The 124,971-nt window shown below is 51.4% G+C and overlaps 1 protein-coding gene across 1 annotated transcript; it reads left to right on the forward strand.

The window, feature by feature from the left end:
- The first annotated feature begins 4,167 nt into the window (after positions 1-4,167).
- On the forward strand, positions 4,168-103,181 carry ITPKB (inositol-trisphosphate 3-kinase B). Its single transcript, XM_060091351.1, has 8 exons — positions 4,168-4,468; positions 5,823-7,948; positions 87,573-87,672; positions 89,013-89,226; positions 94,375-94,579; positions 96,680-96,781; positions 98,454-98,525; positions 99,908-103,181. Exons 2-8 carry the CDS (start codon positions 6,035-6,037, stop codon positions 100,121-100,123), a joined length of 2,823 nt encoding a protein of 940 aa, XP_059947334.1. The 5' UTR covers positions 4,168-4,468; positions 5,823-6,034; the 3' UTR covers positions 100,124-103,181.
- Positions 103,182-124,971: the final 21,790 nt, after the last annotated feature.

Raw genomic sequence — 124,971 nt, forward strand, 5'->3', positions numbered from 1 at the left:
GTTTTTAACCATTCTAATAGGTGTGTAATGGTGTTTAATTGTGGTTTAACTTGCACTTCCCTACTGCCTAATGATGTTGAGCATCTTTTCATATGCATGTTTGCCACTCCTATACCTTCTTTGATGAAGTGTCTGCTCAAATCTTCTGCCCGTTTGTTTTTAATTGTGTTCTCTTATTATTGAGTTTTAAGAGTTCTCTTTCTAGATACAAGTCCTTTATCAAATATGCACTTTGCATACATTTTCTTCTAGTCTGTAACTTGTCTTTTCATTCTTTTCAGAAGAGCAGAAGTTTTAAATTTTAATATAGTCCAACCTGCCAAAATTTTTTTTGTGGATCATGCTTTCAGTATTGTATCTAAGAAATAATTGCTTAACTGAAGATCCCAAAGATATTCTCTTATGTTTTCTTATAGAAGTTTTATGGGTTTAGCTTTTACAGTTAGATCTATGAGCCATTTTGATTTAATTTTTTATATGTGGTGCAAGATATGGATTGAAGTTCTTGGGGTTTTTTTTGCATATGGGTATCCAATTGTTACAGCACTACTTGTCAAAAAGATTCTTTTCTCCACTTTTCTGCACCTGTGTCAAAAATCAATTGTCCAATGACCACCCAGAGGGGTGGGATAGGGAGGGTGGGAGGGAGATGCAAGAGAGAGGAGATATGGGGATATATGTATATGTATAGCTGATTTACTTTGTTAGAAAGCAGAAACTAACACACCACTGTAAAGCAATTATACTCCAATAAAGATCTTAAAAAAAAAAATCAACTGTCCATATGTATGTATGTTGGCCTATTTCTGGACTCATATTCTGTCACATTGATCTATTTGTTTAAATTTATATTAATACCACATGCTCCTGATTATTGTAACTTTATGATAAGTCTTGAAATCAAATAGTCCTTCCACTTTGTTCTTTTTCAAAGCTGTTTTGGCTCTTCTAGATCCTTTGCAGTTTCCAGTGAAATTTAGAATAAGCTTGTCAACTTCTACAAAAATACAAACTTGCTGGGTTACTGATTTTGATTGCACTGGCTCTATAGATCAATTTGGAAAGAATTGACATCTTAACAATATTGAGTCCTCCAATTCATGAACATGGTATATCTCTCCGTTTATTTAGGTCTTCTTTAATGTTTTTCAGTAGTGTCTTATAGTTTTTACTCTATGGTTTTATACATCTTTTTTTCATGTTTATCCCTATATATTTTATAGTTTATTTATGTATGTATTTATTTATTTATTTATTTTTGGCTGTGTTGGGTCTTAATTTCTGTGTGAGGGCTTTCTCTAGTTGTGGCAAGCGGGGGCCACTCTTCATCGCAGCGCACGGGCCTCTCACTATCGTGGCCTCTCTTGTTGCGGGGTACAGGCTCCGGATGCACAGGCTCAGTAGTTGTGGCTCACGGGCCTAGTTGCCCCGTGGCATGTGGGATCTTCCCAGACCAGGGCTCGAACCCATGTCCCCTGCATTAGCAGGCAGATTCTCAACCACTGTGCCACCAGGGAAGCCCTAGTTTTTGATGATATTATAAATATTATTTTTTAAGTTTTGATTTCTGATTGTTCATTGCTAATATGTGGAAACCAATTGACTATGGTATATTGGTCTTGAATCCAGCAACCTGTTGCTATGGGCTGAATAGTGTACCCCAAAATTTACATGTTGAAGTTTTAATTTGTTCTAATTCCCAGTACCTTAGAATGTGACTGTATTTTGAGATAGGGTCCTTAAAGAGGTAATTTAGTTAAAATTAGGTGGGTCCTAATCCAATATTACTGATGTTCTTACAAGAGGAGGAAATTAGAACACAGACAGACAGAGAGAAGACCATGTGAAGACATAGGGGGAAGATGGCCATCTAAAAGCCAAGGAGAGAGGCCTTATAAGAAACCAAACTGACCAACACCTTTGTCTCAGACTTCTTGCCACCAGAATTGTGAGAAAATAAATTACTACTGTCTAAGCCACTCAGTCTATGGTACTTTGTTACAGCAGCCCTTGCAACGAATACACTTGTTAAACTCACTTATTAGTTCTAGTAGCTTCTTTGTAGACTCCATAGGATAGTCTACATAGGCAATCATATTATCAATAAATACAGTTTTACTTCTTCCTTTCCAATCTGGATGTCTTTTATTTCTTTTTCTCGTCTAGTTGCTCTGACTAGGACTTCCAGTACAATATTGAATAGATGTGGCAAATTGCTTACCACTTTGTGTTTTAATTTCTTCATCTATAAAATGGGGATAATAATAGTATGCATCTCATACAGTTGTTATAAGGACTGAAATGTGTAAATATTTATAATGTGCTTAGAACAGTGCCTGGATAATAAGTGCTATATAACTTTTTTCTTTGTTCATTTAAAATCATGGAAGGCTACCAGATTCTGCTTCAAGATGCAAGCCAACCATGCTGGCTTCCAGATATGGCTTTTGCTCCATCTTTTCCCTAATCCCTGCCGTCCTTGGTAGCACAGTTAGAATTTTAGACTGGTAGAACTATCATTTAGTTCTACTGCCAGCCCAAGGCAGGAATCCCTTCAGCATGCCACACCTGACCATTTGCTGGCTGTGTTCTGAGCAAGAACTCTTCAGGCTGATTGAACATTCAGGAAGCCTGAATTTCTCAATTCTTCGGAATGCCAATGATGTCTGGCTGTGAGGTGACAGTGAGAGTTCCCAGAGGCTGGAAAGCTAAGATTCTGTGTTCACTGTATGCACTGCTAGGTCCTCCAGTTGTTTCCACCATGACACCTGGCATGGGTGTTTGCATCTCCTATGATAGAAATAAGCTCTATGGAGAGGGTCTCCTGGGAACTGGCAGCTCCTGTTTCTTGCCCCTGGGGAAGCAAATTAGGGGCAAGGGTAGGGCTGGCTTCTCTGCCTTAGCAACTGCCCAGATCCTGAGTCAACACCTGAATAAACTCTGGGCTCTTTTTATTTAGCCCCACTGGGGATGGGATAGGAACCAGGCTCAGTCTTTTCAACATGGCATGTTAAAAAAACAAGTAGGACTCAAAAGTGTCTCATTCCTGGGAATTCTTAGCTAGAAGATCTCAGTTTCAGATTTAACATGAGTCTTTTTCTGATGCAGCAGCAGGCTGCTTTTCTCACTTAAAGAGTATTGTTACATAAACACGCAAGAGATGGGTTTGCCACAAGCAAAGTCAAAATTTCCATCTAAATTTTAGCTAATAAGACTATTAGGACTGATTCAGGCTTTAGAGTTTTACATTTCCTGAGCCTAGCAGCTGTGTTTTCCCTCTTTCCACTAATTCTGTAGTGTAGAATTTAGGGAATTATGGAAAACACACTTGCAGCACCAGAGCTTAAATGGGGTAAGATCTCTGCCCAGTAGTAATTGCTGATGGTGGGGGGAAATGTCTCTTGAAAATCATCCAGCTGCAGGAGACTGAGCAAGGGGTCTCAGGCCTTCTTAGTCCCAGGACTATCCTTTATCTTAAAATAACTTTGAGAATTGAGTGCAAAAATATGCCAATGTCACATTTGCTGTGTGCATTTAGTAATAGAAAAATGTGCAGTGCAAAGGCGTGTTTATACAACTAGCAATTGCACTGCAAAACCATCAACAGCTCACAGCCCAACCAGTCTTCCAAAACACAAGTGTGAAGCATTTAAAATCTGCAACTCTGCAACGAGGTGCCCACAAAGTACCTTCTTCGAATTTGCATATTTGTGTACAAGAACACAAACCGTTTATATAAGGCTTTAGCTCGTTTTAAATGTTAAAAAAAGTCCCCATGATTTGCTTTGCTTAAAATGCACGCTCAAACTTTATTAAAAACATTTTTCAAAAAAAGTTTCATAAAGCTAGCCGTCAGCGAGGCTCACTGGAGGGTGTGGAAAATGGATCGTATATCTTTAACCCGCAGAAGTTAAAAGGTTTTTTTTTTTTTTTTTTTTTTTTTTTGGTTGTTAGCTAACAATGGAAACTTTTTTTTTTAAGTGTTTCCCTCCCTCGGTCTTGCCAAGCAATAGAAAAAAAAGAAGAAAAGAAAAACTTGTTCCGCTGAGTTCAACCCCAGACAGGCTCACAACTTCCTTCCTGCTTTCCTCCCCCAAGCCCCCGCCTTTCTCCCTCCTCCCTCCTCCACCCCAACCACCCCCGCCCCAACTTTTTTTTTTTTTTTTTTAATCGTACATTGAACAAACACTGAAGTAGCCGGGAGCAGACACTGACAGGGGTAGTATCTCCACAGCCCACAAGGGCGTGCAGGGCCGGCCGGCGTCGCCACCGCCCGGATCTCCCGCCCCGGCCGAGGAGCTTTCCCTCTTTTTTCCCATTCCCCCCCCCCTTTTTTTTTTTGTCTTCCAAAAGAAGTGAGGAAAACATTTCCGAGCTTTTTTACTTTTAAAGCCATCTTTCTCCTTCGAGGTCTGCGTTCCCGGGCCATGTAGTCTGCACAGGACGCGGGAATCTTGAGCAACTGCAGGTAAGTTTGGCGGCTTTTTAATGGCTCTCGCCTCCGAACCCTCTTTCCCCTCTCTCTCTGCTCTGGAGCGAATCTGAGGGTTCCGGGTTCTGAAAAGGCGCAGGGAGGTGGGCCCGGGAGACGGGCAAGGGGGTTTGATTGGGGAGGGTGGCGTGGAGAGGAGGGAGAGGCGAGTTTTCGGCGTTTCCCGTGCTCGCCTTCCGGGCCGCTGACTCCCCGCCGCCTACCTCGGCGCGCTGCAGGCGTCCATGGGCTCCGGCCGCCGGGAAGCCGGCTTGGCGCCGGGCGAGGCTGCCCAGGATGCGGAGAAGCCCTGCACTCGGCCGCGCCGCCTCCGGGCTTAGAGCGGGGCCCCGGGAGGTTTGCAGAGCCCGGGCTTCCGCCCGGCTGCAGCCATGCCCACCCTGGAGTCCTTCCGAGTGGGCAAGGGTCCCGGAGCCCGCAGAGGCAGCCGAGTCCTCCGGTACAGGGTGTGCGGAGTGCGGACTCGCTGTCCGCGCGCGTACACACACACACACACACACACACACCCCTACGCGGGGGGCGACGGGGGGGGGGCGGCGTGTATTGGTTCCGGTACAGGGGACGAGAAGCGCCTCGGCCCCGGGCGCGCGCAGACGCACCCACACTCACAATACACACTTGTTTGGGGACTGACGACAAAGCCAGTGCTGAAAAATGCCTAGGCTGCGGCCCCGCCGCGCGCCCAGGCCGTCGTAGGCCGAGGGACACAGCACCAAGGCCAGGGTCAGGAAGGTAAAAGGCAGGCACGCAGGGGTCTTCCTAGACCCGGGCTCAGGCAGCGACCGGGGAAGGCAGGTCCAGCTCAGGTTCCCTCCGAGTCGGTCCCTGATGGCCAGAGAGGGTGGAGCGAGGAGATCCTGAAGCCCAAGGTGGGGGAGCGGGGAGCTGCCCTATTATACCCGATGTAACCAGTGTTTGCAAAGCCGAGGGGACCCAGAGACGGTGGAGGGGTGTCCTCACTCTCGGAGAGCTCGGAATCTGCCGCGCCCCGCACATAGCCCGCTTAGCAATCAAGTGGTTGTACGGTCCCCCGCCCGTCAGCGCGGCTCTGGAGGCAACTCTTAGAATTTGGAATGTGAAGGGACCTTCAAGCGCATCACAGTCTGGGGCGAAGGGTGGGAGCGCCCTCGGAAAACACACCCACAACCTAGCTGGCGACCGAGGGCCCCTGGGGTTGGTGTCCTCGCCGTGCCGCACAGTCCCTGTAGATAAGATGTCCAGTGGCACCGATCCCCGACAGATTGGGGGATCCCAATCCCAGTCCTAGTCCCCTAGCCGTCCCCCGCACCCGCCCTCTGGGGTCCTGACTTTTCTCCTTGTGTCTCCACAGCGGCGCTGTTGTTTACGGAACTCGGCGGGGGCTGAGCCCGCGGTCTTGCCCCCCGCCCAACGCCCAGGCCATGCCACCCCATCCGCGCGCGGAGCCGCGGACGCCGGGCCTCTGGGGCTGAGCCGGGAGCCGAGAGCCGCGGGAGGCGGAGGCGCCGGCGGCGGAGCCGGAACAGGAGCGGCGGCGGCGGGCAGCGCGGCGGACCCAGTACTATGGCTATGTACTGCTATGCCCTCAACAGCCTGGTGATCATGAATAGCGCCAACCAGGTGAAGAGCGGCGGCGGCCCTCGGCCCAGCAGCAGCGAGACGCCCCCGCCGCCGAGGAGGGCCGTGTTGAGCCCCGGCAGCGTTTTCAGCCCCGGGAGTGGCTCCTCTTTCCTCTTCCCCCCAGCCGAGTCGTTGTCGCCGGAGGAGCCCGGGAGCCCCCCGGGCTGGCGGAGTGGCCGGCGCAGGCTGAATAGTAGCAGCGGCAGCGGCAGCAGCGTGGGCAGCCCGAGTTGGGCGGGTCGCCTAAGAGGCGACGGGCAGCAGGTGGTGACCACCGGTACCCTCTCCCCTCCGGGGCCGGAGGAGGCCAAAAGGAAGCTTCGAATCCTACAGCGCGAGCTGCAGAACGTGCAGGTGAACCAGAAAGTGGGCATGTTCGAGGCGCACATCCAGGCGCAGAGCTCCGCCACTCAAGCGCCCCGCAGCCCGCGTTTGGGCAGGGCTCGATCGCCCTCCCCGTGCCCCTTCCGCAGCACCAGTCAGCCCCCAGGAAGGGTCCTGGCTCAGAGTGAGGGGCGGAGGACAAAGTCCTGGGGGGAACAATGTCCGGAGACTTCAGAGGCCAACTCCGGGAGAAGAGGAGGGACGCCCAGCCAACGCCTCTCGAAGGACAAAGAGAGAGTAGCACCGTTCCCCGGCCCTGATGCCCCGGCAGGATCAGCGGCTCAGGGTCCAGGCGCTTCGGTGAAAATGAGGGAGCCGGTCCCGGCCGGACCCCATTGTGGCTCACCCATTGCTATGGAAGTTGACAAGAGGGTTTCTTCTCCTTTGGGAACTCAGAATTACCAAGCTCCCCCGTTGGGGCTGGTCGGAGGGAACTTAACGATGGCCACAGAAGTGGCAGCGAGGGCCACATCCACTGGGCCACACCATCCACAGAACCCTGCCCTCACTGAGCTGTCTGAGAGGGCCCGCGAGCTTGGGGGTGTGTACCCTCGGGAGGCCCTGGCCAAGAGTCAGGGGCAGTCTTTGGGCAGTGAGACAAGTCCGGCCCCAGAGAGGGGCGGGCCCCGCAGTGGAGAGCCCCCTGGGAAGGTGGGGAGAGGAAATCTGCCCGGTGGCATGCCGGGCTCCGGGGCGCCTGAAGCGGACAAAAAGCCAGAGGAGAGGACTGTGAACGCGCAAAGCCCGGCGGACTCCTCTGAGGCCCCGAGCTGCTTCAGGCAGCCCGGAGACCGGGGCTCAGTAGGCTCCGAGGGGCCCCAGAGTGGGGCCCTAGTGGCCAGGGAGGCACGGCCACGCTCCAACAGAGTGGATGAAGGGTCTGCGTCGCTGGGCTTGCTTGGGGGCAGCAGCTCAGCACAGCCAGGCCCCGGGGAGGTGGAGGCGGGGATTCCCTCTGGCGGAATGCTGGAGCCTTTGCCGTGTTGGGAAGCAAAAGATCCGAAAGAACCTCAGTGCCTTCCTGGGGACAGGGTGGGTGTGCAGCCTGGGAGCTCCAGGGTTTGCCTGGGCTCCATGGAAGAAGCGGGTCTGGCCTGGACGTGTGTCACAGGGGTACAATCCGAGGGGACTTGGGGAAGCAAGCCTCAGGGCAGAGATGCCCACCCCAGCCCAGAGCAGCTCTCCCCAGATCAGAAGGACAAGACTTCCCGGGGAGAGGCCTGCAGCCGAAGCAATATCCCTGCCGTCATCATTACAGACATGGGTGCCCAGGAGGATGGTGCCTTGGAGGAGGCGCAGGGAAGCCCTCGGGGCGGCCTGCCGCTGAGGAAACTGTCCTCTTCCTCTGCGTCTTCCACTGGCTTCTCCTCCTCCTATGAGGACTCGGAGGAGGACATCTCCAGTGACCCCGAGCGCTGCCTGGACCCCAACTCTGCCTTCCTGCATACCCTGGACCAGCAGAAGCCCAGAGTGGTAGGTCTTGCCCTGAGATTTTTCTAGAACTTGTGCTGCTTTCATGCCCACGTGTCCCTTTTTCTTACCTTCTACTGAGTCAGAAAGACTCTGACCAGGGCCCTGGGGCAGTCACAACTTATAATTCTCTCCAGGTGTGTTTGCTGGGGAGGTACCTAGGCACTGGCCATGCACTTTGTAGCTTGCACAGGGAACCGGAGTCATTTCTGTTGTTATTTCCATGTACATCTTAAAAGACATTTTTTAAGGTACCTCTGGCAGGTCACCACTCATTTTTGGGGAAGATAATATTCATGAGTGTGACCAAAAGCTTCCTGGTGAATCTCCAAAGATAGTGAACAGAGCTGCTGAGTGTATGTAGCTTTTGTCTGATCAGGTGAAACACTTAATTCTGTGATTCATTTAGGCGGAGGAGAACTGACAAGGATGTCATGGAATTAACTCAGGCTCTACTAATAGGCTAGGAAAATGAGTGACGTGATTCTGGAACAGGGCCCTGAAACCTGCAGTTGTGGCATTGGCCGGTCTTTTGGGTGGACAACCACCTAGCCTCAGTAAATTGTCAGGACATTGCAATATTTGTGGGGCCAGCAGAAGATACAGTTTGATGTATGAATTAAAATGAAAACTAGGCTTTGAGCTAAGCAGATAGTTTCTTTAATAACAATATTATATTACATTAGGTTGAATTGCATCTGGGTGATATCCCTAGGGTAGATACGTCCTCATGGATATGCTCGTTGGCTGGTACAGGTACATTTCAAGTACGTTTTCAAGTGCATCTGTTGTGATTCAGCACACTGACATCTTGTTCTGGCTATGGCGGTAGACAGGGGTTTATTTCTGTACACAGTTCATCTCAGTCCTAGGCTGTTTTCGCTCTTGGGAGGATCAGAGCATCGTATGAAAGATGTAAGAGTTGAAGCTAGCGCTTCTGAAAAGGTCTGGACTTTCTCTTAGCTTTTCCAGAGTCTGGGGAATTTCCTAGTTCGGCGTGTAAGGGGTTCTTGTGCTACCTTGGGCGAAAGTCTGCATTTTATTGTAGTAGGTAGTCTTCCGATTTAGTCTTGAATATCAAGTACTATTCGCTGTACCTCAATAACTTAAACCACAGCAACTGAGAACTTTATATTTCTACTCTACATGCTGCTCTAAGTTATTCTGGACTCCAAAGCGTGTGTCTGTCATACTCCCACTTCAGAAATCACAGTCTGAATCTTTGTAGACCAGGCATTTCTTTTCATGAGACGCTGCTTTCTGCTGATGATGGGGAGGCAAATATGTATGCAGAATCCGGCCCCAATCAGCCTGGCATTTTGTGGCCAGCACAGGGCATCTGGCACGGGCACACCACCTTTAGAGGAGGGGTGGTCCACCTGGAAGAGGATGGATGGTGGTGAAAGGCAGGTGGAAAATGCTTCTCACTGAAGGTATGGCTCAGGTTTCTCTGCCTTCTTGCCCACAATTAAAGGTCTATGAGATGGTCCCCTGTTCCACTCCTCCCTTTGGCTTTTTATACCCTGGAGCGTAGCCAGCATAGCCAAGTTGTTTTAACTTGTTCTCCAACTTTCCATTTGCCCTTTCTAGTGGTGGATTAGCAGCTCCTATTGGCTGGCTCTCAAAGTATTTTGTGTGTCCCGATGTTTGAAAAGGGCTCTTGTCTGGAAGTGAGTTAAAGGGGAGATAAATAATGATAGATGACAATATTTTTTTTTTCATTTGCCAGAGGGATGCCAGCTGAGAAACCAGAGGGTTGAGTGGTGTCAAGGTAGCGAACGGGTCCAGAGGTAGAAATGAGGCCTGCCTGTGGTCCAGCCTACCTCCCTTCTTTAAACAAGGTTTCAGACACCCACAGAGAAGGGCCAGGGAAAAAGCCCCTGCCAGCCTCCCTCTCTGGTCATGTGCGGCTGATAGGGGGTGTCTGTGGGGGGAAGGGTGGGTAACCAACTGGAAATTATGGGATCCTAGGGACTTTTGAGCTTTTGGTTGACTGCTTGCACGATACACTCAGTTTTCTTTTTCACGTACAGATTGTTGTGGCGGAGCCTTATCTGTGACACCAAAACATCTGCTCCTTGAGTCAAAAATCACTTGATTACCTGAGATTGATATTTTGTCTACAGAAGGCCAGACAACTTGATTGACGGGGCCTTTTGGCTTGGCTGTTCAGTGTTTTATAGATAGAACCCCAGCCGGCGCTGTTTGAGGCTCTACAGTATCAATACTCGGTCCTCTCCTCGGACTGTGCTGCTTCTGTCTACACTGCTGCACCGCACTCAGGGGCCCCCGTCCTCACCCGTGCGCACCCTCATACATACACTCCCAGCATCCCACTCACACACACAGGTTGGAAACTGCACGTTCAGCCTTCTGGTCACACAACCAACCCCTGACCTTCAGACCCATACTGAGAACACTTTTTTTTGTGCTGCTGTGTCTTTGAGCAGAGTTAGACCTTTCATGCCTCGTGTGCGCGGGCGGTTCTTCGCTTCTGCGGAGGGATGACTGTGTGACAAGGTACTCAGGCAGAGGTGACAGCCCCGCAAAGCCTGGAGCCTGGATGCTGGGTTAGCTCTCCTGCTGTGTGGCCTCCCTGCCTGCTCATCACTGTGAGAAGTCCCAGCGCCAGTGTAGGGGAATTCGAAGATGTCCCTGTAGTTAAAAACAAAGTGAAAAGCAGGTTGTTTGGAAGTGCACTCTGAAACTTATTGAGCCATTTAGATTATGCAAATTAGCAGAGGCCTTTTTACTGAAAGGGAATGTGGTGAGAAGCGCCTCTGCTCATTTGCTTCCATGGGTAGGAGCTGTATGCAAAGTGCTTCAGGCCTTTCCTACAGTTCAGGCTTCAGACATGCCTGTCTCTGAAATAGTGTTCCGAGTTTTTGCTCCTCTCTGTCTGTTTGTAAAGGAGCAGGCGCTTGAAATTTGCTCACAAGTAGTTGTATCACGCGCTTTGCATTCAATGGCTTAAATTCAGGCGTGTTCACATTTACGGTTTTCTGAGATCTGAACAGAAGTGAATTGCACGGAGGAAGAAGGGTGTTCTCTCTCGTTCTTTAAGACAACTAGAAATGAATCAACAGTTCTTGACCTCCCTGTGTTATTCCATTTAAAAGTAACCGGGCCATTGAAACACCAGGTTTAAAGTGCTAAATTAAACTAAGCATGCATCTTCCAAAAATAGATTCTCTTGATTTATTCCAAAATTGTACTATCAATCATGTGTACAAAAACCAAAACAAAATGCTGGTCTAGTTACCTGGGGGACATTTAAGGAATTATAATACAAAATCCTTGCCTTCTTGGTGCTTACTATTTTTTCAGGGCCGTTGGAATTTTGTTTCCTTTAGTTTTTTGTGTGTTGACTAGTTTTGTTGCCTTTTTTAAAGTAAAGAACTAACCAATATATATGGTAAAAAAATTCGAGCAGTTTAAAATGGTTTTATGTGGTTTTTAAAAGTGTGACATTTTTATTTGAGGGTAAACCCAATTAAAATTTAAAAGCCTTAGAGGGATACTTACTTAAAAAAAAAATATGGTGGTAAGTACTTTTAAGTGGGAAATTCTTATCTGGAAGAGAATATGGAAGGCCCAGATTTATGGGGTCACGAGTTCGGGTTGCATATGCTGTTTTCTTAAGATGGGGCACCCTTCCCCCTCAGGTGTGCAGCCAGGATCTCTCTGGAAAGGCTTCAGGACTTTTCAGATCTGGGAGGACCCCTAGTCATTTATGTGAGGTTCTGCGTGTTACCCTGATCTGTTTAAGAAGGAGGAAACCAAGACTCAGAGGGGCAAAGGGACCCAAGGGCTGCAGCTCTGGCTCAGATTCCTCCTTTTAAAATATGCCTTCTGTGTGAGGACGAGCTCATGGGGGCCTGTAGAGTTCTAACTCTCTGTGACTATGTAATTCCAGACATTTGATTCAAAACCTGCTGTATGTGAAGTACGTATCAGGGTGTCTGGAAATGTGACAAGATTTCTTTGGTGTGGACCTTGGGCAGCCAAGGCCGAAACTGGGCACATTTAATTGTGTGCTTTTCCTTAAGATCCATTAATTATCTGCCTCTCATCTCTCTTAACTGGAAGAATGGTTCTTTGTAATTTCACATTGAAAAAGTATCATCAAAATAAATCAGTACAATACCCAAGATTCTCGTTAATGGTTAGACTGATTGATAGTAGAGGCTGTGCTGGTAGGATGCCAGCACATTAACCTGACAAGTGAAAAATGCATTGTTCTCTGAGGGCTTCAGCCTCCTCAGATAGTTAAGTTTGGAAACTGAGGCTTTGCCTCTGCAGAGCCAAAACGTCACTTCAAAGACCTCATTTTATCAAAGATAAAAGTAATTCATCCAGCTTGAATCCTTTCAAATAAAGGTGGGGTGTAGAGAAAAAGAGAGATTGGTGTTTAGGCATCACAAAAACACAGCTCAAGATTTACCAGGCTTTTAGGTTTAACAAGAAAAAACATATTAAACTGGACGGCTTCTGCTTTTAGAGAAATGTATTTCAGGTGTTACAGAAAGCATTTTCAGAACTTTGCTTTTTAGCGCCAAATTGCTACCAAGCCACTTTTCTGATTTTGTTGGCACATGCCAGTTAAATGTAGTTACAGATTAGATTAGTTCTCTGTAGTTTATTTATATTCCTGGGAGCACTGATAACATTGTTTAGGCTTATTTTATTTTGTCGGGTTTCAACGTAGTTGTCTAAAGGCAGAATTTTAAAATATTTAATAGAAAGAGTTTTATATCTTGGGTGAAAAAACTTTGTAGACTTCAGGTAATCAGTGATTCAGGATTAACTCACGAACTCTTCTAAACTGTGTTGTGGACACACTGTCAGCACGGAAGGGTCTATATATATATATATATTTAAATTTATTTAGGCTGCACCAGGTCTTAGTGGCAGCACTCGGGATCTTCAGGTGCGGCATGCCAACTCTTAGTTGCAGCATGCATGCTGGATCTAGTTCCATGACCAGGGATCGAACCTGGGGCCCCTGCATTGGGAGCGCAGAGTCTTATTCACTGGACCACCAGGGAAGTCCTGGTCTATGGGTTTTGATAAGAGACGAGATCTTGGCATTGTAGGTTATACACATTGTTCCCTCCAGTCCATGACAAATGTGCCTTGCAATGATTTTTTCCTGACTGGGTGGAATTGACATTGTGAATGATGTATTTTTCATGAATTGGGGAGCTCATTGTTCACATAATCACACCAAACCCAACTGTGAACTCTCTTGTAACGTGAAAAGCCAGTTAGAGTGCCAACCTCCATTGTCTCAATGGGCTATTTGGGACTTTGTATGTCCGGTTCTCTTGAGACTGTGTGCCCTCCTGTGGTTGCATACTGTTAGCTTAGTTAACTAAGGACTGTGGTACTACAGATGGCCTCAACAACATGCAAACACTCAGCATTGTAGCATTCCCTCAGACCGATGGGTCCAGTCTGCTAGACTGTGGAGGCCACCCTGGGGGTCTGGAAGAATCGGGTCCAACCTGGTCCCATGATCCTGTAGTCAGACTTGACTTGCTGTAGTTCCGCCATCAACTCTCGTTGTGGTTCCCCCAGACACCTGCTCGTTCATTTTTCCAGGGGTGTATTATTATTTGAAAGACAATTCAGGTCTCCTGCGCTAAAAGACACTATAGATATAAATGTGATCTCATTAGGGAGTTAGGCCTCTGTTCTTAGAATTTAAAAAATAACAATTTTTTTTCTATAACCTACATAAATATCATAATATAAATCTGAGTCTAGGGGAGGCTTTAGAGCTCATTTTCTCCACCATCCACATTTTACAGGTGAGGAAAGCGAGGCCAGAGTGTATTCAATACAGTCATGTTTACATTTTTCTTTTCCCTTAAAAAGCTTCATTAGTGGATGAACTCCTTACTCACCTGGGGAGATCCACCTTGGCTTTAAACATAGGATGTGTTTTTGAAATGTTTGTTAAAGGAATGGATGAATGAATGAATGATAGACAGTAGCTCTGCTGCATTATCTACCCATAAAAGAACTGTCGAGTGATCCGGGAGAGGAGGAACAAAAAAAGGGAAAAAAGAACAATTAAGGCAGGCTCATTGCTTATTCCTGTGAACTTCCTGCCATAGGAGTAGGGGTGCCAGACTGGCGTATAGGAGACCTGGGTGAAATCCCAGTCTGCACGTGGCCTGCAAGCCCTCTGAAAAATGGAGAGAGTAGGCATGACCTCACAGGGTGGGGGATGAGAGTTAAGGGATGCAGCATTCTAAAAGTGCCTCGGATGGCTCCTGGCACATGGTACGGGCTCAATTAATGTTAGTGGAGGTGGAATTAGGAGACATCTTAAGTACTGGTGAGGCAGTGTCTGTCTGGAAAATTCGTTGGGTCCCTTGGAAGAAATTCTTGGTAGCAACTCTAGGATTTTGTTGAGGTGCCACTTTCACCCAGTACCATCCTGGAAGATGATTCTGCCTCACCCAATAAGGCTGCAATAAAATGGATTTCTCAAAGACCGGTATTCACAGGCTACCCGTGAATTCACACACTATTGTGGGACCACAACAGCTTCCTGAAGTGTATTTCATGGAACATTGAGAAGAAGGCTGGTCTTACCCTCTGTCTGTTTCCTAGTGTAGTTTCCTTTGGTTCAGTTATGGGGCTGGGGATCAAAGACCAATACAGGCCTCAGGGAACAAGATCAGTGACGATACCTTCTCCCAGAGTGTGTGTGCAGGGAAGACCACTCTGATGTTTCTCACGGGAAGGCAGGGCCCTCCAGGCTTTCTCTGATGAGGAATGATTTATGATCATCATTTCACTGGCAAGCCAAGACGCAGGCTTTTGACTAACTTGTCTGGTGTGTTTCTCAGCAGTTCCATTAAGAATTCACTCCTAGAGATCTGATCTTTCCCCTCCATTGAGCTTTACTTGGGCATTGTATTTACTCGATATCACTTTATGGAAACCCATTCAACAAAAGGTATCTCTTCAGGCCGCTAGTCAATACTACATTTTTTATTTCCTGAAATGTTTATTTCTATTTTGCTCCAAACCAGCTGATAAGTTTTATAAGTAACCAAAAGTAGGAGCTGCAGACAGTAAGCAAGCAGAATGAACCTCTGCAGTTCATATTTATGTATGATTTAATGGGGTAGCGGGGAGCGTGGAGGGGGAGTATACTTGTTGTATACTCTAAGTATACTTGTTGTTTTTTATGTTTTTATTTTCCCATCTCAGACTAAGTAGGAAAAAACTTCTCATTCGACCCGGTGGTAACCAGTATTCAACTGAAGAGACTCCACCCTCTTGAAGGTCACTGTTATCCTGTTAATCTAGCATTTTACCTTTGTGGTAAGATTCTGGGTGGAAAGGGAAAATAAGATGATACAGCATCTCAAACAAAGGCATTGAGATCATTTCCATTGACCTGGTGACTAAGATTAGGGTTCGCCTAACCCAGAGATGATATATATGTATTGTGAGGCCCGGTAAGGCTCTGTCCTTGCAGAGCTTACCGAAAGGGTGGTCTGGTCCATTTGCTCATGTTTATAAAATTGGTCTTAATGCATCCGGAGGGCAGGAATGAGGTACTTTGGCCTTGGGCTTTGGGGGCTGTGACAGCTGTTTTCTTTCTTTGCCCTTCTTAATGGGTCCTCTGCATCCTGCCCCCCCATTCCATTTAACCAGGAGAAATAAACGGATTGTTTATTGTTCTTCCAAGAAGAAGCTGTAATACATTTTATATTAGCAGTGCTTAATATTTTCATTCACTATGGGGAGTCTTCAGTGTGCCTCAGAACGGAGGGATTTGGTTCCCTGGTGACTGGCCATCCACCAGCTCACCTGGCAATTTCTCTTGGTACGCTGAGAGTTGGTGGCACCCCGGCAGTTACCGGGGAGGTCCCTGCACCCCCAGGCGGTTCCCAGCGAGTGTTTTTCCAATTTCACTGAGATTCTTTCCGGGCTCAGCTCAATTTGTTTTCTTCTTCTCTATGGCAATTGATGACGGAGTCGTAAAATGTATCATTCAGCAGGATCTTGTGTTAAGTGCTTCTTCCACAGCCGTGCAGAAGCTGGTGTTTGGCTAATCCTCTGCTATGCATGGGTGTGTAAGATTTTCTTTTTGCAAGTTAGCTATCTGGAGAGTAGGTTTCATACAATACATCTCATAACTATGGGGAAAGGAGACCGGCTGGGGTATGGAGAGGAACTCAGGGAGTATCACTTCTGTAAACCTTATCTAACCTGAATCTATTAGCAGGAAACTGAAAAGGCCTGTGTATGACAATGAGATAAACAGTTTAATCTATTAACAATGTCAAGTGGAAAATCCAGCCACAGCCAGTAACTTAAGAAATGGCTAGGAGGTTTTGTTGGGACAGCAGATCCTGAGACCCAGGTTGCTGAGCCAAGGGTAGGAAAATTGGTTGCTGTATGTTCAAGCTGGGAGGTTGGGAAGACACTGGTTTGAGAAACTACTGAAAAATCCTTACGGATACAAAAATATGCTAACGTAGGGGACATTTTGAATGCGTTATAATTGATATTTTAGTCCATATGAGGCCATTGAAACCTTTTCCTCCTCTTCACCATTGTCATCATCATTGTCACAGCATTTAAGTACTCATTAGTATTCAGCATCTTGCTAATTCCAAGTAATTTAGGATATGTAAGACCTTCTCTGAGAACTTTCCTGGGCATACTCTAGGAGTGCAGTGTGCTGGAAAGACTAGGACTCTCAGGTTCGGCGCTTGGCCTCTTTGGGCTTTGGTATCCTCATCTGTAAAATGGGTGCATCGATAATCTTCCTACATCATGTGGTCTTTGTGAGTCTTAAATGAGATCGTGTTTGTAGAGTCATTTTGAGAGTGTATTCTTTCCCGCCTAAATTTTTTGTTCACGAATACTATGATGTTGCCTTTTTCCCCCAGATTTTCTCTTGATTTCTATAGTACTCATTTGTTTATTTCTGTCATGCACACTCTACGTATACTTGTTGTTTTTTTAATAAACAATGATCTATTTTATTTTTTTAATTGACGTGTAATATTGCCTTATAATATTATATTAGTTTCAGGTGTACAACTGTGACGTTGTTTTTAAAGCTTTCCCAGAAGAGGATGGACCAGGGCAAGCACTGCCCCAGTGCAAGATATTCCCTCACCTGTGTTGCTGAAAGAGAAATTGCTAAGGACTCTGTCAGAAACAACCTCTATGTCCACAGCAGAGCCAGTTCTGACGTGGACGTGGCAGTGGGCCCGGGGAGCAGGGATGAGTAGACATTCGGAATGACATCCTAACTCCACTCCGGCTGCTCAGTAGCGCCGCCTCCTGCCCAAGTGACCATGGAAGCCAGTGCTGACTGTGAACGAAGCTTCATGCCCCTGTGGTTTGCTAACTGGTCCATGGAGATGCGAATGTGATGGACCTGAAGAAAGGCTGGAGGGAGCGAGGAGGGGCCACAGAGCAGGGGTCTCATGTTCCTGGAGCAGGTCTGTTAGCTCCTGAATAATTGAGAGCAGACTCCGCTCCATCCAGAGTCCAAGGATGCTTAATGGGAGCATTGATTCTTCCAATTCCGAGTTGTGGTTTTCCCTTCTGTGTCCTGGAAAGTGAAAGGGAGGAATTCGGCAGTCTTGAGTTTTTTTTAAAGCAGACATTACATTCAGCAGATATTTCCTGGGCACTTCCTAAGTCTGGCTGGGCCCTGGGCTAGATCCCGAAACCCTTTCACAGGGCCGGACCTCCCTTCTGGTGGCTGCCCACGTTGAGAGGCGGATGTGGCACCCCCGTGGCTGCCAAACAGCAGGCATTTATCTACCGCCTCTGTCTGCAGGTACCTGTGCTTAGGAGAATGGCTTAATTGATGCCATCCCTGTCCTTGGGGATGTGCCCTCTAAGGCAGAGTGGATGCCAACAAACAGACTTGAGATTTGTGAAACTCAAGAACAAGTTGTCTAGCCATTAAACGAGCACATTCATTAAATATGAGTTAATAAATAATGAACCAGTGTTGGCATGGGAAACGCAGGAAGCTTCAGTGCGTGTCGTGGAACAGGGAGGAGAGGAATTGAATTTGGGCGACAGCCACTGAGGACAGTCAAGGCCTTGAGGGGTTTGCTGTCTCTGTTAGAAGTGGTCAAGCAAAGGGACTATTCTGGATCCAAAGACTCTGCGAGGTTGGAAGGGAAGAGGGCACGCCCCTCCCTCTGCAAGCCTTAACGCCCTGCATTGAGCACCACACAAACTGGTGCCCAGCAGATAAAGAATGTAGTGCTTGGACGGGGCCTCAGGAGAACCCCCATCCCCACCCCAATCGACCAGAGGGACACGGTCAGGAAACTTGGGAGGAACTTCTGCTCAGTGAGTGTCTGCTCAGTCTGAAGCTTTGGAAGAGCCCTGGGGGTGGCTGGGCTGGGGGTTGTGTAGACCCTTCCAGGGAGAGAGCCCTGGTGTGGCGTCAGGACAGTCCTGGGTTTGAGTCTAAGCTCTGCCACTTCCTGACTGTGTGACCCTCGAGAAAGGTTTTACCTTTCTGTCCCTCAGTTTCACCATCCGTGCAGTGGGGCTGCTAATACCAGACTTAAGGCTGTGAGCCTTAAATGAGGTCATGTGTGAAGTGCCTGGCACAGCGACTGGACATACTATAAATGCTCAATAAACAGCAACTGCGAGGATTTAGAGGCAGCCGTACTCTCGTTCCTGAGCGTATATCATGCTGAGCCTGCAATGTCCACCGTTCTCTTTGTTTAGGTGAAAGTGACGAGGGTGACCAAGGGAGTATTGCTTGCTGGTGCCCTTCTTCCCCTAGCAGAAAAAATGGGGCCTGGGGGCTCTGTGATGCTGAGGTTGGTAGGAGGTCTGTGCTAGAGTGGGGAGGAAGTGAGAGGGTCTGCTGGAGAGGGGGCTCCAGCCAGCCACACCTGAAGCCACACCCTCACTCCGTCCCAGACCTTGGCAGGGACTTCATTTCTTTGAGCCTTGGTTTCTTCATTTCCCACGTGAGGATGACAACCCTCTGTCACGCGCTTTTGTGAAGATGAACTGAGACCGTGTGGCCCGAGGACCTGGCACAGAACAGGCAGGGATAGAGGCAGCCCCTCTTCTGCACCGCGCCCGCCCCCACCCCCAGTTGTGACACTAACTTGCCTTCACTGAGTGGCCTCAGCCACCTCATCCCAAAGTGCAGTTACTTGTAAAGGCTGATGACAAGATAGGCAGCAGGACTTATTTTTCCAAGAAGGTTTCTCAGTTGCAGGAGAGGCCTCACTTTGTCACCAGGGCTCAGAGCTTAAAGTTTAAAAAACAATCCATTATATTCAGTAGCTTGGCAAGAGGTGTCAGATTACTCACCGGGGACCAGCCTCTTTTTATTCTCTTTTGGAGGTGGAAACTGGCTGAGGTCACCCAGGCCCGGGAGGCCCAGCCTTTGCGGGTGAAGAAGGCTCCATCTCTTCTCTCCCCTCCCCTCACTCCTTTGCTTTCTTGGTGTGTCTTTTAGAGTCACCATTGCTCAGAAGAGAGGGAATGAAATATATATACATGAGTATAAGAAACATCACCGCTTTGTATAGCTGTGGCTCTTCCTGCCAGGGAGGTCTTTGAACTTGTATGTGATTTCACTGGGCTTCATTGCTTTCCGGGTGCCGTGTCTGGTGGCGGGCTGGGCACATGCTTATTAAGATGTTTCTTATTCTCTTTCTTAGAATAAAGAGATGCTTTCTTCCACTGCAGACCCAACTGAGGTCTTGAGGCCCAGGCTGGTGGTCTCTGCAGCACGCTTTGCACACCCCAAAGGAGAGCCTGCCCAACACTTCCTAGCCACACGGTTGCTTCTTGCCGTTGTCGCGGCCTGCTGGCCTGTTCTCAGGGCTGGGAGGGTGGAGGGTGGTGTGGAGGCAGAACGCAGTCAGGCGGCCGGGCTCAGCTGGACTGACCTGGGCATACCGGCATGCTTCGGAGTTCCAGGAGGGCCTGTGGCAGTCTGTGCAGACCCTGGCAGGAGCTGGGGCTCTGTGGCCACAAGTCCCCGCCGAGCAGCACGGACTGTTCCGGGGCCAGACGTCACCATAGTCTTGGGCACCCTGCCTGCCAAACACGGGCTTCTACTTTGCTGCACACTCGATGTGTGATGTGGAAATCCCTCTTTCCTTCTTGGCTGTGATATGGGGTGGCAGCCTGTGGTGTGCACCCTTGGGGTTCGCATCCTTCCTGTCTGCCGCTGGTCCACGCTCACCTTCCCGCCCCAAGACGGCCACTAGGCATCCGGGCAGAGTTTCCAGGCCCTAAACTGTTGGGTCCTTCACGTGACGTTACTGGGCCACGCACCTTTCTGGAGAGATGGGTCTCAGGGCGGGCCTGTGCTAACATCCCCCCTCCCCCGAGCCCCAGTCTCCGCCTGTCCTTTGCAGGGATGGAGGGGCTGATGTCTGGAAGGAATGAAACCACGAAAGGAACTTGTTAGTATGTAGCAGCCTTGACCTCAGAGGCAGTCTGGAGAGTGAGTGCACAGGACAGTAACTCCCTATTGCCCGGACCTGGAAATATACACAGGACGGTAATTAGTTTCCATCCCAGGCTGAAGCCCTATGGAGCAGCGTCTGGGATGCTGTTTACATTGCGGTGTCACACTGCACATGAAGAATCAGCCCGCTCCCTCCGGAGAGCCGTCTGCCACCTCGCTGTGGGCTGGCTGCTGGTTCACGCTGAGAAGGTGAAGTCTCGCAGGTCAGAGGTTCTTCCTGGCATCCTTTCTTTGGCATTCTGCACTGGCCTAGATTTTCTAATCTGTCACCATTGGCCTCAAATACCGCATCCCCAGGGGAAGGCAGGAGCGTCTCACCAGGAGATGCAGAGGAAGGAAGCTGGCCCTAAGGGTCGATGGGGGTGAGCCTGGAGGGAAGTGCCCTGAATGTCCCAGGTGGCACGCTGCTGGGGATCATTAGCTTGACCTCCGACCGTGGTGTGCAGACATGTTACACTGACTTTGGAAATAAGAGTTCAAGAATTTCAGAAAATAGTTCAGTACGGCTCCATGACCAGGTATTGTAAAAGAGGATGTAAGTCCCGAGTAGAGGTTTTGCAAAGTCAGCTGCACGAAGGATGGGATGGAGGGGACCCAGCCCAGCAATATTTCTTATGAAATTCGCTGGGAGTTATAATGTTAACAAAAATTCAGCGTGCATTCGCTGGCGGTGCAGCTGTTACAAATGCCTAGCAGTCTTAGGCCGCACAACAATAACAGTGGCTAGGATTTCAGAAGTATCTGTTCTGTGCCAGGCACATTCCATAAGTTACTTCATTCAATTTCTGTAAGGTGTATGTTACCTTCCTCCTTTTACAGCGAGCAGACTAGGGATCAGGCAGATGAGGTTGCCAGTCCCAGGGGCACAGCTGGGCATTGGCAGGGCTGGGATTTGAGCTCGTGGGTATCTCCCAGCTCCCTGCTCCTTCCATTGTCTGTCACCTGGAGGAGAGAGGAAGGGGATGGAGCTCTGTGCAGAGGGATGCTGAGTTTAGGTCTGGGCTCCGTGCTTTAGGGATATGGGGACTAATTGTATTGAGTGCAGAGGAAGATGCTGGGCTGACCAGGGGTCTGAACCACAGGCCTTGGAGATGGTTGAGGGAACTAGAGTTGCTTGTTGCCGCGGACATATTATATCTGGGGGCGGGGGGGCGCGGCAGGAGAGTTGCCTTCACATGGTTGCCTTGGAGTAGCATTTTAGTCTGGTTCAAGATCAGTTTTCTGTTCACAGGGGTGGAACTGAGAGAGGATTCTTTTCCTTCTAAATGAATGGGCCTTTGTACAGAAACACAGATCGGTAGATGGAACCGCAGCAGAAGCGAGCTTCTGGAGCTGCCTCTCGGCCCCCGGCCTGGTGGAGTGGAAAAGTGAAGAACTCCTGACCCAAAAGGGCAATGAAAAGTGAAAGCTCCAAACTGCTCGGACAGAGCCGGGCTGTGAGCCCCTCACCGTGGCGGGAGGCGAGGGCATCAGGCATTCGTCCTGCGGCCCCCAGGGGCCCTGGGCACTCGCCTGTCCCCTCCCATAGGAGAGAGAGGGCAGTGCTGCCCGAGGACGGGGTCCCCGCAGGTACAGAGCAATGGTTTGTACGTGTCCCGTTTCCTCAGGCCACCCAGAGGGGCGTCACGGGTCTCTTCGTTTCATGGGTTCCCGGATTCAGTTATACGGCGCAGCCCCAGGCATTCTGGCCCCTTTCAAATGGCATAGGTGAAAGCCTGTCCTGGGTTTATATTTCAAACACAGTATTAGCACCTCACTTGGAAGTGGGTGCATCAGGTTGCATCACCTGCCTACAGACTTCAGATAAATTAAGAGACACTGGATGAGCTAAGGGAGGAAGTTTATTCCAAAGGGGCAGGTGGCCGGGAGGCCCAGGCTTCCCATAGATGATTGCCTCGGGGCTCCTGACCTACAAGAAGAGACTTTTCTGTGCAGAGCCTCAGTGGGCAGAGCTGAGACCTGAGGGTGTGAGCTCGGAGGATGCCGTGCGTCTCCTTAGAAAGGAGCACAGCACTGTCACCGCATGAAGGTGACCTCCAGTGAGCACCATGTAGGGGCCACGTGGGGCAGTGAGCAGCGCCCCAGGGCAAAGGCAGGCCGGGGCGGAGGGACCGCCAGCCTCTCACGGCGTCCCTCAGCTTGTCAGTTGGAATTCTCAGCCTCGGCTTGGCCTTTTGAGACTCTGAAGAAAGTCTCACTTTTAGGAGGGGACATCTAGGTGGTTTCCAGTTTTTGGTTCTTTAGATAGAGCTGCTGTGAACCTTCACGTACAGGTTTTTGTGAGACCATAAGCTCTCATTTCTCTGAGCTGAATGTCCAGGAGTGCAGTCGCTGGGCCATAGGCTGTTGCATATTTATTACGTTTTTTAAGAAACTGCCAAGCTGTTTCCAGAGTGCCCACACCCTTGTACGTCCCCACCAGTAGTGATGCCGTTTCCCTGCATCCTCACCAGCACGTGGTGGCGTGGTGGTGGTAACTATGTTTTATTCTAGCCACTCTGATTGCTATGCAGGAGGGCTGTCTCTCTGTGGCTCTAATTGGTTTTTCCCTGATGGTGTTGAACACCTTCCCATGTGCTTATTTGCCATCTGTATATCCTCTTGGGTGAAATCACCTGACAACTTAGGAAAAAAAAAATTCCACAGAGTTGCTGTGAAACCATGGGCAGGGGTCAAAAGCCTTGGGCATTGGTCCCCCGCCCCCGCATGAGCTTCCCCTCTCAGGGCTTCAGGTGAGGGTGCTTGGTCGTCTCTGAGGTCCCTTCATGCCCCAAGCTTCTCTGACTCCAAAATAACGTGGTGACCTAGAGCAGCGCCTCCTTGGCGGGACCGCGGTGTGCAGGAGGGAGGTCCCGGGCGTCCTCACCCACACACCGTCAGCTCTTGTGTCCTCAGGATCCCGCTGAAGCTGATTGACGGGTGATATATTTAAGGAAAGGTGTCGTTGGGCCTGGAAATACAAAGAAAAACAAAGGAAGAACTGTCGAGTGTCTCCGTGCCTCCTCTGGGCCTCCTGGAAGGCTGTGGCCCAGCAGGCCCCCGGTCCCCAGACGCTCCTTCCCTCTGCGTCTCCTCAGTGGGGCCTGTGCTGTGCGGTTTAGTTTTGCAACAGGGTCATGCTGAAGGTCCCAGCAGTGCTTCCCTTTTTATGTTAATTAAACAAAAAATGTGTCTGTGTAACTTAAAACCGCTAAGGACAGTGGTGGCTGAAGTCATTTTTCAGGGTGCACTAAATCGCACCCTCTCAGCCTCGGCTGCTTGGCGGCGTTGTTGATTTTTCGCCTCTTGCCTCCTGTGTCAGGAGTAGTGGCGGCCGGAAGTGGTCTTGAGTGTTAATGGAATTGCTACCAGTTTGAGGGCCTGCTGCAGGGTTTGGTCTCCACTGGGAAGCAGGGTAGATGACATCTGCTTAAGAATGTATTTATTTTTGTTTTTCTGCCTAATGATGTATATGGGACTTTACAGTGCGTGCAATAAGCATCCTTGATCTTCGTGTCAGTGAGTCATAAGAAATGAAAAGACATGGTTGTTTCTCCCTCGGTATAATGAAGTATAATATTTGCAAAATCTCCTTTGGTGAAATTGTAGAAACAATCTATCATAAAGAACGAATTGTTTTCTGTGTGGGCTTAGAGGAGTTTCGGAAAAAGAGCAGAGGAATGTCCCTTGAGCCCGGCCCGGGCGGTGGAGATAGTCTCCTGAACATAGATGGTCATGGCTTTTCCCCATGGCCCATTAGAATATTCCAGCACATTGTAGTGGTCGTTTGATTGGGTCCAAGACCAAAGATAGAGCTGAATCACATGATGCTTTGGTTCAGGATGCTTTTCTGGTTTGGTACTTTTTGAAAATCTAGGTTTATTTCTGGTTTGAACTTGTTCAATAGAGTTAAGAAAGAAAAAAAAACCCTCTTGTTACGTTCCTGGTTCAAATTAAAATTTTATATTTGCACTTGGTTTGAGGTTGAATAAATAAAATGTATTATGGCTATTGGTGAGAAGTTCATTTTGATTCAAGTCACTTCTCCAGATAGCATCACTGTTATAAAACTCATTTCCCATGAACTTGCATTCTTCCAGGATGGTGTGTGTGTTGACCTCATTTCTTAAATATTCTGGATAATGAGAGTTACTATACTTGCATTAGTACTTTGCAATGAACTAGAAGTAATAAAATACTTAACATTAAAACCAGCAGAGGTTTTGCTAAATGCACAGACTTTGTCTTCTTGGGACCAGGTGGAGGGTTTTATCTACTATTTGCAACTAGCTAACTTTCAGGGAAGGGTGAACTAACTCTTTATTCCTACGGCCCACAAACATTTATTGTGTGCTGACTGCATCCAAGTTGTGCTGGCAGGTAGGGATCTGTATATTAGTGAAGCTTAGTTCCTACCCTCTAGGAATTTTCAGTTCAATGGAGGAGGCAAAGGACAATACCTAACATCTATTATGCATTTATTTATTTCATGTTTTTGTTTTGTTTTGTCTTTTGGTTTTTATGGCCATGCCACGAAGCATGTGGGATCTTAGTTTCCTGACCAGGGATTGAACCCATGCCCCCTGCAGTGGAAGCTCGGAGTCTTAACCACTGGACCGCCAGGGAAGTCCCTATTACGCGTTTATTATGTGATCGGCATTGAAAGAGGAGTTAAGTGACCTGCCTAAAATCACAGCAGTAGAAGAGTCAGAGTATGAATCCAGACATTCTTATTCTAGAATAAGTTTTCTCAACTTTGGCACTATTGACATTTTGGGCCAGATATATATATATATATATATATATATATATATATATATATACACACACACACACACACACACATATATATATATATACACACACACACACACACACACATATATATATATATATATATATATATATACACATACACATATATATAGTTTGGGGGACTGTTCTGTGCACTGTAGGGTGTTTAACAGCATCCCTGACCAATAGCACTCCCTCACATTGTGACAATCAAAAATATCTTCAGCCATTGCCAAATGTCCCCCGAGGGGCAAATCACCTCTGGTTGAGCCACTGCTCTAGAGCTTGTCCTAGTAACCATGGCTCTATACTGCCTACCCAGGTAATAAGTGCTTAGCACAGTGTCCGTGTGTTTAGAATGATAAGTCCATGCAGAGTCCTGTCGGAAGCAGAGGACAGATGCCACTTGATCTGGGGTCATTGGGAAGAGAAGTCTCCAAGATAGTGCTGTTTGAGTTCAATTTTGGAGGAATTCACTTAGGTTGAGAAAGGGGAAGGGTATTCGGAGTAGAAGGACCCACAGGCACAAAAGCATGAAAGCGTGAGAAGACAAGGCAGGTTTAAGGGATGACCGTTCACTCTGGACCCTTCACTTCCCTCTCTTGATGTTTTCTTGTTTCCTTAGCATCAGGCTGGCTTCACAGCAGCTGCATAATTCTTACTTTCAATCAGAGGTGTTGTATCAGTCAGGATGAGCTAGGTTTTGTTGCATAACAACCTCTCAGTCAGCGGCTTAAAACATCAAACGTTTGTTTCTTGCTCATGCCTCCTGCCTAATCTGGGTCAGCTGTGGGCTCTACTGCTTGTCGTCTTCACTCTGTGACCCAGGCTGGTGGTGCAGCCACTGTCTGGAACACTGCTGGGCACCAGGGCAGAGGGAAAGAGAATGTGGTGTAATCCATCCTGGCTCGTAAAGCTTCAGCCCAGAAGTAGCGTCTATCACTTCTGCTCATATTTAATTGGCCAAGCAAGTCTCATGTCCTCAACTTTAAGGCGGCAGGGGATTTGAGTCCTACCACGTGCCTGGGGAAAGAGCTGGAAATGTGCTGGAGACAGCACTCACATCTACCACAGATGTCAAAGGTCCTCACCTGGGATGTGTGACCACGGACACCTCATCCTCTCTTTGAGGGCCTCCTAGCTTGGCTTTCAGTGATGGCCTATTGCCAAAGCCAGTGTGAAATCGCTGAGCAAAAAGAGAAAATTAAACTATTAAGATTCCAAAAAATTTTAATACTCTGAATAAGCCAGAGAGGTCCTTGTGGGTTAGGACCAAGTCACAGGCCCTCATTTTAGAGTTAGGACGTTGGGGGTGGGAGTGGGAGAAAGGAGTCGAGAAAATAAGACCTGGATGCAGTAGGTTGTTTTATGGAAGTGGGTGTAGTTGTTCAGGACACTGGTCGTTATCTCAGCACCCACCCAGGATGTTTTCCCTGGCTGATCCTGTAGTAAGTAGAACAGCTTTCAAGCCCGAGCCAAGTAGCAAGATGGTGTCCTTCGTGGACTGCAAATTTATGGGGCTGTTCTGAGACAGAAGGAAGCCCTGGATGAGAGCAGGAGCCACCGAGAGCATTTGGGATGATTTTAGAAAGTCTCAACCAATGCCTTATAAATAACCCAGGAGCATTTTCCTTGCTGGACACTCGCTCAGACCGCGCCCCCGGCCCTGGGGAGAGGAGATAGAGACAGAGGCCGGCTGCAGTGGATCTAAAATGGGAAAAAACCGGAAACCTGTGGGGAGGATGCAGTCCTTGTCACCCCTAGGCAGAGGGGGCACAGAGGTCTTAGAAAAATAGAAATAAAGATAGCAATCGTTAGCCACTTCCCTCCCCAGTGAAGTGCTCTCTCCAAACCTGATTTCCACTCTGTTTCCAAACTGTTTCTCCCCGTGGTGTGTAGGGAGACAGGGCAAGTGAGGTGGACAGAAATGGGGCGGGCGTGGGGGACACACAGGCATCGACCCACAGGGAGACAGGATGAGTCACGATCTGGGAACTTGGAGGTAGGGGCTCCAGGGACCAGAAGAGTCGAGAACAGCCAGCTAGGTCCAGAGTCTCCTTACCTCTGGGGTCTTGCTGGAGCGTGTGTGAGTGTGTGTGTGCGTGCGCGCATGTGCAGCTGTAGGGGTGCGTGGGGTGCCTGTACCCAAGGGAGGGCTGCGATGCCAGGTGTGCAGTGGGGTAGCGTTCCTGACCGTCCTGCGGTTTGCTGACAGCTGCCTGACCTGGGTTGCACCGGCTTCCTCCCTCTGCTGTCGGATACCCCAGGGTGCTCTGTGATGCACCGTGTCTCCCTTCCATTTTTCACACCCCCAGCCTGTCCTGTTCTTTCTCCCTCTGAGAGCTTCAAAGCCGATGGTGCCCTTCAGCAGGTTATGCAGGACCAGACGGGAACAGACAGGTGGGCCTGCGGGGTGCAGGGCCAGGGCCAGGCCAGCTCCCCCTCGGCCCAGGCCAGGGCTCCCCAGCCAGGACCACCGTCCCTTCAACACCTTTTTCTCGGCTGTAAGGTGGGCATGCTGCAGGGAGCCGAGCAGGAACTGTTTGCAAGTGCACGGGCTCTGGGGACCTGTTTGGGCAGAGGGGGCCTGTAGCCCAGCTGCCTTTGCCGTCTTTCTCAGTTGCCCACTTAGTGTGGGGAGGCTGTGAACGCTTGCTAACCCTTCACTCATCCTCAGATTGGCACTGTGCCCACAGTGATCGAGAGGGCAGGGGACCCAGACTGCTGTGGCCCCCACAAGGGCCCGACCCTTCCCACCAGGGCTCCGAGAAGGGCTGCTTCCTGGTGAGCCCTACCCACCCCCGGGGAGGTGGAAGGTGGTTAAACCTGTCCTTCCCCGCTCTGAGGTCTCCGGAAGACACAGGTGCTATATATAAAACTCAGCGATTATCTCACTCTTGCTAAGTTTCCACCCTGGCTTGGCATACTGTAGCCACCGCAGGGAGATTTCCTGAAGCCCTCCTCCCAGTCCCAGGGGCTGGGGGACTCTCCCCCAGAGGGCATTGCAGGGCTCGCTTGGGAGGAGGGTGGAAGGGAACGAGGGGTGTCTAGAAGAATGATCAACCTCACGCTCAAGCTCCTGCTAACGGACTTGGGGCCCCACATGGCCCCAGCCTGCCGTGAAACCCCTCTTTCTTCTCTTTCTTGCCCTTCCCGTGGGGCCTCGGGGCCAGGGACCAGCGTGGTGGGTGAGGGATGCTAAATACTGGCAGACACCCCAGCAATTCAGCTCAGACCTGGAAGAGACAACAGGCAGGACTCCTGAGCTATTTCTGTTGTCGCCTCCATGACAAGGGAGAGGAGGTCCGGAAGGGCAGGTTTCCACTGAAGCTTTGGTGACTCGAAATTCCCCTGCGTGGTTTTTCTAGCTGGGGCGTTGCTGGCATTTGCTGGGTAGGACCCGTCTCATAGTTTGGGACTGCCCAGCACACTGCTGGCCATCTAGTATTTTCCACCACTGGGGACTATTTGCCAGTAGTAACCCCCCTGTCCACTGTGCACCCCCCTTCCAGACACCCCCTGGGGCCAGGCCACATACTGTGTCTGGTTAGGAACCACTGCAAGGAATTAGTTACTTGGGCAGCATCTCAGGAGGACACCAGTCAGAGCCAGAGGATTTTGGAGAGGTGGGGAGAAGACAGGGGTGGGATATTAGGCAAACACCTTGCTAGCTTGAGCTGGGTATGGGCCTGATATATATAATTTTTGGTTTTGGTCATTTATTTATTTTTTAACATCTTTATTGGAGTATAATTGCTTTACAATGTTGTGTTAGTTTCTGCTGTATAACAAAGTGAATCAGCTATACATATACATATATCCCCATATCCCCTCCCTCTTGCATCTCCCTCCCTCCCACCCTCCCTCTCCCACCCTCTAGGTGGTCACAAAGCACTGAGCTGATCTCCCTGTGCTATGCGGCTGCTTCCCACTAGCTAGCTATTCTACATTTTCATTCCATCTTCTCTGAATCAGCCCTGTTACCTCAGGGCCAGCTTCATGGGTGCGTGAACAGTGCAGTCACACAGGTTCCCGTGCTCCCTGCAAAGTCCCCACCCTTGGGCTTAATGCTCTGCAGTCGCCATCTTGAAATTCTTAATAATTCTGTCTTTGAGTTGTGTTTTGTAAATGAAGTCCTGTGAGACAATGCAGCCTGGGTCCCCTGGGGTGGGGCGCCACCTGCCTCCTTTCCCCATCCCCCAGCAATTGCTGACGTCCCAGCAGGGGCCTGGGGGAGGGGTCAGGGAGGGCCAGGTTCTGTGCCACTGGTGTTGCAAGGTGGGGCGTGGTGGCCGTCCCCACCCCAGGCTGGCAATGCCGCAAAGCGACAACTTACTGGGTAGAGCCTCACTCTCCCTCCCCATCCAGGTACCAAGAGTGTCCCACACAGAGGCTGTGATCCTTTGGGTGCTCCCATCCTGGGGCAGGCGAGCCTGTGGGGAGAGGAGACCTCTCTGCCCCTGACCTGGCAGCTGGTGGGAGGGGACCCAGCAGCCCCCTTGAGTGGCCAGAGTCATGGGGTGAGACCCCTGGGTCCCGTGAGGGTCTGCACTAGACCAGAGATGTTAAACAGCAGAGGATCAACACTACCTCAGATAGAGAAAGAGAGACTGTGGAAGAAAGAAAAAAGTTTTTTTTGTTTGTTTGTTTTGGTTTCTTTCTTCGGTACGCGGGCCTCTCACTGTTGTGGCCTCTCCCGTTGCGGAGCACAGGCTCCGGATGCTCAGGCTCAGCGGCCATGGCTCATGGGCCCAGCCGCTCCGCGGCATGTGGGATCTTCCCGGACCGGGGCACGAACCCGTGTCCCCTGCATCGGCAGGTGGACTCTCAACCACTGCGCCACCAGGGAAGCCCAGAAGAAAGTTTTATACTTTACCTTTCCTGGCCCTTTTCCCTGCATTTTGAACAACAGGTGCTGCTGTTTTCACTTTGCCCTGGGCCCTGCAAATTATATAGCATTCTTACCTGCCATTTCTGTTTGGTTCTCCTTCCTGTTTCTGGAAGGAAAAAAGACAAGTAATTAAAAGGGATCACTGTGAATGTAGGAGATTCCATGTGTTTTCTCCCTCTGTCCTTCTGAAGGTCATGGTCACCAGCCTCAAACTTTTCCAACAATACCTGTTGGCACAGCAGCTTCTACAGGAAGCAGCAAACGGGGAAGAGGAGAGAGAGGGGAGGGGAAGGGAGATCTGTCTCTCGCTGGAACGTGGCTGGAGTTTTTGGCCAGTCAGTCAAATCTTCCTTAGTCAGTGAGCTGTTTCTTCACAGGCACTTACTGTGTGCTAGTTCTGGGCCAGTACTGGCCTGGGCAGGACACTGGAGAGATACCAGACAGGAACCATAAAGCCAGGTTCCAAGAAATGAGGCTCCCCTCTCATCGGCAAGCTGTATTAAGGGATTGTCTGTGAGCAGGTGTAGATAGTGTCGCACCAAGCAAATTACACACACCTCGTGCTTGGCCTGGGGGACTGTGCCATAAGACGTGGCCTGCTGGAGAGAGACCATGCGGCCGACGTGACCACAGATGAGGTGAGTCTATAGACAGTGGACCGGAACTGGCCAGAGGCAGGGAAGTCATGTTCAGACAGGGCAGGCTCAGGGAAGTTTCTGCTTCATCAGTGAAGCTCTTTTGGGGGAGGTTGGAGGTCAGGAGCCTCTGTGTTTCTCCAGGTCCTCTACCGCCTGCTGCATAGCTGCCAGGCCTCCCAGGACCATAGCAACGCCTGCCCCACGCCTGCATTTGAAGCATCAGCCACTTCTTGTCTGTTACTATATCATGCTCATCAGACCTTCCTAGACTCATCGGAGACCTCGTGAGGCCAGACGCAGGCCATCCTCCTACCTCTGGGCCAGACACACCCAGGGCAGCCCAGATGACGACCGGGGGTCAGGGGGGCCATCTCCATGTCCAGTGTGCAGGCAAAGGCCTTTGTCCCTAGTCTGGTGCCTGGCAGAGGCGGGGAGAGCTGAAGCAGAGGCATGGAAGCCTCACATATGGGATATACTTATACTAAAAAGTTTCCGTTCTGTATCTGACTCAAACTTAGCTGGGTGTCCTGTACTTTTCCTGGCAGCCCTACTCCAGAGGGCAGTTTTGTCCTAGGCTTTGTGAAATGTGTGAATCCAGAAATGAGCGTTGGAGGCCAGGAGGCCTCTGGAGGTCCCCTCTTAAGGGGCCAGACGTCTGGGGCTCTGCTGCCCAGTGCTGTCACCTGCTTGCTGTGCCACCTGGAGTTGTCCTTAGGCCTCTTTTGTAAGATGGGGATAGAAAAGCCAGTGTCTTGTCTTCTTCCACCTCCCCTGACCTCTCTCCCGGGATGGGCTACAATGAGGCCTCCTGGCAGAATCCACAGGGCCCGGGGCTTCGAGGGGGCTGCCCAGGCTCCCTGCCTCATTAGTTAAGACGCTTTCGCTGCAAGTATCAGAAAACTGCAATTCTGTGGGCTTGAACGTAAGGAAAATATAATGTTTCACCTTAAGTAATTAGCTCCAGCATAGGCAGCTGCAGCGCTGGGTAATTCATTAGAGCAGCAGAGTCACTCATGGTCTTTGCATCGATCTGCTCCGTCCCCACAGCACGGTGATGCCCCTCTTCTCAGGGTGGCGGGACAGCTGGTGCAGGTCCAAGTGTCCTGTGTGATGGTCACAAGCTTGTGCCCAAGTCCACTTCTGGCGTGGAAGTGACTTAAAACCATTGGTACGTGTTTACTCCTGGAAAGCTCCACCCAGCCCACGTTTTGCTGGGTTCCTTCGGGGCGGATGTAGACACCCAAACAATATCAGGTCCCTCGCTCTGTCCCCTGCCTCATCCTGCAAAGGGTTTGAGGCAGTGTTGATTATTTTCTTTGTTCTTTCTGATTTTTAACATAAACATTACGGAGAAAGACTCAACGATAACCATGATCAAAAGAATGATTTCACTCATTCCGAGTGTACTTTGATAAGCTGCATATAGTTTTGTTTTACAGACGTGTAATCTGATTGTAGTATTGATAGTTTTATCTTTTGATTTTATCATTTTAATGTCGTCTCACATTTTCATTTTCATGAATTGACATGGGGTCATCTGCTTGTCATTTTAAGTGAATATAATAGTGATAGCACCTAACTTTTATCAGGTACTTACTGTATAGCAGGCACTGTTCCAAGTGTTTTCTATGGATTATTTTACTTAATCCTCATAGCAGCCCATTTTCAGATGAGGAAACTGAAGCACAGAGTATCTAGAAAGGTACTACAGCCTGATTCCTGAGTCTCAGCTTTGAACCGCTATGTAATTTACATGGTCGTGCCTTTACTGTAGCCGTCACTATATGCGGCAATGAGCATTTTCGTAAAAATTACCCTCTCTCTACTCCCTTTAGTTACTAATTTGGAAAATGTTCCTCTTAGTGGTACTGTCGGTCAGAGCCCAAGAAGAACATATGGCTGTGTCATCTTTCCACCTTACCCTCTGGAAAAACTGAACCAGTTCAGGGTCATCTGCAAGGTCTAAATGCTCTGGCTTCCCTCCCACCATTGGGTTCTCTTTCTAGTTTGGTATTGTCTAATTGTCCCTTAAATTTTTTTTCCCCTAAAGTTTTAATTTGTAATTCTTTAGTTAAAGTGAGACCCTACATGTTTCCTTGTGATGATGCCTTTAATTATGCAAACTGGCTGCTTATCCCCATTGAGCAACCAGGTAATTGAATTGCGGTATTAATGGCCCGTGTTGATAGCATTTTTTCTATCAGCTATATTATTACAAATGATCAGCTATATTATTTACAAATGTCTTTCTATTCTGTGGCTTTCTCTGAAAAGCATACTTTATTTTGCAACAGTGTTTCATTCCGATTTATTCTAATCTATCTCTTTTTTTCCCCCCCTGTGAAACTGTTCTTAATTGTCCTGGCCTGGAAATAGGGACCATGTGGTCGTTGAGGGCAATGATTTTTACTGATTTTTCTTATGCAACCAACCTTTGTGATGGGTCCTTGGAGGACTGAACTGTGCCTCACCCTGTGAAGACTGGGTTTTTTGAAAACTCCCTTTTGAACTCTCAGGAGGCAATTTGGTGGAGAGCTGGTGCCTGGGTGCTGGCTAGCTGGCGGCTGGCCATATCCAGCCAGCCATCCCCAGCCCCGGGCCATCTGTACACCTTGGCAACCGATTGGCGAGTGGCGACCGACACACCCAGGCCCAGAAAGCCAGACAGAGTGGCGGCTGGAGACTTCACGGAATCCTTGTAATTAGAAAGGGAAAGAGCCTGTTAGCGCATGCGGTGTCCTCCCCTCCCACAGGCCCAACCAGCTTTAGAAGGTGGCTTGTAATTTCCTCTGTCACCTGGAGCACTCAGTTGAGTTTCTGGGTCTTTGAAGTCCAGGAGTTGGACTAAATTGGTGGTTTTTAACCCCCTTTTGGGTCTTGTGCTTTTGGAAAGTGGTTGAAAGCAGTGCACCCTTTCCCTGGAAAAATGCACATTTCAAAAACCATTTTGCACGCTCTTTCAGGACATGTGCAGCTAGAAGCCCATCTCAACTTCATTCCACAGTCTGCAGGTTTAGAACCCAAAGACTCGTTGATCTCTGAGGTCCCTTTTTAGCTCAGAAAGTTCCAGAAAGTTTCCGGTCAAGGAACCTGGAATTAGAAGTGGGCAAAGGGGAGCCTCTTGTACGTACTTGGAGGAAGCAACTGTCCAGCCCGAAGGGTTTTACTATCTGGTTTGTTTGTTTGTTTGTTTTGTGTTGTTATTTTCCAGGGTTGAGTTCAACTTTGTGATACCATGTTCTTTTCTTACATCTTATTCTTCCAAAATTTTGTACTGCCTCTGAAACTATTGAAATCTTTTAGGGTTTTGGGGGTGGAGATGGGTTCTGAATGCTTTTTGACATTCCTATCACAGGAAGGGGGAGGGGAACATCTGCCCAGATGTTCCTGGCAACTCCCAGCAGCTATTAGCCTTTGCCTGCTGACCCTTCGCCTTTAGCAGCTTGGGACATGAGAGAACGGGCTGGTTGCATTGATGTTTTTGTGAGCAGATGGGTCCTTGGGAGTTGGAAGAAGGGGAGGAAAATTTCTTCTGGTTGATCAGAGTGCTTTCCCAGCACCTCTGGGCCTGCTTGGTTAAGAGGCTTTGCTTTAGTTCCCAGGGACTTTTCTAATTCCTCAAATGACCTGCCTGAGAGGGAGCTGAAAGGAATGACTCGGGTCTCAGAGATCTGTGCTCAGGGGTCAGGAGAAAAGTCCCAGTGTAATTTGGTATTAGCTGGAGGGGAGATGCCCACAGTCACCAGCTGAGCCTCCAGCTGTCCAGGCCAGCCCAGCCTCCTGCAATGGGACGGAGATAGTCACAGATACAAGTCTTTCCGGTCGGAGGTTGAAGGTATGTGTGCATACGTGTGCACACAGCTGCTTCTCAATATTTGGATTCGACCCAGGACGTTGACAGGACTTGGCGCAGGAGGGAGAGAATCAGAATCTTCAACCCCGTTTCTATGTTTCTGGGATCTCTTCCCTCCCTCTGGCCGTCAGAATGTTTACGTAAAATGTGGGGCAAGTGATAAAGGAATTAGCCCCTAACATTTTACAAATTTTAGGATGATTTTGCTGTGTGCGAGAGTGGCCTGAGTGTGGGGAACCTGTGGACCTGGTTCTACCATAGTTACTGGTACTTTTTTTTGTTTCCTGCGTATTCTGGAACTCATCTCTGAACATTTAGCACTTTTAACCAAGCAGGAGCAATGCTGTGATTCTTCTAAAAAGCACACACACGATTTTGCCAGTAGTTCTCCCTTCCAGTTCTAAGTTTTGAGGAGTTTTTTCACAGTGCAAGAGAGCCTACAACTTTAAGAAATTTTATTCCAGCACAAGATTTCAAAGGAAGCTGAAATTGTGTGAAGTCACAGTTTTTCCTGTATCAGCTGAGGCGAAAGCCTCTTACTCCTAGACTGGGCACTGCATTGTTGAACGTCCATCACTTACTGTTTAAGTAGCCAGTGATACCTGAAAAAAGCCTTCCTGTAAAGTTGCCAAAATGATGCACTGCTCTGTTTCAAGCCACTGTAAACTCTCTTTCCCCATGTCATTTTTATCTCCAGTGCTTTGGTCAAGGTCTTTCTGTTTGTTTCTCCAGAATGAGAAAATGTTGCATTCCCCAAGAAAATCTCCCAGAAAGACAGTTTTCATTGTTGCCTGCTCAGTTTAGTTCTTCATAATGACCCAGGAAAGAAACTAGCTGGGTTTTTCTCCAGTCTCATACATTTTCATCAGCACACACAAGTTGTTTTTTTTTTTTTTTTTTTTTTTTTTTTTGCGTTACGTGGGCCTCTCACTGTTGTGGCCTCTCCCGTTGTGGAGCACAGGCTCCGGACGCGCAGGCTCAGCAGCCATGGCTCACGGGCCCAGCCGTTCCGCGGCATGTGGGATCTTCCCGGACCGGGGCACGAACCCGTGTCCCCTGCATCGGCAGGCAGACTCTCAACCTCTGCGCCACCAGGGAAGCCCCCACACACAAGTTTTATCCAGGAAATTCTCACAACTTTGACCAGATATGTTGGCTGTTGGGGGGGTGGGTGTGGGGCTAGCCTAGATTATATAACAATTTTTTAAAAGATAAGTCATTTTTATTACTTTCTTAGTCATGTACAATTACATCGGGGACCTAATTTTATAACAGTTAATAATTTGTAACTGATATTTTATGGCATGCTAAATAGATTTTTCTTGAGTGCTTGTACTGTTAATGTTTATTCTGCTCTAAACTCTTAAGCAGCCCTTTTTCATACATATTGAATTCAGCCTAAGACTGAATTACCCCAGGTTCTCTGGGCTGTGAATAAATAGTATTAGAGCCTGACCCTCTCAGTGTTTGAGGTCTAGGGAAATACAAGCTTAAGTCTGCCGGTTTCGTTTGCGGAACTGGTCAGTACCCTTCGCAACCGGTCAGTACCCTTCGCAAGCTGTCCGTGGCGTTGGGCACAGTGTTTTCTGAATAAATGAAGGGTTTTGTTTCTTTGTGGGTTTTGGGGTATCAGCCCTTACACAAAAGTTAACTAACAGACCAGAAGTTGTTGCTCCTGGGGTGTGAGAGGGATGGGGAAGACATAAGAGCCGGTAAGTTCTGTAATTCAGTGTGGGCTGAATTCAGCATACTTGGCGGTATGAAAAACGGGGGCTGCTCAACTAATAAGTCATATAAATAGTAACAGTACAAATACTTTAGAAAAACCTGTTTAGCGTGCCATAAAATACCAATTACAAGTTATTGCTAACTCAGTAAATTAGGTCAGCAGACCTAGATTGTCCCTTTTGGTTCTCACAAAATCCCTACAAAAGAGCTATTCTACCCACTTTACAAATGCGGAAACCGAGACTTCGATAAATCCTCCCAAGACCACGGAGCTGGCAAATAGCGGCGCTGAGATTCCTTCCCAAACGGTGCAGTGGCGGACCCCGGCCTTTCCCACCGCCAGGGCACGAAGCAAACGCCCAGGAGAGCCTCTTAGGTCCCCTTAACCCGGCCGCCGGCAGAAGCGCAGGCCCGCCCCTGCCGTCACGTGACCTCCGCGGGCGCGCGCCCCCGCCGCCGAGCATGCCGGGAGACGGTGCCCCGTTCCAGGCCGCGGGCTTCCGCGAGCGGGCGGCGGGTAGCGCGCCCCGGAGGAGCACGCGCTGGGTGGTTGGGGCCGGGCGCGAGGAGGAGCCGCTGGGCGGCCAAGCCCCTCCGAGTGCCGGCTCTCTTCCGACCTCCCTGGCAGGGCGAACCAGAACGGAGGGCGGAAGGCCCGCCGCTCCGTCGCTTAATTGTAAACAGCTCGAGTGGGAAATGAAGTCAGGCTTGGCCCCTGGGTCCCCGGTGCAGGCTTCGCTGGTTTCAAGGGAGGCTCAGACCTTCACACCCAGGAGTGCTGGCCCTCGCTTTTTCTCATGCTTAGGCGATAGGACTTTGTGTGCATTCTCATTTTTTCCAGCGATGTCTGCACCTCTTTCCCCCTCACCTACTCAGACATTCCCGTGTTTCTTCATAATCACTTTCTCCTACTTAAACAGACACACTTAGCCCTTGGCAAGCGAAGTGGAATCTTGGGTCCTTGTCAGACCTCAATGTTTAAGCTGCTGAAACGCAGGGCATGTTTGGTTTAGATATTTTACTGTTGTGAAAATAAACCACCTCCTGCAGTCTCACCAGCTCAGATTTTTCCTCGTTAGGGTCAATGTAGATTATCTACTGGAGGAAAAAATGTCTAATTAGAAAGGAATGAAATTATTCTAACACCTGGTTCCTTGAGACTGGGGGGAGCTGAGGCAAGGAGCAGTTACACAGATGAGTACAAAACATACCAGGGACTAAAGAAACCCCTGTTGAAATGCAATGTCTGTTGGATCCTGGTGATGGATTTTCCTTAAATTTGCTTTCTTGCTCACAGCACGTGGCCCCAGGTTCCCTGGCTCTGGGTTTCCCTGTTCTTACTCCGCTCGAGTCTTAGAGAGTTCTAGACGGATGAAGTGGGAAGGCGCCCTGTTAATGGGTCTGCATTACCACCTGCCCAGTAAAGAGACTGAGCAGTTGTTCCACGGGTTTCTTAGAGCCAAATGATGGGAATTAAATCTATGCTCTTATCTATGTGTAAGTGTAGTCGCTGCCTCCGCTCCTGTCTCTCTAGGCTTTAGTGCCTGTTGTTTCCTGCCTTTTAAACAGAGATACAGTGAGGCCCCGGGAAGATGACAGGCAGCACGGGAGAAGGTAACTCTTGGTACCTCACAGTGATGAGATAGAGGGGGAGTCTCAAGTTGATCTTTCTGTTAGGGAAATAGTTGCCCTGCTCAACAAATACCTGGTGCCGTTTTCTTGTCTCTTTCTGTTCTCTGGTATTTTCTCTGGTCTTAGGCAAGCATTTCCTGCTTTTTCTGATCCTCTCAGTGTGTGTGCAGGGGTGTTAGAGGAGGAAGGAGGAGGAAGATTTCTGATAAGGGAGCAACTGGTGAGCAGGAAATGGCTATTTGGTACTGGTTGTTCTGCAGAAGTAGGGAGTGTTTATGGTGCTGATGCTGTGAGGTCAGTGAGAAGCATTCATGACCAGGAGCCTTCTCATCCCAAGCGGGTAGGTTAGTGAGGGTCCCTGAAGTGTGCTCATGTCAGGCCCAGTCAGCAGTGGGTGGAATCCCCACCTCTTCTATTCCCTGCCATGCTGACAGGTCACTGAGCAGGTCTCCCATGTTTCTGTAGCGCTTAAAAGATGAGGTCCTTAGAGAAGATGGGGAAAGTGAAGTTTTCGAAGTAGGGCTCTTGTTAGAAGATGTTAGTGTCCTCAGAGCCTCAGGGAATTCTCCTGTTGGGATTGTACTTTCTGTTCTGTAGAAATGGTACTTCCAAAAGCAGGAAGTTCCCGGCTAATAGAGCAGGAAGCCTCACCTGTAGCTCACACTGACCCTGCATGGCTGGCTTCTGATCAGAGTGCCAAGAGAATCTGAAGTTCTTGGAAGTGTGTTCACACGAAGAATGGACGGCACTGTGTACTGCTGTGCAATGCCCTGCGCAATCTGAAATCCAGAGTCCAAGGGAAAGCTCAAATGATGACAAACCTAGGTCCAGAGAAAGACACAGACCTTTACAAGACAGTGCATTTCTTCTGAGGTCCACAGCGTCTCTATTTGTATTCTCTTCTTCTCTCTCTTGCTTGACTTCTGTTTGGGCTTCTGTTCCCGTCTTGCTCTGTGCTGAGCAGGTGGTGGTTAGCAGTCAGGCAGTGTAGCCTGTGGGAAGAAGAAGCAGGCTCTGTAGTCAGAGGCTGAGTTTCAATCCCAGCCTGGACAGTTACTAGTATCATCTTAGGCAAGATATTTATCTTCTGTGAAAATACTTCCTGCGTTGGGTTTATGTGGGGAGTGAGTGATGTAAGTCTCCACGGTGCATACGTGGTCAATGGTACTAATTGTTTCTGTTTTTGTTTTACACTAATGAGGCTGTGCTACACTGGGCACTATGGAGAATATCTGAGTGAGGACCTGCTCTCAGAAAGCTGACAGTAAAGATGATAATAGTTAACTACTGTGGGCTTACTATGTGCCAGGCATTGTTCTCGGCACTTTCAACCTCTTGGCTTATTTAATCCTCATAATGGCCCTGTGAGGGAAGGCTGTTAATATATCTGTTTTGCAGAGGATGAAACTGAGACACGGGTTAAGTAAGTTCTCAAGTCTCAGAGAAGGTCCTAGTATGTGAAAACAGGCAGCCTGGCTCTGGGGTCTGGGCTCTGAACTACTTTGCTCTCCCCTGCCTCGCAGCATAGGCTATTAGACTAGGGAATCAGTGTTGTCAACAGCCAGTGGGTGCCTGGTGGGGCTGAGACCCTCAGAGGTCATCGTCCAGGCATCCTGCCCTTGCACCTTTCCTTACGCTGTCCCAGTGCCACTGTGAGTCGGAGGCCGCTTACTCAGCTTTCCTACTAAACAAACGGCCCACTGAATGCTTCCCATTTGGCTGAGATCTTTCCCTCTCTCTTGGCCTGATAGATCCTTATTATCAATGTGTTAGAAAGTCAAGCCTGTTCTTTATGGAAGATGGTGGCGGGGAGAGGAGGCCACGGGGGGAGAGGAGGCCACAGGGCCATGGAGAGTTCAAGAAACCCGAGGGAAACTTAAGGCATTGTTCCTTGGCCGTCAGCTGCTCCCTGGGTCCTCCCCAGCAGTTTGTTGGAGTTTCCAGATGACCCTGATTTGATATGAGTTTTCCAGCTCTTTCTTGAGCTGCCAGGCTCAATCTTCTTAATTTTAAGCAAGTAAGTGCAGCAGGTTGGAGAGGCCTGAGCTGTGACCAGCATAGCAGAGCTAGTGCTCTCTAGGGCTCTTCCTGGAGCTCATCAGCAGATCTGTGAGTGCTGAGTCAGCAGGAGGGGAGGGGAAGCCAGGTGCAGGACTGAGCTCGAGCTCAGTGGCCCGGCGGGGAGAGGGTTGTCCCATCCAGGATGCAGCCTTCCAGAACCTCCTGCAGATGAAGCGTCTCCTCTTCCTGATGCTCTGACCTCAGTCAGCAGCTCCCGAGCTTTGGGATCAGCCACGTGCAGGAGGAGTCTGTCTTTTCTGTGTGTCTCCAGCTGCTGGCGTTATGGAGTTATGACCCATTCAAATGTGAGTGAACAATACCTGTCCCTCAGCCTCTGTCTTTGCAGGTGTGCTTTGGTTGGGCCCTGCTCTGAGCTTGGGGAGAGGCAAAATGAAGGGAAAAGACACGCCCTTTCCAGCCTTATGATTCTGAAAGGCGCTCCTCCTCTCATTAGCTCAGAGCATCCACGTTCTCAGTTAAGAGAGGTTTCTCATCACCCATGCATTCAGCATCCCTAGCCCTGCCCCTCTGTCCTGAGGCCAGCCCTGTGCAGTCCAGAAATGAGCTGTAGCTGCTGCTTTAGAGGCCTTAACAAGTCAGTGACCTTTCTCATCTTTCACATCAACAGAGATTTCCTGAACATCCACCCCATGCCAGGCACCATGCTAGGTGCTGCAGAAACAGAAATTCAACAGATCTTCTGCCCTTAGGAAACTGTCCAGTATGAGTGATTCCTCTTGGCCCCTTGACAGTCCCATCCATGACATTTAGGGAACAGAAAACAAGATTTGAACTGGCTGGGCAGACAAACCCAAAGCTGCCTTTCAGCCTGTGGTGCTGTCCTGTCGCGGGACAGTGCCACACCATCTGTCTGGAGGGGGCCGTGTGACACACGTGCCTCTGGGTCTGGTAGCTTTAGACCAGCACACTGTCCCAAGAGGGTGTTCGCTCCTCTCTGGGGCCCTTTACGTCAGATGTAAAGGCACCTGTGTTGCTGGCTGTTCCTGCCCACTCTGACAGGACCCTTCCCTGGAACGACCTCCGAGGAGATGCTTCAGCCTTCATTCACGTGGAAAGGCACTTTTGGGGGATAACGTGTAGCAGAGGACCGGCCACATCACCAAATTCTGCCCTCCTTTTAGCGTTTGGCTTTGGCAGTTACTTTTTCCTTTGAGGGCTTCCTTTCCTTGGAAAGGAAGGCTTGAGAGCCCTTCGCCCCTCAGTCCTAACCCCTCAGGCCCTCACCCACCTCTGTCAGGTCTCCCAGGAGACGCCAACAATCCTAGCTAAGGGCCCTGGCCTGGGACGTGGCTGGGGCCCAATGTGCCAGGCGAGGCCGGAGAACCGTGGCCTTGCTGGGGCAGCCCTTGCTGGGAGAGCTCCGTGTTCTGGGCAAAGATGCTGAGAGTTCTGTCTCTCTCACTCACACCACCCGGAGCGGGGTGCCGGTGTCTTCCCCTGTAATCACCCACCCTCCAGCCCCGGCAGTTGTGCTGAGAAGTGACTGAGCCCTGATCAGAGTGCTGGGAACCACGTGCAGCCCGTCTTCATGTGAGATGTGCTCCATTTCAGCTTCCCCCTCAGCGTGGAAGTGGCTAGATGTCAACAGCAGAGTTGGAGAACCGGAGCAAAGGGATCCCGCACCTGACGTCCGAGCAGGGAGGGTGCCAAGAAGAGGAACTGGTGCCTTCACTGGCTCGTGCCAGGGCTCTGTCTGCTGTGCTCACTCATCTCCAAGGCGGGGATTCTGTTTCTCATGTTCGCTGTACTGTGTGTTTGTGATCTTTTCAGATTCGCTTATTGGTGGAGAAAAGGGAAAGAAACTTCACCTCTGTTGAATATTTGCCAAACACTGTACTGTGCCCTTAAATGCGTCATGCCTTCATCACTCCCCACGGTGATTATTTCCGCCATCTCTCAGCCAAAGAAACAGATGCAGAAAGGTTAGCGACAGGCACGTAGCCTGAATCAGTGGATTTCCCCCTGGACCTACCAACTTGTAGTCGATGCTGGCCCATGTTTTCTGGTTCAGTGAACTATATGGTTATTACTCTCAGATGATTACAACTCCAAATTCAAGTGAACCAGTTTGTCTAGTGGTTCCTGGTATGATTTGTTCCCAAGAAGGCTGGATGAATGAACATCAGGGTGTGTCCTCTTTTTAATTAGGGACACTCTACCTGTCCTTATGTAGGAAGCTGGCATCCCTGAGTGTGATCCATGCTGGGGATGTTTCCTGGGAGTGGGGACGGGTTGTGCCAAGCTCCCTGCAATCCCTACGGGGGCACTCAAGCCTAAGGGGGAGGCTGGGACCATGTCACCTCTACAGTGTCTCAGCTCTGAGATTCTGTGACCTTACTAAGTGTGATGAAGCACTTAGAAAATATGCAGAGCCCTCACTGGATGTCAAGGTGTTGCGTGTTGTTCTTCTCATTGCTGATGCCAGCAGTGACTTCTCCGGAGAAAATCGGTCATCTTAGTGGTCACTTTGTCTCTGAAGGGACCCTGAGAAACAGGAGCAGCTAATGCTCCAACTGGAAGACAATGTCCTCAGGAGACGGAGGAGAAGGTGAAGGGCCTGGCCCGCCACCGTTTCCTCTCTCAGCTGTGGCCTCGTCAGAGGTGGGAGTTGGCATTCGGGATAGTGGAATAAGGTTACTCTCTACCTGCCAGGGTCGTCCGTTACATCTAATTCTAGGTACCAGGGGCACTTTCTGTGGGCCAACCTAATTCTCATTTAATCCCATAGCAAAACTATGAGCGAAACTAGTATCCCCATTTCACAGATAAGGCAACTGAGGCTTAGAGAGATTAAATAATTGGACCAAATCATACAGCTAGTAATTGGTAAAGCCAGGATTTTAACCAACTGTATTGAATTCCAAAGACTCTCAGGTAGGGCATTAGTGAGTGGGTAGTGGGCGAAGCTGGGTGTCCTAGGTGAGGAGCAGGCAGGAGCTGGAGGGACGAGGGAAAATGAAAGTGGGAATGACAGTTATGGGCTGGGGAGGAGGCCTGGGGGCCATGAGTCTTTCCCCTGCTCTGCCTTTTTCTCTTTTCTCCTTGGTCCTGGGCCTAGGGCCCTTCCGCCCTCTCCCTGCCCGCATCCTCCTGCAATGCCCCCGCACTGGGGGCTCCATTGGTGGTGTGGGCCTTGCCATAGTTTCTCCATTCCCCTCCTCTTCTCCTAGCCATTTCCCCCACCTCCCTTCCTTTCCCCAGTTGTAGGGCACGCCGGCCTCCTCGGAAGGGCAGGGTGAGGATGGGGCGGAGGCAAGTTCTCCAGGGGCAGCGGGGGCTCTGCAGTGTCTCAGGGTCCGCTGCCGTGGGTGGGGAGGGGAGAGAGGACCACGGGGCGGTGCTGGGGCAGCGGAGCTGGACTGAAGGGCGGGAGACACCTGCACGGCTGCTCACGAGCTCGGCCCCCGCCCCTGGTCTGCCGTATGTAACTGCTGTTAAAGCGGCATCCGCCTTACTGCACAATGGGTATCTTTAACACCAAAATACGGACTCCATTCTCTTTTATTATTGATTTTGGCCTAACATTTCACTCAAGATAATTCTGACTCCTGTGAATGTCTGTGATTTATCCTAGTCACTGTCCCGCCCAGCTTTTTGCAAGGGTAGGAAGAATAAGGAGACTTGAATGCAAAGACAGCCCTGGCAACTTCTTAACTCTGGACCTAGACACATTTTTTGTCTGTCACAACTACAAGGGAGGGGGTGCTACTGGTATTTTATGGGTAGAGGTCATGGACGCTGCTCAACCTCCTACATGCACAGCAGAACAAAGAATTACTCCATCCGAACAGTCAGTACGGTAGAGGTTGAGAAACCCTGATGGCTGAGTCTGAGTTTCTTCAGCTGCAAAATGAGTGTCCTGATCCCAGGCTCCCTCACTTGGGAGGCTCAAATGAGATAAGATATGTGAAAGTACTTGATGAAGCTGTGATGTGCAATATGGGCGTCCAGTTCATCCGGTCAGTTATGGTGGAAGGCACTCCAGACCAGTTAGTCCTGCTGTATTCACCGGTTATAAGAAGTCATTGATATCAGTGAAAAGGTTGTCTAGGGTTAGACTCAGGAAGGAACCCTGTGGGGTCCTAACAGAAGCATCCCTCAAGGTTCCTAAAGGTCTGTTGTCAATAGTCCCCAGGATGTAGGTCAAACAGCTTCAAAACTATTCAACCACGCTCTCGTGCAGATTTTATTTCTCTGCGTCTTCATGCAACTTGGTGAGATATAAACACATTCTCTGTGGCATTCTTCCTGGTTTTGTAGCCTGCATCCAAAGAAGAAAGTAGAGTGGTTTGTTGAGACTTTTTTCTTACTGAATGCATTAGACTGTTAGCAATTTCTACTTTTCTCTGTTTGTTCACAAATCACTTGTTCTATAATCCAGCCCTTTGTTTGCCAGTTGGCAGCTTCCAGAATCCAGGTTGGAAGAATATTAGGCAAATCATATTGACCTGTCTGTAGTCCTCTGAGCCTTCTCATACTCTCTGTGCTGTCTTAAGGGTTACTAGTAGCAGTTCTGTGAGCACACAGTTGAGTTCTTTTGGGCTGTCCCTGAAGACAAGTATAGTAAGCAAAGTGCGCTGGGAGATCCCCTGTGGCTGGGGCCCTTGGATAACTTGAGTCCTCTTAAAAGAACCACATGAGGCTTTGTGGGGAAATTGGGGTTATCCAGGAAATGGGAATAAGATACACATCAGCCCCCGACGTAGCCCTTCTGTCTGACCCATGGTGTCAGCACGTGATGTGAACTCAGAATGGGAGGACTGCCTGCTATGGACATAGAAAGTGGTTCTACAGTCTAGAAATTAAGTTCTTAAAACCATGACTCTTAGACAAGCGTTTCCCTAATCTCTGTGTGTAAAGAGGTTCTCAGCATCGCTTGATGGTATTCGGTTTAGACCAGCCAGGAAAAGGCAGGAGAGGTGGAAGGGGGTGATGGAGGGCCCTGACTCCTTCCAGAAGCCCGAGGCAAACTTAGCTCAGTGTCTTCCGTGCCTGCTTTTGGGCTCCTGGGCCTCCCATTCCACACGGTAACTTTAGTCCAGCTTCTGGAAAAGCTCTGTGCTGTCTGCTCCCAGCAGTTGACCAGAAGGTCTGTTGTAACAGTGTTGCCTTGAAGGGTTCTTTGGTCCTTGCACAAAAGCAGCAAACTGGACCGAAATGCCTGCTTTGTTCCCTGACCAGCGAGCTCTGTTCCAGTCGGGTCTGACGTAGCTCCAGGGCCAGGAGACTAAAGCCGTGGACTTAGGGCCAGATGTTGAGATTTTATTGTCTGCTGGTTGTTGGTACGTGTTAGGAAAAGAGGAGGAGGAGAAATGAGAGACAGCGTTCTCATTGGCAAAAATACTTCCACAAGGTACTGTCGCGTGGTGAGTTGGCCTGTCTCTTTTGTTGTTTCCATTTCTTAAGCAGTTGGCATGTTTCTCAAACCTGAGTATTTATATTCTGGACCTTAATAGTTCTGCAGGTGAAGCTAAGTCTCTGGAACACCATGTGCCCTCCAGCTCTTTCTTTGGGGTTCAGCCGGGTGGTGGTGTGATGTGACTTTTCCTTACAGTGGTGGCTCAGAAATAGCCAGCATGGCCCAGACCCCCAGGCTCTCTAGAGGCCAAGTTCAGCCTCAGCTCCTTTGGGGCCGGGTAGGGTGGAGATCGGCCCTGGTTTCTGTTGAGGATTTCAGGGCTGCAGAATGGGGGTGCTTTCTTTAGAAGCTTACCCCTTTAAACATAATTTCCAGTTTCCTATTTATTTGAAGAGGCTTTTGGACTTGTGTTTTTGAAGCCTCTTCCCGCCATTTCATGTGACCTGGGACACAGCAGCTGGGATGATGTACTTTTTACTCAAATGGAAAGTTGGACTGGACTGGGGCCTACAGAAAACTTGGGAAAGCTTAGAAACCAGTCAAGTGAGATTTAAAAAAAGTATAAAAGTCATTGTGAGAGGCAGCTGAGCCTAATGGAAAAAGTGTAAACTGTGGAGTCAGATGACTTGGAGTTGAATTCTAGCCCTTCTTTTTGGGCAGATTGCTGAATTTCTTCTCCTTCATTAAACTGGACAACTATGCGGTTGTGAAGGCTCATGAAAAATTAAGGTCTAGCATCATGCACATAGTAATCCCTTGATAAATACTGACCCCCCACCTCCCCACCCCAGGCCTTTTATCCTTGTTTTCCCAGAGCTGTTATATTTCATTACTGGCCATTCATAAGTCACCATTTGGGCTCCAGCCGGTACCTGGGAGCCCAGGACAAAGAGTAACCGCTATGGACTCTGGGTGGGTCGTGGTTGGGCCTCCCGGGACCCACTGCAACTTGCCTTGGGGATTAGGGCTGATACCATCTAGAGCTGCTCCCAGAGCTCTTCTGTGTTTATTTTTAGTTTGGGGTCATTTAAAATTGAACTCATCACGTACAAAGACTCCATGGGGAGAGATGGAAGCAACACAGAAGAAATATTTGGAAGCAGAGTACACAGCTGTTGAGGTGACGGGACAGATTCCTGGGCATTACAGCATTATTATGTATCAGGGAATGTTGAAATTGGTTGGAGAACAAAGTTTTCCTTAACACGTCAGTCTTAGTACCACAAGTCTCTTTTTATTGTTCCTGAATTAAAATTATTTGCTGTGCTCTGTATTGGGCCAAATACACGAGCCAACATACTATTTTGCAAATTGGGAGGGGGCATGTGTCTGCTAATTCTAGGTCCTCCCTTTCCTCCTGTTGATTCAGGCTCGAGCTAAGGCATTTATATACATTTGGGGGCTTTTTCTGGGGCTCATTCTAGAATGTCTGCTTACCGTGTGTGCAGCTGCATTCGGCCACCACCTGCTGCTGACACTGGAAGCCTTATGGCCTGAGGTTGGGAAGAGAATAGAAGAAACTGATCTTATGAATGTGTCTATGGTTAATTTGAGGAAAAGAATATGCATCTTACCCCCAAGGAGAATAAACAAGTTTTTTTTTTAAGTGTGGAAAATTTACTTTTTTTTTTAAAAAAAAAATTGAAGTATAGTTGATTTACAATGTTGTGTTAGATTCTGGTATACAGCACAGTGATTCAGATATATATATCCTTTTTCATTATAGGTTATTACAAGATATTGAATATAGTTTCCTGTGCTATACTGTAGGACCTTGTTGTTTATCTATTTGATATAGAGTAGTTTGTATCTGCTAATCCCAAACCCTAATTTATCCCTCCCCCACCCCCTTTCCCCTTTGGTAACCATAAGTTTGTTTTCTATGTCTGTGAGTCTGTTTCTGTTTTGTAAATAAGTCCATTTGTGTCATATTTTAGATTCCACATATAAGTGATATATTTGTCTTTCGCTGTCTGACTTACTTCACTTAGTGTGATAATCTCTAGGTCCAACCATGTTGCTGCAAATGGCATTGTTTCATTCTTTTTTATGGCTGAGTAGTATCCCATTATATATATACACCACATCTTCTTTATCCATTCATATATTGGTGGACATTTAGGTTGCTTCCACGTCTTGGCTATTGTAAATAGTGCTGCTGTGAACATTGGTGTGCATGTATCTTTTCGAATTAGAGTTTTCTCTGGATATATGCCCAGGAGTGGGATTGCTGGATCATATGGTAACTCTATTTTTAGTTTTTTGAGGAACTTCCATACTGTTTGCCATAATGACTGCATTAGTTTACAGTACCACCAAAAGCGTAGGAGGGTTCCCTTTTCTCCACATCCTCTCCAGCATAAAATTTACCATTTTAACCATTTTTAAGTGTGCATTTCTGTGGCACTAAGTACATTCACATTGTTGTGTAACCAACACCAGAGCCATCCATCTCCAGAACCTTTTCACCTTCCCAAACTGAAACTCCATACCCATTAAACACTAACTCCCCATCCCTCCCTCCCAGCCCCCGGCAGCCACCATTCCACTTTCTGTCTCTATGAATTGGACCACTCTAGGTCCCTCATATCAGTGGAGTCATATAGTATTTGTCTTTTTGTGACTGGCTTATTTCACTTAGCATAATATCTTCAAGGTTCATCCACGAGTCAGAATTCCCTTTCTGTTCAGGGCTGAATAATATTCCATTGTAAGTGTAGAGCACATTTTGTTCATGCATTCATCCATTGATGGATACTTGGGTGGTTTCCACCTTTTGGCTATTGTAAGAAACTAGTTTTGACATGTTGGGATGAAGGCCTGCTTCCCCTGCCTCCTTGTGAGGTTGACAAGTTGCGTGGATGGTACTCTGTGTGAGTGAGGCACGTCTGGATGTGTCTGAGTGTCCGTCTGTCTGTCGACGTTTACATAAATAGTTAGGGTATAAGAGTCCGGTTTAATATGTGGAGAAACTCTCCCTGCCCACCTGGCTTGTCACAGAGTCCTGATGAAAGGATAAACAGTAGGCGCGTGCAAGGCCAGCTCTCGACGCAAGAGGAGACATGCGTGGCAAGCTCCTCCCCTGGGCCCAGATGCAGTTTCCCTGCTCTGAGCAGCCTCTTCTGACCAGCCCCACCTCACCTCCTGTACTAGGATGGCCTGTTTACTGCCGGGTGCTGCAGTGGTGGGAGATCCAGCTGGGAGCCTGGCAGCCTGGGGCCAGCACCGGTCCTGTATTTCCCAGGTTGTGTGACTTTGGCTAAATCACTGAACCTCACTCAGTCTCAGTCTTTTGCATTTAAGAGGACCTTTTTTTTTTGGTGTGCGTGTATTAAAGGCAGTGTAGCAAAAGCTGTTAGCCCAGTACCTGGCTTATGGTATGCATTCCCCCCAAAATCTTTGTTCCCTTTCTCCTCCCTTCTCCACCAGATAGTGAGCACCTTGCTGGGACAGGCCTTGTTTTATTTACCTGTATGGCCTCGGTGCCTAAACAGTGCCTGGCTCACAGTAGCAGCGGCTACTTCAGTGCTTATGACATCATGCTGGACTATATGCGAAACAGAGGCTCTCCTACGACAGGACTTTCCAAAAGTGTTCTGAACAAACAAAGCGCCAGTGCAATGAGGGCAGGGCCCCCTAAGGAGACCCCTTTGAAGAAAATATTATTTATTTGGTTGGGTAGATTCTGGCTTGATTGAAAAACAAAAACCTAATACTGGTCTCATTACTTTTTTGGTCATTGCCTCCTTGTCTGTGTGTAGAGTGCCTCTCAAAGATTATTGGTTGGGACTTTAAAAATAGGCCAGTTGTCAGCTATCTTGGCAAGAAAACATATCCCAGTAGCTTTAGGTATTTTCATAAAGCTAAACATCTCTCCTTGGAGAGGGCTCTTTGGATGAAGAGTCACTGAATACCCTGAGGAAGTTGGAGAACAAACTCCGTCTGTCCCAAGCTAGTGGCGTGGAATCTGGATGTCAGTAAAGTGGGGAGGGCTTGTGTGTTGGCGTTGGGGGCTGAAAGATTGGTGACCCGAGCATAAAGGGTTCAAATCCGACCACCACCCTCCCCTCCCCACCACCAAGGGTGTCTGTCTTTGGTTTGACCAGTGAATCATACCAGCCTCCGTGGGTAGTTGGTGGCTTGGGCAGAGAGGAGGATGCAGGGATTGTTGGTGGGGTTCCAGACGCCAGGTGGAAGGCAGAGGAGAAAGTTCTAGCATAATAGCTCCGTCCTGGGCTGGACAGGCTCCTCCCACACATGGGAATGTTGCACTGGCTCTGAGATCCCGTGGCTCTGAGCAGCCCCCTAATTGCGATGGGCCTCGTTAGCATCGGGCCACGGGCCCAGCAGTGTGTCTGCCGTCAGGGTTGCTTTCGTGACGAGACCTCCCTTCCTCCTTTCTCCGCGTGGCCTTCGTTATTACCTAATGCCAAATATAGCGGGATGGGGGTGGCTCTTCTCTTTGTCTTACAGGAGACGCTAAACAGATGGGGCCGTCCTGGCAGAGCCGGGGGTTTACATGCTGGGTGTCCAGGAACAGCTCTGCCCAGCATGGCAGCTGTCACATAGAGGGCTGCGGGGATAAAGGGGGTGCTCTTCTTTTCTGGGCCCTTCAGGGCTGCAGGGATCTTCTTTACAGTAATATCACTAGTCTAGTTTGTCATTTCAGAGGGACTTGGAGTTGGTGCTTAGCTCTATCAGACGGGTTAGGCCCAGGGTTTTTTTCTTCCTTGCCTTGGATTTGGGCCAGACTTGGTACATAAGCTTCCACTTTTCCTTATCCTGAGGAAAATTCAGGAAAATTGGGTGCTTTCTCCTGTTTCTTGTTATAAAAAAAAGTGTGTGGGGGGGGAAGGTTGTTGCAGACACCCTTGGCTGGTCCTGGTTCTCAGGGGCAGCTCTTCCCTCTCCCCAGATGCCTGCAGGAGCTGGTGAGCTCCTTGAGGAGGTGTGGGGTGCTGTCTTTTGACCTCAGCCTCTGTTGCCTCGCAGAGGGCCACGTGTATGAGGCCCTTGAAGGTGCGGATCGATCACGGAGCTGCCCGGGCCCTCACTGGCATCTGCTTGGCTGTCTCTGCTCCAGGCAGGGCCGAGGGAGGGCAGGAGGCACTGCGTCTCCAGGTGAGCGGAGCTGCTAGGGCCAGGATTTCAGGGAACTCCTCGGTTTCACCGGCTTCAAGTCTGCAAGCTCAGAAGCAGACTTTGTGTCGGAGCTCGCTCACGTTCCTTTAAGCTGGAGGAAGCAGTTTCCGGGGACAAAAGGCAGAGTCTCTTTTCCAGGCTGACCCCTGGGCTGGAGAACAGAAACCAGGGAGCTTTCGGGGACATGGGACACAGCTGATGGCAGCTGAGACCCTTCGGTGGCCCCTTTTTAGGCCCACTTTGGGCAGCTCTGTGTGGGATGTGGGTGAGGTTTTTGTTTCCATCCAAGGATGAGAGCTGTGGACTCATGACCCTGAAAGAGCTCTCTTCACAAATAATTTATGGTTCCATACCTCATGGGCTAAGTATTCGGCAGCATTCCTATTTCCTATCCCTAAGCTCTGTTTCTGCTTTCTCCTCTTAACCAGAGTTTATTTTGCTCCACCCTGAACTTACTTCAGCCCACGTGTAAATGACGCTATATAGAAAGATTCCTTTTTTAGGTATTCTTTTTGCTCACCAACTACAGAACTGGAAACTCAAGGCAGCAGATGACTTGTACCACATCAGTGAGGCAGGGGCTGGTCCAGGGCTGCAGCACTCCCTGGAGGTTCAGGCCGTGCACCCAGCCAGGCGAGCCCTCAGGGGGCTTTTGTTGTCACACAGTCAGATCCTCCCGAGCAGCACCTTTCCTCTCCCCACGTGTCCTCCTGCACCTCATGCTCTGCTGCAGCCCCTCCCATCGCCATAAACCAGCCACAAGGAGCCCCCAGGCACATACACCCAAACCCTTTGGCTGCCCTTTTCCAACGTTGTGCGTAGCTAATACTACCGAAGGGGATCCTAGGTGGGCAGGAGGCACTTTTAGTGCTGGGTTGGTCTGTGCTGGGTGGGGGGCGCTCACAGCTCAGGCGGGAGGAGGCGGGGCCTCTCAGAGGCTGGGGAGAGGCAGTGCAGGAGCTTCGAGATTTCCCACTGGGCGTGTTTTCCCAAGGAGCCTTGCTTGAATGGTCCGATCCTTCTGAATTTATCCCATTTTCCCAAAGCCCAAGGTGGATCTCCAGCTCTGGACTGCAAAATGCTGGAGGGGACCCGAGTCCAGTAATGGTATCTGTGTGAACCCGAGGGAATTTTTCCATGTCCTTTGGAAACTAACCATGCCGTCCTTTTCAGTCAATACCAGGCATGCCCAGAAGTGGAATTAGGCTCACTGGGCGGCTAAGGAATTGGAGATGTTCTCCAGCCAGCCAGAGCCTCGCTGCTGATCTCAGGGCAGATGCCTCTGTGACCTGCCCCCAGCTTGCTCACCTCCACTGCTTCCTTGCAGCAGACAAAACGAGTTGGGAAGCCTGCTAGCCCACATGGCTTTCCCTTGGGTTCTCCTGAAGTTCCCTGGGAGTCCTGTGGGCATGGGCCTTATCTACCATGCTGGACGAGCTATTCGCTTTCCTGTGGCAACTTGTCCTGTTAATCGGGGGTGGGTATCGTCATCCTCCCCCGACTCTTCACTCAGCTGCTTACACCCGTCATCGATCAGCTCCTGTGTTGCTCCACGTTTATCTGCTCAGGGAAGGCCTCTTCCCGAAGACTGCCCATCAGTCCCCTGCCCTCCTGGCACTCAGAAGCAAGCCACTTCACTTCCCCAGATCAAGAGCTTTGTAATCAAGAAAGGGGATTTTTCTTTTTCCTTCTACAGCGTGTTTGGACTTTTCATTAGTTCATTTTATAAACACTGAACTAAACACTTGTTACATGCTAAGCATTCCAGCTGAGCGATACCCAGTGCCTGCCCTGGAGGAGCTGGAGGTGTAGCTGGTTGGTCACAGGGGTGCAATCAGATCCGGAGCCTGGGAGCGGCAGGGCAGGGCCTTGGGGCACACTGGGAAGCCTCCAGCCCAGAGCCGTCCCTGAAGGCTTCCCGGACGCGGGCTCAGTGGAGCCACGTCTTTACTGGTGAGCTGGACATCGGTGGCTGGACAGGGAGGGCAGTAAGATTCCACGTCAAAAGAGCCAACAACCAAGAGACTTGGAGGGTGTGGTGGGACCGGGAAATGGTGAGTGAGCGGCGTCCCAGGACTGTGGGGCAGGGGGTGGGGAAGAGCCGGAGTGTCTGTACCGAGGGTACTGAACATGGAGCTCAGTGGGAGCTGAATTTTGACGGTATCATTCTCAGCAGATTCAGATATCCTGTGAGTGACCAGAGGACATGGCGAGGTTTGAAAACGGCAACAACACATCTAGATGTAGAGGAGCAACTCTGACGACAGGGACTTTGGGATGCCTCTCCGACCATGTTGTTCCCGTTGATGGACTGTTTCCCTCCCGGTGCATGGAAGGTTACCTCCTTCATTCCCCACCTTGGTTTCTTTCGATGCACCTGTGGATCAGTCTGACCCTGAGTTCTATATTCTGCTGCCCTGGGAACGCTGACCCGTGGGCATGAGCGGCGGAGGGCAGGAGGCAGGGTGCCAGGATGGAGAGGACAGCACAGTGGCCTCTGAACCCCCCTGTGTCCCTCTGGGCGAGTCACTTAGGCCCCTGTGCCTGGGTTTTCTTATCTGTAGACGTGAATGACTGCACACCTTCTGGATTCTCCCTGAATGGCAAATGATACCCCTGCACGCGTGCATTTGTCGTCCTGTACCTGGCCCTCCCAAGGGCTTTCACTGGCTTCCTCCATTGTGGAAATGACTTTCTGCCTGAGGAGAAGGACTCTTAGAGACCCCAGTTCTGGGTCATGTGTGATTTCGCATTTGTAGGGACTGTACCTGTGCATGTCCCTTTTTGGTTTAATAAAAAAAAAAAAAAAAAACACAGAGCTACCTTTCGTCCACCCCTCCCCGCTCACCGACAGAAGGGCTGCTCTGTGAATCCAAGTGTAGGCATGTTCTGCACAGGCTTTTGAAGGAGGTTGGTGGGGTCTAAGGGCTGGCTGCTCTGCTGCCTGGCTGCTGCTCATCTCCTTCTGGAAGCCTTGTGCCAGGTGGCTCAGTTGGAGAGGGCCTGGTAACAGATAAGCAGGAGTTTCTCCTGCCCTGAGTCCTTTGGGGATGAGTCTGTACTTCTCCCACATTCCCTTCTGGTAATGCTTGTGCGGGTTCCATCTCATTCCCCTCGGTTTTATTCCTAATAGCGCCACATCACTACTTCATGCTAAGGGCAGGAGAGAATTCTGTTGGTGAGAACTGGATGCTGTACAGGGGCTATTTTTCTACTGTTTCAAGTTCATTTACTGTTTGTATTGGACATTTCCCTGAGACCCATCAAGCCAGATGGTTTGTCAGTATGGAGCACGCCTTGGGGAATTAGCAGGATATCTGTGCCTTCTTTGGCTGGAACTTAACATTTCCCACTTTGGATCAGCAACTAATAAACTCTCTTTGCAAAATACCTTGCACTATCCTCATTTACTTAATTTTTTAAAAGGAAGTTTGGTAAGGTTAAAGCTCTGCTCTGGGGCATAGATCTTGTAAGGGGCTTGGTGGTTGGTTTTTTAGTCCTCCTATGACCTGGCCTTGGGTAGGCGGCTTGGCCATTTGTCCGTTGAAGATAGGAGACAGGCATAGAAAAGAGAGAATGTGTTGCCCACATTTACAGTTTTGGAATTGAAAATCAAGCCTGCCACCTCTCCTCATCCCCACCCCCCCACCATATTTCACAGTTGACTTACACTGCACAGCTAGCGGGAGGGATTTTGAAATGGGTAGGGGCAAGGGGACATAGCGTGGTGGAGAGAAATGGGTTCTCAGTACACAGACATGGATTCAAGTCCTGGTTATGCCCCCCGATGAGTTCTGTGACCTTGAGCAAATCATGGGATCTGCTGAGCTTCTGTTTTCTTACTGATGAACGAGGGTAATTTAGTCCCTGCATCGCCTGCCTCACAGGTCTGTTTTGAGCATCGCGTGACATACTATATGCAGAAGAGCTCCATCAACTCTGCGGATGTGGAGGAAGGAGAGGAGAGGAAAAGGAGACATCATCATGTTGGCAGCAGGGTCTTTTATGCTGGGCTGCTCAGAGCGTGAATGGGGAACTGTTGTTCTGGAGTGGGATTCCCCCCTTCCTCTCTGCCCTCGGACACCCGTCACAGACTCCCAAGCTCTGTCTCTTCCACCCAGGTCTGCACACGTCTGTACAGGACAGGTGACAGTTTGCTGTGGTGTGGCCGCCCCCCTGGGGCCTGGCTCCCCTCGGAGTGTCGTGACGTCATGGCATCAAGTAGGAGGGAGGGAGGAGGCGTGGGTCCCTGGGCGGACAGACTTGTCCTGGGCAGAGCTGCCTCGGGTGACATAACCCAGGGTGACACAATCCAGTCTGATGGCCACCCACTTTGGGAGGTAGGGCTGTAGCCAAATGCATTTGGATTCTCCCCCGAGTACACACCTCCTCCTGAGGCTGAATTTGGAAGTGAAAAGGGGACTGGGGGTGGGGAACCAAAGTGGGAGGTGTCCTGGAGCCTTGGAGGGCTGCCCTGCCTGTCTCCCATGCCACTTCCGAGCTTCATGGATCTCCTCCCCAAAGAGGTATGAATCTCACTCACTCAAGGGGGCCCCGCTGAAGACTGCCGTCAGCCCACAGCATCCCTTCTCTTCATACCAAGTGCGAGTTAATCCTAGGTGGTTTGTTAACAGGGCATCACCTACCGAGGACCTAATACGTGCCAGGCAATGTCCTAGTACAGCTAGTCCTTAAAACAGCCCTGTGAGGGAAGTATTATTAATACCCCCCACTTTACAGACCAGGAAACTAAGGCTCAGAACCATTAAGTGGCTTGGCCTAGGCCACACAGTGGGCAACATGCTGGAGCTAGGGTTCTGATTTCTGCTTGCTTGGCTCTGAAACCTATTCTCTACCTTGCCAACTCACCTTCACTGCTGGTCAACAGAAGTCCTCAGGAACCCCGAATGGCTTGCTGAATGTTACTTCTGTTTTCCCAGCTCTTTGGGGCCACTACGACCAAACACTAGCCCAATGGTTCTTCCCTAGGCTGCACACTGGAAACGTGGGAGCGTTAACCAATCCCGATGCCAGACTGCAGTCCAAACCAAATAAGTCAGACTCTCTGGGAGCGGGACCCAGGCAACAGGGGTTGTAATGCTCCCAGGTGGTGCTGTGCATCCAGGAGTAAGGACCACTGCACTCGCCCACCAGACCTCTAGCCGGCGGTGCTCCTTTGAGTAACGGAAGTTAGATGGTGGCAGCTGCCTGGGATCCTTCAGGAGGCCAAGAAATTCTTCAGCCCGCCCTTTAGGTGGCCCACCTCCATGGCTGCTACACTCTTTCCAGATAGCTCTGCCACTGACTTCTAATTTAATGGTGTCAGACCAGCCTATAAGCTTTTTTTTAAAATTTATTTTATTTATTTATTTTTGGCTGCGTTGGGTCTTTGTTGCGCTGCACACGGGCTTCTCATTGCGGTGGCTTCTCTTGTTGCAGAGCACAGGCTCTAGGCGCACAGGCTTCAGTAGTTGTGGCATGTGGGCTTCAGTAGTTGTGGCTTGCAGGCTCTAGAGCACAGGCTCAGTAGTTGTGGTGCACGGGCTTAGTTGCTCCGCGGCATGTGGGATCTTCCCGGACCAGGGCTCAAACCTGTGTCCCCTGCACTGGCAGGCTGATTCTTAACCACTGAGCTGCCAGGGAAGTCCCAGCCTATAAGCTTTATAAGCAGCATGAGAAACTCCCAGTCTGGGTTTCTCAAGACAGATGTGGGAGTGAAGTTATTTGTTTTGAAGAGGGAGGTGAGTTATTGTCAGCAGAACTGTGTCCTGCAGGGATGCCAAAAAGATGGCCAGCTAGTAGACCTGCATTCACTCCCTTTTTCAGCACTCAGGTTGAGGCATGTAAATGTTGCAGGTGGGAAAGAATAAGCACAGATCCAAATCTGTACAATGCAAAAGTATGCAAATTGGGTTTTAAAATAAAATACTATATTTAATTTTTAAATCAAATCTTCTACCTTGATGTAGGTGCCCCACCCAGGCAATTGCAGGAAGGCAGCCTGACATCTAGCAGACCTGGGTTAGATCTGGGCTCTGCATTTATCAAAATTTCTACACTTACCCACTCTGTGCCCTTGCCAGGGTGGCGGATAAGCCTGAGAGAAGGGACACAGTCTCTCTCACACAGTGCCAAGCACGGAACACGCACACCCGACGCATATGAATTCCTTCCCCTTCCTTCTCTGCCCCATTTTAAAGACGGGGATGTCTGCTGCTCTGCAGTAGTAAACCTGCCAGTCAACCCAATGTTAAGTGAAGTAAAACCCCTCAAGAGCAGAAGGCCTGGTCAAGGCAGGATCCACAGGCTGGGAAGAATGGAGCTACTTGGCTCCTCCGTGGGAACTGGCAACAGCCCACCACACAGTGTTAGATCTTCTTTCAAGACCACCCGGTCTGACATGGTAAAAGAAAGCGGATGGTTAATTTTCTGACCAAGGTGCTCAGCTGAAAGGCCACCGGAGGTGGCACTAATAATTCTACCATCCCTGGTGAATTTTGGTTTCAGAGGACAGTACCTCTCAAAGGCACTGTCAGGCACAATGACTTCACCTCACAGGCTGACTATTTCCTGTTTGGGGACATTTTCTCAGCATATGAAGAAACACACCCACCTAGCCATCACAAGGCGTGTGTGTGTGTGTGTGTGTGTGTGTGTGTGTGTGTGTGTGTGTGTGTGTGTGTGTGTGTGTGTGTGTGTGTGTGTGTGTGTGTGTGTGTGTGTGTGTGTGTGTGTGTTGGAGTGTGGTGTGGCCTCGCATTCACCCAGCATGAGGTGGAACACTTCCCTGTTTATCGCAGGGACAGGCTAGCTCTCTTATGTCCAGTGGGCTTCAAGGCAAGAGGGTAGCATAAATCCCTGTGATGAGAGAAGGCATTTTAAATGTCTCCTGGACAACAGTTCCTAGCTTAAGTTCCCTTGATCTGACTTTTCTTTGGCTTGAGCTGAATCCCAGCTAAGCTGAAAAGCCTGGGTCCCCTTTTTGCTTCCTCCACAGATTGTGAGACTTTGCTTTCCTTTTTAATACAAGTCGTGGATAACTTAATACAATTAATCATGGTAAAGTCACCTGTCCAGTAACTCGTCCACCCGCTGTTCTTAGACAAGGACCCTGAAACGTTCAGCCTTATCTCTTTAGGGGAAGAGTTTCTGTTCCTCCTGTCGGTACTATGATGCCCTCAGGCTTTCCTGCCTTCCACCTCCCGGCCAAAAGGGATTTAGAACCTCAAATCTCAAAGGAATGCGAATTAAATTTCCAGAAGCGTGGCGCTCTTTCCAGGTCGCGCTGATTTGGGCGGCTCGTGAGCCCAGTGCGCCGGTCCCTGCGCTCCGGCCCCGCCCACCAGCGCCGCGACTCTTCAAGGCAGGGGCGGGGCCGCGGTCACGTGGTCGGCGTGAGGCTGGGAGGTTCGGCCTTCTGACTTTTGGGTTAAATTTCAACCCCCTGCTGGGGCCAGGGCGGCCCGGGAGTTGACTACCCGCTCAGAGATGTGTCTTAGGCTTGGAGGTGGTCTGCGTAAGCAGGTTAGAGGCGTAGACGCGGGGCCAAGGTGCCCACATCAGTAGGAAAACAACAGGTTGTCAGGGGCTTTTCGCATTTCTCTTTCTCCCACGCCTGGTATCGCGTTAACTCTTGTCAGGTTTCTGCCTGGTTGGGAGTGAAGGCAGTTCACAGTGGTGAAGAGGGATATTTCTGAAGTCAGATTCTTTCTTAACCCTGTCTCAGGAAATATAATATGGAACAGTAACGTTTAAGTTTCTTGAAAACGTTATACGTCCGTTGTAGACAATTGGATAAATCCAGAAAACTATAAAGAAATGAAAATCACCTATACTTATCGTGTTAGACCTTCTAAAGCATTTTTAAAATTGCTTTCATACTGTCAAAATGCAATTTTAAGTATACTCTTTTGGGTTAATCTGATAAGGTACAAATTTTCCATTCTCTTATCTGCTCTCTCTCTTAAAAATCACTTCAAAAGGGAAGCAGAATATTAATGCAGGTCAGTAACCACAATTTGGCCTCTTTTGAGATTATCCCAAGACCACGGAATTTCAGAGCCAGCTATTGTTTTGGGGTTTAATGTGGTTAACCCTTCCGTTTTGTGGACTGAGACTCAGAAGTGACATGACAAGCTTGGGGTTGCCGAATTAGCTGCAGATCTCCCCAAACTCCAAGAACACGGAATATGACAACTCATTTTCAGGTTGGAAATCTAAAATAAGAAAGACAGAGAAGGGTACAGGGGAAGTAGGCAGTCAAGTTAGAGAGGGACAATTTTCTTTGGAATTTTGATACATTCTAATTTCTTTTTACAAATGGAAATAAAATGACGTTTTCTAAAATTCTAAATAGATGCTGTCCCCATTGGAAGAAAACACCAGCAAGGAGATGGATACATAGAGAAGCAGAGGACTGTGTCTTAGAGAGGCGCCCATTTCTTTGGGATACATGGCCGTATCTATGAAGAAGTCAGCCCCCAAATCCTCTAGCCAAAGTCCTGACAGCTGTGTGCTTTCTCCTGCTGGTCTGTCCTCTGGGCTGCCACCATTCTCCATTCGCCCATTACTAGCACCTTCTCTGGGGCCTGCCCCTTGGGGATGCTCCACTTCCTGGCATCCGCTCTGTGCCTGCCCTGTTTCTCTTGCTGGGAGAATTAATTGACACTTCTTATCACTTCCTGGGAGGCCTCGCTCTTCACACGGGAAACCTCTTTCCTGAGAGCAGCCTAGAGTAAGCCTCTTGCGAACAGGGTTGTCAAGACCATGTAAAATCCCAACCAAAGCCTTAGCCCAGCTTGGCTCTTCTTGGAATAGATAATTCACTCTTTTTCTCTCCGACTGGGATGGTAATGATAATAAAAATGGACACCTATGAGACAGAAAGGAAGGGGGCAGGGCACAATCATTAAAAGAATGACACAACCATTAAGAAGAACAGGATACCACAAAAACTGGTTAGAACCTACTAGGCCCAAAATGGCAGAAGATTTGACTTCCAGTAGACCTTCAGCCTCCTTATACACTCATTGTAATACATCAGCATATGCTAAATGACACACCCACAGGTGCCCTGACAGTTCCAAGGCCGACCATAAAAGGCCAAAAAGTGGGTGGTACCCAATTCCTAGAAATTCCCACCCCTTCTCCAGTATAGTTAGAATATTCCTCCCCCTCATTAGCCTATGAAATTACCCCGCCCATAAAAACTAACCACCCCACACCTCGTGGCCTTTTGAGATAGACCAGAATGCATTCTGTCTGTGGAATGTGTTTCTCCCAGTGCCCTTTCCAAGACCCCAACCCCATGCCCTGGGACGGCCTACACTCTGTCTGTGGAGTAGGTATCTCTCTAAATAAACCTGTTTTCACTTAACTATGGCTTGCTCTTGAATTCTTTCCTGCATGGAGCCAAGGACCCTCACTTGGTGGCCCATCCCGGGGACTCATGCGATACCTGGGACATGACCATCCTCTCGCACCCCATTTTTTCCTACAACACCTAGAGAGCATTTAATGCTATCTCACTGTGTCCCATGCTCATTTCACAGATGAGGAAACGGATGGGGCACAGACAAGCTTACCTGGAGTCATAGGGCTAGTACATGGCAGAGCCAGAATTCACACTTGGCCTGGCTCCAGAGATCATGTTTCTAATTGGTTTCCTACAGGGGCTCAGCCCTTTCCCTGTGTGACAGCGTACTATAAGAGGTCTGCAGCCAGCTGTGCAGGGATTTTATTTTCTTCTCTCCTGAGCCAGAGTCTGAGGTCTTGAACACTAGGTAGAAGCCTTGGTTCCTATGCTCTGTCCTAAGTTTGCATGGCAGCCAGTTTCCATTTTGTGTCATTTTCTTTTCTTTCCAATAGGCCATTTTTGTCATGTTGAATAACTAATTGTCATTTAGTAACTGGTTCTTTTGTAAAATTTTTCATAGCAATAATGTTAGAAAAATAATCTTTGTCAGCTTCCATGTCCTGGTTTGGGTTTGGACAAGTGTAGATGTGTGACCAGAGAGCATATTCTGGAATTGGACACATCTGTTTAAATATAGATCACCACTGACTGGCAACATATCTTTTTAAAAAATTCCTTCATTTGATGTTCAAGTAATGCCTATACAAGCTTGATATAGCAAGTGAAATAATATAAGTGAAATACCCGTACAGGCAGGATAATACATTACAAGATGTATAAAAATGAAGTTAGTCATCTCCCCTTTCAACGCTGTCCCTCTTCATCAGTGTTAGACGCTTTCTTCTCCTGGGCAATTTACTTAGCCTCTCCAAGCTTGTTTGCTTGTCTGTAATGCGAGCATGATGCCCCACTTTCTGAAGGACTGAGCGTGATTTATGTAGAAGGTTCTCTTTATTTATTTAAGATTTTTTTGATGTGGACCATTTTTCAAGTCTGTATTGAATTTGTTACGATATTGCTTCTGTCTTACGTTTTGATTTTTTGGCTGCGAGACATGTGGGATCTTAGCTCCCTGACCAGGGCTTGAACCCGCACCCCCTGCATTGGAAGGTGAAGTCTTAACTACTGGACTGCCAGGGGAGTCCCTAGAAGGTTCTCTTCAAATGGTAGAACCAAAATAAAAGATATGAAGGAACTTATTTACAAAACAGAAATAGATTCACAGGCACAGAAAACAAACTTATGGTTACCACAGGGGAAAGCGGGGGTGGGAAGGGGTATAAATTAGGAGTTTGGGATTAACAGATAGACACTACTGTATATAAAATAGGTCAACAACTAGGGCCTACTGTATAGCACAGGGAACTATATTCACTATCTTGTAATAACCTATAATGGAAAAGAGTCTGAAAAAGAAGAGATATATATATATAACTGAATCACTTTTCTATACACCTGAAACATTGTAAATCAACTATACTTCAATAAAAATAAATAAATAAAATGGTAGTTGTTATGCAGTGGGAACATATGTCCATTAGGGCTGCAGTAAGTTGCGTTTTTGCCGTGGAAAGAGGGGCTCGCCAGCTTTCCCACTCACCCTGTTTTTCCAGGCTCCTCCGTCTTGCAGCCTCTGGCACAGCCCGGAGCTCAGGGGAGTGGGCAGCGGCGGCTGGTGACTCCCAGCGAGGCCCAGAAGGCGGGTGGGAGCTCACCTCTCTGCTGCAGCCAGAGTGGGTCTGGGTCTGGGTCTGAGCTCCAGGCCTTCTGATCCTGGGCCTGGGCTTGTCTGAGGTTCAGATGAGGTTAGAGAACTGAGGAGGAAGGAGAGACAGCCTTAATGCCCCCTCCCTCCCTCTCAAACCTCAAGCAGCTCTTCATGCTTCTCTCCTGCACACACACCTCTTCCTGCCTTCTCCACCTTGACACACAGGTCTCTCCCCAGCCCGGTGGCATCTTGCCTGGTGCTAATAATAGAGAGGGGTAAATCTGCCAGGCAGTGCATTCAGGAGGCTGTCCCAGCTCTGCTTTGGCAAACTTGCTGGGCTGACTTGGTAAATAGCCTTTGTGAGCAGAATAAGCCTTTGTGTGTCCTGGAAACTCCTGCTGTCCCTCCCTGAGGGCAACACCCTCCTGGAAGTGTGATGGGGATGCCTTTGGCCTGGAGATCTTAGGGAAACCTAGTTTCAGATAGCCCTAGATTTCCAACCCAGCTGGGGTCTGGGAAGGGAGGGCTTGCAGGTTTGGCCAAATTGCTGCCCCAGGTGCTGGGGGAAGAAGTGGGAAGGCGGGGTGTGTGTGTGTGTGTGTGTGTGTGTGTGTGTAAATGTGAGGAGGCTGTGCTGCATAGTTCTACCTAAAAGGCAACACAATATGCTTATGGTAGTCCTTTTCAAGGCTCTAAAGCAGAAATCAGAGTGAAAGAAGAAAAGTAAAAGATCTACAGTTTTACTATTTAAAAAAATCCCCAAAGCCTACTATCCAGTTCATGTGGTGGTTTTTGTAACTTGCTTGTATGAACTTCTTTAGAAATTTTTTAAGCATCCCTCCTGGCAGCTACCTTAAATTCTTGTTAAATGAATGTAGGATATATGTCCATTAATGGATTCAATAAAACACTTCCAGATTTGGGGGTTATTCTCCAGGCACTTGGATGATGTTTTGTGGTTTGCAAAGCACTTTCACATCTGTTTTCTCACTGAGTTGTCACAATAACCTTGGGAGCCAGGCAGGGCATGTCTTGTTATTATCCCTGTTTCACAGATAAGGAAGCCAAAGTTTTGGAGGGTTCAGTGGCCTGCCCAAGGTCACACAGGGGGTGGAGAGGGCCCTGGAGCTCAGGCTTTCCTTAACTGGCCTGCCTCCCACTGAGATGAAACAGCAGGATGGTTCCTGGGACCCAAGATCTGGGGGTGGGGTGGGGGTGTTCTTGGATTAAATTAATTCACAGTTCTTTAAAAAATAAATTTATTTTTGACTGCGTTGGGTCTTTGTTGCTGTGCACGGGCTTTCTTTGGCTGCGGCGAGCGTGGGCTACTCTTCGTTGTGGTGCGCAGGCTTCTCAGTGTGGTGGCTTCTCTTGTTGCAGAGCATGAGCTCTAGGCGCACGGGCTTCAGTAGTTGTGGCGCACAGGCTCAGAAGTTGTGACTCGCGGGCTCTAGAGCACAGGCTCAGTAGTTGTGGCGCACGGGCTTAGTTGCTCCGCGTCATGTGGGATCTTCCCGGACCAGGGCTCGAACCCTTGTCCCCTGCATTGGCAGGCGGATTCTTAACCACTGCGCCACCAGGGAAGTCCCCACAGTTCTTTATGAGTGTGTGGACCTGCTGGTTGTGGCTTTTCTTCATTAGAATTTGCACGTAAACAGAGATGGCTGACTTTTACTGTGCCAGACCCAGCCTGCTTTTGCACCATGCACAGTGGCGTGGATTAGCATGGGGGTGTCCATGATTCTTTTTTCTGCATTGCTTTACACATCAGAATTGCCCTGCAGGTAATCGTGAGTCAAAAGACCATACACAAAGGCATCAGGCAGCAGCCAGATGTTCATTTTAAAAAATGGAAAATATGACTCCGAACTGGGGCCACTCTGACCCACCAAGCAGGCAAATTAGCCATTGAGGATGAAGTCTTTGTCTCTGGATTGATTGTAGAAGATGTGGGAGCAGGGGCCCAGGGTTAAGTAGTGTTGTTTATTTCTCCCCACTTTTTCTGTTTGGTCTTGCTTAGATCCTCTGACCAGACTCTATAGGGTATTCTACCAAAATTCTGCAGAACTGTGGGCAGAATAATAAACAAGGCTCAAAAGGATGAGTTGGGCAGGTACTCAAGGGGAAATGTAGCTGAGGGGATGAATTGGAGGAGCCAGAGGTCAGCACTCAGGAAAGCTTTGTGAAGACTTGAATCTTGCTGATGGTAACAGCCTGCATTGGCGTAGCACGTTGGAGTGCCCTTTATGCCTTATTCCATATCAATCTCACAACAGCCAAGGATGTGAGCAGAGCGGTTAATAATATCCCCGTTTTACAGAGGAAGTAGAAACCGAGAAGCAGGGAGGTTGAGTAATTTGCCCAAGGTTCCACAGCTAGTAAATGGCAGAGCAGGGACTAAACCCGCGTCTCCCGACCCTTTGCTTAGTTGAGTGTTCTTTCCAATCCGCTTTCCAGGCTCCTTCCCCTTCTCCTCCCCTCAGCTGCCCAGGGGGTCCTGGCCATCCGTCTGCTTAGAGGTAAGGGAAGTGATAGTGAGACTTTTTCCAGTGCTGAGATGTTTCTGGAAAAAAGTGGACCTGTATCTGTGTCCTGATCTGTGCTTTTTAAGGTTTAGGGTAGTAGGACTGAGTCTTAGACACTCAGCTCTGGAGAGTGCTGTGCAAGCGTTTCCAAGTGTGGCCGGTTTCTTGCACGCTGCTAGTGGAAAGTAGTAAGAGTTCCATTTTCCTGTTTCAAGCGAGCATTTCCCCCTTGGGGTTATAGTAACCACTTCCTCCTCAGCACCCAGTGGAACACGGTAAACACCAGTTACAGAAGAGTATTCCCTTCTGAGAGCCTCATCGGGTTCCTTTTTTTCCTCTTGTCTGTAAATACACACGCAGGGCTGTGAAGGATAGGTCCCTTTCCCTTCTGGTGTAGGGTTTTCAGAACACAGAAAACCCACACACAAGTCAGATGCAGGTCTGCCGAGGTGCTTTGTCATCCTGCTTCATTTTGGAGGGAACTGGGTTGGAGGCAACTTAGTAGGAATACGGAGTCGTTAATAATTATCGGGGGTGGAGGGGGACACACTGCACCACATCGCAGACTCCACGGTCAGGTTATTAGGGAAGATAAGGAACAGACCCTGCAGTGGTTCTTTTGAAAGTGGCAAGGGGAGCAGAACAGGACTTGGTGGTTAGGTACTGATGAAAAGGAAGCCAATAGGGAGTCTAGAGAAATTAAAAGGGTGTGGGGAGTATAAGGAAAGGGTCAGTAAAAGATGAGTAAAATGTCTGAAGAGAGATTGTTGATTTTAGATGTTTTTAAAGTACTTTAATACTGAAAAAAAAATTGTAATTGCTGGTTTGGGGTTACCAGAACATCTGAACCCACCCCAGTCTTTCTTAGAGCCTTGAAGACTGTGAAATCCCATCACCAGAAAATGCTTGTCATGTAGATCACCCTGATCACCCCTGACTTTGGAGGGTGGCAACTGAGATTGACCAGGAAGTGGAGGAGTTTGAGGCATGTATGGGCTGTAAAACCTCCTGACTCTGTTCTCCAGTTATGCAGTAACTGAGCCAAAGGAGGGGGAAAAAAGTCAAGCCACTCTTTGTGTGTTTGTGCTTAATCTTTATGCGTTATTAAATAGAACAATAAAAGAGCAGATCTCCGAGAGATCTCTCGGCAGAACAAGAAGGAGCTTCCTGGGGCTTCCCTGGTGGCGCAGTGGTTGAGAGTCCACCTGCCGATGCAGGGGACATGGGTTTGTGCCCCGGTCCGGGAGGATCCCACATGCCGCGGAGCGGCTGGGCCCGTGAGCCATGGCCGCTGAGCCTGTGCGTCCAGAGCCTATGCTCCGCAACGGGAGAGGCCACAACAGTGAGAGGCCCGCGTATCACAAAAAAAAGAAGGAGCTTCCTGCAACTCTGGCAGGGTTGCAGGACAGTCCAGATATAGAAACTTAAATTGCACACAGGCTTGTAACGTTTCTCACTTTGCGCAGATAGATAATAAAGCTGAAAGGCCAAGAAACAAAAATATATGACGTATATCTAATGTATATGATGTGTATTATGTATCAATCTATAGCTATGCTATACTCTGTACTCTGCAGGCTCCAGAAGACCTATAAAATATTTCCATATGTCTAGAGAATTTAGGAGGATCCCCTGATAGGTATAGGGGTTGAGACTCTGGCTACGGGTTCGGTGTTGGCTGAACTGGTTACTAGTACCGCCCCCGGTTGCTGTGCTTGTGTTTAGATGGACCGAGGCCTCTGTGTTGGCCTTCCTCACATCGTCTCCACTCCTGAGCAAGACGGAACCTGTTTCCACAATTTCTCCAATGCATCCTTTTTTTTAAAAAATGGGAATATCTAGAAGAAGATTCCTGTTGTTACAGTTGGTACAGTTTAAAGCATGTTCTCCACTTGTCAGGAGCAGGATTCTGGTTAGGAAGGGCCAGCGTTCTGAACGTGGTGGGGATTTCTCATCACTGGAATTGGGGGACAGAAACCAAGTGCAGGCTCTGTACCTGGGACCTACTTCCTGTTTGTCTGCCCAAGTACCTCTCTTAGGAGCTTCAGTCTGGAGTGAGATTATTGCACCCCTAATCAAACCTGGAATTCCTTCCAGGCTTCACCTCCCACCAAGGCCCACCCAGGGCAGCACCCCTCACCTGCCCACAGACAGGCTCACATCTCTGGCACAGGATTCCTTCCCACTTCCCTGTTGTCAGGATCCCAAGGTCTTTGGAAGCACCTACTTTGAACAGGGATCTCGCCTCCAGGCTAGAGTGGGCATGTGAAGGAGCTGTGCTCTCACACCCAGAGACCAACAGTCATGGTCCAAAGCAGAGAGCTGTTGGTTTTCTTAAAAATCTGTCTTCCTCTCTTACCTGGACGATTACAGCAGCCTCAAAACTGATCTCTCTTCTCTGCCCTGCTTCCTCTCCCCCAGGTCTGCTCTTCACAGGCTGAGTGAGCCTGATTTTGACACTCCTCTCCCAAAACCCTCCAGTGCCTTCCCGTCTCACTCACATAAAATCCAAGATCCTCAATGCAGCCTGAAGAGCTCTGCCTGAGTGGACCTGGTTTCACTCCACGCCCCGCTTTGCTCACTCCATTCAGCCACTCCGTTGCTCTTGCTGGCCTTTGAACCTGCCCAGCACGCCCTGTCTCAGGCCTCTGTACTTGGCTGTTCCCTTGGCCAGGACCAGGAGGTGTGCAGGGCTCAGCCCCTCACTTCCTGCAGGAAGGGCTTCCCTCAGCGCCCAGCCCAGATGGCACACCCTCCCCCTGCCCTCGGCCATACCCTTTCCTCCACCTCCCGTTCTCTTTCTTCAGAACACGTACTGCCATCCAAGGTACTGTGTGTGTATTTATATGATGCACTATTTATACATTTATGCCTTTTTCTACTGGGAAGGGAGGGGCTTTGCTGTGTCCCCCATGCCTAGGACCCTGCGTGTGGTAGGTACTCTATAAATATTTGTCCAAAGGCCAGCAAAGAAATGCATCCACAAGCTGTAGCATTTATGGAGCTCTTGCTTGGGCGTCGTGTTTGTAGCAAGGGGCACAAAGATGAATCTCATAGCTCATTGCACAACCTTGATCTCTTCTCTGTGGGAGGGTTTCACACATAATTCTGTTCCCCACTCCTGTTCTTGCCTGTGCTTTTTGAATATTGGGAAGGCCACTCACCATGTGCTTCTAGCTGTTTGTTATCCTCTGCTAATGTTCCTGGGCTTCCAGAGTTCCACGGGGTCCCATTTAGGGAACAGTGTTCAGTCTCGACCTTGAGGAGCCTACCCAGAGAGGAAGGAAGGCTGCTTCTCTCTCAGATGAAGAGGCGTTTTGGAGGGGGCTGTGTTCTCAGATCAAATGCAGGGAGAAGCACTGAAGGTGCTGGAGGAGATACAGCAGCAGCATATTCATGTTGCCTGTTGTGTGTGTGTGTGTGTGTGTGTGTGTGTGTGTTTGATCCGTACACTTTTTTAAATTATAAAAGCAGACTAACCACACGCAGACATTTAAAAAATAAAGCAAAAGGGCCTATAACCATACTATCATCATAACCCTAAAATCTTAACTAAATCTATTGATTCTGTTGATTATTAATGGGTTACTTTATATTCCATCTGAATTCAAAAAGGTTTGAGGATGCTTACAAACATATGTAGTGCAATAGAACATAATAAATAGCTAAGAAATCAGAGCAAAGGGTTAAATAAGTTTATGGAAGTCAGTATAAATTTAATATGCAGAAATGCGTACTAATGCAACTATTCATATAAATTGGTATAGTTCTTCCTGGCCTTTTTTTTTTTTTGGCGCACCACATGGCTTGTGGGATCTTAGTTCCCCAACCGAGATCGAACCCATGCCCTCAGCAGTGAGAGCGCAGAGTCCTAACCACCGGACCGCCAGGGAATTTCCCCCTCCTGGCCTTTTTTTTTTTTTTTTTTGCGGTACGTGGGCCTCTCACTGCTGTGGCCTCTCCCGCTGTGGAGCACAGGCTCCGGACGCGCAGGCCCAGCCGCCATGGCTCACGGGCCCAGCCACTCCGCGGCACGTGGGATCTTCCCGGTCCGGGGCACGAACCCGTGTCCCCTGCATCGGCAGGCGGACCCTCAACCACTGCGCCACCAGGGAAGCCCCCCTTCTGGGCTTTTAAATATGCACATTCTTCACAGTCTCTTCTGCTTTTGCCCCCACTTAACATTTTACCAAATTTTCCATGTTTCCTTCTAAGTCTTATTGTTCAGGACTGAATGATAAATCCCAAGGACAGACCCCTAATTTATTTAATCATTCCTCTATTGTTGGATCTTGGGTTATTTTCAATGCTATTGTTAAATAAACAATGGCCTAATTAACATCTTTGTGCTTGTAATTTTTTCCATATTTTAGAGTATTTCCTTAAGGAGATTTCCAGAGGTAAAATAATTAATGAAAAGTTCAGACATTTCTATTGCCTTTGAAACATATTCGAGGGTTGCTTTCCCCGAGGGTCCTGTGCACTTGGGATGTCTCCAGCAGACTTCCATGGTGTCCTTCTCCTCACAACCACTTGTATTGATTATTTTTCTGTTTTTTTGCTAATTTAATAGGGAAATGGTATATTGTTATTTTCGTTATGTGTTTGCTGAATTTTGTGTATGTTGCCAAGTTATCTGTTGGCACCTAAGAGGTCTTTTTCACCGATTTCTTTGAGTTCTTTACGTACAAAATGTGTTAACCCTTCCACCATAATGGATTTTGTAAAATATTTTTTCCAGTTTATTTGACTTTTATTTTGATTTGGGGGTTTCTTTGCCTTTGATACTTAGAAGTCTTACAGTTTGGATAGTCAGAGCTCTTGTTAACTTCCTCCGTCATTTCTGCCTATTTCCCTAGAGACTGTAGTCCAAGTTCATTCGCCCGGCAGTCCAGGCCTTGGTGATCTTGGCTTGGTTCTCCTTTACCAGAGCCTCACCTTCTGCTCTCCTCTTGACACCTTCTTGTCAGGAAGCTGAATCGGTGGCATATCTAGCATATTTGGCACCTGGCATGGATGATTTTTTTTTTTTTTTTTCGGTATGCGGGCCTCTCACTGTTGTGGCCTCTCCCGTTGCGGAGCACAGGCTCCGGACGCGCAGGCTCAGCGGCCATGGCTCACGGGCCCAGCCGCTCCGCGGCATATGGGATCCTCCCAGACCGGGGCACGAACCCGTATCCCCTGCATCGGCAGGCGGACTCTCAACCACTGCGCCACCAGGGAGGCCCGTGGATGATTTTTTTAACACTCCTCTCTTCTGTATGACAGAGTTATTTTCAGTGATCATTAAGAGATAAAACAAATAATGAAAATGGCCAGAAAAGAATTGCAGACAGTGAAACTTTTCTCTTACTGAATTTTGTGTATATGATCATGGCAGTAAGTAAAAACTGTGTGTTTGGTGGGGGGCTGGGGATTCGTAGTGGAGAGGGCGCAGCTGGACTGTTTGTCCTCAGTAAGGAGAGACCCTTCTGGAGAGGATGGCCTGACAAAGAGAGGCGACAGACATACTTGTGGAACCAGCTTTGGCCTGGGTACGGAGAGACCTGGGTTCTTCTCTGCTGAGCTTGTGATCTGGGCAAGTCCCTTCCCTCTGGGCATCCTCTGCGGTGATGGACCTGCACAGGGTGGCCTGAACTCTGGCTGCTGCTTGCTCCAATGGTCAGAGCATCACACAAGGTGCCTTTGGGGGATCTGCCTTCCTTGTGTGTCCTAGTCCCCAGGCGGCCCTGCCCTAGGTCTGCGGGAGGAAGCCGACCCACAGTGTGTTGTGTGCAGGCCAGGACCAGCCTCTGACGGCGGGGAGGACTGGGGGCCCACCCAGGGATACCTGCCTGGTTCTGGGGTCTGGGGCTCTCCCTGAGGGGCTGTCCCTGGTGGTGGGACCTCATGCAGGCCTCAGAGGCTGATGCCTCTGGTTCTTGACCTCTGCGTGAGTGTCAGGCTCCCCTTCCAGGTTTAGGAACCTCCAGCCTCCAGCCAGACTCCTTAGTGAGGGCTGGGGATTCCAGGCACGTCTCCCTCCTGCCTTCCCAACCAGGCTCTGAGTCGAGGGGGCTCCCAGCAGTTTAGTGTAACAGGCACTTATTGCTTCCTGACCCTGGGAAAGGAGCGTGCTAGGGCCTAGGGGTTCACTGTTTGCTGCCCTCAAGGATGGCTCTCTGTCGTGGGGGTGGCAGCTGGGGTACAATCAGGTGAGTTGAATACACTCTAAAAGGAGCAGCGAATGCACGTACAGGGTATGGAGTAGCAGGTCTGCAGAGGAGGAAGCAGTGAGCTTTTTCATGCGCTGCGCAAGGGGAAGTGGGGTCTGGGGAAGGGCAAGGAGCAGGTGATAAGTGAGCATGGTTTGAGAGAATGGAGGAGAACTCTCTGGGCAGATTAGGGGAGGGCTCTCCAGCCAGAGGGATCAGCACAAAGGGCTCAGAAGTGTGAAGCAGCAGGATGTGTCTTGGCGGATAGGTCAGTTTTCCTTCAGCATAGGGGGTAAAGGGGCATGGCTGGGCAGGAGCCCTTGAGAGTCCATCTGAAGGAGTTTGGTCTTTGTCCTGAAGGCTTTGGGGAAGCTATCAAATGAAGGTTTAAAGCAGGGAGGGGTCTGCTGGAATTGGTGTGATGAGCTTTACATTTCAGAAAGATCTCCAAGGCAGAGGTGTGGAGAGGGGCCTGCAGGAGGGCACACCTGGAGAACGGGAAAGCTGTCAGACCCAGGAGAGACGGGAGGAGCAAAGGGGTGGCGCAGGTAGGGACGGGAGAGGTGTCAGGGTGGTAGAATCGGGGGCCTTTGGCCATCTCCTGGATGTCCTGGAAACACAGTACCAGGGTCTCCTTAGCTACCCTGAGGGGAGATTCCAGGGTCCCCCACGTAAGTTGTGATCCTCATAGTTGCATCAGGCCTGCTGGGCAGGAGCTACAAGGCCGGGAATTGGAGCAGGACTGTGCCCAGAGCCCCTAGAGCCCCCAGCCACCAGGAAAGCAGTTGAGGGTGAGGACAAGCAGTGGGGCTCCTACCCTCTGGATGCTCTGGGAAGGAGCTGGTAATGCCAGGAGCAGTGAGCATTTGGGCTCCGCCCTCTGAGCGCCTATGGCTTTTTGGGAGGCGCCCTGATTGGGTGACCCATCGCCGAGTCCCCAGCCCCTAGCCACAGGCACACAAGCCATGGGATCCCATCCGTGCTCCCTGCTCTTCTCGTTTCACAGTCACTCTCTCCCCAGCCTTCCCTCATGCGTTGCCTTAGGGAAGACTAAAGGATGGAGGTGGGACCAGGGCACTTACCACTGAAACCTCTCCTCATCTGGGAGAAGCCCCTGGTGGCTAGCCCTCTACTGTCGAGTCTTGTCATTTCGTTCTTATTTTCGGCAGGCTTGGGGGAAGAGAGAGGATGGGGCAGGGGCTTTGGCTCTGGCGTGGCGACTGTCCTGTGAAATACTCAGAGGCCATGGGACCCTCTGGTTTTCCCCTAGCATTTGAGTGTTAAGTTTCATAGCCAGGACGTGAGGCTTCCTCCTGACCCGCTGCAGATGCCATGGCGAGTGTCACCTCTCCAAGGCTGGGCCGCAGCTGGCAATCCCAAGGGCCGGGCACCCCCAGTTCTAAATTCTGCTCTGACTCGAGGCCCATCAGAGCCTGTTCTGTTCGGCCGTGACCGAGTGACTTCCCACCTCTCTGGTGAGCAGGCGGGGTTCAGAAGTCCCCGGTTCTATTTCAGCTCCTGTAAGCAACCAATGAACCACCTGTTGTCTCCCCCTCCCCCGCTACTAATCCAATCATAGAGGCCAACTTCCTTTGAGTGTTTTATTTTATCCTTTAGACCTAAATGGTCATCTCACCTTGCCTGTGGGGCGGGCAGGCGTTCAAAGCACTCCTCTTGTTTTCCCACGCCATCCTCCCTACAGTCTGAGAGCTGGGGGAGGTTCTGAGCACTGTCTGCAGATGGAAAAACAGAAGCTCAGGGAAGGAGGCGACTTGTCCACGTTACGTGGCAGTGAGTAGCCTGCTTACGACCAGTTGGGGTCCTAAGGCCGTCCTTGGCACTCCGTCCCCTTCGTCTGTCCTCGAATGCCGTCGGGGGCCGGACAGGTGACGCATATGAACAGGGCCTGGTGACAGGGGGCGGAAGGCCCGTCTCAAGGTGTGCAGTTTAGCTCCAGCCCACAGACGGTCGCTAACGGGAATGTGGGCCCAGTATTTCAAAGAACGCTGGAGATCTGGATGTTTGTGTGAAATGTCCCGATTTTTAAGTGTTGGCAACTAATTTAGAACAACAACAAAAATTGTTGCCAAAGAAAATAAGTCTGCTGGCCACTGGCCGGACACTCAGCCCTGCATCATTGGTCACTAAGTGGCTTTCCTCTGGGTCTGATTCAGGGTTGAGGGGGAACTCCACTGACTGACTTCCCTGGCAAAGGGCAGGGGAGAGCTGAGCTTGGGAAGTGAGGGAAGAGGAAACGGTCCCAGGAGCTGCCAGTCCATCCGCGTCATGCTGGCCAAGCACCGTGTAAACAGCTCAGCCGCCTGCATTCCCAGGGCAAATACTTTCCATTTTCCTCTTGGGTCACCCTGAATTCTGGGGTTCTTTGGAGGTTTATCGCCTCACTTCCTTTTCCAAAGATTGAAATGACGATGGCTTGAAAATATTTTCTTCATTTGGGTTTTTCCTTGGTGACTTCATTCGGAGACAGATGTGCCCTAATAATAGCATTGAAAGTTGAGGGGAATAAATCAGCCAGCTGGTTCTGTTCCCTAGAAGTGATCTTACAGTTCCTAAATGTGGGCCGTCCCCAGAGACCCAGGGCTGTGGGCGGAGCCTGCGACAGGGCCACGGTCATTGTGAGACTCCGGAGTGTCCCTCTCTCTGGGACAGAGTCCCTGCGGCTCTGTTCACCCAGGAGGGCAGCGCTCACGTCTCGTCCGGGCTCCCAGCTTAGCTGCCGGTCTCCCGGCACACGGCAGGTGGACATCGCAAAGAAGGTTTGCACTTGTCACAGATTGGCAGACAAAGCGCTCACTCAGCTCCTGCCTTTTCCCTGTGCCCAGAGGCCCAGAGCTTGGTGACACCTAAACCCAGTCTGTCTCGAGCAGTCCAGTCCTCCAAAGGGTCCCTCCGGTTCCTTTGGTTCAGGGCCACTGGCCGGAAGGACCCTCGGTCATTAAGCCCCTTCCTCAGCCCCTCCCATTCCAGAATACATTTTCCAGACAACCCACTCGCATCTCTCAATAACGTTTCACTTCCTCTAACTCAGTAGGAAGGGGATGAAACACGTCTAAGAGAACCAGAAGCATTCCATAAGCTGCACAGACAAGAGGGGGACTTCTGTGGGTCAAGCTCTGAGGTAGAGGGTGGTGTGTACCTTAGATAGAAAAGGTACCACCCATATGCAGGTGCTGATGCTGGGTTGTGGGTTAGCTTCTCTTTAAATCTGTGGGAGAGGACAGGAGGGACTGCAGCGGAAGCCGGCTTTGCCCATCTCTAACACAGGAGATCCCCACCACAGTGCTGTGAAGGTCCGTCCCCCGTGTAATTACCCCAAGAGCTTCTGTAAAATACCTCAGTATAAAATAAATGTTAACGCATGGTAGCCTAAAGCCAAAAAGTGATGAAAACAGTGATGGGGTGTCCTTGCTTCCAGGGTGTGGGAGACCCCCTTGCAGTTGGGCATGCAGGCTGCCAGGGAGAGGGGTTGGGGCAGGAGCCCCAGGTCTGTCCCCTGATTGGGACCCAAGCCTGGCTGAGCCCCTTGGCCCCTGCTGCTCAGGGAATGAGAGGTGAGTCCGCTGCCTGTTTCTCAGGGCCCGGGGAGGCTCCTGCTACACAGGAAAGTGCTAAGTAAGCACTCAGGGCCCCAGTTGACAGAGATACACGGGGACGGGCGATGAGTCAATCTGTTTATGAAAATCACACATACCGACACAGACGTCAGGATGAACCCCCCCCCCCACCCCCGCGCTGGGGTCATCTCACAGCTGCGCTCTGAGAGCTGACAAGTCTTGCTCATACTTGGGGGTTCACTGGTGTGTCTTTTGGGCCTCCAGCAGGCTACACATGAACAGATGCATGACTGCCTCGCTGAAACAGGCCTGTGCCCTGAACAGCCCTGGTCGGGAGAGGGAGGCCCGGTGACTCAGAACCGGCATCAGAGCTGTACCTCAGCCTCTGGTGGGCAGGGCTGCAGCAGCTGGGTTTCTGAGCCTCTGCAAGTCTGCCTTCCCATTTGCTGAGCGCCGTTTAGCCACAGGCAAATCAGTGTAATCTGTCAGAAATATGAATTGCACCAGTATGTCTTGCTGGGAAATATTTTCTAAATATAGCTAAATATTTGATACTGCACATGATTTGTTCTCATGTGGTATTCACACTCTTCCTGAAAAGTTTCCTTGTTAGAAATTCCTTTGGTGGGTGTTCCCCCCAAATCTGACTTTGGAGTTAGTCCAGAGTAAGCCCCTTACCAAATCTCTTACAAGTGCTTTCTGGGTTCTCCGAAACTACTTAAAAGGTAGTATTTTGTCTGTGAATGTTCTTGGCCTAGAGAAGTAAACTTTCAGCAAGCTGGAGATTGAGGAAATCTTGTCCCTTCTACTATGTACACAGTAGGATCCTTAGGTTCTCAAATTTACAACCAGAAGATTTTCAGTATCAGGGAATCTGGGAGAAAATACAGGAGCTGCTAACACAGGAGAAGCTTGTTTGCATAAGCAGGGCTGTGCTTGTAAGAGCTGGGGGCAGAGAAGAGGACTTTTCTGATTCTTCCTCATTTTGCAGAAAACTTCATTTCAGATTGCTGGCTCAATTTAAATGTCATCTTCCAGCATGGGATGAAGCAGTCTGTTTCCACATGGGCCACCTGTCAGAGCCCATGGGTCCTGTTGCTGGGTTGAGCCTCCCTGGGAACAGGCAGAGTTACTTCCTTCAGACTTTGGGTCCATGGGGTGGACTGGGGCGGTGGTAGGGGAGGGTCTGCGGGAAACAGAAGGACCGCTGGTGGCTTCCGTGCGAGGCCGCCTCCTTATGTGCCGCCTCTCACACCCATCCTAGAAGGGCTCCTGGGCGTTCTGGACTTCCAGAAAGTCTCTGTTTAAGGCCAGCGCCCAGCTCCTCCAGGGTTGATTTCATGGCAAGGAATCGGCTTGTTACTGGGGACCCACGGCCTGCCGTCTGTGGCCTTCAGCCTCTGCCCTTTCCTCTTGGAAAAGTGGCCCCTGAAGGCCAGGGCCGGGATAGAGGAGGAGGTGATCAGACCCTGCTGCTAATTCTGCTGAGCCAACGCAGAGTCTCCTCCTGTGTTGCATCCCACACACAGTCTCATGCCCTCAAGGGGCTTACAGACCAGACTGGACACATGAGAGGTTTGTAGGGTAGGTGGTATTCCCATTTTACAGATAAGGAGGAAACTGAAACTCAGAGAGGTTTGGTAACTTGCCTAATACCACCAGCCAAGAATAACAGGATCTAAACCTAGGTTTATCCGGCTATAAGTTTACATGTTACAAATGACCAATGAGGCAGCCTAGCAGAGTGATGGAGAGCTTGGACCCTGGAGCCAGACTGCCTGGGTTCAAATCTTGGCTTTGCCACGTATCATGTGTAGAACCTTGGGCAAGTCGCTTAATCGCTCTGTGCCTCAGTGTCCCCATCTGTAAAATGGGCTAGTGAGATGACCTGTGTGACAGGTTGAGATCTTTGTATCATGCACACACAATACTTATGAAGCACTTGGCATTGTGTCTGGCTCTAGGAAACAGTCGAGACATATCACCTATTTATTACTAGAACAGCCCACATTGCTATTCGCTCCACCCCGCTGCCCGCCTGGCCTTACGTCTTGCGGGCTGAGAAGGAGGGATTGAGCTGGAGGAGCTGTGTTGGGGCTGGGGGTGTCATGACTGGCCCCTGTGAGGAAGTCGCCCAGGAGGGGCACTGGGGGTGCTCAGCCGTCCCAGGCCTTCAGTGCCAATTGTCTGTTGACCAGTGAAGACCTTCAGTAAATTTCCACCCTCTGTAACTCGGCCTTGTTTTTTTGCATTTGAACCAAAGTAAACATAAAGCCTCTGGGGAGGGGTGGACGAAGCGAAGGGAGGGAAGGGACCTGGTGTCTGTCGCAGGGGCCGCCTCCACCAGCTGGGCAGGGCTCTGGATGCCCTTTCCCAGAGGAAAGCCTGAGCCTCTCTGTCCTCTGAGCTTTGTCCATTAGGAAGTCGGCTGCTAGAGGCTGCCATTCCCCATCCCCCAGGGCTCTTCCTCAGCCCCCTGGCCACTCCCTGTTTCCTGCAATTGTTGACTCCCCCCAACCTCGGCTCCAGCGGCCCCAGCAGACTCCTGGTGTGAGAGGTAGGCTAGGCCCCTGCGCACCAAAGCATTTCCTTTGCTTTCAGCTGCTTCCCCTCTCTGGCCTCTTTCTTCTAGCGCTCCATTATTTTTAGTTCTTAAGAAGATGAAGTCCAGGAGGGAGGAGGAAGGAGAAGCCAAGCCTGTGACCTTCTAGATCAGAGATGGAGCATTTGCCGGGCCTTCCTGGTAGGGAGTATTTGGAGCATTTCCATTCTGGGTGAAGGATACCTCCATTCCTTGGTAACCAAAAAAAAAAAGGCTGGTTTGGCAAGACTGTGAGCCCCTTTGTTGCCAGATCCTGTAAAGTTAGGAAGAGGGAAGGAGGGTGGATCCGGAACAGTCATTGGGAGAAGTGCTTTCTTTGCTGGGTTGACTAACCAGACTGAAAGAGTGTCCTCCAGACCCTCATGTGTGCATGTGGAAAGGCCCCTGGGGCCGGGGCCTGCTGTCCTGGAGCCTGGTGGTGTGTAGTGAACCCCAGGCAGATTGGACAGGAAATCCCCCCAAGTATTCCCCCTGGAGATGTCTCTGGAAAGCTCCAAGCTTGAGCATGCGAGCATAAAGAGGTATGAGCCGGTGGAGGTGTATTTCAACTTCCAGGAGATGGCACGCAGCAGGGCCTGAGCCCCGGCCGTGTGATGGACCTGTAAAATTTTCTCATCGGTCATGCAGCTGGTAGTATTGTACTCCCACTGTGTGTCCAGCCTGGGGTGGGGGGGCGTCCAGAAGTGTTAGGACAAATTCCAGTTCTCCAGAAGCTTACCCTCTGATGGGAGACACAGCACAGGACCCAAGAATCACGAAGCTCTCAAAGCCTATCCTGCCAGCGGGGAGGATTCTTGGAATGGCCTGTGGCTGGTCTGAGAGGCTTTATGGAGAAGGTAGGGCCAGTTCACGGACTCCAGCACCATCAGCTGTGGGGACAGATGGGATGTGGATAAAGAAAAGGAGAGGGGAGAACACTGCAGGCAGAGCCCCTGCGTGAGCGGGGACCTAGAAGGGGGGTAGGCATGGGACAAGAAGGTGGCCAGCTCTGCAGGATCAGAGAGGGTGTCCGAGAGCGTGAGCACAGGAAAGGAGGGTGGGCAGGTGTCTGGGGTGGCCCTCCGTCCCTGGTGGGGGCCTTGATCCCATCTGTAGGTGGTCAGGGAACTCTTGGTGGCCAGTCGGGCCAGCTGGGCCTGGGCGGACTCCTCAGGCAGGGATTCTGGATGATGGTAGGGGAGGGAGAATGGCAGTGAGGGATGGACCCCTGTGTGCCAATCTGGGTGCTACCCTTGTCCCAGAAACTGGGCCTCTGGTTGCGACAGGAAGAAGGCAGCTGCTCAGGAGAGGGCAGCTAGGCAGCCGCTCAGGGTTTTCCTGGCTTTGGCCAGAATGTGCTGCTGGGAGTTCACCGACCAAGGTGGTAACCCTCGGGAAGGGCCAGCCCGAGCTGAACACTTGCATCAGGAGCTCCCGTTTTTCAACAGGAGCTCTGGGCCCTGACCGGGTCCTACGCTCCAAACCCAGAGCAGAGCAGCCCTCTGATCCGACCAGGAGTGGAGAGGACAGGGCACCCACCCTGAGACCACAGAGCTGGTTCCTGCCTCTCATGCCCTCAGTAGCCAAGGGGTCCAGGCCTGCAGGGGCTGGTGAGGGCCCGGCCGTCCTCATTCTCCTGCCCTAGAGCAGCCACTGATGCTGTGGGAGGTACGTCGCCCACCCCACTGCCCTCAGCGTGATTCCGACCATCTGTGGGTGGGTCCCCTGCAGGACAGGTGAGGAAACGCTGTGCCAGCCGTAGGCCCTGAACCACTCATCTTGTGGGAACACCATGTGGGGCGGGGAGAGAGGTAGGGATGACATTCAACATTACTCAGGTCTTTCTCAAAGAGTGTTTCTGCATTCGGCTTTTAGGGGAGTTTCCTTGTTTGTTAAAGGGGAAAGACGGTTAGTCTTAAAATCCAGATTCTTATTTTTAGCCAGAGCTACCTGCCAAGTCCTTGGGCTTTGTTTCTCCTACCCTTGGTGTCTTGGTTTTGAAAGACCTTCCCTCCTCCGCTCCAGGCTCCCAGCTCACTTTGGCAGGGGTGGGTTTGGCCCCAGCCAGGTTTCTAACCAGGCCTCCAGGACGGAGCTATTGAGCCAGGGGCCCCTACCTGCCTGGGCTTGCACCCAGCTGCCGTCACAGGAGGGCCCTGCCAGGACGAATACAATGAACAAAGTTGTCTTGCCTTGGCTCTGCCTCCTGGGAGAAGCACAGCCTTTTCCCCAGCGAAGGAAAGAATGATCACTAGGGAAACCCAAACTGCTTTTGTAGAAAGACCAAAAGAAGCAAAGAAGGAAGAAAAAAGCATTTTTCCCAAACATGGACAACTCAGTGCCTTTTGCTCAGACTTCTGCAAGGCCAGAACAAAGGCACTGACACAGAATGAACCTTCCCGGGCAGGGGCGTCTTCACCCACTTTCAGCGCTTTGTTAATGTGTCTTCCCAAAGTGGGTGTCAGTGAGGCTGTTCTGGGAACCCCTTGGAAAGGAGGGCAAGGCGGGTCATTAGTCAAGCCTGCCCCATCGGAAAGGTCACTCTTTGGACAAAGCACTTGCTGTTTATCTGAGGCTATTTTTTAACTGGAGGAGAGACGATGGGGGGCCCAGTTACCCTGTTGGCTGAAACAAAACAAAATCCTCAGAGCAAACCAGGAAGCTGTGTGACCTTAAGCAAGTTACTTAACCTCTCTGAACATGTTTCATCATTTGCAGAATGTAGATAAGTATCAGTGCTGTGAGTGAGGATTACATGAAATATTAGCAGAGTACCGAGCAACATGTTAGGCATTTAATATGATGTGATTTCTCTGCCTCTTTCCCCGGACAAGCCAGGTTATCACCACTCACCAGCACATATGCACAGGCATCATATACACATGCACACGTGTGCAGCAAGGCAAAGGATTCTGGCAATCTTGCTTTGGAGGGTCATAGGGTCCAGAGATAATTTCCCTTTTCTGATATTTTAGAGATTTCCCTTCATCTCTTCCACTCAAAAAAAAAAAAAAAAGGATACTCTTTATAATTATCTAAAAATAAAAGTTTGGCAAGTGATCTAACTATTTAAATAAAAGGGGAAGTACTGGAGGAAAGAGGAGAATATTAGGGGAACAGCTCAGATGGGAAAGGGGTTAAGAAGAGTGTGTAAACCCTCTGTGTAAAATGAAATCCGTTCAGCAGTCTCACTGTTTATTATGTTCTTCGCTGGTGCCTAGCAGAGTTCCACACGTGTGAAATGGCGTTCTTTGGGGAACTCTTCTTTCTCCTTTTAGCAACTTTACTGACCTTCTGAACCAGAAACTGGTGTCGAGGCACCTGGACGCCGGCCGGCTCTGCTCTTTCTGAGTCACAGAGCTCAAGGCCCCAGGAGCCGCCCTGTGTGTTCCCAGTTGCCATGAACATCTAAAGGGAAGCTTTGTAAGCAATTAACCACACAATTAGCTCATCTTCTTGCCACCGGTAATGACTGACTCTCTGGAAGCGCCCGGCCGATTTTTGCCAGTCTCCTATGCCTTGGAGGAGAAAACTGTTTCAATCAAAAAAAACAAAACAGGGGCTTCCCTGGTGGCGCAGTGGTTGAGAGTCCGCCTGCCGATGCAGGGGACACGGGTTCGTGCCCCGGTCCGGGAGGATCCCACATGCCGCGGAGCGGCCGGGCCCATGAGCCATGGCCACTGAGCCTGTGTGTCCGGAGCCTGTGCTCCGCAACGGGAGAGGCCACAACAGTGAGAGGCCCGTGTACCGCGAAAACAAAACAAAACAAAACAGACACAGAAGTACAAACAAAGTGAACATCTAAGGTTCACCTGTCCAATGACGGTATACAGAGCATCCGTGTACATGTGTACCGCCTCATCAGTTCTCAGAACTGATCAGGTAGAGTGTGCATCAGGGCGAGTGTGATGTTATCGTGCCCAGTTTACAGGTGAGAACGCTGAGGTCGGAGCGGTTAAAGGCTTGCTCACAGCTGCAGCCGGGAGGTGGCAGAGCCAGGGATCGTTCTAGCTCCAAAGCCTGGGTCGTGTGCCGTCTTCTGGAAACAAAATCCAACGCTGCGGCCTGCTTCAGAGGCAGAGGATTTTAAACACACTCGAGACGGAGGGGAAGAGTGCGTCGCTTCAGCCTGCGTTTGCAGGGCGGAAACAGCGGCAAGGCTGGCAAAGCCAGCGGGAAGGGACGCTGCAGGAAGGGCCGGCTGCCTTGGGTAGAGAGGCCTTGTCAGGAGCTGGCTTCAGGAGGCCTGCTTCTCCAGACAGGAGACAGTGCAGGCGTTGCTGGGGCCGACAAGAGGGCCGCAGAGACCGCAGGACCCTGGAAACTTCAACTTACTTCCAGAGGCTCTGACCAGGTTCCCGACGGGCGATGCTGGATTCGGTCTCCCTCCTCCTGAGCCGGGCGGGGCTTGGCTCAGCCTGCAGGCCTAGCTGACTGGCCCTGCTGGCCTCTCCAGGACCCGTGGCAGGGGGTTGCCAAGTACCTGGTGGAGCCAGGTGCTGGGGGTCCTGGCTGTCGGGAGGGTACACTCGCCCAGAGGAGAGCTGGGGTGCTGGCGTGCCCCGGGCACTGTGAGAGCACCCAGGAGGGACAGCTCAAGTAGAGGAAGGGCCTCCGGGGTCTCTGAGCTGCCTGGGGGTTAGCGGAGTCCTTTGCCTCCCCGCCCGTGCTTGCGAAAAATCCCTGGTGGCGGAAGGTGTCACCCTTGCGGTGTCTGAGGGTGGGTGAGCAGGGGTACGTGCAGCGAGCCAGGGGTCGCCTGCAGACTCTCACGGGCCTGAGAGAACATGTGTTTCCTGAACTGCAAATACCTCCGTGTGTGGATGGGGGAGGAGAGCTAGGCCTGCAGACATCCTAGGGCATGTGAGGCAGTCCTCCAGCAAAGGAACAGCTGGCCCCCATGTCACTACCCCTTCTGGGCCGTGCATATCATGCAGCTGATCCTGAGGACAGCTAAAGCGTCCTGTGAGTGGGCTGCCTAGAGGCCCCCTCAGCCCCCAGCCTCGGCTCTGGGTCCCTGCTTCCCCGCCTTCCTCCTCCTCCTCATCTCCACCAGTCCTTTTGGCCTGTTTGATGGAAGAAGACAAAGGCCTGCCTTTGAGGTCATCCACTTAGCCTTTTTATTTAAGGCAGTGTTCCCTGCAGCACGAGGCGGATGACTGGCTGGGGGAAACAGCCAGAGGGTGGCGTTTACCCAGGAGCCATTGGCATCCCTGGGAGGCTTGGAGCCTGGTTTAGATAAACACAGAGTCAGAGAGGCTGCCCAGGCTTCCTCCCTTGGGCCCCACTGGCCAGTGGACCGTTTCCGCGCTGGGCTCTCAAGGGCTCTGGGTGAGTCCAGGCCAGAGGGCTGAGGAGCTGCCTTCCTCTCCAGGGCTGCCCCGAGCGCTCTGAGGCTCTGCGTGCTGAGCGGAGAGGTCACCACACATGGGTATCGGCCGTTAGGGAGTAAATGCACATCTGCTATGAGGCCAGAAGTCTTTGGGCAAAGAGGAGGAGGGAAAAGCGAGAGCCCTCGAGCCTTCCAAAGGCACCAGTGGCTGGAGAGGGCTCAGCTGGCGTTGGCCAGGTTCTGAAACTCCCTTTCCAGGTGACTTGTGTCACCTCAAGCTTGAAGAGGGGTGGGGTTTTGTTGTTACTAGGCTTTTTCTCCTGCTACAAATCCCTCTCCACATACCCTGAATATTTCAGCTCCTGTCAAGTCAGGTATGAAGGGAGGGAGCTGTCCAGAGCAGCTTCAGAGCACCAGGCGTCTCCAGCCACTCTGAGTAGTAAAGGACCAGCCTCCACTCCCCAGGTCTGGCTCTTTTCTGATCCTTTTGAACTCCTCTGCGTGAATTAGGGCCCTACCTTTTCCTGTGCAGCCAAAGTAGAGAACATGACCCCACCTCTTACAGAGCGAGGTCAGGGCTGTAACAAACATCAGCAGAAGGCCCTGCCCTGCGCTCAAGTAGAAAACAGAGCGAAACCAAAACCAGTGCTTATTTAACCCAGGAGTGCAGTCATCTAGGGATTTGTGGAGCTGGGTCATCCGAGCCCATGAACCTGAGGTGTTACCTGAAAAACCTCACTTCTGGTCTGCAGTTGGCTTACACCCAGCACAGAATCAAGGTGAGCGCTGTGTGTCGTCAGCCCACCCTGTGGCTCCTTCCCTGCTCAAGAGGCAATCAGCTTTGTGGGGCTTGCCTTTCCCTTGAAGTGCCGTCCAAGAACACCCCAAGTGTAAAATTCCAGCCACAGTCTAGGAGCGATTAACTGGTCTGATCTGACTCATGGGAGAGCCTTGTGTCACCTGGTAGCTAAGCTGGAAGTGGCACCTGCCCAGCCCCGGAATGACACCTATCTGGGGTTCTGATGGCCAGCTGTGGAGCCTCTCCCAAAGGCTCTGGGCTCCTCTGCTGAAGAAGCAGCCCGAAGACCCCCTTACCCCGGAGCACTGTCCTGCCAGCCCAGCGGCCCGGCTGCCCAGGGGAACCTCCTTGAAGAAATCTCCTTGTCCTTCCTGCCCAATCTTCTGTCCCCATCACCTTGCCCAGCGTGCTCTGGGCTGGAAGGGCCCCTGCTTGTTGATAGGCACAGCAGTTGGTGAATCGGTTTGAGGTTCCCAGGGTGATCTGGCACCTACTGGCAGGGAGGAGAATGGAATGACTTTGGGGAAGCAACTCAGCTTGTAAGAGTCTTCATCTTACAGAGGAGATAATCCTATCTACCACCAGGTTGTTTGAAGATGAGAAATGAGGCCATAAGGAGCCCGGTCCAGCTCCTGTCACATAGTGAGAGGCCATAAGTGATGAGTCCTGAACGCTCACGCCAGGCCCAGTGCTGGGGGAGGCTGGCCGTCCGTCCTGTTGCACATCTAGGGAAAAGAGCCCTGCCGGTGAGGTGACAACTGATGCCAGCTTGCAGGGAGTTTCTAAGAGCCATTCCCTTTGCTCTGTCATGCCCAGCAGACTTAGGAAGAACACCCCAGCTTATCCATTAGGTAGGCCATTTATCTATCAGATCTGCGTGTAAGTGGTGTGCCAGAGTAGAGCTTGGCGGAGTCAGCTAGCTGACTCCTCAGATTTACACAGGAGGACGCCGCCACCCAGAGAGGCCAGGGGGGCCTTTCAGGCATGTGGAGCTCTGGGGGGGCGTTCCAGGAAGGGTCAGCAGAGGGTGTCCAGATGACCCTGGTGACTGGGAGGTGATGGAGGGACAGGGCCAGTGAAATCAGCTGGCAGCCAGCACTGCCGAGGAGGAGGGACCAGGTGCCCTTTGCCACACCGTGCTCAAGGCATTTAAGAGCTGCCTGTGTGTCTGACAAAGCTCAGCTTGAGAAATTCGAGATCTGGGACTGTTGTCTGATGGCAGAGAAGTGACTGAGGCTATTGAGACTCTCCCAGGAGAGAAAAGGTGATCAATTCCTCTGGGTGGAATTCTTCCAGGTGGTTGGGCTGCCCTCCTTTCTGGCCTCGTCGGCTGTCTTTGGTGGGGAAGAGGCCTGGCATCCATTGCTGAGGACTGTGTCTTCCTCCAGCAAGGGGCTTGCAGGGAGACTGTTAGCCCAACTGACCCTCTGGGGCCCACCACCTGGAAGCGGCTTCTGCCTAGAGTTGGTGGTTCTTAAATGGGTGCTGTGGTCTCCCGGGCATCGTAAGGGAATCGATTCTCTGTAATCTCCTGCCCTTTTGTTTCTCTCCGCTCCCATGGGCCGGGGGTAGGGGCGGTGGTCACCCTGCCGCCTTCTTTCCTGGGCCTTTCCTGGACCTGCTTTTCTGTTTACTGTTGGGCAGTGAATCTAGGCACTGCCTGGGTGCTGCTATTTAAAACCCACAGGAAAATCCTCTGCTTGCTGCTGCCAGCACAGTCGAGAAATCCCGTGGTGTGCAAACCCGCCCCAGTGGAATATTCCACCTTGGAAGCGGGGGGACTCTCTGGCCTTGGCCATATGGGGCCCAATTTTCATGTTGAAGAAATGGTCCCTTGTGGAGGAGGTGTGGGAAAGAGGAAGCTACGTGGAAAAATGCCTCATTTACTCAGAGCCCAGCCATGTTGGGAGGCTCTTGGGTCCCGCGAGCCATCAGAGGGCCCTGCCCTGGAGCACCCGCCTCCTTTCTGGACCCCTGAAGAGCGGTCCGGGAACTAGAGGTTTCGCAGCTCAGATGCCCCTGCTGGGCTCAAACCTGGCTGTTCTCGCCCAGCTCTTTTCCCTCCTGCCTCCCGGGTCCCAGGCCCACTGCCCAGTGTGTCCCCGTGGATCCCCAGAGAGCTGCATCCTGACAGGGTGGGTTTGGTCCAGCCCCAGGCTCCTTGACCTTTATTCTTGAGTAACTATGGCAACACCTCCGCTTGGCTCCGGACTGACTGTTCCTGGGATGACTTCAGGGACACCCCTCCTTGTACTCAGACCAGTAAGACTCTTTCACAAACACCCCTGTGCCCGTGAACTTCTAATGGCTTTACCTCCGGGGCTCAAAGGAATGTATGTGTTATTCCCATTTTACAGGGAAGATAATAGGGCCTCAAGTGGAGGGTCAGTCAGTGAGGAGCAGCCGCAGCCAGGACTCAGGCCCAGGGCAGCCTGCCTCCCCAACACCACACTGCCCGGAGTCCAAGCGTCTCGGCCCGGCGTGCAGAGCTGGCCTCGCCCTCCAACCCTTATCAGCCACTGCTTCTGGCTCGAATTCCCAGCACATCCGGCCCAACTGCTCCAAAGCCCAGTCCCGGACCTCTGTTCCCACAGGCCCCGCTGCCTGCAGTAGTCTTCTGCTCCCTCGATTGTGCCCCCAGCCTGCGTCTGTGGGGTCAGCCTCTGTGATGACCTTCCTCCCCGGCAGGCATCAGTCTTTGCAGGCCCCCGACCCCGGCAGCGGGACACATCCTCCCTGGGTCCTCTGCTGGCACCGCATCTGCAAGTGCAGTAGGAGGTGACACGCTGCAGCTGGGTGATCGTGGCCTCTCTAGTCTTCCTCTGAGGGGCCCTTGCTGTTGGGATGCGAGAGGTCATTTTCCAGAGTCCTAGAGTGTCCACTGATCCAAAGATAGTGGGGGGGACCAGTTGTCCATCCCTCACTAGACAGATGAGGAAGCTGAGGCCCTGAGAAGGGAGCATGAAGAAAGGCAGTGTGGGTTTAGTGGTCCCCTGATGGGGGAGTGGCATGGGATGGGGTCCGCCCTGGATGGAGAACACTGTGCCCTCTCCCTCCTCCCACCCCACTCTGAACCCGTCGGACCCTCGTCCCCTCTGAGCTCTGTTGCGGGGGTGTGACCAAGCAGGTGGTGAGAGCTGTGCACTTTTCTTCTGGACCCACCTAGACGTCGTCTTCCCCGTGGGTGGAACAAACCATCACGTGGTTGGTCATCTCATGTAATTAGGTTTTCCCAGTGCTGCCCTCGTGCATTGTCTGTCCTGAGTGTTTGTGCAGCCTTCTGGGTGCTTAGATAAGAAACGCTGGCTTTCCTTAGCCTTCTTCGGAGATCTCCATCAGAAGGATCTAGGAAAAACACCCTTGTCGGTGAGGCCGGCCCTTTGTCACATGGCCTGGCAGAGCGCTGCCTTCGCTTTAGACTAGGTCTTGGCAGTAGAGTGAGGGTTTCTGGGGTGGGGTAAACATTGCCAGGTTCGGTAGGGAAGAATTCTTCTCCTGAAACAGATTTTAACTTGAAGCCTTGATGACAGAAGCAGCTGAGTCTCACCAGAGAGAAAAAAACAAAGGAGACTGATTTAACCTTGGGCTCCAGCAGCTGGAGTCAGTCCAGCAACCTCAGCGTGGCTGCTAGCGGACGCTGCAGGACAGAGAATGAGGAACTGCCAGGGGTCCCCAGGGGTCCACTGTCCCGGCAGGACCACTCCTCACCTCCCTCTTCTGTAGAATTCCCAGCTTCTCCTTCCCAGCGCAGAGCCTTGGGGGTTTACTGTCTGTGGTTTTGCTGTCAGGAGTCCACTTCTAAGGAGCTTGAAATGCTTCACTTCTCATCACTCCCTTCAGGGGCTTGTGTCTGGGGACACTTGCTCTTCATGTCTACAGCCCGTTCTTATTAAAGTAACTTAGGGATATTTTTATAGAGAGAAATGTTTATAGCTGGGGACAAAAAGGATTTTCTTTAAAGTAGTCATATAGGTGAAGGTTTAAATGTGGCTCTAGCACTTACTTGTCTGAGGCTTGGGTTCTGCAAATGGAAATAATAATGATTACCTTGCATCCTTGCTGTGAAAATAAAATAAGAAGGTGCTCAATAAATGTTAGTTCTCCTTTCTGCCCAAGGAGCCCCTCCTACACACACACACATGCACACACACACACACACAGAGTTTTTACTTAAGAAATGTCTTGAGAAGGAGAAGTGCAGCGGAGAGAGAGTCCTGCGGGCTGGCTCACCCCTGTGTGCACCAAAGCCTTGGAGGCACTGCTGTCCCCAGGGAGTTCCCTTTAAAGTCTCAAACCTCTCACCTCTCAGAGGCAAGAGGTGCCTCTGCTGGTACCGCATCTGCAAGTGCAGTAGGAGGTGACACGCTGCAGCTGGGTGATCGTGGCCTCTCGTCTTCCTCTGAGGGGCCCTTGCTGTTGGGATGCAAGAGGTCATTTTCCAGAGTCCTAGAGTGTCTGCTGATCCAAAGAGCGTGGGGGACCAGCCGTCCATCCCTCACTAGACAGATGAGGAAACTGAGAGGGGGCACAAAGAAAGGCAGTGTGGGTTTAGTTGTCCCCTGTTGGGGAAGTGGCGTGGGATGGGGTCAGCCCTGGATGGAGAATGCTCTGTCCTTCCCTTCCTCTGTGCCCAGAGCCTGTCAGATCCTTGTCCCCTTGATTCTGGGTGTTTTGCTCAGCCTGTCTGTAGAATGGGACAAAGCCCATAGATGCATGCCACGTAGTTGATGGAAGTGAAGTCCTCAGAGCTGCCTGCGCCGTGAGCCTGGCACTCACCTCTTGTCCTGTGCCACAGGCAGGGGGTTCCCTGGTTTTGAATTCATCCTAAGCAGAAAGTAGTCGTTCTGTTTCTAATGTAGAGCTTTTCGTTTGCTTGTTTCTAGAGCAAATCATGGAGGAAAATAAAAAACATGGTGCATTGGTCTCCCTTTGTCATGTCCTTCAAGAAGAAGTACCCCTGGATCCAGCTGGCAGGACACGCAGGTAGCCACAGCTCTCCCGGACTTTCTGGCAGGATGTCCGGCTCTCTGGGGAGGCGTCCAGTGCGTGTGGGGGACGGGCCTGGCCCTGGATGCTCCCGGGGATGAAGCATCTGAATAGGTGCTCCCCGAGAGACTTCGTGGTCTGCAGTCGCAGGCGTACTTGAGAGACGGGCCTTAACACTGCCTCAAAAATGCACGTGGACACCCTCCCTGTCCACAGTCTGTGCCGCCTCTTCACAAGTCACACACATTCCCCCCTCAGTCTCTCTGTCTCTTTCAGTCTTTCTTTCAATCTCTCTTCCATTTTAACTCAATAAAACAGTTGAAGTCATCAGTCTTTATAGCTTGCCTGCCATTTGTCACCTGGGACAAAGAGACAAAGCTAAGTGCTTCCCTGAGTGCCTGTTGTATGCCCTCATCAAGGTGCTCCTCTGGGTGACAATACGTATGCAGATATAGTGTCTGCTCCGAAGGAGCTCGTAGCTGGTGGGAGAGGCAGGCAGGTTGCCCCAAGAGTGTTAAGACATAGTGGAGTACCGGCTGCAGTGGCCACGCCCTGGGCTAGCCATGAGGTCTCCAGGTGGCCCCTCAGTGACAGGGGAGGATGTCTAGAGCTGTCTAGCCCGCTCATGGTGGTCCTTTGGTGGGCATCGTCCCCAGGGGACAATTCAGTGGCCGCCTGTGGACTTCAGGCCAGCACAGGGCCTGATATTTTTTTTTTTACACCCTTAACCACGTTGGCCCAGACCCCAAGGCAGGTGGATGGACATCCTTCCTCAATACTTACCTGAGGGTGTGGCTCAGAAGGAACACCGCCCAGCCGGGCAGAGCCTTGGACCGCTGCTTCTCAGCCGGTCTCCCTCTCCTGGCGCTAAATCCGCTTCTATCAGGGCTTCTCCTCCACTGAGACCAGAGACACTTTCGTGGCTGGGAAGCAGGGTCGATGGTGGGGTTGGGAGGTGGTGGTCACACAGAGAGGGGTGAATAGGTCCTGGCACAGACCTCTCACTTGGCCTTGCTCACCCTCCAGCGGTGAGCACTGGTGTCCTTCCATCTTCAGAGGAGGAGCCTGGGGTCTGCGAAGTCGGGGAGCCAGCCCAGAGTTGCCGTCAGGGCACGGCGGGTGGGGAGTGGGGAACTGGGACTTGCACCCACTCCGCTTAAAGGGCTCGGTCCACCAGTGGGGACCTGGGCACACCTTCAGCCCCATGCTTGGCAAGCTCCACAGCATCCCCGAGAGGCCCGGGCCCTGTGACGGAGGGCGTGTCTGGTAGGGGCAGGGGTCAGAGCCAGGAGGGCTCAGGCTGGGGACCCAGGGCCTCCTCCCACCTTGCTGTGCAGGGAGCTTCAAGGCGGCTGCCAACGGCAGGATCCTGAAGAAGCATTGTGAGTCGGAGCAGCGCTGCCTGGACCGGCTGATGGCCGACGTGCTGAGACCCTACGTGCCTGCCTACCACGGGGACGTGGTGAAGGACGGGGAGCGCTACAACCAGATGGACGACCTGCTGGCCGACTTCGACTCACCCTGCGTGATGGACTGCAAGATGGGCGTCAGGTGAGCCAGGCTCCTCAGATGGGGGCACACCCGCCCCTCAGCCCCCAGCTGGCCGGGCGGCAGATACCAGGCACGGCATTCCAGGCTTCCAGGAGGCCGGGCTTTCTGGGCTGTCCCTGAGGGCTCATGTGGGCGAGGCCGGGCCAGGGGTCTGGTTGGACCCACTCTGCTCATCTCACATATGTGCTGGCTTTGCCCAGGACGGCCCCTTCCCTTCTCTGGTGAGCCAGGGGCCGGCGGGGGAGGGGACGGGAGCCGGTAGCCGGTGGGACCAGAAAGGGGACCTGGTGGATGCGGAGCCTCCCCAGGGAGAGGGCAGAGAGAACTGCCCATCTGGTCAGGTGGGATTGCTGGGGGGAGCAGGGGGCGGCTTCCCGTTAATGTGGGCTGCGAGGGGGAGACTGGAGTAGAGGTTGTTCTCATCCCACCCTCCCCGCCCCTGCACCCCAACCCCGAGCCAAAGAGGGAGCCGGTTAGCAGATTGTGTTGATTTGCCGAAAGAGACTTGCGCCTGTCATAAGGGTGCAGTGGAGGAGAGAGGAGTGTGAGAGGCCCTGATAACAGTCGCCAGCTTGCCGCATTCTGGACTGGGGCTGGCGGCGACCCCAGCCCAGTGGCACAGAGCCAGATGGGTATGTGGGCATGTGTGTGGAAATGGGTGTGTCCCCCCCACCAGGCTCCTCCCAGAGAAGACCCGGGAGGGAAGAAGTGGGCTGAAGAAGACAGGGTGGAGGGCAGAGCCAGGAGGACCTGAGCCCCGGGCGCCTGAGCTCTGGGCCCTGCTTTGGCAGCAGGGTTTTCTCATCTCCTCTCAGACTCTGACCATTCCGTCTCAGGAGTCATGGAGTAGCTCCTTCCTGGCGGGTCAGTGGGTGGTGAAGTCCTCTGAAGCCTCAGAGAGCCGCCGACTGCAGGTGCCCAGACGGGACGGCCAGGCGTGGGCCTCCTCCATCCGGCCCGCCGCTCTCCGGGGAGACCAGGCTCCGAGACGCAGAGCTCACAGCTGGAGCCTGCGTTTGCTTTGGATGGTTTAAGCAGTTTTATTTCTTATAAGAGGAGTTTGAGAAAGGGGTGTGTGTGTGTCCTCAGGAAAGAAGCAGGCCAAGCCAGTCAGTTTTCCTTCCTTCCTCATTCCTCCTGGGAATTGTGTCATGAAATCAGACCCTGACACTGCAGGCTGACCCGCTGTGTTCCCTTGGCTTGGCCCCGAGGGCAGGGACGAAGGGGTGGGGAAGTAGAGACCCCACTCTTTGCACTGTCCCCAGCCTCTCTCTCCCTCCATCCAGGGGTCTCACCATCTCCAGCCCACAGGGAGAAAGAATGTCCCTCCAGCCACCACTTGGCCACTGCTCTCTCCAGAGTCTTATTTCTGTCCCTGGAAGGCCTTCCCGTGATGCACCAGGATGTGCCCTCTCAAGGGGAGACACATAAATATTCTGATCGGTATTCACTCAGACCGGGGCCAAAAAAAGTACACCCTGTGGGAAGAACGTGTGGCCAGTCCTAAAAGGCTGGCGGGGTGCCTGTCTGTTCCCTGGGAGGCTGCTGGGGACAGGAGCCTCCTCTCTTACCAAGGCTGCTCCATCCCCCTGCTGCCTGGAGCTTCTGTCCCAATGCACCCAGGGCTCTCAGGAGAGACCCAGAGTGACCAGCAAGGCTGGGGCGTGTTTAACCCAGTCCTGGGCAGGGCCGCCTGGAGGCTGAGGGAGGAGGTGTGTGAGGATCCCCTATGGCGGGGAGGAGGTAGGTCTCCCCAGGACCAGTCCCACCCCTGCACCCCCTTCCCTGTCTCACGGGTCCTGAGGATGGGGTGGAGGCCCTTCTGTGCTCCGAGTGCTGGGTGTTCCTTACAGCCGCCCTGGCAGATGGGCCACCATCCAGTCTGAGCAGGAGAACCTTTGACACCAGAGGCTAAGGGACTCCCCAGGGCCACACAGCCAGGCAGCCACACAGCCTGCCTCTGCACCAGGCCTCTGACTACCAGGTCGAGCCTGGGCTGCAGCTTGGCGCTCCCCAAGGGTTCTTCACTTGCCAGAGGGAGGGGAGGCCGCAGCCCAGGGCCACCACAAACCCTGAGTCTGGGGCATGAGAGGTTGAGACTTGTCACAGACTTGTCACAGTGGTGGAAGGGCTGGCTGGTCATCAGACCCGGCCATGGTGAGGCCTGAGGAAAAGGTGATGCAGCCACCTGTAGTGTCCTAACGAGGGGTGTCTTGGGACCCCAGTTCCACAAGGACATAAGCTCACATTGCTCTAGGGCGTTTTCTTAGGTTTGACCCCATATCTCTTGTGTGTCATGTAGCCTGCCGTGGAGAATCAGGAGTGTCTTCCTGACCTCTGGACCAGGGCTGGCAGGTGGAGACCAGAGCTGTCTGTAGCACCTGTGCCCTGGTGGGAAGCAGGTTGGAGAGAGCGTGGTGGGAAGTGGATGGCTTTGGTGTATCACCTGTTGGCTCCCCATGGGCTGGCTGCCTTCCTGAGGGGAACACTGCCTTTACTTAGTCTTGTGGCTTCACCCAGCAGGCTTCATGGACGTGTGACCTTCCTGCTGGGGTGGGCAGGGTGGGCCGGACCAGTGTCAGGACACCAGGGTTGGGGAGGCTTTGCAGCTCTCCTCCCGGTGGACCCTTGACCCCACCACCAGGCTCGTGACCCCTGTAGGCATCTCTGCCTGGCCCCTTTCCTCTCCCAGAGGGTGAGCAACTCTGCCCAGACTGCGCTGCACAGGCCCTTTCTGGAGCAAGCCCCATGTGGAAAGGGATTTGACAGTGAGGGCCGCTTCCTGCTTAAGGAGCTACTGAGAAGTCTTTTCAGAAGTGCACCACCATTCCTTAAAAAACTACAAATAGAACTACCATATGACCCAGCAATCCCACTACTGGGCATATACCCTGAGAAAACCATAATTCAAAAAGAGACATGTACCAAAATGTTCATAGCAGCCCTATTTACAATAGCCCGGAGATGGAAACAACCTAAGTGTCCATCATCGGATGAATGGATAAAGAAGATGTGGCACATATATACAATGGAGTATTACTCAGCCATAAAAAGAAATGATATTGAGTTATTTGTAGTGAGATGGATGGACCTAGAGTCTGTCATACAGAGTGAAGTAAGTCAGAAAGAGAAAGACAAATACTGTATGCTGACACATATATATGGAATTTAAGAAAAAAATGTCATCAAGAACATAGGGGTAAGACAGGAATAAAGACACAGACCTACTAGAGCATGGACTTGAGGATATGGGGAGGGGGAAGGGTAAGCTGTGACAAAGTGAAAGAGCGGCATGGACATAGATACACTACCAAACGTAAGGTAGATAGCTAGTGGGAAGCAGCCGCATAGCACAGGGAGATCAGCTCGGTTCTTTGTGACCGCCTGGAGGGGTGGGATAGGGAGGGTGGGAGGGAGACGCAAAAGGGAGGGGATATGGGAACATATGTATATGTATAACTGATTAAATTTGTAAAATTAAAAAAAATAAAAAAAATAAAAAGAGGGAGGGGATATGGGGATGTATGTATGCATGTGGGTGATTCACTTTGTTGTGCAACAGTGGCTAGTGCAGTATTGTGAAGCAGTTATACTCCAATAAAGATCTAGTAAAAAAAAAAAAAAAAAAAAAGAAGTGCACCACCCACCCACCCGCAGGCCCCTGCAGCGGACTCAGGAGCATTGGGGACGGCGAACCCTTTGCCCACCACACAGCACGTACACACAAATACACACACGGGCCAGCATGACACAAATCCATGCAAAAGCAGCCTGCCTCACAGCTCTGCCCTGTAGCGCTCATTGGCACTGACCTGGCTCTGCATGCAGTAGTGTTTGTACATGCACGTGTGCGTGCATGGACGTGCATACAGTAGTGTGTGCATGCGCATGTGTGTGTGTGTGTGCGCGTGTGCAAGGGCACAACCAAGCACAGAACCTCCTTACAGTCTGCATCACCCGCTGGAAGGTCCTAAATGACCAGACCCAAGTTCACCACCAAGGATTTGCTTTTTTCTTGAAAGAGTTGGTACAGTGGCTCTGGAAGCTTATCTTTTAAAGGATTTGACCAGTCTGTTCTGGGTCCCACACCGGCAGGTTGGAGGTATGGTGGGAAACAGTAGAGCAAGTCCCCGGGGACAGATGGAGAGTGGAGGCTGGGCCTGCCGTCACAGGCCGCCGTGTGGGCAACGCCCACGCACACGGGCCCGGGGAGAAGACTTCCCTCTACTCAGCTGACGCTGCGGATTCCTGTTTCAAGAAGGGTCACAGGCAGCAGCTGAGCCCACTGTGGGGGAGAAGGGGAGTTTAAAATAGGAGCGGGGAGGAGGGTGGGCGTTTGATGTGCAACAGGGGTGACTCACCCCGTTGGCGAAGGGGGCCAGGGAGGCGGCCTGGGGCCAGGAAGCCGGTCTCGGGCTGCCCAGATCCTGTACTGTCCCCACTCCCGTTACCTCTGCCAGTTCCTAGGAGACCCCTGCCAGCCCGTGCGGAGGGCAGGGTGGTGAACAGTTTACTTGGCCACGTTGTCTTGAGGCCTGGGATCCGAGGGATAGGAAGAGCCCAGCACGTCTCTGCGATAGAAAAAGAGCCCCGAGGCTTTGCCTCCCATCACGGGCTTCTCCCTCCAGCACTGGGGCCACTTCAGAGGCCTCCTTCTGGCCTGAAGGTGCTCCCTCTTCGGAGAGAGCCCTTAGGCTGCCGGGGCACCAGGGAGATGGGTGGCGTGGACGAAACGCACTCCCCGACTCACACAGGTGCTGGCTTACGAAGCCCTCGCCTCGTGGAAGGCAGCCCGGGGGGACAGCTGGACCCTGAGCGGACCTGCCCTCAGCCCCCTTCCCCACCTTCACGCCAGCAGGATGAGCCGCCAAGCTGCCCCTCTCTTCCTCCCTCCTCTGCTGGTCCTGTGAGGTGCCCAGAAGGAAGAGCTCCTTGGGCTTTGTCGGGCCTTCCCAGTGCTCTTGGAACGAAGCTGCTCGCATTAGGCAAGGCTGGCCCGTGCTCGGTCAACAGCCAGGCCCAGCGCAAGCAGATGTGCGCCTGTCCGGGATGAGGCTGACTTGGCTAAGCTGACTGCAGCCCTCGGGCAAGGCACCAGTGGGCCGCACTCTGGCCACTGGCCCTCATGTGGCTTCCCCTCCCTCCCAGGACCTACCTGGAGGAGGAACTCACCAAGGCCCGGAAGAAGCCCAGCCTCCGGAAGGACATGTACCAGAAGATGATAGAGGTGGACCCAGAGGCCCCTACCGAGGAGGAGAAAGCCCAGCGGGCTGTGACCAAGCCGCGATACATGCAGTGGAGGGAGACCATCAGCTCCACGGCCACGCTCGGGTTCCGGATCGAGGGCATCAAGGTGAGGACAGCCAGCGGTGGCCTGAGGCTGCCTGAGCCGCCCCGCTTCTGGGTGGGGAAGGGACTGGGTCCTGGGGCTCCAACAGCATTCACCCAGCGGTCCTGGCTGCTCTCAAGACCCTATGGAGGCTGTAAGATTCCTCCCCAAACGGGCCCAGGGCATGGGCAGCCAGCCCCAGGGACAGACATTTGGGGAAACTGGCCTACTCCTTGGTCTGGGTCTGGGTGGGATGGCCATGTAGGGGGTTGGGGCCTTGGAGCAGGGCTGGCTTCTAGCCCCACCCAGCGTTGAGCCCTCCGCCGAGGACCCTACATCTAGCCCAGACCATGCCCAGCACTGAGACCCCACCCAGGAGGCAGCTTGCTGCATGCCAGTGCTGGGAGCTGGCTCATTCTTCCCAGGGCCCGAAAATCAGGACTGGCAGTGAGATGCAGCCAAGGGAGGGAGCGTGCCGGCTGCCTCTGACCTCCGAGCCATCTGCCTGGGAGGCAGGACTAGGCGCTGCTCCTCCGGTCACCAAGCCCCTCTGGGGAGGCTGCACCGAGGCCACCCCCAACGTCTGGGCCCCCTCATTCTCTTTTCTTTCCTCTTCACTCTCCCAAGAAGCGCCTGAGAATGCTCTCCCTAGACCCAGGCTCCCACATGCCTCCTTTGCTGCTGGATTTGAGAGCCTCTGCTCAGACACACGCTTCACCCCAAGGAGCGGGGCTGTGAAGCGCTGGCCCCTCGGTCTCAGGCATCTGTCCCTCTCAAGCGGAGGACAGTCCGAGCGTGCTCGGGTTTCTGTTCTCTGCCCATTCTTGGCCCATGTTGGCCAGCCCTCGAGTCAGAGTAGGGCAGCGGGGAGCCCTGACTCACGAGCGAGAGAAGCCAGGACAGCCTCCTTGCCGATGGCCTTGGCCGGAAGTTTCTGCGGGGCAGTGCCTCGCTGCCGATGGCTTCGAGTGGGGCAAAGTTTTCGCCTTCCCCTGTGACAGCTGCTTTACGATCTCCAGTCTGAGAAAGCCATCTGCCCCTCCCCTGTCTTCTGAAATCGGCTTTTGCTGTATTTTTGGATCCAGTGGGAGAGTAAATTATATGCTCATCTTCGTCCTCTTAAGGCTCCTTTCCTTTCTGTATCTGTTTGAAACAATCTGCTTTTCCCTTGACCTCTCTCTCCGTCTCTCGCTGGATCTCCTGGTCTCTGTCCACTGTCCAGCTGCAGGAACGGCCAACAGCCCATCTTCTCGGGCTGGGGGCCGGCCAGCTCCGAAAGGAGCCAGCTGCCTTCACCAGCACACCCCCGCCTCCCCCGTCCCTGGTCCAGGAAAGGCCCTGCAGAGACCCCTGTGGGGAAGGTCCAGCCCTCGGCTCTCTCCCTCTGGCCAGGGTCCTGCCTATTCTTGCAGAGGCAGCGACAGTGCCGGGCTCCGCCCTGGTGGCGCACAGACGCACGTCTGGGGGCCTAGTGGAGCCAGCCTTTCTCACCCTTTGACCTTAAAGAACAGCTTTCCTCGTAGAGATGCTAAGCCCCACGTGCTGCCTGAACAGCCTGCAACAGACAGTACTGGTCTCAGGAAATAGAGCCATTCCGTGCACTGGGTGGGGAAGGGAGCGGGCTGGGCTGTGTTATATCCTCGCTTTCAGGGAGCCTAAGTAAGAGACCTCCCATTACAAGGGAATCGAGCTGAGCTTGGGGCAAGGAGCGCCTCTCTCCTGTGGTGAGGGAGGGTGTCCCTGGGCAGCAGAGACTTTCAGGCACCCCGGTTCCAGGGACCCGGCCCCTCATGGAAGCAGAGGCCCGTGCATCTCCCTCAGCCCCCTGTTGCTCACACTCAGGACCCTCAGGATGGACGGGCGGGCCCCGCAGTCTCGCTCCCCCAGTCTTGGTCCAAGCGCCCCTCGGGCCTCCGGGCCTTCCTAATGCCGTTTACTCTGCCTGGGACGCTGGTGCCACCCACTGTGTTCTCCTCAGCCAGGGTGCAGGACAGGCTCCCCCGTGCCGTGCAGTCGGATTGACCACACGGCACCTGCTTCCTTGTGCCCCGTGTGGGCACCTGGCTGCCTGGGGGTCAGCCTGGGGCTCGTGGCTCTGAGGCACTGTGTCATTCTTCTTCTCAGAAAGAAGATGGCTCCGTGAACCGGGACTTCAAGAAGACCAAAACGAGGGAGCAGGTGATCGAGGCCTTCAGAGAATTCACTAAAGGAAACCGGAACATCCTGGTGAGTCGGGTGCCCCCTGCGAAGGGGTCGGGCCGTGTGGTCTCCGGGCAGGGGTAGCTGCACCCCCTCTGGAGGTTCTTGCCCAGCCCGAGACGGAGCCGAGGTTCCCACACAGAAAACCCTGGCCCCAAACTTCTGCTTGGAAGGTGAAGAGGGAGGTGGTGTGGTTGTCAGCCCGTCCAGCGGGTGAACACGCGCTCACTCTTTCCCTTAGCCAGCAGCTCAGCTCCCAAAAATGTCTCCATCCCCTTCAGAGCAACCCTTTCCAATGCCCGTATTCCTCTAGCACCCACTGCAGGCCAAGTATTGTGCCAAGTGCTCACCAAACCCTCGTAGCAGCCCTCTGCAGCGGGTTGGCATCCTTGTCCCCATTTTACAGATGAGGAGACTGAGATGTCAAGGGCACACAGCTAGGAAAGGGGGAGCTGGAGCTCACACCCAGGTGGGCCGGCAGCCTGCTGGTCCCTGCGCTTCTAGGCCTGGCTGGGCCTCCACCAGGCTGAGACTGAGGGAGGGAGGTGTGCGGGCATTGCGAGGCGAGGTGCCGCGTCACCCTCCCCAGCCAGAACTGATGGGCTCTCTGAGCCTGGAGGTGTGGGTGGCAGAAGTTCACGACAAAGTGACTTCATTCGCCACAGGCAGGCTGCTGGACAGATGCTCTGGGCACTGGGATCAGCTGAGGGTAGGGTGTGTTGAGTCCCCACACCCCAAGGACAGGGCACCCTGTGACAATCAGAGACCTGGGTACACCAGGGACCTGAGCCCTGGAGCCCCAGTGAGAGGCACCTTCCCCTGCACAGGCTCCCGGGATGCTGAGTGGGGAGGGCTGGACCCAGACAGCCTTTCTCCAAGGAGACTTAGCACCGGCTGGAACTGGGGAGTTTCCCTACCGCCCCCTTTTCCAGCTGGGAGACTTCGCTTGGCCCATGGTAAGAGCCGAGGCTTCAGTCACGGGGCAGGCACCCCAACTCTTCCATAGCTGGAGCCTCTGGACTCCGGGTCAGCGGCCGGGGAGGATTCCGGCTCCTCAGCAGAGTTTGCCACAGAACGTGCGCTGCCTGCACCCGGACGAGAGGGATTATTCCTGGTCCTGAGCCCCGGGCTGGCGCTGCTTCAAATGGGCGTCAAGGGACCCTATGTGCCTGTGTGCGACAGGCTTCCCTTGCAGCCCCTGGGGAGGGCGGGCACCCCCAGGGCCAGCACAGCTCTGTGGAGAGGCCACTGGCAGAGATATTTGTGGCTCTGGCTCTCTTATTCTGTTCTTTTCAAGAGTTCAGGGCACTGAAGTTTGTATCAGGAAGACAAGCACCATGGCAACCGGGCTCTCTGGGTGCTGCTTCCACACTGCTGGAGTTCCAGAATAGACTTAACCCTCGTGCGAGGGGCTCCTGGAGGCCTCCCGGCTGTTCGGGAACTGTCCCCCACTCCCCCGTCCCCAAACCGCGCCTCCTGTCACAAAGCAGTGTGTAGTGGAGGGAGGGTGGGACCAGGGCCCCAGCTGCTCTGCCTTCTTTGAGCCTCAGTTTCTTCATTTCTAGATGAGGAGGTTGGAATAAACAGGGTGTAAGTCCCTCTCACGCTGACGCTCAGAGACTCTAAGGGGCCAAATAGCACCTGAAATCTACCTCCCACACCCACGTGTTTAAAAACCTGGGCATCTTTCTGTTCCCAGATCGCCTACCGGGACCGGCTGAAGGACATTCGGGCCACCCTGGAAGTCTCTCCCTTCTTCAGGTGCCATGAGGTAGGTGTTGGGCTTTGTCCTCGGGGACAGAGAGCCGTGTTCCGTGTGGTTGGCCACGACCCCTGGGCACACCCGCCTGAGCTGTGGGCCTGACCCCCGTGCTAGCAGACCTGCTTGCTCCTAGACGGGCCGCCCCTAAGGCAGGAGTGGAGCCGGCTCGGCCCGGCTCTGCCCTGTGTGGCTGCACTGGGTCCGCCCATCCTGGAAGTGCCCTCTTCTCCCTTTGTCCTCACTGAAGCCCAGTGTCCCTGGGTCCTTGGCTTCTCCTGGGGTCTCTCTGTCTTCTCAGCTTTGTGCAGCCTGCAGAGCTTCCTCCAGCTGGCCTGCTTTCTTTGGAGGACAGCCTGCGGCCAAGGCTGAAAGGACCTGAGGCCGAAGAGCTGCCCATGACCTCCTGCGTGGACGGAAGGACCGCGGCTGCCCACTTGGCAGCCCCAGGCTTCGTCACAGCTTTGCCTCCCCCTTCTTCAGCACTTCGCTGTTATTTCCTGAAAAACTGTTTTGCTGTACTCTTTCTGGAGTTTCACTTGGAAACTTCAGGTCTAGACCGAGGCCAAATTAGCTGGGGCTTCTGCTTTTTTCCATCTGGGAAGAGAAAGCCCCCTTCTCTGAGCTCAGCACATCCAGGGGGTCTTCCCTGCCCCGGCCGGGGCCCTGGGAGCTAGAAGGACACTTCAGCGCCTCCCCACACCCCCATGTCTCCTTCGGGCCTCACACAGGTGACCCAGGGGGTTGGAGGGTGTGTTCATATTTGGGAAAGCGCCTTACCCCGCGCAGGTGCTCTGACCTGGCCCACAGCAGGGAGGGGTCTTGGTGCCCGTTGTCCCTGGCAGAGACCGTGAGCAAAGACCAGCCCCAGAAGCCCTGTCTGCCCAGGACTTGCAGCAGGTGTGCTCCCGGGCTGGGGATGACCTGGGCCTGACGGCCCGCCCTCCCCCGGGAGCTGTGAGTGCCTTGGGACAGGGTCCTTTCCAGTCTCCCCACAGACAGGCGTGTGGCATCTCCTTGGCACCTCCCCCTCGGGCAGTTGGGGAGCATTCAGAGGTGCTGAGGGATGGGTTAGCTGTGGTCTAGAAATAGAGGAAAGTGTGCAGGTTGGGACTGGGGGATGGGGACGGGGTCTGCCCTCCTGGACATTCCTCCCTGGCGGTGTGGGCGGTCATTGTTCTGGGTCCCATGTCCCCTGTCCATGGCGTGGCCACTCGGGCAGGCTCTGCTGCTCAGATGAGAATCGGGGACGGAGCCCATCGGCTGAGCAAAGCTCGCTCCACTTCCCTGAGGTCTCAGGCTTTTCCAAGCCCCCCCTAAGGTGCCGGCTTGCTGTCTGGAGGGCAGGGCGGGGCCCCAGCCCTTCCCCGCCTCACCCCCCTGCTCCCCTCCAGGTCATCGGCAGCTCCCTCCTCTTCATCCACGACAAGAAGGAACAGGCCAAGGTGTGGATGATCGACTTTGGAAAAACCACGCCCCTGCCCGAGGGCCAGACCCTGCAGCATGACATCCCGTGGCAGGAAGGGAACCGGGAGGACGGCTACCTGTCGGGTCTGAACAACCTCGTGGACATCCTGACGGAAATGTGCCCGGGCGCCCCCCTCTCCTGAGGCCACCCTCCGCCCCACCTCGTCGCCACCCTGGCCTCTTCTCCCCCTTGCTTCCCTTCTCCTTCTGAATTTTTCCTTGACTTCCACCCGGGTGCAAGCCCTAGAACTGACCCTCCCGAAAGGCACTACAAGACACTTTGTAGACGAGATGAGATGAGATTTTCTAGTTACTGCCTGATTGAAGGGTTTGGAGCCGGGGCTTCCATTTTGCTTTCTCAATAGGATCCTCCTACTAGCAGAGAAATGCCCAAACCCAGGCTTGGCCGCCTGCAGGGAGGTCAGTAGGGTTTAGACCTGGAGGGAGGTTCAGGTAGCGGCGGGGCTCCTGGCTCCAGCGGGGACCCTAACAGAAGAGCCCCCGACCCCAAGCCTCTGGGCAGCTTACCTGTGGAGGCCTGCTGCCCCCTGGTGGCCAGTGCCATGGGCGCCACTGTTAGGCACAGCCTGTTCCTGCCCCATCCTCTCAGCCTGGGGATGGGCTGGTGCTGTAAAAATAGGTGCCTGGTGCCAGGCTTCCTGGTGTTAGGGGCATAAAACCACTGGGAACAGAATGTTGGCCATGAATAAAGTACCCTCTGCTTAGCAGCCTAGGGACTCCGAGGGATGCTGTGGTGGCCTCTGTAGGGCTGCTAAAGCAGAGACCCCCATCCATCCGGTATTGAAACCCTCCAGCATTGGGACAGACCCAGGAGCCAGAAGTCCAGATCCAACTGGACTGTGCTCTCTGACACTGGCCTTCCCAGGAGGGGGCAGGCAGGAACTGTGTTCTCCCGTCTGTGATTTTCGCCCGTGAATTCAGAGGGACATTCTGCAAACCTGAGCTTCCAGGGATGCCACCCAACCCCCAGAGCCACCTGTACCTCCCACTCCCCACCTTACTGTGACAGGGTCCTCGGGGCTGGATGGCAGTGGGCCAGGGGCCAGGCAGCCCCAGGGGGAAAAAGACAGAACCTGCCAAGGACATTCCTCTCCTGTCCCCTCACCTCCCAACTTCCTGGTGCCAGGTGGTCCACCTGCTGCACACCCAGGTTGCTCATGAGGCCCAGGGTCCCCAGCAGTTATGGGGCAGAGCTCCAGGCCAGCGCTAAGCAGGGAGGAGGCAGGAAGCTGGCTTACTGCCATCATCCCCCTCCCCACTGCCCCCGAAATAAGTCTTAACAGCCTGAAGGCCTTAGACCCGCTTCCCAGATACGGTGTGAGCAGCTTCCAGAGTATGTGGAGGGTGCCAGGCATCTCTTCCTGGCATCTCTAGGTTGCTTGAAGATTCACAAGGAACCAACTGTAAGCCTTACTTTAATTGTAAAGCAAGTAGGTCTGTATTATTGAGAAGAATGTAAATTTGCGTGAGTTCTAAAGAACAGAAGTCCAGCTCTTTGGCCATTTGGAGCTGGGCCCCAGGTGTTCACCTTTGCTGTCGGAGGTTGGACCCATTGCTCTGCAGGGAGCTGCTCCAGGGACACTTGGAGATGATGTGTCCCCAGGGGTGTGTGCCTGGAGGACCAATCCAGAGGGAAGCCTTCCTGGGCTGCCCCCTGTCACCGCAGGGTCTCTGGAGGAACTGTCAAGTTGCCCACGTGACACGTTCGTTTCCCTTTTCATGCTGGGTGAGTGACGGTTGGTGGGGGCAGAGGTGGGACACATGAGGATGCATAAGTACAGAGTTTAAAAATGGAAATCACTTTTGAACTTCCTGGCTCTTGATCAAAACAGCAGTGAGCTCCTGTGTGGGCTGCCTTGCTAAAGGTCACAGCCCCTCCCGGCTGAGCACGAGAGACCTTGTGACACCACATGACCCTAGAAGGCAGAAGCACCAAAGTCAGCCCGGGGTCTTGGGAGCTATAGTCAGCTGGGTGAGAAGGGACCCCGGGGGTCTGGGCTGCTCCTGTCTGCGGGGAAGGGACGTCATTAATTCAGATGTAAAAGTTCTACAACTATGGGCTGGCCAAGTGCCCTCATTCTATCTATGAAAAAAGTTTGCTAAAGCAAATTAATGCTATGAACAAAAATTACAGGGGACCGACTTAACCAATTGAAGAGAACAAACTTTCCAAGCACTTTAAGCAGGCACCAGTTGTTTGCAAACAATGTGCTAACATGCCAGTGACTTGTTCATTAAAGGAGGCCCATAGGGCCTCTTCCTGGCAATCCTTTGCTTTGAGTTACAGTATATATGTGAATGGTAGAAAGTGGCATCTTTCTAGGGTTATGCTATTAGGGGTTTGGGGGTTTTGTAGTTCCCATGCTAGTTCTCTTGCACACCTACTCTCTCTCTCTCTCAACCCATTCTCCCCTCTGTCCCCCACTCCCTTGACCGGGCGGGATAGTTGGATCCTGGAATGTGATTTCCCAGAACCCCTGCCCAGGCGGTCTGAAAACCTTCCCCAGCCAGCCTGGTCCAGGCCGGGACTCCCTGGGTCCCGGCCGTGCAGGTGCCAGGAGGGTGGGACGAGGTGTGCACACCTGCGCACAGGTGAGTGGGCGCCCTTTCTGCCCTGTCTTCGTGGGGCCCCGGGGCTCTTGGGGTTCAACACTGCTCAGCAGTGGAGGAGGTTTCTCAACTGCTTGTCCCAGATATGCCTTTAGTGTCATGTAAGAAGTTTTTAAGTTATATTTATTTCGTCGGGTTTTTTTAATTGCACAAAACACTAAGTCTGAGAGGCTGGATTCTGTTTCTCCTTTAAAGCTTTGCCTTCTTTCTGAGCTTCCTTACCCACCCCGTGGAAGGAGCCGGATGCAGCCCCGGCCATCCTCCCACCCCACCCCGCCACCCTCCGCCATGGACTCTTTCCACGCTTCGCTGTATTTAGCTTTGAGTTTCTCTGCGTCTGGTCAACCCCCGTGTGTATATAACCCAGGCCGTTGCTTGGGGAGAAGCAGGGCGCTCACCCCCCGCCAGTGCCTTTTTCTGGAGGAGAGAACTCCCCTGAGCCTCCTCCTTCCTTCTGCACCCCTCTCCCCGCCACACCTTTGGAGAAAACTGAGCTGTTGCAAACCCCCGCACAGTGCCTGTCAAACAGACTGCAGATGCTCTGTACTTTCCTGAATAAAGGCCCTGGAGACCACGGTGCTGGGTGCCGTCTGCGTGTGGTCCTTCTCACCGCAAGCCCTCCAGGGGTGTCTGGGGGTGAGGGGGTCTTTGGAAGCTGGAGGACCCAGGGGGGGCTATGACAACCCCCAGGGGTGGGGGTCAGATTGGGTAATATTTTAATCTGCAAAGGATTTTTAAACACTCTTCAAAACTGCTCTTTTCTGCTCTCTCCATGAAAACTTTTACGTAGCAGCTCAGGGACGAAGCAACAAAGTGCTCCCCACCTCCCCCCAACCCACCCGGGCTGGCGGAGCTGCCAGCCGCTTTTGCTTATGGAGCCTCTCTCTCTCTGTACAAAGCACTGGATGCTTGCATCTGTAGTCCCCTTTGATCCCTGTATTAACTCCATGACTAAGGCTGTATAGTCTACAGATGGGGAAACTGAGGCTTAGAACAAACACCTTGACCTGGGTAATAAGTGGGAAGCAGGGATTCAGATCCAGAATTTGTCTGGTTTCAAAACCAATTGTCTTCCTCCCTCCCTAGGGAGCATCTAGAGGGCAGAGAGCTTGTCTTATCTTTACCCTGCATCCCAGGCGCTAAGCACCGGGCCTGGCACATAGTAGCTGCCCAGTGAGGGTTTGATGGACTCATGAATGGCCATGTGGCTGGGATGGTCAAGCTGACAGCAGGAGCCCCTGCAGCACATCAAGCGTTCACCGTGCCCTTCCCTCCAGGCCTCTCCAGCTCTGGATAGCTAGTGGCTTCATTTGCAGAACTGAGAATTCTGTATCTGGGGGCTGGTGCATCCTTCCTTTATCATTTTGAGAAATGACAGGACAAAAGTACAAAGAGGCCACAGTGCCTTTGCACCTTCTGCCTGGACTGCTCTCCCCAGGGTATCATGTAACTGTGCTCACTCCAGATTCTCACACCTGTACCTCATTCCTGCCCCACAGCTGGCTCAGTGGGCTCCAACCATTGTCTACACAGGTTCACGCAAACTGCTTCCTGCCCTCCGTTCCCTGTCAGCCCAGAGCCCTGGGAGGTACCCAGGCCCGTGCCCGTGTAACCCTGAAGTCTGGGGGATTTAACCCCCTTATGGTACAAACTTTTCCCGAATGGGAGATGAGAACAGGTCAACAGGTCGCTGCCTCTTCACCACACCCCTCCCTGACGGATGCAGCCTGACTGACTTCCCCGAAAGTGGTCCTATGAGGTCAAGCAACCAGCTGCACTTAGTGGGGCTTGCACTCTGACAAAGTAGCAGGAAAGAAGCCTCTTCCTCAGGCTTTTCTCCCTGGGGAACCTGAACAGAGATACACCAGCGTTTAGATGTTGGCTCCAATGTTGCCTCCTTGGAGCGGTCTCTGAACTCCCAGCTAAAGCAAGCGTACCCCAGCCGCACTCTCAGCGCCCTGTCTCGTCTCCCACACCCTTGCTCAGTGTTCAAAACCATCTACAGGACTTGGGGTCTGTCTCCTCCATTGCGACACTGCCCCTGAGGGTGGGGACCTGACCTTTTAACTGTTGTTTTCAGTGTCTCACAGTGCCAGGCACAGGTGCTTCGGGAACGTTGATGGGGTCCCTGAGCACCCTGCGTGACCATGGCAGCTGGGCACACAGACACCCCTTCTTAGGCAGGAGAACAGCTCCCAGGTTGTGTGGATTCTCTGGCCTCGGTCCTCTCCTGCGATCTTATCTGCGCCCCTGTCAGCCAGCCATTCTCAGTGTCTCTCCAGATATTGCTGTTGCCAGTAATCGACCAGTAAAGGCACTCAACAAGTACTTTCTGGAATGGGTGAGTGACACTCCCTCTTCCCATCCTTTCGGCTTTGGTTAACCCCTGCCCAGGGCTTTGTGATCACCCCCAACCCATGTGGAGCCCCCGTGGCCATGAAACCCCGACCTGTTGTGTCCGCCTGGGTTTCCCTGCTCAGCCTCCTGCGTCCAGTGCACAGGCTGATGGAGATGCTGCTACAACCCTTCAGAGGTGATGCCACTGTCCCCCACTCCCGCCCACCCGGGGACTTGGGTCACCCACCAGAGGGAGCTCCTCTCAATCACTGCAGTTAGGGCACCTGGAGCATCCAGGCCTTCTCAGCTTCTGCACCCCTCATCCTGCTAACCTGGAGTGGACGCCACACATCCCCTAGAGGCTCTGGCCACAGAGAAAGGACCAGACCCCAGGCCATGGGGAGACCCTTAGAGGAGTCTGGGCGCCACCAGGGCTCAGGCCTCTGGGTGGGGAAGACTTGTTCTCTGGCGCAATTAATGGGATCTTGGGTCTTTCTGCCTGCTTCAGACAAACTTCGCTGGCCAAGGCGGCCTGTCGAACTCTGCCTGCCCTGGGAAGGGAGAGTCAGCCTGGGAACTGGTGGAGCTCAGGGAACCTGCTGCCTACAGGCCCCATTCATCCTGGGTGGAGACGGGATTGGCGGGGGAATGGGGTTCTGAGTCCTTCCAGCACCGCCCAGCAGCCTCGGAAGGGTTTGACCTTGGTCCCAGCAGCAGGGAGGAATGTCACCTCTTTCCCTCCATGGTTACCACCTGGCTGGGCATCTGCACAAAACAGCCTGAAGCAGCTGATCACATTCATCTGCTTCACTGGGAGAATCTACCCCAGTCAAGGAGCCGACGTGGGGTTCCAACCACTGCAGATTAAACCCATTCCAGTTATACACCTGGGAACCAGGCTGGCTCTGTGGACCCACTGGACTCGCGACGGGATGGCTCCTTCATCCCACGGTCTCTATAAGCCCCTCTCTAAGCAGAGGCCCAGGGTGGCCTTTCAGGCGTAAGGCAGCTCTGTCGGCACAAACCCCAGAAGGCTGACGGCGGGTGCAACGGGAAAGCGCTGGCCCTCCCGGGACGAAGGCAGCCCACAGAGCCCGGCCACTGACTGGGGCCTGCCCTGCTCGCCGTCCACCTGCCCCTCTCCCCCCTGGACCACAGGGGAGAGCCATGGCTGCTGACATAGCTGCCTCCAGACCGGTGGGCAGGCCGACTTCCCAACCCCACCCTGAGGTTCTGCTTTCTAGGGTGACAGCCTGTGCGGGACAGTCCTGTGTCATGGGGAACCTGAAGGTCAGTCACCCTGCTGCTTCCCAGGACCACTTCTGGCACCAGCCGCCTCGGCTGGGTTCCCTGAAACATGGGACCCGGGGTAAAAGCTTATGAGCTAACGCTTCAATGAGAAGGGCGGTCCCAAGGGGCGGGGGGGCTGGCGGGGATGAAGGCAACGTAAACACGAGGGGACACGTCAGAGGGGCCCGTGCACTAGTGTCGGGGGTCGGTCCTGGGGGGCAGGGAGGAGCGGACCTTCCCACTGGTCCTCTGCACGGATCTCCGGAGTGGCACTGCCAGCCTCTCCGGCAGCCCGTGTACAGGTGCCTGTCCCTAGCAGGTGGCTGTTGCGGTGGCAGGGGAGGCGATGTGGCTCCGGGACCGTGGGGCGCACGGGGCTTTGCTGAGCTGCTCCGCCCTGGGGTGCTGCAGTGGGAACTGAGTTTGATCGGGAGCTCTTTCCGTAAATACCCGCAGGGCAGTGCCCATCCGACCCCCACGCTCAGGCCTCTCCTCACTCTGCCTCTTGCATTTCCCTGACTGAGGGCCTCACCTCCTTACCCAGTTGGGCGGGAAGCTGGTCGCATCAAACTTCCCCCCAGTTCTGCCAGGGCTGGGGAGGGGAGAGAGGTTGAAAATAACAGAGCTCTCCGGGGGGTCTACAGAGGGTTGGCTGGAGAGTTCTCGACTGTCTTGGTAACAAGGAGGCTGTCTTGGGACCAGGGATCAACAGGAAAACCTCCTTGAGCCCGTTTGAGAACCAGAGGTTAGGGGAGGGCCTCTGGGGAAGGGACCGGGAGACCCCTGCCTGCCTCTAAGCAGCTGTGTCCCACTCAGCCAGAGGACCTCTCCTCCCACATCTGTCATGGCCCCAAGGTCTCCCGGGGCACTTTACTGAAGCCTGGGGAGTCATGTGGCTTAACACAGTGGTTTTTCACCTTTTGAGGATCACAGATGGCTGAGATAATCTACAGGGAGCCATGAGCCCTCTTCCCAGAAACATGTCCATAAGCATATACATAAACAAACGTATGTACCAATTTAGGGACTCCTAGACACCCCCCAAAGCCCCTTGAAAAATTCCCAGATGGTCTACAGGCCCTGGTTTAAGAACCCTTGGATTGCAATAGCCCTTCCTAATAATTCATTAGGGATACGTGCCCGCCTCCCCTCGCTGCATGGACATCTCTGTGCATCAGAGACCTGCCTGGCCTCTGCAACGCCCCTTTCCCCTCCCTTAACCATGCAGCCTTCTGTACAGGCATCACCTTTGAACTACGGCCCACCTGCTTTCAAGCAAAGCATTATGGGAAACAACCATGTCCATTCCTTTATGTACTGCTTATGGCTGCTTTCATATTAAACAGCAGAATTGAGTAGTTGCCAGAGACTGAACAGCTGCAAAGCCTAAAGTATTTACTATCTGGCCGTTTATCGAAAAGTCCTCCAACCCCTGCCTTAGAATAACGGTGACCACTGATGAAGAATTGCTACCTGTCAGGCACCATACCAGGTAATTTAAGGCTACATAGTTCAATCCTTATAAAAACTTCATGAAATGAGCTTTGTTAAACCCATTTTGTACACAAGAAGGAAGAGGCACAGAGAGGGTGAGTAACTTATCTAAGATCACACGGCTGATAAGCAACAGACCAGGCTTTGAACCAAAGCTCAAGATCTTTCCATGACCCTGCATGACTGAGTTTCCTCAAGCAGCAGGGTTTGTCCCTACACCTGGCTGCATCACAAGATTGCTGGAATGGCCTGTAGTCAAGCCAGGAGTCCTGGTTTTGGCAACTATAAACCTGACCAGGCCCTGGGAATGTTAATCCCAAACATGGTCTTCTCCTGGGGCTGGGGGATGAGCTGCAGAGCCCCCAAGACCAACAGGCTGGACCTGGTCTCCAGCCAGCCTGGGAGAGTTGGGGGTGGAGGGAGACCCTGGATCAGGTGCTCTCTGATGAGGCACTGTTTGTTCTAGACTCTGTGGGACCCTGCAGGGAAGTGCAGCCTGCACAGCACCGTGACACCAACACTCAGACTCACACTGCTCCCCCTGCCCCACCCACAGCAGACTGTGCAGAGCCACGTTCACTTGCCCGTTCACGGGCTGGCTCACACGCCTTTCCACAGAAAAACAGAAAACGCGTCCTAGCTTTCGAAAACACCAGGAAACCGCACGTGTGTCGTCTTTCTCTCTTTACTGTGACAGCCGTGGCCTGCTCCTGGCTTTCGGTGTGCCATGTGCAGGCCTGAGGTGACAAATTCAGCAGAGAAGTCAGGAAGGGACTGCAAAGTGCTGAGTGAGAAGAGGGCTTTCACACTTTAGCAAGAGGTGAGGGCTTGCGGTTATTTCGTTTTTTTTAAAGAAGAAAATAACTAGTTAGATATAATACTGACAACAATAATAATATAAGAAAGGGAAGTGCTTCCCTGACTAGGTACCTGTCTCAAAACATAACCAAAAGTCACAGACTGGGCGGCTTAAACAACAAAAATTAATTTTCTCCCAGTTCCGGAGGGTGGAAGTCCCCGATGAAGGTCTGGCAGGGCTTGGTTTCTGGTGAGGGTTTCTCTCTTCCTGGCTTGCAGATGCTGCCTTCTCACTGTGTCCTCACACAGCACAGTGGCCGGGAATGGGAGAGTGAGCTCCTGTGTCTCTTCCTCTTCTTCTAAGGGCACAAGCTCTATCTGATTAGGGCCCCACCATTATGACCTCACTTACCTTTATCAGGCCCTCACAGACCCCATCTCCAAATACAATCACTTCTGGAGATTAGGGCTTCAACATATGAATGGGGCAGGGAGAGACACAGTCCATAACAGAGCTCCTGTGCTACCTAACTTCAGGGACTGTTTCCAACTCTACCTTGCAGTCCTGTACCTTCCAAACTGGTGAATTAGTAAAGCAGTTTGGGGGTGGGTTTGGGGCGTGCAATGCTAGTTTCTGTGGTTTGCAATGTGGTTTGCAACCTGTATTTGGGTTATTTTAAAAATAGTTTCTGCAAATCATGGACAAACAGCATCTTACTGAGACAATTTGCTGTCAACAGCAGCCCTGTTTTATTTCAATGGGAAAAAATGCCCAATTTTAGTCATGCTTTCAAGAACACATGCTGGAGTGAAATCAAGACTGCAGCCTACACAGGCTGCTGAAATAATGCGGCCACTTCAGGGGGAGGGTGCCCCCTTCTGGACAGTCATGTGCATTACAAGGTACGTGAAGAAAAGGAAGATGGGTGGAGAGTTCGTTCAACTTCAGGTCTGGGAGCCCCGCTGCTCAGCGAGCCTCCTTCCTCTGCTGTCCCCCAGGAATGCCCTGGGGAAGAGAAAGTTCCCTTCCTCTCATGGCTTCTCCAAGCCTAGCTACATCTTTAACTAACAGGGATGCAGTGGCCATGGCAATGATGAAGGAATCACCAACTACCATTACAGAGGGTTCATTGTTGGGTGGGGAGGCATGGTGGTGAGCACAGTACATACCTTACCTCATTTAATCCTTACAACACCCAGCTGAGGGAGGTACTGTTAGTATTGCTACCTGTGTTGTCTAAATCAGGGAACTGAGGCTTAGAGAGGTTAAGTAATTTGACCAAGCTTGCACTGCAAGTAAATACCAGGTGTACAGGCATGGCGTGGAGGTGAGCAGTAAGCAGGCACGTGCAATGCAGTGTGAAGAGGGCCATGTTGGGGTAAACATGGGGCTCCACGGGGCACAGAGGAGGGTGCCTTATCCAGGAGAGGCACAAGAAGGCCACTGGAGAGAGTCTTTGCAGAGGAGGTGCCACCCAAGGTCAGTTGATAGGCTTAGTAGGAACTATCTGGAAGGGGAGGGCAGGTAGAGGGAACAGAACCTGCAAAGCCACAGAGGCACATGGGAGGACACAGGTCAGCTGTCACTCAGGTGGCAGGAGCATAGGGTCTGTGTGGGGCTGAGGTGGCAGATGGGACTGGAGGACGGGCAGGGCCCTATCACAGGGTTGGTGAACCCAGTGCGGTGCATGGACTTTCCCCCCCTGATAAGAGGCCGTCCTATAGGCTCTTACGCCAGGCCGTGACAAGATCGCCATTTGTACATGGCGGATGGCTCTGGCTGCCTGTGCCTTGGGGATGCAGTGGGGGGACGGACAAGGTGAGGGGATTCAGCAGGAGGAGGTTAGGATAAGCCAGAAGAGAACTACTGGGGTCCTGAAATGAGGCGAAGGCTGTGGGCTGCAGAGATGTGAGAGATGCAGTGTGGGTGCCCTTCCATGAGTGGCCGCAGGACGGCTGGGCCTGGGGGCCCAAGAGTGACCAGCTGGTAGATTGGGGCAGGGTGGCACCACTCCCCCAGGGGAAAGGTGGGAAGGAGAAGCAGGATTGGGGTCGGGCTAGGGGGAGCAGATAATGAGTTTAGTTTGGACGTCCTGAGTTAGAGGTGCCTGGGGCACATCCACGTGGAGCCGTCCTTGGACAACTGGACACACGGGCCTGGAGTTCAAGAGCCAGGCCTGGGGGGGAAACGATGCTTCTGGAGTCATCGGGATAGACTGTGATCTTCCCCAGGGAGGCCGAAGCAGGGAGAATGCTCACAATATCACCATAAGTAAGAAAAGCAGAATTCAGAATTGTATGTGCAATTTAGCCCGGGTTTTTGGAGTTAAAAGGAAAACATCAGATTATTAACGGTGTTTTTTTTGAGTGATGAGATCATGAGTGCTTTTAATTTCCTTCCTTACAGTTTTCTATTTAATCAAAAATTTTCCAGCAAGCATAATTTGCTTTCATAATCAGAAATTTTGTTTTAGTCACTACCTCTGTAACCAGATCATCCAGAACCCTCCCAGCAGTCGTGGGTACCCCTTTCCAAGTCCCCCAGCCCTTCTGGTGCTTATCACACACTGCTGTATTTGTTTAACTGCAGGAGGGTCCAAGTCCTTGTCAGCCCAATGTCCTCAGCTCCAGCCCAGGACCTGGCATGATAAATGTTGCATGAATGGAAAAATAAAACCTAAAAGGCCTACCACAAAGCATGTACCCCAGAGCCTTGACAGTGCCCATGTCAGGGTTCACAGGCTTGGGCAGGGGACAGGAACTTGCTTTTTATGGAGCTCTCAATCCTTGGCAAAATCTGTTTATAAAGAAAAATATATTTGCAAATGCTAATATGAAATAAGGATCAGTAATGAATAATATATCAACTCAGAAATGAACTCATAAAGAGCAACGCTACTCATTGACTTATATATACTACCAAATGTAAAATAGATGGCTAGTGGGAAGCAGCTGCATAGCACAGGGAGATCAGCTCGGTGCTTTGTGACAACTTAGAGGGGTGGGATAGGGAGGGTGGGAGGGAGGCTCAAGTGGGAGGAGATATGGGGATATATGTACACATATAGCTGATGCACTTTGTTGTACAGCAGAAACCAACACAACATTGTAAAGCAATTATACTCCAGTAGAGATATATTAAAAAAAAAGATGCCATATAAACCTAAGTCCTAACCACCTCCTCCAAGGTACTCATCACTGGGTGCTCCCATATGTATGCAGAATGCACACATTAATAAACTTCTGTCTGTTTTTCTCTTGTTAAAAAAAAAAAAGCAGCGCTACTTTCATAGGGGAAAATTTGGTGGTCAATAGTCCCAAGTTTTTAAAGCACATACATACCCGCTGACTGAGCAAAACTATCCAGGTGTTTACTTATAGATACCATAGCTCATATGTCCGATGACACTGACACAAGAATATTTATTCCAGGACAGCAAAAGATTGCAAACACCCTCCGGGTCATTGTGGGGACTGTCTAAATGCATCCTTCTAACGCAGCTGTTACAAAGAACGAAACGGGTCTATCAGTACTGAGAGGCAACCTGCTCCAGAGCATATAGTTAATTGGAAAAAAGCTAGGTTGATAACAGCGTATGTTTGTTATTGTGTAGACTCTTTGGCAACAATAGTTGCTTCTGGGGGTGGGGAGAGCTGTGGGTGGGATACGGTGGGAGGGGGCCTCTTCTAGCTGTGGTGTGTCTTTTTGTTACTTTGAGTTTTGTACCATGTTTAGGTACCCCCATATGAAAAAATTAATAAAATAAGATAAATAAATATTTAGTGAGGCACAATTAATACCAAACTATAGCAAATACATATTTTATTTTATCTATTTATTTTTTTGGCTATACCACGCGGCCTGTGGGGATCTTAGTTCCCCAACCAGGGATCGAAACCCGGCCCCTGCAGTGAAAGCATGGAGTCCTAACCACTGGACAGCCAGGGAATTCCCAGCAAATACATATTTTAAACCACAGCATGTTGTATTTTGTTTTCCCCTTTTCAGACAAAGTTCTGCTCAGAAACACTAACCTCTCTCATTTTCAGGCAGCGCAACTCTCCTACCTATGTATCTTAACAGATTCTCTTGAAAAAAGTTTAGATGAAGGACCGGTTTGGTCGTTTCTTTAGAAAATGAGATTGAGGGCCTTCCCTGGTGGTGCAATGGTTAAGAATCCTCCTGTCAATGCAGGGGACAAGGGTTCGAGCCCTGGTCTGGAACGATCCCACGCGCCACAGAGCAACTAAGCCCGTGCGCCACAACTACTGAGCCTGCGCTCTAGACCTCGCGAGCCACAACTACTGAGCCCGCGTGCCACAACTACTGAAGCCCGCATGCCTAGAGTCCATGCTCCACAACAAGAGAAGCCACCGCAATGAGAAGCCCACGCACCACAACAGAGTAGCCCCCTCTTGCTGCAACTAGAGAAAGCCCGCGTGCAGCAACAAAGACCCAACACCGCCAAAAATAAATAAATAACTAATTTAAAAATAAGATTGAATGTGCCATTTCTGACTTTTCTGCCCTTTTCTTGCTGCCAGTCCCATGAAGGGGTCATTCAAGGAGTTACCAGCTGCTATGTGGAGCAGATTAGGTTGCAGGTGGCCTGTGAGGATGGTGGTGGGCTACTGGGAAGGTGCAGGTGGGTTGGAGGAGCCATACGTGGAAAAGCCCCTGACCCTCACCTGCCTGAGGTTGTTGGCCCTCTCATTTGCTAACTGGTGTGAGAAGAACCTTGCAGGGTCCAGAGGTGGGAACTACTGCTCGAAGCTGTGTGGGCTTGAGCTTCAATTTCCTTCCCTATGACATAGGCATTACCTCAGGCTCAAAGGATCACAAAGGAGGGAAACCGCTGCACCTTCCAAGCATGATAGAAGCTCTGGATCCAGCCCCAGAACATCATTCCCTTGGATTTCCTGTGAATGGTGCTCCCTGGAACCCACAACCTGGGCCTTTGGGCTTTATTCCAACTAGTGAACCCCAGGAACCACCCCCTGAGGGTCTGTGGTGGACATTGGCCAGGTGGTGGCTTGGGGTGTGATCAGAGGGAACGAGTGTGTTCTAGGTACCCAGGGGAGTGGGAGGTCAGTATCCAGGAAACTGACCGAAGAGTGAGAAGGACTTTAAACAGTGTGGGGTCAAGAAGCAAAGGAGCACAAGAGCGTGAGAGGAGGGGTCCAGGGCAAGGTGCTGAGGGCCTGGTTTTGCTGGGTGCTGGGTGGGGGCTAGACAGGCTGCCCCTTAAAAGTGAAGGGCCAGGCTCCCAGGTGGAATTTTGTTGGACCCCACAAAGCAGAAGGAGAGATGGTCCTCAACATTCTTCCCCTAGACGCTGCCTGGAGTCTCCCTCCAGCCTGTCCTCCCACCCTGCTGAGGCCCAGGAGGTCTGGCTCCCCTGGCTCCTGGATGTGGGCATTGTGATTCACACAGGCCTTGTGCTGGCAAACACCCAGGATCTTTATAGAATAGTGTTAGAGATTTGTGATTTGGGGGCCTGTTCAGGGTTTAGTTTCCAAGACCTGTACTTCTATAGGGCACCAGGGGCTCAGGGCTGGGTCAGACTGGGAAATTTGGGACATTGCTAAATGCACCAACATACATGTATGTAGACTACCAGAAGGAGAGGAGAGAGAGAAAGAAGCAGGGAAAAAAACATTAGAAGATATGTATGAAAGACAGACTCTTAACATTTGATGAAAATCACTAACCTACATATCCAAGAAGCTCAACAGACTCTTAGTATAAACACAAATACTTCATAGAATAAATCCTGGAAGAAAAAGATAAAGAGAAAATATTGAAAGCAGCAAGAGAAAAATGACTTGTCACATATAAGGGAACCCCAATAAGATTATAGCTAGCTTCTAATTAGAAACAATGAAGGCCAGAAGGCACTGGCATGACATTTCAAAATGATGAAAGAAAAAAAAGGAGTCTAATATCCAGCAAAACTATCTTTGAAAAATGAAGGTGAAATAAAGACATCCTCAGTTATAAAGACAACAAAATATGTTGCTAGCAGACCTATCTCACAAAAAAATACAGGGAGAAGGGAGAAGCAGAACTATTTCTTTTCACAAGCAGCATGATCTTGCATATGGAAGATCCTAAGTATATACTAAACAAACTATTTGAACTAATATACAAGTTCAGTAAGGTTGAAGGATACAGGATCAATATAGAAAACTCAACTGTATTTCTATATACTTGCAATGAATAATCTGAAAATAAATTTAAGATCTATTTAAAATAGCATCAAAAAGAATTAAATAGGAATAAATATAACAAAAGAAGCTAAAAACTTAACCTCTGAAAACTACAGAACATTACTGACAGAAATTAAAGAAGACATAAATAAATGGAAAAGCATCCCATGTTCATAGATTGGAAGACTTAATATTGTTAAGATGTCATACATCCTAAGTTGATCTACAAATCCAATACAATCCCTATCAAAATCCAAGCTGGTTGGATTTTTCAGAAATTGACATATTGATCCTAAGATTTATGTGGAAATAAAGGGATCCAAAATGGCCAAGACAATCTTAAAAAAAAAAAAAAAAAGAACAAAGATGGAGGACTCATACATTCTGATTTCAAAATTTTCTAAAAAATTAGAACAACCAACAGAGGTGTGACCAAGATGGCGGAGTAAGAAGATCCTGAGCTCATCTCCTCTTGGCACATCAAAATTCAACAATTTACAGAGCAACTGTCTATGAGAATGACCTGAAAACTAGTAGAAGAGATTTTCCACAACTAAACTAAAGGTATAAGGAAGGAACCATAATGAAATGAGTAGAAGGGGTGGAGATATGATATAGTCAAGACCCATATCCCTGGGTAGGTGACCCACAAATGGGAAGATAACCACAACTGCAGAGGTTCTCCCCAAGGAGTGAGGGGTTTGAGCCCCACATCAGGCTCCCCAGCCTGGGGGTCCTTCACCAGGAAGATGAGTCCCCAGAATGTATGACTTTAAAGGCCAGCAGGGCTTGCACATAGGAGAGATGGAGGGCTGTAGGAAATGGAGACTACAATCTTAAAAGGCTCATGTAAAATCTCACATGCTCTGAGACCCAGTGCAAAGGTAGTAGTTCAAAAGGAACCTGGATCAGACACACTTGCTGATCTTGGAGAGCCTCCCAGAGAGGCAGGAAGCAACTGGGACTCCCTCTGGGGGCATAAATACTGGCAGCAGCCATTTGGGGGAGCTCATTCTACCACAAGGACACTGGTGCTGGAAAGCACTATTTTGGAGTCCTCCCTCTAGCCTATTAGTGCCAGAGGCTTACCTGCCACCAGTAAGCCAGCACCAGCCTCAGGTGTCCCCAGGTCCCACAGCCAGCCACCCTGGAACCCAGCCCTGCCCACCAGTAGGCTGGCAGCCCATTCACAAGGCAGGGCCTAGCAGCCAACCAGACCATGACCCAGCCCTGCTGACCAGTGCACTCACAGTAGTCAGCCCTGCCACAATAGAAGGACCCATGTAGCCCAGAACATATAGTTCTGGTGACAAGAGGGGGAGTGGGCTGCTGGACCCCATTGAACTTCTCCTATATAAGGCCACTTCTCCAAGATCAGGAAAGGTAACCAACCTATCTAATACCTAGAAATAAACACAGAGAATTAGACAAAATGAGGAGACAAAGGAATATGTTCCAAATGAAGGAGAGATAAAAGAAGAACTAAGTGAAGTGGAGATGAGCAATCTACCTGATAAGGAGTTCAAGGTAATGATCATAAAGATGCTCAACAAACTCAGGAGAAGAAAAGATGAACCCAGTGAGAAACTTAACAAGAGTTAGAAAATATAAAGAACCAAGTGGAGATGATGAATATAATAGCTGAAATTAAAAATATACTAGAAGGAATCAACCAAAGATTAGTAGATTAGTAGAGGAATGGATCAGTGAACTGGAAGACAGAGTAGTGAAAATCACCCAAGCTGAACAGAAAAAAGAATTTTTAAAAAATAAGGATAGTTTAAGAGACCTCTGGGACAACAATCAACCATACTAATATTTGCATTATATGGCTCCCAGAAGGAGAAGAGAAGTGAAAGGGCCAGAGGACTTACTGGAGGAAATAATAGCTGAAAGCTTCCCTAACCTGGGAAAGGAAACAAGCGTCCAAGTCCAGAAATCACAGAGAGTCCCAAATAAGATGAACCCATAAAGGTTTATACCAAGATGCATTATAATTAAAATGGCAGAAATTAAAGTTAGAGAGAGAATCTTAAATGCAGGAAGAGAAAAGCAACTAGTTACTTACAAGAGAACTCACATAAAGCTATCAATTAACTTCCAGCAGAAACACTGCAGGCCAGAAAGAAGTGGCATGATATATTCAAAATGATGAAAGGAATAAACCTACTACCAAGAACACCCTACCTAGTAAGTCCATCAGTCAGATATGAAGGAGAGATGAAGAGTTTTACAGACAAGCAAAAGCTAAAAGAGGTCAGCATGACTAAACTGGCTTTAAAAGAAATGTTAAAGGGCCTCCCTGGTGGCGCAGTGGTTGAGAGTCCACCTGCTGATGCAGGGGACATGGGTTTGTGCTCCCGTCTGGGAAGATCCCACATGCCGCGGAGCGGCTAGGCCCATGAGCCATGGCCACTGAGCCTGCGCGTCTGGAGCCTGTGCTCCGCAACGGGAGAGGCCACAGCAGTGAGAGGCCCGCGTACCGCAAAAAAAAAAAAAAAAAAAACCCACGTGGACTAGGATTCCTTTTCAAAACATGGGCATGGCTGGAATCCAGATCACATGGGTGATGGTTAAAAGGACCAAAGGTATTTACCCTGCAGAAGAGAAGGGGAGATGGAGACAAGAGAGACATCTTCAGATAATCGAGGGCCTGGCTGTCTAGTAGAAGAGGGAGAGGACCTCCTGTACTCCCATCTTATCTTCATTCTTTAGCTCTGGAAAGAACCACTGGGACTGATGGGGAGAAGTTACAGGAAAGTAGGTTATGACTCAAACAACAGGCTCTCACAATTCTCTTTCCATCCCGCAGAGGAATAAGGTAGCGAGTCCCTGGTCATGGGAGGAATTTACACAGAAGCTTCATGACCACTCATCTGGCAGACAGTAGGGGGGATTCACAGAAAAGGTAGGGGATGGGGCACCGTGACCTCCAAGCTCCCTCCCAACTCTGAGATTTTATGAAGAGCCACTTGACATGCAGAAAAGTAGTTTTCAACCAACAAATAAGCTTTTATTTTAACTGCCTTTTTGTATTTTCCAAAATGTTTTCATGAACATGTATTGCTATTATAGTGAAAAAGATACATTTAAAGGCTCGATTTTTTTGCATCAAATCCTGCAAAACCAGATGGTCTGCCTGTGTCCTGAGGAGGATGTAATAATGGCATGATTGACAGGAAATGAATGTGGAAAGCAATCTGGGGAGGTGAGGTTTTTTTTTTTTTTCTTGCGGTACGTGGGCCTCTCACTGTTGTGGCCTCTCCCGTTGTGGAGCACAGGCTCCGGACGCGCAGGCTTAGAGACCATGGCTCACGGGACCAGCCGCTCCACGGCATGTGGGATCCTCCCGGACCAGGGTACGAACCCGTGTCCCCTGCACTGGCAGGCGGACTCCCAACCACTGCGCCACCAGGGAAGCCCGAGAGGTGAGTTTTGAATGGGATGGTCTTGACCTTCACCACTCAAACCAAACTACTGTCAGTAGAGAATTTGATCTCTCCAACTGGGCACTCAGGGCAGGCCACCTCCACGGGGATGGCCAGACCAATTCCCAGGCTGGGACCTCAAGGCCAAGGCAGCAGCTGAGGCCAGTGACCTGCAGTGACTTCTTTCCTTACACCGTGGCCCTTGGCACACGCAGTGTTCCCCACCTCTGCAAAGTGTGGATCCCTCAGACGTTTCCAGGCATGCTCCCAAATGACCTGGGGCCTCAGGACTCTGGGCTGCCATACGGTCACAGCAAACGGTGCCTCTTGGGTCTCACAGCAAAGAGAGAACAGAGTCTGTAGGTTAATGCTTTCGCTGAAGTTGAGAGACATTTTGGAAATCCTTGTCAGTCCACCCAAGTGTCACCATCGCTTCGAGAGGCTTGGCTGTTCATCTTCTTCCATATGTTTGTTCTCTTTCTGTCTAGCTTCTTTCTGGTCCAAATGAAATTCTTTGACTTGTGCTTATTTTCATGACTAGTAACCAGCATTTCAGACAGGCAGGAAGCCAACGGACACAAACTTTGCTTCTATCCTAGGTTCCGAGATGGTCCTTTGCACAGAATATTTCCCATTTTAGGTAGAAGGTGGGAGGTGGAAGAGGATGCCAATATGCAGGTGTGTTTCATGTCAATCAGCAACTTGCTGCTTCTAACTCTTCCTTCCCCGTGCAATGAAATTTCCCTGGAACAGGGCCAGAGATGGCACCAGGGAAATAAAAATATTATTGGAGCTGGTGCTATTTGGGGGAGAGTTTCATGTCTGAGAAACCAAGTTCCCTCTGTGAAGCGACTTGGGCCACTGGCCTTGCTTTGTGGAGAATTTAGTGGGGCTGGACGGCAGGACACTGGCTGAGGGTCCAGAATCACAGAGAATTCCCAGGGACTTTGGAACACTAACCTCTGGCTGCAGTTCTCACAACGGCTAAAAAGGAGAAAATTAGACGGAAGTCGTGAGCCTTCAGCCTTAGTTTCTTATTCTTTAACTGGCTCCTTATTAACCAGCTAGCAACTCCCAGAATGCTTTTGGTGCCTTGCCACGTGCTCGAAGGCCCTGCACCCACCTGGAGGGTCCATACTTGCAATCTTTTATTGGTGGGAAAAGAAAGGGGTTTTGTATGTATGTTAACCTTTTCTGGAACTTCTTATTTATGTATTTATTTTATTATAATTATTATTATTATTTTGGCCATGCCGTGAGGCTTGTGGGATCTTAGTTCTCCAATCAGGGATCGATCCCAGGCAGTGAAAGCGCAGAGCCCTAACCACTGGGCCCCCAGGGAATTCCTAGGACCTTTTTTTTTTTTTTTTTTTTTTTTTTTTTTTTTGCGGTTCACAGGCCTCTCACTGTTGTGGCCTCTCCTGTTGCGGAGCACAGGCTCCAGACGCGCAGGCTCAGTGGCCATGGCTCATGGGTCCAGCCGCTCCACGGCATGTGGGATCTTCCCTGACTGGGACACGAACCCGTGTCCCCTGCATCGGCAGGTGGACTCTCAACCACTGCGCCAACAGGGAAGTCCCCAGGAACTTTTTAATATAAAAAAAGTTTTCATTGAAATCGCTGTGCATATATACACCTATATTTTTTCTTCTAAATAGTGTTCTCCACTACTGTCAGGAGAGACAGGAGGGGTCAGGTGGAGTGGGAAGCTGGGAGGACGGGGCTGGAAGAGCTGAAAACCTGAAACACGTAGGAGCCAGATCCATCACTTGTCACAGGTGGAAAACAATCACACATGTGCCCAGGCCTGGTGCATGCACACGTGTGAGTGTGTGTATATATGTATGTGTATGTGTACATGCCATATACGTAAGGATCGAGTCTGTGTCTGACACACCGTAGAAGCTCAGTAGATGGTGGCTATTGTTCATAGGTGGGGAGAACAGTGAAGATAGGATGAGTCAGAGGAGGCTTTGGGAGCAAATATTTACCTAGGATTTTTTCGTGTCAGTGAGAGAATCTCAACTTGAACAAGTTTATGAAAAGGAAGAAAGAAAAAAAGGCAGGGAGAGGGGGAGGGAGAGAGGGGAGAGGAACACAGATGGCTCATGAATTTAACCTGCGGGATGGGCAGGGCTGGTACTGCCTTGAGGGTGACGGGTGACATCCTCCCTCCCTCTTTCACCTCTACTCTTCCCCGTGTGCTGATGTCTTGCTCCATTCTCACGTCTCCATGAGTGGGGGGACCTTGGCCATTGGCAGATTTGGGCTGACGGACCACCGCCTCAGGACCAAGGAGGAAAAATTGCTTTCCCGTACTCCTGTTAGAAAGATCTCAGGAAGGAGCCGGACCTTTGCAGGTTAGCCCAGCAAGAGGGACATGCTATGGTCCTGTCTGGGGTGGGGAGAGGTCTGGGAGTGGCTTCCTCCCCCAGAATCCCATGCGCTGAGCAGGGGAGGAGCTGGTCCCTGGGCAAGGCAGGTGGAGAACAGAGCAAAGAAGATTCCAGTCTTGTCTCACCCTGGTGGATGCGGTTCCTGAGCTGGGCCTGGGAGCCAGTGAGGATCTGAGTGGAGAGGGGAGGAGGGCTGCCTCCGCTCAGGGAGAGGGAACAGGCGGCTGACTCTGGGGGCACCCCCATGCTGGGGGGACAGGATGCTCAAAGCCACCACTCTGACCTCTTTGCAATAAAAATCTATACATCACCACCTCAGCTTTTTCAGAAGATTCTGGATATGTTTCAAGTTTCCCCAGAAACCTAAAAGCAACAGCAGAGGTGAATTCTCTGTCCCCTGACTGCTGGGTTCCCCTCCTGGCCCGGAACCTCAGGAGATGGGGACAGCTTCTAAGGGTTTGGAAAGTGCTTATTTCCTTCACTGAAGACATTCCTAGTTTTAAAAGTTTCTTTGCTTTCTAGAGCTTTTTTTTTTTTTTAAACATAGCTATTTTTGACGAAAATATAAATATCCGCCGCCCTGACTGGAGAGACAGCTGCGAACTCCTGCTCTGAGCCCCTCTTCCTCTGATTACCCTCCACAGAGCCAGAGCCCGTCGGGGGGCCCGGACCCAGCATCGTGGGTGGAGGGGGCACTAACCCTGGGGCCATTCAGGTCTCCAGGTTTTCCACAAGGACACTCTGGGCCAAGGCCACAGGAGTGGCTGCACAGCTGCGCCCCACAGAAACTGGCAAGTGGGTGGGCACCGGAAGTACCCGAGGCGCCCTGGGCCCAGGACACGAGGCTGCCCCCGGAGCCATGAAAGTGTACCCCACTCACGTGGCCAGACATTGCTCTGTTTCCTCTTTTTCTGCGGGGGGTCCCCCTTTGCCCCCTGCTACCCGCCAAGTGACCATCTCAGTAATGCCTAGTTTATGTCGCTGTGTGAGAAGGTCTCAGTGACCTAGCTGGCGGTCCATCCTCCAGGACTTTCGGTCACTGGCCAGCTGGGGGCTGAGGACAGGTCACGGGGCTGGGGGAGAGGAGCCATGCGTACAGGACGCAACTTCCTGCTCAAGGAGCTGCCCAGGCCTGCTGCTTCCTCAGCACCTCTGCCCTCCCTCCCTCCATCCCATTCTTCCTTTCCATAAACTGATTCAAGTTGAGTCCCTCTCACTAGTGACCACAAATCCTAGTTAAGTCATTGCTCCCTGGACGCTCTCTGCCCCGGCTGGGTGTTCTCTTTCTGCTCTGAAGGCCATGCATCTTCAGAATAGATCCACAGCCCAGTCTACAAACCCAACCACGGCCCCCCCGCCTCCTGTCCCCCGTGTATCCTCCCGCATCCCCTCCTGTGACTGACTACAGGCGACCACAAATCTCCCTCAGAGCCTGGGCTCTGGGAGTGCAGGGATTTCTGGACAGCAGATGGCTCTGTGTTTTTTCACAGCCCCTTCCCTCTGGGTCTGAGGAGAACTCTCTGTCTCTTTGGGGGACACTGTTCCTCACCATCCAGGAGAAGCACTAGAAGGTTCAACCATGTCACCTTCCTCAGGATGAGCAGGTGGTGGCGGGGAGGGGAGAGGAGATGTCGGTGTCCCCCAGGGTTCTTTTCTGTCACGTAGCAGGGCTGGAGGGTGCTGCTAACTTCATTTCCCACTGTGCCTTCCCACCAGCCCCTCTGAAGCCGGAACCTTCTGCAGGAAGAAGTCTCTAGCCAAAAGCATTCCTGGAATAACCTGAGCACAGTAAGTACTTGGAAGATGCACACGGTCAAGAAATGCTCCCTGGAGTGTCTGGGCAAGCGTGATGTGTCTTCGGTCCTTACGCTGCCTCGAGCTTTGCGTCCTGGTTTTAGCAGTGACTAAAGTCAACCCTTAGGCACAGATGGCATTTCTGGGGCCTCGAAGCAGTCCCTGAGGTTGAGCCTGAAGTCTCCCTGGAAGGTGTACCTTGCAGCAGATTCACTCTTTGGGGCCACAGCAGCATCAAGGCCCTGAGACGGCAGCAGCTCTCAGTAGACACACCAAAACGCCCCCGACAAGTGGACGAGGATGGCGGGCCCCAGGGGTCCCAGGCTGACGTGAGGAAGCAGTGAGGGGCAAGGCCTTTCCCTTGGGGTGTGAGTACTGGGGTGACACGTGGGGATTCACCTCCCACAGCCCCCAGTGCTGAATGCAGCACTGCAGATGTGGCCTCATTCTGGACCCCAGCTTGCTGCTCCTAAGGCATCGGAAGTCAGACGATCTGTTCTGTCACCTACACCGCACTGCTGCTGAGTGCCAAGCCGCCTGTCAGATGCTTCCCTGGCACGAGGGAGAGCCTGGAGCCTTCTTAATTCCAAGCACGACTTGTTCATTTCACGCTATTAGATTTCATCTTGTTAGATGGCCTGTGCCTCTCAAGAGCTTTTTGAATTCTGATTGGTCTAATATATTTAGTTCCCTTCATCAACACATTTGATAAGCTCTCTAGGTCTTCATTCAGTTATTAAAGAGAACACCGACTGGGCCACAGGCCATGCCCTGAAATTCCCTCCAAGGTAACATCAGTTCAACCAGTCCCTTGTTACAACTGAACCGCTAGTTATAAGTTCTCCTAACCACCCTTACCCAGCTTCTCATTTACACAGGAGACTTGGACAAATAAGTACGCTATACACATGTCCCTCATCAACCCGTCTGGCAATCAAGAGAAGGAAATGAGTTTCATCTGTACACTTATTTTTGGAAAACCCAGTCTGGGCCCAACACTCGATTTAGCGCGGGCAAACTCCAGGTTGAGGAGGGATCAGATTACCAAACATGTGGGCCTTTGAGGAGTAACTTGTACAAGCCTCCCAGGAGAAGGGGGATGCGAGGAAGAAGTCAGAAGGAAGGCAAGGCCCGCCTTGGAGAAGGGCAACCTTCGTAACAGGAAGGACACCAACAGCAGATGCTGCCGAGGGAGAAGGAGGGAGGCATCGGGGACCAGTCAGAGATCTGCCCAATTCTGAAAACGAGAGGACACAGGGATTTGAGAAGCCACCAGAAAGGTCACATGGGTGTTTATTACATAGAAAAGAGGGAAAGGAAGAAAAGGTTTCCAAAGCCATAGTTCCGGGATTTAAAAAAACACAAACTTGGAACGTCAGAGAGATGCCATGCTTTCTATATTTATAATAGGAATATATAAATATGTACATGGAGATATGTACACAAGTTTTTATTGTCATACATGGTATTTTTCATGACATGTACAGTAAAGGTGCTTGAATTATGCATCTGAAAGCTGGCAGAAGGCTGGAGAAACTGGAACCCTGCTCAGTGCCTAGAGGGCACTGTAGAGACCCAGCAGCAGTGGGCAGGTCCGCCAGGGTTGGGGATGGGGGCTGGGTTTTGAGGGTCTGTGGGAGCTAAGCTGCAGGCAGGCCTGGGCCCCAGGCTGCAAGGTTTGGGCCAGGGCAAGTCTGGAAGCTTCCCTAGTCTGTGACATTAGAAGTTTCTTCCTCTCTTGGAACCGAGGAAGGCTCCAGTCATTGCCATGGGTTGGAAAAGCCCCTTGGCTGGATTGGATCCCAGGGGAAGCTTGTGGAGGTAGGGTGGGCTCCCAATGGTCAGGGTAGAAGTGAGACAAGAAAGTCCTGGAGATTAGGGAGTAGGTCTTGCCAGAGAACAATAGAACTGTACGGCGATTAATTTAACATAAAGAAGAGCAACCCAAACAAAGCCAATCACGGAATCAAAAACTGTAAATCACAACACTCATCCACATATAAATTCAACTGATACACAACAGAACCAGTCCTGTTTCTATGTATGTTGTTTTTTTTAAAAAATGGCACCATGTACAACAGCATGGAGCTTAGCCTGTGAAGGGGGCCGGCCAAGGGCTCCCTCAGGGCGCCCAGGCCACTTATAGCCACCATCACCCTCTCTCTGCTTGGAACATGGGCCAAGCGCTAACCCAGAAAGTGGGGTGGTCGTGACCTCTGTGCCCCTTCTCTCCTCACTGGTTCCTATACCGGGGCTGGTGGGAGGGTTGTAGGAACAGAAAAGGACCTCAGAGGACAGGGTTGTCTGCAGTCCTACAAGAGCCCAGAAAGAGACCATTGTCCCCTCTTCTCTGGGCAGACTCCTCTCACCCCTCCCACAGAAGGCCAAGCTGGGGTGTGGGGCTGAGCACAGCCAGGTTTGGTGGGGTGCGGGTGCTAAGCCCGTGGACCCTGGGAGGAAGAGGTCCAAGACCAGGGGCCCTGGAGGGAGAGGAAACAGTGTGGGCATCTGGGCCTCGGATGGGAGTGATGATGGTAAAAGTGCCACCAGCCAGAGGCCCTGCTGAAGGGAAATGGCTCCTGGATGGGGCACGGGGCCCCTCTGGAGACGTTA

Source organism: Mesoplodon densirostris, chromosome 2 (genome assembly GCF_025265405.1).
Source record: "Mesoplodon densirostris isolate mMesDen1 chromosome 2, mMesDen1 primary haplotype, whole genome shotgun sequence".
Classification (NCBI taxonomy): Eukaryota; Metazoa; Chordata; class Mammalia; order Artiodactyla; family Ziphiidae; genus Mesoplodon; species Mesoplodon densirostris.

Coding starts and splice junctions, on each gene's coding strand:
- ITPKB (XM_060091351.1), top strand. CDS start 6,035: ATGGCTATGTACTGCTATGCCCTCAACAGCCTGGTGATCATGAATAGC. Junction 96,782..98,453: donor AAGGAAACCGGAACATCCTG/GTGAGTCGGGTG, acceptor TTCTGTTCCCAG/ATCGCCTACCGGGACCGGCT. Junction 98,526..99,907: donor CCTTCTTCAGGTGCCATGAG/GTAGGTGTTGGG, acceptor GCTCCCCTCCAG/GTCATCGGCAGCTCCCTCCT.